Source organism: Monodon monoceros, unplaced genomic scaffold (genome assembly GCF_005190385.1).
Source record: "Monodon monoceros isolate NGI ecotype Baffin Bay Population unplaced genomic scaffold, NGI_Narwhal_1 Super_Scaffold_18, whole genome shotgun sequence".
In the NCBI taxonomy this organism is placed as follows: Eukaryota; Metazoa; Chordata; class Mammalia; order Artiodactyla; family Monodontidae; genus Monodon; species Monodon monoceros.
Genome location: NW_021703774.1, coordinates 66,582,336 through 66,721,689, shown reverse-complemented (window position 1 = coordinate 66,721,689; position 139,354 = coordinate 66,582,336). Strand labels below are relative to the sequence as shown.

Here is a 139,354-nt window from a genome sequence, read left to right as displayed (position 1 = left end):
CTCCTACCTTTTTATTTAAATAAGCATCCACTAAACAGCTCTGTGTCCTTCATCTTTGTATCAACTGTGATGACGGTAAGCACAGACAAGGTGCACAGCACGGGAAAGACCCAGGCTTTCCCATATCATATCTCCGTCTACACGGCCGGAAGAAGCGGCACCCAGCAGACCTGGAGCATCACTAAGGCTGCTCACTCAGCACGCACCACTCTCTGCGAGTGAAGAGCCTATGTTGTACTCGTTTCCGGAATTCTCTCCCATGTGACGTACAGATGAATCGTGACTGTTCCTTTCATGGTCAGGAGCGTGATCACTGTCATCACCTTCATGTGTTCCTGATCTCGCGGGGCTTACACACGCTAGGTGTTCAATAAACGTTTGCTCGGTACATTCGTGTGCACAAGATGGGAATCCAACAAATGCTGGGTAAGTGAGTGAATGAAGAAATGAGTTTCCAGCCTCCGGCTCTCTACCTCAACACAACACAGTTGTGGCTTTGTTTCTTTTTTGTGCAGCCTTCCTTTGACTCTCTGGGAAGGTATGACTTTGCCTCAAAAGCAGACCCTACCAAAGCCTCAGATGCCTCCCACCCAGTCTCCCACGAGCTATCTCATAGGCTCCTTCTTTTTCCCCCCTCCTCAGTTTTCCCCCTTGCAACTGTGAGCACCATGCCCCTGGTCCATCGAAGGTTCCATTCCCTCTAACTACTTCCAGCAGGGCCAAGATGAGGGTGAGGCAAGAGAAGTGCCCCGGGCACAAATACTGAAGAGGGAGTTATCTTCGGGGCTGTGCATGCATGAGAGTTGCCTCTGGGACAGGTAAAGTACTTCCATTTCACACATGCATGCACTGCCTCAAACCCAGTCTCCATCCACATGGCAGCGCCACTGCCCAAGCGGGCTGCCAAGGGAGGGGCGCACATGGGCTCCCCTGCCCAGGGCAGCCTTTGGGGCTGGCATGGTGTCGGCTAGCAGATGGTGCAGGCAGCTGGTCCACTCTATGGGAACCGCGCCGGTGAAGGTAGACACAAAGACAGGGCTCAGGTGGGGCCCTACCTGCTCCCTCAGCCCCATCCTGCACAGTCCCCTGGAAGTGGCACCCAGAGGCCCACCCACCCTCCAGCAACACTCCGCCCTCTTCCCTCACCCCTGCCTTCCAAAAGCCCGCTGAAGGCCCCTCCTTCCTGCCCGGCGCTCTTCCTCTGCCTCCTTCTCTGCCAGCTCCCTTCTCTCCCCAAACATCTCACCTTTTCTTTTCCCTTCTCCACTTCCCCCCATCCCAGGAGAAGCAAGGCCCCATTCTGCCCTCAGGCCAGTCCAAGGAACAAGGACGAGTGTGAGTGGACAGAGACAGGGCATCACTTGGACCACCCTTCATACCCCATCAAATTCCACCCAGCCCTGAATCTCTGCACCACGCTGCTCTCAGGGCTAAGGGTTGAGCTCAGATGCTGGTTTGGCCACATTTTACACCTGCTCCCCACTACCCCCACCCCAGCCCACAGCGCAGGTGGGATAATGGCAGGTGCAGGCCACTCTGCCTGGCAGATGGGGCTACTACTGCACCTGCCTGGGCTGCGGCAGGGGCTCCCGGCTTCCCAGAACGGCCCCAGGGAGGCTGAGCGCAGCCCGGCTGCCAGCTTCTCTCTTAATTAAAGAAGGTGGGGAGTGGCCCCTTTGAACTTACTAGCTAATTTACTCCATGCACTCCCCCTGTGGCTGGGTTATTAATGTGGTCTGAACCAGTAATTAGCACTGGAGGGGGGGGAACCTTCCACCGCAGACTTAACCCTTCCTGTGCCTCCATCAGTCCATTCTTCGCCAGCTGTCACAGGGCTGCTGGAAGTTTTTCTTTTGGGGGAGGTGGGTGGGATATTTTCAGGTCCTCACCCAACCTCCCCCTTCCCACTTTCTCAGCCTCCCTGAAATTCCCCTAAAGGAAAAGGGCTGGGGTGGTGCATAGAAGATTGCAACTCATTTGCTGCTTGGATGAACCACTATGGACCACCCCTTCTGCTGAGAGGGAGTGTGACTGCCCACTGTCCCCTCCAAAGGAACTCAGCATCCGTATTCCCAGCATTCACACACCAGCCAGACTCCTGCATTCCACGGCCACCCCACACCTGGCCTTGACATTTCAGAATCATTCAATCCACTTCAACACATGCTTGAAGGGTACCACCTCATGGAAATCCTGTCCTTGGCGATATACAGGGTGCAGAAATGAAGGGGGTCTGATCCCCGCCCTCAGGAACTGGGAGAAGAGAGTTGAAGGAGGGCTGCTGGCACCTCAACACTCCTTTACCTGCATTTGCCCAGCTTTCCCTTCTTCCCTCTCTCTGGCCACTTAGTAACAATGGTTAATTTTTTTGAGAGCTGATTGTCAACTGAAATTAAAATGCACAACGTGAGTTTCCTTTTTATTTGGGGACTTACGGAGGACTAGAGCCCGGGAGACAGCCTCTCAGATAGCTCTGAGGAACTGCTCTGAAGAGGTAGAGGGGGAGGTCAGCATATACGTGATTTTGGAGAAAGAGTACGTGCAATTAAGCACACATTTTGGTAGAAGGTTACTGCTTGTCACGAGGCACAGCTATCTTAGTTAATGATTTTAGTGCTTTTATAAGTATGGGAAGATGCAAGAAATTGGCTTCATAAAATATCTGAGGGTCTGTTCTGCCTGTTTTCCCAGAGCACAGAATGGCTCGTCTTGATTGTCACCCTGAATTCCTTTCAAGGTGTATTGTAGGTCAGCAACTGCAGTAGCCAGTAACTTGTAGAACTGGATGGTGGGCCACATTCTTTATTTTACCTGACTATGCACCAGACCCTATTTTAAGTGGTTTCACCCTTACGGCACCACGAAGAGGTAGATACTGTTATTAATCCCCATTTCGTGAATGAAGATGCCGAACACAGAGCAGCCACTTTGCTCAAGGTTTCACAGCCAAAACCTGAACCCAAGAAGCTTGACCCCAGAGCTTGAGTTCTTAAGTCCTACCCTCACCCTCATCTGTTTATATCCTAAGGCTCACCTCAAACACTACCCACTCCATGAGGCCCACCTGGCCTCCTAGCCCCCCAGCTGGCTCCCACCCATCCACCCTCGGGCTCCCATAGCATCCCATGCACGCAGCTGGCATTGCTCTGACCACACTGATTGTAATTACTGGGTTACACGTCTGTCTTCTCATCTAAACTGCAGACTCCTTGAGGGCAGAGGCTGTGCCTTTCATCTTTGTGTCCCCAGCACCTGACATGTAAGTAGATGCTCAATGAATAGCTGACACATGGATGATGGAATTGACAGTGGAGTCATAGATCAGTCCTCTCCCTTGGCCTCTGTGTCCCATAGGCGGGTGGTGTCCAAGTTCTGTCACAACTCCAGCTCTGCCCCTTTCTCTCTAGAGAGTTCCTTTCTACTCCAGTCAGGACAATCACAATAGTTGCTACCCGGACCTCCCTGCCTCTTTTTTCTCCCCCAGTCAGCCCTGCACACTGTCCTCCCACTAGCAAGTTAACCCCAAATGGGCAGCAGCCCCCCCCCCCCCCCCCCCCCGCTCCAAGCAGTGCTTCTCAGAGCCCTCCCTCCATTCACTAGCTCAGAATCACCTGGAGTGCAGTGTTTGTTAAAACTACAGGTTCCTGAGCCCCAGCCCAGCCCTACTGAACCAGAATCCCTGAGAATCCAAGTTTTCAGCACGGGTGAGAGTTGCTGGCCTCCAGAGTAAAAGCCTAAACTTAACCCAGTACTCAAGGACCCCATAATGTGACCCCCAGCCTCCCTTTCCGTTTTACCCAAGACAGCCCTAAAGGATCCCTCCCTCTGCTCCTTCACTGTCTCTGGAGCCCACATGGGACCTCCCCACTGCCAAGCTTTCCCCTCATGCTCAGAGCCCACCTCCAACCTCTGGCCCTCCCTGTTTTCTAAGCCTACCCAAATCACATCTATCTTCAAGATGCAGCCCAAATTCCACCTTTTAAGGAAGTGTCCCCTGCCCACATCCACAGAGACCTCTTCCCATGCCCTCTTGCAGCGTGGACTGTCTGTGCTGCTTTTTTTTTTTTTTTTTAATAAATTTATTTATTTATTTTTGGCTGTGTTGGGTCTTTGTTTCTGTGCGAGGGCTTTCTCTAGTTGTGGTAATTGGGGGCCACTCTTCATCGTGGTGCGCGGGCCTCACTGTCGCGGCCTCTCTTGCTGCGGAGCACAGGCTCTGGACGCGCAGGCTCAGTAGTTGTGGCTCACGGGCCCCGCCGCTCCGCGGCACGTGGGATCTTCCCAGACCGGCGCACGAACCTGTGTCCCCTGCATCGGCAGGCGGACTCTCAACCACTGCGTCACCAGGGAAGCCCTGTGCTGCTCTTTTGCACAGAGCCGTGTCTGTCTGTTGTGGGCCTTCCCTTCCCAGGCATATCTTGTTCCTACAATTTGGTGGTGAGTAACTGGAGGACAGGAACCCTGTTCTGGAATCCTCCTGCCCACCTGCCACCACATCTGCCTCGTGCCCAGCTGGGTCCAGAGCAGAGCGTTCAGTTTGACTGACAGGTCAGAAGCTCTGCAGGACTAGATACCACAAGCCACACTCAGGAAGCTGGGAGATTTTCCTTATCTTCTCGCAAAGCCTTCCCTGACTAAAGAAACCAAGTTACCGCCGCAAGTGAGAAGAGAAACGGAGTTAGGATGGAGCAACTGGCAAAAGGGACCACACTCGGAAGGCTGAAGCTCAGCTCATAGCTCTGCTTCTCTGTGACCTCCGAAAGGTGCTAACCTCACTCTGGTTTTCAACCTCCCCCATCTCTAACAGGGTGATAATCAGATCCTCTCAGAGGAGAGTTGTAGGGCTTCCAGGAAGCAAAATATGCAGCAATCTCTAGAATTCACACCCTGGTTTAACAAATGTCCATTAAGCATCCATGACATGCCCAGCACCGAGGGGTACACAGAAATGAATATGAGACCTTGGGAACAAACAGTCTGTGGAGATGAGAAAACTGTTGTGAAACAGTGTGCTAAGAGTTATGACAGGAACGGGCAGGCCCTGGGCACCCAGAAAGGAAGGTTCCTCATGCTGCCTGTGGTCAGGAAGCCTGGAATGGGAGTCCAGCCAGCTGCATAGCCTGCATAGCCATGCCACATCCAGAAGGATGAATGGAACAAGTACAACGAACGGAAGTGTGGAATTGGCAGTTCTGAGAAGAGGCAGTCCTGGCTTGGCGTGGTTGGAGAGCGGAATGGACGTAGGACGGCAGGCTGGAGAAGCAGGCTGGAGTTGGACTTAGGAGAACCTTGTACGCTAAGCCAAGAGTTTAGTCTTTATCCTGAGGGCAGTGGGAGGCTGCGGAAGAATTTTAAGCAGAGAGGTGATGATGGGAATCGCAGTTAAGAGGATTCTCTGTGGTGACAAGAGGAAAGGCAGGGGGCAGCAGGGCAGAGTGGGATGTGGGGATGCCTGGCGGGAGTCAGCGAGGAGGATGTGGGCTTGTGCGGGGGGACTTGCCATCTGCATTGGCCAACCATAGGCATTTGAAAGAGGCTGACTTACAAGAATCAGCTCCTGAAAGAGCCCAGCTGGACCCGAGGCCAACTTCCACTTTCCTCTGGATATTTTCACTTTCAGGACGTCCTGTTCTGAGTCAACATTCCTCCTTCTAACCATGGGACTTTCCAGAAGGACCACAGCTCCTTCCATGCATCCACTTGACCTGGGATGTTCTGGATTTGGCTGTCGAGCGACTTTGCCTGCCTCTCCGGAGTATGGTCGTGGTGTGGTCCCTGTGGAGTCTGCTTCTCTGGGAAGGTAAGTGGGGCAGGCGGGTGGCCTGGCCTCAGAGAGCTGAAGTCCCTTCCCCAGACATCCGGGCAGGATCCTCTCCCCAACCCTAGTGAGAACCCAGGAGCTGTGGAGGGGTAGGGAAGACTGAAGCAAGTTCTTGGGCAACCTTAAACGCTAGGCAGAGGCAAAGAGATGCAGGATCCTGGGTAGAAGGATGGCAGCACAAGGAGCCTCCATGTCCCTGAGACACAAGCTGTTTTGTGGCCCAGGGAGGTTAAAACTGAGGCTGGTGGTACCATTGTTGTTTTTTTTTGTTTTTTTGTTTTTGTTTTTGCGGTACGCGGGCCTCTCACTGTTGTGGCCTCTCCCGTTGCGGAGCACAGGCTCCTGAACCGCAGGCTCAGCGGCCATGGCTCACGGGCGCAGCCGCTCCGCAGCACGTGGGATCCTCCCGGACCGGGGCACGAACCCGCGCCCCCTGCACTGGCAGGCGGACTCCCAACCACTGCGCCACCAGGGAAGCCCCCCATTGGTTTTGAAAGAGATGGTCGTGAGAATGTGAGGGTCTGGCAGTGTTAACATATGCAAATTCTAAATGTGGTCTGGGGAGAGCAGGGGAGGGCAGGCCTCTTACAATCTGAGGATGTCTTTCCAACAGCCTGTGGGAGAGCTGAGGCTCCTCCCTGCAGGTCTGTGGAAGTGGACATTCAGGAGGGATGAGAGACAAAAGCAAGTTAATATATTGCCTGTGGACTTGGGGTGGTCGATAGCGGTGTGATGTCAGAAAAGACAAATCAGGTCTCTTCAACACTGGGCGACACCACCCACCCCCCATCCTGTCCAATGCCTGACTTCCCTCCCTTGGTTAACAAGTGGTCAGTATGACAAGGGCCAGCGCTGCTAGGCCAGGGGATGGGAGCCATGGGGTGTGGCAAGTACTCAGACACTTTTGTTTGTGTCAGAAGCTCACAGGGACTTCAAGATGATTTTGTCTGATGTCCCCACCTGAGTTCCTGGCTCCAAAAGTCTGCAGATTTCAACATTTCTAAACATGTGAAGGAAATCCTGCCAAAAAGAGGGAATCTGTTTGGTTCACAAATCTTTCAAGCCCGTGGACATGGGAAGCAAAAAGAATTTTTCTGAGTGGTAAAAGAGATGAGTACCACTGGTTGAATGCACCCCCCTGCTTTACGAATGGGACAACGGAAGCCTTTAGAGGGAAGAGGTATGCTGAAAATTGCACAGCTTGTTAATGGCAGAGCCAGGGCAGGATAGAGCAGGAGTCTTGATTGACATCCAGTGCTATGCTCTCTTTATGGGACGTCTCCACTGTGCCTTAACCCTGAAGCCATCCCCAGTTAGGACTGAGATGACTGGGGCTGGCAGGGCAGTGAGACGGACAGGAGACTGGAGTTACCAGCGTCTGGCTGAGTGATCATCCAGAACACGGCTCCCTAACTAAACTCCCAGCACTTGGGTGTGTTCTCCATCTGCTTTTATTCTGCTCTGAACCCTCGTGCCCACCACTGTGCTGGGTACGAGGGAAGTCCTCAGCCAATTTCGTCATGCATTCAGTATATCTTCCGAGCTTCTCCTACATCCCACTCCTAAACTGTGTTGGGCACAGGAAGTACAAACATGAGAAGAGGAACTCACAGTCTCATGGGACTCATAAACAAGTGGTCACAATAGAGGGATAGGAGCATTTGTAGTGGTGATCCCAGCCCGCTGTGGGAACACAGAGTTTGTAACCTGCAGTGACAGATGGCAGAGGCCAGGGGAGGCAGTGATGCTTCAAGGAGGAGCAGAAATTAGTCAGCAGAGGAGTCAGAGGGGCACTTCAAGCAGAAGTGTCACCCACACAAGTCACACTGAATATGTTCCCAGCAAAACAGCCTCTTGACATCTCACCCCCATTCTGTTTCTCCTCCTGTTCTGGATCACAGAGAATGGCATCCAGTGGGTCCCAAGGACCTGGGAGCCATCCTTGACTCCTGGCTCCCTCACTCCCCAGATCTAATCTGTTACCAGACCCCACTGACTACACACAGTAATCTCTCCATTCCTCCCGCTTCTGCCTGTCTCAGCTGCTCACTTCCTCAGTACAAGTTTCCATTGTACCTCCAGTACAAGTACAACCCCGCTCTCCTTGGGATTAATAGATGCAGCTTCAGTCTTGCCCCACCTCCCGTGCAGCCTGCACACCTCTGCTGGAGTTGTCTTTCTCACCATGGATCTAATCACGTCACTCTCTTACTTAAAGACTATCCAAGGCCCCCCATCGCTCTACGGATAAAGGCCGAACTCCGAAGTTGCTTTTCGGGCCCTGCAGGATCTGGCTCCCACAGACTCTGCAGTGCTATTTCTTACTCCCTCTGCAGACAACTACTTTCAGTTCCCCACAGTGCACCGAGCTCTCTCACCGTCCGGGCCTTTGTGTGTGCTGCCCACTTCGTCTCTAACACTTCCCCATCCCCACTCCAGGCCGCCCTCTGCTTGACCTGGCTGATTCCCATTCCTCTTTCCGGTCTCAGCTTAACCTTTTCTTCTCTGAGTCCCTCAAGGCCTGGCAAGGTCACCCTATCAGCCTACCTGTGTTCTCCCGGGGCACCCATTTTTGCCACCATGGTAAATGGCTGTCTTAAGAGTCTGAGCTCCATGAGCACAGGGACTGGATTCCCTCCCTCACTGTTTTATTCCCAGTCCCTGGCGCAGTGCGCTCTCAGTTTGGGTGGAGGGAGTGTGGAGAGAAGGGCCCTCACTCGCTCCGCAGCAGCTCAGCTGCACGCAGGAGAGAGATGAGGACGTTTGGGGCAGGCAGAGTGATGGGGTTCTGTCCTTTCAGCACTACTTCCCTTCATTGTCACCGGTGCCCAAGTTCAGGGCCAGGTGGGGGGCTCGGCGCTGCTGGTGGCAGAGCGCCCTCCCGGCTTCCAAATCCGAGAGGCCATCTGGAGATCCCTCTGGCCTTCAGAGGAGCTCCTGGCCACGTTCTTCCGGGGGTCTCTGGAGACGCTGTACCACTCCCGCTTCCTGGGCCGAGCCCAGCTGCACAGCAACCTCAGCTTGGAGCTGCGGCCACTGGAGTCTGGAGACAGCGGTAACTTCTCCGTGCTGCTGGTGGACAAGGAAGGTCGAGCCTGGACCCAGACCCTACAGCTCAAGGTGTATGGTGAGTGCGCCTGACTCAGGCTCTCTGCCCCACCTCCTCCCACAAAGCTCCGGAAAGGCATCCTGGGTCCTGGAAACTGGGGAGAACTGGGGTCTAGAAACCTCTGGCCTCTGACCTCATGGCTGATTCAGGGAACAGCTGCTTCCCCACAGGCACAGGTAAGAAAACTCCTCGGGTTCTCGCAGGTGAGCTTCTGGCTGGGGCAGCCAGGCTTTTCCGCCCTACTGTCCTGGTCTGAACTCTAGCTTGGTCTTTTCTTATCTCAGTGGCCTTGGACACAATACTTACTCCCTGACATTGACCTTTCTCACTTGTAAAACCAGTATAGTAATATTACCATGAAAATCCCAATAAAGGTAAAATCAGTGGCATTTGCGAAAGCATCTGGGATAGAGGCTGGCCTAGGCATCATCAATTCTAAGATAACAGGTTATAAGACGTGCCATTATTTTATGCACCACCAAAAAGAAAAATAAGTATTGCAATTAAACTATGACACAATGTTTTTAATTTAAAAATTCATTTTAACTAAAGTATAGATTTTTTTTTTTTTTTTTTTTTTTTTGCGGTACGCGGGCCTCTCACTGTTGTGGCCTCTCCCGTTGCGGAGCACAGGCTCCGGACGCGCAGGCTCAGCGGCCATGGCCCACGGACCCAGCCGCTCCGTGGCATGTGGGATCCTCCCGGACCGGGGCACGAACCTGCATCCCCTGCATCAGCAGGCGGACTCCCAACCACTGCGCCACCAGGGAAGCCCCCTAAAGTATAGAATTTTTATGTCATATTTCTTAAAAGAGCTCTTTTAGATGTATTGAGAGATTTTGAATTTACATCATTCATGGGTATTCTCTGTTATTTGTTATTGCAAAATAAACCATCCCCAAACTTACTGGTTAAAAACAACAAATATTTTTGTTTCTCACAAGTCTGACTTGGCAGGGCTCAGCTGAGGTGATCCTCTGTTTTGCGTAGGTTTGTTAGGGTCATTCATAAAGCTGCTCTCAGCACCTCAGCTGCGGTGACTGAATTCACTGGAGGCTGGATGGGTCTTTCTTTCCAGCAACTTCACCTCCACCTCTGTCACAACCAGCACCTCCACAACCACCGCCACCATGCCCTCCATCACCTGCACCACCATCACCACCTACACTTCTACCACTGCCACCGTATTTCTGCTGGTAAAGATAAAATGGCCTTTGAGCTCCTATTCATGTATCTAGTGGCTTGGAAAAGATATGTCAGTGACCCCTATGTCAGTAAAACCTCAGAAATTGAGATAGAATAAGGGGAGGAAAAGGTCCAAATTTAAGAATGGAGAGTAGGGGTGATAGCTGGGCAGAGCGAAACACTGAGGGAGAGAAAGGCAGTAGCAAACTGGAAAGAGAGAGACCCTCCCACACCTAGAGGAAGATAACTGGCTCATCACTTAGGTGAGCCACACGGGCTGCCAGTGTACAATTAAATGTGTGTCCTTTTCGATGCACACGACCCTGATCCATGTTGCACCATGTTGGCAAGCAGAGTGCTGGCTGGAATTCAGCACCCCGCTCTCACCTGTTACCCCCTGAGCCCAGCGCCCTTGCACAGTGAACAGCCTTCACAGCCATACAGGCAGCTAGGGAGGCTCTCCCCCGTTCTGAGTCTCAGCTGCCACATATGTGAAATGAGGACGTTGAATGTGATAATACATGCAGCACCCACACCACTAAGCTCTAAAATGCCTTGTTCTCAGCATCTGAATTACAGATTTGAAGGAAATTGCTGTTTTATTGCTTCCAAATACGTAGCGTGATTAGAACTAATTGCACAAAGCTGCCAAGCAGCCGTCCTTAGGAGCTCTGCTTTGACAATAGATAAGAATGATTTGAATTAGCAGATCAGTTACTAGAAATGTCAATGGGTGTTTCTACTGTGCCTGATCGTGTTTGGAAGCAGCTTGTCCTCTGAAGTAGTGTAAATATCCCCCTCCCCTGTAATCTTTGTTTATACTATTAGGGCACCCAGCAAATCTTTTCTTTTTTCATATCACAAATCCCACCAGATTGAGCTGGCATTAATGAGGTTTTACTCAGCTTAACTTTGGAATGCTCTCAGAGACTGAGCCCTCCCACTGTTGCCAGAATGCTCTCCCGCTGGCCCCCTTTGCCATGAGACTCATGATCTACTCATCAACCAATGTAGGAAAGGGCAGCCATGGCCTGGGATGCCAGGACACCAATTTGTCCAATGGCCCAGGTAGCTGAGCACCCTGAGAGCAAGGGTTATGGAGATAACAAGGTAGAGCCCCTACCCGCTGGCCTGCTCCTTCACAGAATTTTGCATCCTTGTGATAATTTTCTTAGTTATTCATAATCACTTGTTAGTATGTCTTCTTCACCAAACTCCAAAATCTCCAAAAGTCCAGGAATGTGTTTGTTGTTTTTGTGCCTACCTTAACAAACGTTTATTGTCTCTCTGACTGATGTATCATGTATCAGGGAAATTTGATGACAAGGGATACAGAGAGTTCTCAGAGGGCTCAGAGCCATACCTGGAATATCAGAGAAGGCTTCATAATCAGAGCAGTAAGGAGTGTGTCCAAGCTGGGCCTTGGAGGATGAGTAGGAGTCTTCTAGGAGGGTGAGACGAGAAAAGCATATGCGTACAGCTGAGCCATATGAAAGATATGAAGCATGACACGTTTGGGAGAACAGGAAATTAATTAAGATGGGTGGGGAGGGTCAGCAGGAGGTACAGCTGGAGAGGTTGACATCAACCATTTAATGAAGGATTTTGAATACCAGACTTAGAAATTCAGCTTCTGTCCTGTGGGCAATGGGAGACTGATGTGGCTTTAGAGCCAGAGTGACCTAGTCAGAGGTGTCACCTAGCCCTGCCTGGATCCCAGAGCTGGAGCTATGGGCCCCGCTCAGCATCCCTATAACCCACACTGGCTCCGCTGTCCTTGCTCAGGTGCAGTGCCCAGGCCCGTGGTGCAAGTGTTCGTTGCTGTATCAGGGGATGCTCAGCCCCCCAAGACCTGCCAAGTGTTCCTGTCCTGTTGGGCTCCCAACATCAGCGACATAACCTATAGCTGGCGACGGGAGGGAGCCATTGACCTTGATATCAAGCCAGGTGGCCTCTTCATGGATGGACAGGTGCTGAGTGTGTCACTGGGACCAGGTGACAAAGGTGTGGCCTATTCCTGCATTGTCTCAAACCCTGTCAGCTGGGACTTGGCCACAGTCACCCCCTGGGAGAGCTGCCATCACCAGGCAGGTATGCCAAGGGCTAGGGATCAGTGGTTGAGGGATTGTGAAGCATCCAGTCCACCTGTGACCCTGCCCCCTCCATGTCCAGCTCCAGGGATGGCCTCCTACAAAGATGTGCTACTGGTGGTGGTGCCTGTCTTGCTGCTTGTGATCCTGGCTGGTCTCTCTGCCTGGCACTGGGGCCCCTGCTCAGGTAGGAGTCCTGCGAGGGCTAGGGGTGGCTGGAGGAGGTAGGTCTTCTGGGAAGGAGGGCCAAGTTTGGACCTCCTCCTATTTAGGCTTACCTCGCCCATGTCATCTCTTGGCCCTCTCCATCTAATATTCTGGTCTCCAGTCAGACTGAACTACCTGAAGTTCCTTTAGCAGTTTTCAAATGAGCTACTCTCTTGCGTGCCTCTGCAGGCATTTGCACATCCTACTCTTTCTGTCTGGAACACACTTTCCATAACTTCCCACCCAACTCGCCTTCTTCATTTGGCTGCCACCTCCACCATCTTCAAGGTGTGCCCCCTGCAGGAAGCCTTCCCGACCTTCTCTCCCACACCCAGGCTGGGTTTGTGTCCTGCCTTGACTCTCCAGTGCTCATCTCAGTCACAGCACTTACTGCCCTCACTCTCCCACGGAGTTCTCAGGTCTTGAAAGATAAAGACTGAGTCACCACCCCCTGACACCTAGCAAGGGTTCCTGGAACATAGCTGGTATCAATAAAGGTGTGTTGAGTGAAAATCTAGATGAATCCCAACTCCCTCTTGCCAATCACCCTAGGAAAGGCTTCCTGAGAGAAGCACCTCTCTGGCCAGGGACTGATAGGGCCTCCTTCCCCCAGGAGAAGAGGGAAGGGGACACTCAGAGGTTAAGCTGGGTTCTGTGCTCTCCATCCAGCTCCTGAAAGAACTACCCCAGCTGACCTGGGCTTCGTGGACATGTCCATCCTAGGCTGTCTGGCTGGTCCCAGGATGGAGAAAGTGGGTCAGCAAGGAGAAGGAGGCATAAGACTTCAGTGGATGTGTCCTAAAAGGCAAGAGTCTTGGCCCAGCCACTGAGCATGCAGCTGGGCTGGCTGGCTGGCTCCTGTATGTTCTTTCCACAGGCAAGGGAGGGAAGAGGGAGCAGCAGGGGTCACACTCCACCTAGGGCCCTGTCTGCTCCTGAGAGGGTCTGACCTGGCCCTTTGCCTCAGACAGCCCCCAGGATTTGTGGCAAGAAGGTGGAAGCCAGGAAGCAAGCAGCTTTTTGTTTTAACGGCTTTATTGGGCTATACTTCACATACAGTGTAATTCACGCATTTCAAGTGTAAAACTCAATGGCTTTTATTACAGCCACAGAGTTGTTCATCCATCACCACACTCAATCTGAGAACATCCTCATTACCCCAAAAGGAAATTCCCAAGCCCCTTAGCCATCACTCCCTAGTCCCCCTTTCCCTTCCAGCCCCAGGCAACCACTAATCTCCTTTCTGTCTCTAGACTGTCTCTTCTGGACAGTCTATCCTGTAAATGGAGTCACGCACTGTGTGATCCTTTGTGACTGACTTCTTTCACTTCGCCTAATGTTTTCAAGGCTCAGAAAAGAGCAGCTTTGGACACTGAGAAGGGTAGAGAGAATCCAACGACCGGGGATAGTGGAAAGGCTCTACCCAGGGCGTCTGGAGGCTGACCCTTGGCTCTGACACGTGGCTTCTGCCTAGTCATTTAACTGGGTCCATCCCAGCTCTAAGTTTCTATACCTTCTACAGCTAAATGCGTGCTATAATTGCAGAGAAAGTCTAGACATTAGGAAGAACTTCCTGTCCTTGAAGCATTTCCTTTTCCAGGGTCTTAGAAAACCAGGAGAGCTATTCCTTGCCTGAGGTGATCTTGAACTAGGACCATCAGGATTCAGAGGCCTTAGGTACAAACTTTGGAGGGGTAACCATCGTTCTGATCTCCTTGCCAGGGAAAAAGAAGAAGGATGTCGGTGCTGGTGAAGTGGCTCCAGAGACAGAGAACCCCCTTGTTTAGGGTCTACCGTGAGCAATGCCTGGATCACGAGGAGCCCCACTGCCTAGCCACATGATGCTCTGGGATGTAGCTGGTACCTGGAAACCACCATGGACCTCGTACCTCCTGTGAGACTCCTGTACCACCGCTCAGGAGCAGCCTGGGCAGCCGTCACACTGGGAGGACAGGAAACACTGGCACAACCTTCCACACCTTCCCCCTTCCCTCTCCCCTGGTTGCATGTCCTGGATCTGCTCTGGGAAACATGGGCCCAGCAGGACATCCTCTCAAGGACACTGGAAGTTCTCCAGGATCCATAGATTGATTGTCCAGGGCACTCACTCCTCCACCATTGTTCATGAAGTATTGTTATGGATTGAATTTGTCCCCTTTAAATTCACACGTTGAAATCCTAACCCCCAACATCTCAGGATATGACTGTGTTTGGAGATAGGGTCTTTAAAGATATTTAAGGTTAAATGAGGTCATTGAGATGGCCCTAATCCGATATGACTGGTGTCCTTATAAGAAGAGGGAGAGACACCAGGAATGCACACACAGAGAGAAAAAGCCGTGGAAGGACACAGAGAGAAGGAAGCCCTCTGCAAGCCAAGGAGAGAGGCCTTGGGAGAAACCAAACCTGCTAACATCTCGGTCTTGGACTTCCAGTCTCCAAGACTGAGAAAATAAATTTCTGTCGTTTAAGCCACCCATTCTGTGGTATCTTGTTATGGCAGCCCTAGCAGACTAACACAACTATTAACCAACCAGCATCAAAGGATTACTTCCAGCCTGGGCCCTGGCCTCTGAAAGACATTAGACAATCAACCACTTTCAGTCCTAAACCCAGCCCCTGTCATTTGAGACCCTGATGTTTCCCACAACCAAGGAATTATAAGAAAAGGTCTAGAACCTGATGAAGAAGAGACATGGGGGTCAAGGGTTTCTCTTTCCTGCTTGAAGGACTTGCAAGTTCATGATCCTCAAAGGTAATTTACAGTTCTAGACAATCAAGGGATGGTTGATATCTCATGGTTGGGATGGGCGCCATTTTGCTGGTAACATCTTTTTAATTGACATCTTCACCCTCAGCACTGACCATCATGCCTCCCACAGGAGCTGGAGCTGGGTTTGAGATTCCCTCCTCACTGTCTAGCACAGTGACCAGAAAAAGAGAGATTAAATTCCTCAGCCAACAGGAAGTTCTTGCACAACTTCAAGAAAATCAGCTCAGCCCAGGATGAGAGTCTCTGCCTGAGACTGAGAGCGGGAGGAGCCAGGAAAAGCTGAACAGAAGGGAAATTATGGAGGGAAAGAAGCTGAGGCATCCTAATATCTGCCACACTCATTTTCAGATGCAAGTGCAGAAGATCCACCCAAGTTCAAGGGACCCACCACTCAATGGGAAGATGTTCAAGGTCACTTTGAAAGGAGCGCATGTGGGATGGAAGGTATTATTATTGTGGCCATCTCTGCAGAACACAATCTGTCACCGAGCGATTTTGTCTTAAAAAGCTCTGAAATATTGCCACTGGAAAAAATAATTGATGAGCTAAACTTACACTTAAGAATTAGTAGATGAAAAAAAAAAAAAAAAAGAATTAGTAGATGATACGGTCCAGCATTACTCCCTCCCAAGTGTAACTGGATTTTTTTCTGGGACCTCACTCAAGCCTTGATGATAGAGGAAGGAGGCATTGAAGAAACAGGGGTAGGCTTTGAAGTATTTTCCTAGGGCAGCTTCAATCCCTCCACCCAGGATGTCAGCCCTGTGCAAGGGGCGGCTTCCGTCTTCTCCCCAGTTCGTGGGCAGTCACTTCACCTTGGACAAATGGTCAGCTCAGCTGGCCTCCAGATTCATATGGCCACTCCTACACACGACTAGTCCTGGAATTTCCCTGCCTGCTGGCTCTGCTCAGAGGTCCCCTGCTGGCCACCTGACTTCACCTAGTCCTTATGTCTCCCCTGCATCCACTTCTCTCCCATCGCCTTCTTCCAAGTCCGCCTGAACAGTGCACACGGCCACAGTAGCTAATGCTGCCGGCACCTGTCATCAGAGGCATTCCTCAGGCCTGGTCAATGAACCAGGCAAAACTGGCCTTAGTCTTTAAAACTGATGTGAAAGAGAAAGCCCAGGGTCTAGCAAACGAGCCATGGTGGTTGAATGAGGGAAACACACACACACACACCACTCCCCTTCTCTCTTCCCTTCATCTCCAGGGCCCCGCCTCAGATCAGAGCAGTTCTGGATGGGATGGGACCCACAGTTCTCCTTCACGCGGTAACCCTTGGTGACGTCATGTAGACGGTGGTTTTCTTGTGTGGTATGCCAGGGCCTTTTGAACATATTCACGCTGCTCAAATCAACGGAGGTTCCCATCCCCAATGACTCATTTGTCCACTAGTGGAATAATTAACCCACCACAGTGTTCGTGTTGAAAAGCACTGGGATTGATGCTTTAAAAGTCACACAGGAACAAATATTGATGGAGGGTGCGGCATGCACTGGGTACACTTCAGGGCACTGGGGACTCAGTAGTGAGTAACGCAATGTCCTTCCTTCGTGGAGTTTATATTCTAGATAATATAAATAAGCAAGTAAGCACATGTCACATGTGGATAAGTTCTATTAAGAAAGCTAAGGTGGAGTAAATGGCAAGAGAATGGTGTGTTGGGGAGAAGGGGTCTGTCTTAGATAAGGGGATCAGAGAATACCGCCTCCTGAGGAGGTGACACGCGAACAGAAGCCTAGTGCAGTGGAGTGAGCCGTGCAGTGGCTGGGCAAAGAGCGTTCCAGAGAGCAGAGGATGCAAAGGCCCTGAGGGGGAGCAGAGTTGAGGTTTATGAAGAAGAGAGCGGAGACCAGGGCAACTGGGCCAAAACAAAGGGGGTGGGGAAGGAAAGGGGAGGACCATAGTGATGGTCTGGGGCCACAGCACTTGGGACCTTGTGATCTGCAGAACACCCCGTTCCTGGGGTTAGGGAAGCCAGGAGCGACCCCTTCTGTTTGAGTGTCAGATTCGTCCCATAATGACCTTGGCACCATTAACTCCAGTGGGCTCATGGTCAGACCAGAATCCACTCCAAATCTGTGTTTGCTTTTCCTTGTTTTCATTATATCTCCTTTGAGCAAGAGCCTTTGTACCTGTCCTGTGTAAATACAAGAGCTGCTCGAGCAAAGGGGTCATGTGCCACGATGTCAGAGGGAATGGAGCGGGGAGGGTATCGCGAGAGAGAAGGGTTAGAGACACATTTTCTCACCCGTGGAGCTATGAGCACCCAATGCCTCGTTTCAAAAAACAAAAAAACATTGGGGAGAGGAAAGGAGGGTGGGGCAAGATAGGGGTAGGGGATTAAGAAGTACAAACTACAGTGCATAAAATAAATAAGCTATAACGATATATTGTATGGCACAGGGAATTATAGCCATTATTTTAGAATAACTTTAAATGGAGTATACTCTATGAAATATTGAATTACTATTTTGTACACTTGAAACTAATATAACATTGTAAATCAACTATACTTCAATATTAAAAATTGATAAATAAAAAAAGAACTGCTGCAAACATTAATGATATCTCTGGCAAATCTTCTTTCCATGTTTATTAAGAAGTAGCACCTATTCAGTTCATCAGCACTTGGTTATGTACTGGTCTTCAGAGGAAGCACCATCTCCTTCCAGACTTGACTCCATGGCTCCCTGCATCCGTCCTGCATGCAGGTTGAAGGAGGGCCTCTAAAATATACAATATATCCCTAGATTCAGGGAAGTTTTAGTGGGCTGTGCACTGGTCAGCACAGGTCCCATCGGCCAGGAGGGCCAGGCTGATCACATGGGTAAAGAGTGGGGATAGGGGACTTCCCTGATGGTCCAGTGGTTAAGATTTCGCCTTCCAATGCAGGGGGTGTGGGTTCGATCCCTGGTCGGGGAGCTAAGATCCCACATGCCTTGCGGCAAAAAACCAAAACATAAAACAGAAGCAATATTGTAACAAATTCAATAAGGACTTTAAAAGTGGTCCACATCAAAAAAAATTAAAGAGTGGGGATACCCCCACTGCACAACTAGCCCAGGTCCAGTTCTGCGAGCCACACCTCCAGGGAGACATTGGAAAACTCAAGCGTCCAGAAAAGAATGACCAGATGGTGAAAAGTCTGGAAACCTCATCATATGAGAAATGATTAAAGAAACTGGGCACGTTTAGCTGATAACAAAAAGCTCAGAAGGCCATTAGTTCTCCAATATTTGAAGGGCTCTCACGTAAGCCCTACTGTGTAAGTGAGGCCAATGGAACATGTCTCTGTGAGGCAGATACTGACTCACATGAATAATAGGATCTTCAAGCTGGAAGGAAACTTTGTGGTTACTCAGTTCAAGTTTTTCATTTCTCAGGTGGAAGACTGAGGCCCAAAGAGACTGTTACTCCCTAGAATCACATAACTAGTCAGTGGCAGTCAATCAGAATTAGCTTTAGGTTACCTAGATCAACCCAGCCCCTCACTCTGCCCCATACTCCCAGGGAAGAACTTCATAACAAAAGGAGAAATCCAAATATGAAGTGAGCTGTTCCAACGAATGTGCTTAGTCAGAAACCATCTCAGAGCAATGCTATAGATCAGAGAATTTTCAGACTAGGTGGGAAGTTGCATTAGATCAGGAATGACAAATATGTGGTACATATATCCAGACTTCCACCTTCCATGAGCATGTCGAACGTGGAGAACTAACTATGACACAATTTTCCCACTGAGTTCACAACACTCAGGTAACTCTGACCAATTAATTGAAGCGGGAAGCCAAGATGCTATCCCTGCCCTAGACAATCCATAAGATCCTTCCAACGTTAAGAATGGATTATAGGGCTTCCCTGGTGGCGCAGTGGTTGAGGGTCCGCCTGCCGATGCGGGGGACACGGGTTCGTGCCCTGGTCCGGGAGGATCCCACATGCCGCGGAGCGGCTGGGCCCGTGAGCCATGGCCGCTGAGCCTGCGCGTCCGGAGCCTGGGCTCCGCAACGGGAGAGGCCGCGACAGTGAGAGGCCCGCGTACCGCAAAAAATATATATATATATATTTAAGAACGATGGGAAACTATCTTTGGATGCGAGCAACAGAAACCAACTCTGGTTCTAACTAAAGTGCGAGAAAGAATTTATTAGAAATTTGTGGGTAGCTCAGTGTCGTAGTCAGCTTAAGCTACTGTAAAAGAATATGATATTCTAGGTGGCTTATAAACACCAGAAATTGATTTCTTATGTTTCTGGAGGCTGGGAAGTGCAAGATCAAGGCAACAGCAGATTCGGTGTCTGGTGAGAGCCAGACTTCCTGGTTCATAGACAGCTGTCTTCTTGCTGTGTCCTCACATGGCGGAAGGGGCAAGGGAGCTCTCTGGGGTCTGTTTTTAGGGGCACTAATTCTATTCCTGAGGACTCCATCCTCAGGACCTAATCACCTCCCAAAGATCTCACCTCCAAATACCATCACACTGGGAATTAGGTTTCAGCATATGAATTTTGGGGAACATAAATATTCAGTCTATAGCACTTAGAGAACCAAAGAAAACCCTGACCAACCAGGCCTTGGAAAGAACAAAGCCCGGTGGCCCTGGGGAATGCAAGCCTCAGGCCCCTTCCTTAGGGGCCACTGTGGGATAAATCTGCTGTTTTCTGTTCCCATGTTACTCACTGAAGATTAAAACTCTCAACAAAAGATTGAGCTGGCCTCAGCTCTGGGGCAAAGGGCCAGTTACTCCTATGCTACCAAGTTCTGGTATGAAACTCGAATAGTGGGCTTCCCTGGTGGCGCAGTGGTTAAGAATCTGCCTGCCAATACAAGGGACACAGATTCGAGCCCTGGCCCGGGAAGATCCCACATGCCGCGGAGCAACTAAGCCCGTGCACCACAGCTACTGAGCCTGAGCTCTAGAGCCTGCAAGCCACAACTACTGAGCCCACGTGCCACAACTACTGAAGCCTATGCCCCTAGAGCCCACGCTCCACATCAAGGGAAGCCACAACAACGAGAAGCCGCACACCGCAACAAAGAGTAGCCCCTGCTCACCCCAACTAAAGAAAGCCCGCACACAGCAACGAAGACCCAACGCAGCCAATAAATAAATAAAATTTATATTAAAAAAAAGAAACTCCAATAGTCCAAAATTTCTGAATCCAAATCTAGACTTCCAGGCCATTTTGAAGGTATATGTGTCAAAGTAGGAGGACAGGACATGTTTTATGTAACAGTTTGTTAGCCTGATTTATCATTACAGAAGTTAAGGGCAGGCCTGAATATGGGGACCCCTCTCCCTGGACTTTTTTCTGTCATGATTCCCATCCACCTCCTGAACCTGAGACCTTCCTCCTGCCGCCCCATGATGAGCAAGCCCCCAGCTCACACTGCAGACCAGAATCAAACTGTTCTGGAATCAAACGGGGGACAACAGCCCCCGATTCCCTGCAGGACTGAGCCGTGCATCTCCAGCGTTCATCACTCAGCGTGTCTCTTGCAGGCAGCTACCGTGGCCAGAGACACAGGGAATACAGCTGTGAGTAGGGCAGATGGAGCTCTGCACCCAGGAAGCTTGCCATCTAGTTGGAGAGAGCAGCATGAAACAAATACACACAACGATGTAATTAAAATTGTGCTAAGCTCTAGAGAGGAAAAGAACTGAAAATTGTGAGCAAGAATAATGAGGGAGCAGAATATAGCTGGTGCAGGGCAACCCCAATGGCTCCTCTGAGGAGGGATGTTCCCGCTGAGACTAGCAGGGACAGTAGTTAGTAAAGCAAAGTAGGGAGGCCTGCTACACTGAGGATGAGCCTGCTGGGAAGCCCTTCTGGAAAGGCCTTGGCATATACGAACGTCTGAAGGAAGGTCCCCATGGCCAGAGTTTAATGAGCAAGGGGGGCCCTGGGAGGAGAAAACAGCAGAGGTCAGATCATGCAGGGTCTGGTAGGACATGGTAAGATTTAAATTTTAATTCTACATGTAAACGGGGGCCACTGAAGAGTTTTAAGAAGGGAAATGACATGATCAGACTTGCACTTTTGAAAGCTCGCTCTGGGGGCTGTGTGGAGAATGGATTGATGCGGGGAGAGTGTGAAAGCAGGAAGATGAAGTTAGTGCAGGGATCCTGGCAAGACACGGTGATAGCTTTGAACTGAGGTGCGCGAGGGCGGGGGCGGGGTGAAGAAGTGGATGATTCGAGAAATATCTAGGAGCTAGACTAGACAGGACTTTTAGTTATGGGAAGGGGGGTCTGGGCGGGGTCAGGAATGACACTGGGGCGTCTGACCTGAGTAACTAAGCAGATGGAGGTGCCACTTACCCAAACTGGAAATACAGAAAGAAGGGCAAGTTTTAGGAGGAAGTTAAAAGTTAATTGGCCCTTAATTATCAGGGAACAGGACTTTAAAAGGAACAAGACATTTGGAGGCTGAACAATGTATTGGGTGGCATCATATGAAAATGGTCATTATTATAGGTTAAAAAATGCTCAAATACAGGTGATTTCATACGACCCAAACTAATAATTTAAATGTAAATCGATTTAAGGAAGAGAAGCCATCGATCCCTCTGCCCCGGTCCACTCCCACCCAGGACAACTGTTTCATGCCTATAACCAGTTAAGTTTTTACATTCAGCTCCAGAATTACATTCTAGACCCCCCAACATGAACCTGAGGTTGAAAGGGCTGCAAGACAGCTCGGGCAGAGGGGTCCTCCCACAGCACCCTCAGCGCCAACTGCCCCAGCAGATCCTGTCCTGGTCAGTTTCTCAGCCACCTGGCCTGAATCCTGCCTAGTCACCCCAGAGAGCCCCTAAACATTCAGGATCCGAGGTTAATAATGGTGGGGCACACTAGAGCTGCCTCTCTGGCCATGAGGGGCCATCCTTGACCCCAACACCCTCTGAATGCAACCCACACCCTCAGCATTCAGAGTCCCACCTAGATTGTCCAGGTGGAGCCCCGATGCTGTCTCAAGAGAGCCTTTCCAAGCAGAGGCCGTGTCATGGTCAGACAGAGAAGAGCAGCACATCAGTCACTCGAAAGGAGTCATCATCAGACACCATGATCTCTATGGGACATAGAGATAGGTCTCACCAGCCAGGTCAGAGGCCCTGGGCCTCTCTCTGAGGCATCCTTTCGTGGGGGGACTTCAAGAGGAGCCGCCTCAGGGTCAGGCTGGCTGGGGAAAGGAGAGTCGTCGGCTCTGCCTTGCTGGACGGTAAGGAGGGTGCAGCTTCCTGGGAATGGAAACGAGTGCCTGCCAGCAGGGGGCTCTCAGCCACAGAGCTGGAGTAGCACTAAAGCAGTGCTCTGGACTGGGAATGTTTCTTATTCTTCCAAAGTGCCAGTGGGTACTTAGGGGAGGGGAGGGCAGGGCTGAGAGTCAGAGGCAGCGAGGCAGCACGAATCAGGGCCTTGGGGTGGCGGTGCTCTCAGGCCAGCAGAGGAATGTACTAGCGGTCTGCTGTGTCCCATCCCTTGAAGCTGTGGCCATCTAGCCATCACTGACTGCAGTGAACATCCTCTCCACTGACACGCAGCCTCCTGTGAGACAGTCCAAGCACCCGGTTTGAGGGACACCCAAACATCCCATCACCGAGTTCCCTCTTTGCCTCGGGGACCAACATAGCTTAAATGCTGCCATCAGAGCACAGTCTCACTCCTGGAGGACTGAGTCATCTGAGTCCCTTACGCTAAAGAGAAGAGGAGGGTCAGGTAAGTCTCGGAAAGATGGAGAGGAAGTTGGAGTTCCGGACAGATGAGGCTTCATGGTCACTTTCAGTGAAAGAAATAAGGGCCCTCAGACTGGACCGTGGAGAAGGACACACCTCCCTTCACGCTCACCCCTACCCCTTAGTGGGGAGCATACCAGCTGACACACACACCTCACCTCCCCTCTCCCCCAACCCCCCCCGGGAGGCCTTAAGATGGTTTCTGAAGAACGGATGCTGGGTGAGAAGGAGGACATGAGAGGGGGAGAGAGAGTTACAGACAAGGAAAACAGCCTTGACCAAGGGGCTGAGTCTCGCTGGGGGCTGGGTCTGGAGTCGGGGTTGGGAGCTGAATTGAATCCCAGCATCTGCGGAGCCAAGGAGATGAGCAAGTTCAGGCGAGTCAGGGCAGGAAGGGGAGGTGCCACAGGCTGCAGGTGGCATCCAGGCAGAAGAACGGGAGGTGCCCTGACCAAGGGTGTCTGTAGGGCCTGATAGGCAGCAAGTGGGGCCTGTCGTCACTGAAGGAGCTCAGTTCCAAGGTGGAACTGATTCTCCCAAAAACGTTGAAGAAAATCTCTGTGCCCTCAGCTGGGAGGGTCTCTCCTCAGCTTTGGGAGAGCTGTGTGGAGACCCTGCTGGAGGGGCTGTCAGGTCAGTGCTCCATGGGGTGCCGCAGTGGGCACTGGGCCCAGTGGGCACACCCTGGTCCAAGGAGGGGCCTTGAGAATTCTCGCAGCTCATCCTCATGCCTGGCTCCGGACCCTGCCGAGCTTGTGTTTCAGGCGCTTCCTGTTATTATTAGTATCACCATTACTAAAGAGGACTGTCATCAATATTAATACATGCACGTGGCTCCCAGGATTCAGAAGCAAGGCCTGGTTCTCCTACTTTTCTAGTTGCTGCTTCCTGGGCTGCTTGACTCATCCCCCAGGTGGTGAGCCATCTCCAAATTCAATCCTAAGGCTTCATTCTCCTCACTCCCTCCCTGCCTTGGACCTCCCACTGCCTCAGCCTCCACCCCCCACCCCTATGTGGTTAGATCTCTGCCTCCAGGCCTGCCCTCCTCTGGGAGATGAAATTACATTGAAGACTAGGGACTTGGGATCAACCATTCACAGAGCACCTGCTATGTACCAGGCTCTGTAATAAGCACGTCACACAAAACAGCCCTATTACTATTCCATTTTAAAGATGAAGAAATTAAGGCTTTGGGAGCTTAATAATAACAAGGAATCTAGGTTTGTCTGAATCCAAAACTGAGGACTTTTCTTTTGCATATGTGGGCATGACTAAATCACAAATGTTTAGTACAAGTTTTCTTCCTCCCCCTTTTCCTTCTTTTCTCCCCAAGACACCCAGCATGGGCCCACCATCACCTCAAACTCAGCCACTATAAAAATGAGCTCGAAATCTTCACTCTATCCTCCTCTGCTCAATGTCCTGCCTCTGTCAAGGGCTTCAGTCTCCTCCTTAACAGTGTCCCACCCTGCTGTCCTTCTAAAATATAACCGGAAAAAATAAATTAATAAAAATATAAATTTAAAAAAACAAATAAAATAAAATACACCTGGGAAGACTGCTGAGGGCAATGGCCACAGAAGGGTGGCAGAAGACTATCTTGTCCTCTTCTCACTGGCAGGCACAAAGACCATGCCCATGCTTTTCCAGATTCTCCAAAGCAGCCACCATCTCCCTGCCTGTACAGTTCCACGTCTCTCAACATTCTTTCCCTTTGCCATGTTTTTCCTAATCTAACTGCAAGGAACTGAGTGGAAACAATTTTGTTTCCATACACCAGGAATAAATGAAATGATTCCTCCAGGTGGGCTGGATAAACAAAGAGCGTAAACTCCAGAGACTCACCCGAGGCTCCCTTGGAGCAGAGGCTACAGGGCTAAACCTCCCTGAGTTGTGACTGGGTAATGAATTCTCAAAACTCCTTTGTTTCTAGTGAAGCATGGAAAAAAAAAAAAAAAAATTAATCCCTCCCCAGAGTCACACAATGTGACTGGGCCTAGAGTAACTGAAATGTAACAGGGCAGCGAGGATAGTTATTCTACTAGGAGCACAGAAGAAAAATCACCGGGATTCCATACAGTCATGCTCTTGAGAATTTCAGGTTTAGGAGACGATGACTAGAGAATTACTTCCTAAAACCTAAGCAAGAGGATTAGAGAAGGAACTGAGTCAAGAAGGACTCAGAATGTCCCTTGAGTAGATTTTCCAGGGTTGGATGCCCTGGGAGACCCATTCACGGAAATTCTGTGGATGCCAAGTTAGGTTTCTGATGGTTACCAAGGACATATAAATTATCTGAATAAGTTTTCATCGACCAGAGGAACTAGGATTCAGTTTCCGCAAGGCTGGGACACAAAAAGGCAGAACTAGGAAGTGGGATGAATACAACTGACTTGGTGCTGACTGTGTCTCTCTGGAAAAATGAGAAAAATCAAGACTGAACTTAAGATTCCCTCTTTATTTATTTATTTATTTATTTATTTATTTATTTATTTATTTTTGGCCGTGTTGGGTCTTTGCTGCTGCGCGTAGGCTTTCTCTAGTTGCAGCGAGCTGGGGCTACTCTTCGTTGCAGTGTGCGGGCTTCTCATTGCAGTGGCTTCTCTCGTTGCGGAGCACAGGCTCTAGGCGTGCAGGCTTCAGTAGTTGTGGCATGTGGGCTCAGTAGTTGTGGCTTGTGGGCTCTAGAGCGCAGGCTCAGTAATTGTGGCGCACGGGCTTAGTTGCTCCGCGGCAGGTGGGATCTTCCCTGACCAGGGCTCGAACCCGTGTCCCCTGCATTGGTAGGCGGATTCTTAACCACTGCGCCACCAGGGAAGCCCCAAGATTCCCTCTCTTGAAGCAACATTTGTGTACACAGCCTTCTGCCTGCCTGGGGACGTGGTCTGCCTAAGTTTTGCAAGCCAATCATTAAAGGCTGCCATTATTAAAATTTAAACTATATCAATTTACAATTAAGTGAATTCTTCTGAGACACAGGAAATAAGTACTCAAAATTCATCCCTTCCTAATTAGTTTCTATAGTTCATGATTGTCTCAGTTCTTGAGGTTATTTACTTCGGCAGGGATGGTGCGATACTGCACATTTCTCACGATTCCATACCAGGACATCACGCTGGTAGCCTGAAAGCAGCCATGATAGGAGAATTTTATTCAGGGAAATAGCACATGATACACATCAGGGCTTCCCAGCCCCCTATACCCTCAACCTCGCTCCCAAAGCCACTGGTAAACATTTACCACCAGAAATTGTTCTCCTCTAACACTGACAAGGTTTCACGCGGGAGAAATGAAAAAAGGTCAAGGTGTCCCTGAAGCAAAACCTTAGAAGCAGAAACTTCCCTCCCTCCTCACCCAGACGTGATAAGTGCAGTGATAATTTATTTAGGAATTCGGGACCTCCCCTGGCTTCTCTGTTGAGTCACTCTGCCAAAAGTTGTTTGCAGAGTCTCTCTAAAATCTCTTACGGCTCTTTAATGAGCTTTTCTTGCCAGAACCTCGCTGTTCTCACCTTTCAAAGGAAGGCTAAGTCTGAGCCCAGCTCCCTGCTTGCTAGAATGGGGAAGATGATGTCATTCAACACAACCTGTACAGCTGACTGACTCTGTCCCTCACCTCCTTGCAGAAAGCTCAGCTGGAGGCTCCTCAGACTGGGAGAGACCTCCCCAAGTCACCCTATTCAATCCCCTGCCTTAGGGCAAAAGTGTGCCAGGCCCAGCGCCCTGCTTGAAGCTCTATTTTTTTTTTTTTTGCGGTATGCGGGCCTCTCACTGTTGTGGCCTCTCCCATTGTGGAGCACAGGCTCCGGATGCGCAGGCCCAGCGGCCACGGCTCACGGGCCCAGCCACTCCACGGCATGTGGGATCTTCCCAGATCGGGGCACGAACCCATGTCCCCTACATCAGCAGGCGGACTCTCAACCACTGCGCCACCAGGGAAGCCCAAAAGCTCTAACTATTTACGAACAAATCATCCTATAGGTGCTCATAAATGTTTCCAGATAAATGAGGGGATGGATGGTTCCTGCAGTTCTGTTCCCCTCACTGCTTAATCCCCTTACCCGCTGTATCCTCATCCATCCTCAGTAATCCCCACCTCCCCACCCTCACTCCAAGACGTTTGTCCCTGGCTCCCTCTGTCCCATCATCATCTCTACTTTCTCTTCCCAAGCTCTATCAAGGCAGAACCAGAGATGCCATCACGCTTTTGCAAATACCCAAGCCAACCAGAAGGGTTTCCTAGTTATGTACAACCAAGCAGGGTTTGGGGGCTTCCTCTGTCAACAAACTCTGAGGTCCATCCATACCCCACACTTCACATGGCCACAGGGTAGAAGCAGAAAGAATCAGGAAGCCCAGCTTCTCCTCAAGAGAAGAAGAGGCAAAAAGAAAAGGAAGTGCCTGGGCTCTCAACAGGCAGATGGCAACAGGGCAGAGGCAGGTAGAACAGAGTGACCTTCAAGTACTATGCTCTTCAGAAGACCCTCAACCCCTAGACTAGGCATCGGTCCATTTTTTTGCCTGTTGCAGTCATCCTGTATGGAGTACAGCCACTTGGTCCACTAGAGGCAGCTGAATTGGAAATGTGATGCTTAGGGATCCCTAAGAGTAGAACTTGGACCAAGGGATAAAAACTATGTGGGGTCCAAAACTGGGTTGAATAGGAGAAATATGGATATATCTCTGACCATCAGAGGCCAAATGGATTGCTTTGGGAGGTAGTGAGATGCCACTGCAGGTATTCAAGAAGAGGTCTTTTGTCAAGAAAATATCTTTTGTCAGGAATGCAGTAGAAGGAATCCAAATGTCAAAGAAAAAGCCTGATGTCCCAGAGTCAGACATGCCTGGATCAAAACCTGTTATTACATTTGTGGCCTTGGTTAAGATAACTAGATCCTCTGAGCCTCAGTTTCTTCATCTATATAATGGATACTGCACCTCATAGGATTAAAGCAAGGATTAAATTAGACAAAATATGGGAAAGTACCTGGAATTCAGAGGGTGCCCAATAAGTGTCAATCCCCCTTCCATTAAAAAAGGGACTAGGTTAGATGAATTTGGTCTTTCTACCCCCAGAGTATGACTCTGAAACCCTTCCCGGTTTTTGAGAAGGATGGCATACATCTGGGAGAGATAAGGAAGTCAAGATTTCGTAGGTAAGGAGAGAAGGAAGGATGATGCTGAGAATGGTCAGGGAATATTCAGAGAGGTCATCCCTGCCAGTACCTTGTTTCCTTTCTTTTGATTTCTGGAATAAAAGAGAAAAGTGGGATTCTGGATTTAAAATCAAGCCTGAGGAGTCTCAGTTTCCCCATCTGCCTAGGGAAGGAATAGGATTAGACAGCCCCTTCCAGCTCTAACTGTTCCCGATCTAAGGAGGGGGAGGGGGGAAATGGTGCAGAAATGATGCGGGACGACAGAGGGAGCAACGCCCCCCCACATCCCTGAGCAGGGCCCACCACCCTGACCCCATGCCCAACCCTCCGTGGAACCACAGTCACCTCAGTCTCGAGTCTTACATTTTCTTTATTGTGCTAACACTGCCGCCTCGGAGCTCAGGCCTCACACGCACAGTTCAGTCCAGACCCCCACCCACCCGGCCCCCGGGTCTTTCTGCCTTGGCTGGGGACACCTGGTCTCCGGCCTCCAGCGCTCTCGGACACTTCCTCCTTCCTCCCTCTGCCCGAGCCTCAGGGCCGCGGGGATGCGGAGAGGGCCGAGATGGCCTCTATTCCCTCCTCCTCCCCCTCCCACTTTAGGGGAGGAGGCGCAGCCGCCCAACTCAGCTCCCGAGGGAAACTCTTCCAGGTCCCCTGCCGCCAGGCGGCCCTGGGCAGGCGAGGTCGGCGCCGGCCCGAGCGCGTCCCCAGCTGCAGGCAGAGAGCCCGCACCCTCCTCCTGGCCGGGCAGGAGCCGGGCGCCGCGCGCTCACACCAGGAGGCCATCCTTGCACGGCAGCGGCCCCTCGGCGGCGCAGGCGGCTGGCTCTGCACTCTGGACCTTGACGTAGACCCGGGACTGGTCCGCTTTGCAGTCTAGAGCGGCGGCGGCGGCGCTGGACGCCAGGGCCAAGTGCTCGGGGCCCTCGCAGTGAGGAGTCGCGTGTCTGAGGCTCAGGGAGTGCCTGATCTTCTGCATTGGGTACCCCAGGATGTGGGTAACGCTGCTGCCGCGCCCTTTGGCCTTGCACCCGGGCGCCACGTCGTCCTCTCTGTGGAAAACAGCAGGCGCGCGGGTGAGCGGGCTCCTCCGCCGCGCGGCGTGGGCACGGCCTGGGCAGAGCCGGGGGCTCTTGGCAACCTCTCCTCTCCCGCACCTCCCTCCGCCTCCCCTCGCCTCTCAACCTCAGCCTCGACCTACTCTTTTCTCTGCCTCTTCCTGGGCCAGCGACCCCGCAGGACTCCCCGGGGGCACCATCCCCACCCTCCAGACAGGGCTTGTCCACACGTGTCCGGACAGCCCACGGTAGGCAGGCAGCCCCATCTAGGCGCCCTCCACTCCCCTTCTGATCTTTTCGCAGGACCCCCGGCTCGGATAGAGAGGTCACCTTGGAGATCCAGAGGGAGCTGCTTTCCCTGTCCTTTCCTTAACTAACCTTGACCTTGCCCTCTCTCTCTCTCTCTCTCTCTCTCTCTTCTCCTCACCTGCCTCTTAATCTTCTCCCTCTTTTCCTCCATACCCAGGGTATTGCAATCGTTAGCACTGCTAGTCTTGTTCTATTTTTATTTCTAGTTTGTTTCTAATATAAGTTATTAGCGCTGTTATTTATATTAATTAACTCTTCTTAAGTAAGCATGTCCAAGAGTTCTCACCGGTGCAATACAGGGGAAAAGTGAGAAAATACATACAGGCCCTGCCCTGCAGGAGCTTACAGTCTAGATAAGACAGACAGACAGGTGCAAAGACGGGAGGGAGATGGAGGGCAGGGAAGCAGAAGTGAAGACTGGACATGGGAAGGGGGAGAGAGAAAAAACATACGACGGGTGGCCATTCAACATGCTGGGGTCCCAGCACTCCATGGCGATGGCAGGCAGGGTTGGGGTGGGGGTCCCAGCCAGCCGGTGGCAGGCAGGGGTGAGAAGGGGCAGGGCGCCAGCCCCCTGCAGCATGCATCAGATTTTACCTGATATCATTAGGCAAGTCGCAGCAGGCATTTCTGCGGACCTGGCCACGGCAGCAGAAGGCACCGCGGGGCCGCCTGCAGTAGCAGCAGACGAGCCACCAGATGCCCAACATCAGGCAGCCCAGCAAGAGTAAAGAGCCCAGCACTATGCCAATGATTATTCCTATGTGCCAGCCTCCTGGGGAGAGAAATAAAGATTAGTCAGGCTTTCTGCAGACTGGCAGATGCCTGGCTAACCAGGAGTGGCAGGGGCAGGGTGTCTGTGGGAAAGAGGATGGGGGACCCAGGGGATCTCAGGGCCCCTGGACACACAGGGAGGAATATATGGAGAGATGCAAGTTAACCCCTCATGTCTGCATGTTTCTCCCAGGGCTTCCCAGCTGCCCCTGGCAGAGCTATGCACTGATGGCAGTGGGAAGGCAGAGCCAGCTGAGGCTCCAATATACAGCACAAGTTTCTCCAGTCCAACCCTCCCAGCCACGGGGCCTCCAGGGCCACTGCCCCTGCACCCACCTGAGACCTTCACCTCCACCACACATACGCTGTGGCCTGCACGGTTGGCCACTGTGCACTGATACAGCCCATCATCCTTGCGGGAGATGTCCAGCAACACCACCTCACCATGGCTCATGCCTGAAACTGAAGGAGCATCAGAGGGCTATGGTGAGGCCGAGGGGCCTGGTCTCTGAGAGCTTCACCCCAGCCTAGACCACTGCAGGGTGGGGCATGGAAGGAGGGAAGGGTGTGTGCAGACACACAGGTCCACCCCACTCTCCAGGTGAGTCACCTTCTCCCTGCTGAAACAGAGAGGCAAGGAAGGGACCCTTTCCCAGCAACAGGAGAGAAACCATGAATTCACTCTGTGACCTTAGGGAAATATGTCCCCTCCCTGAGCCTTGGTCTCCTCATTTGTACAGCGAGTACAGGGTTACACCAGAGGAAGTCTAAGGTCTCTTCCAGCTCTGATAGTCTTTGACTGTGAGTACTAGGCAGCTTCTGCCTGTGCCAGAAGCTTTATACACCTCATCCATTTAATCAGTACATGCCCCTGGAAGATAGACATTATCATTCCCTTTTCATATACTGTAGAATGAAACTAAGGCACAGAGAGGTGAAGCCACTTGCCTGGGTCTTGTAGCCAGTTATGGTAGAGCCAGGATTCAAGCCCAGCTCTATCTCAGACCATGCTCTTTCCAAATTAACCATTACTGCTTTCAACTGACTCTCCCCTTTTGCCTCCTCTTCCCTCGATAGCAGCTTCTGGAACAGGCTCAGAGGAGGGGTCTCCCACAGGGGTTTTATGTTTGACTTGGCGCCACTGATGAACCAGGGAAGCCCCAGCAGGACCCAGCGTCCCAATCTTCCCCTCTCCCCGGGTCCCCTCACCTTGACTTATGGAGCTGAAGGACTCGTCGTAGGAGAACTCAGACTGGAAGGTGTCCTGGGACTGGTAGGAACTGGCACGGTGGGGGTAGGTTCTCCCCCTGATCTTGTTCCACTTGTAGGTGAAAGGCGGGCTGCCCCCACTGACAAAGCACTTCAGCACCACATCGTGGCCGTATGACATGTGGCCCTCAAACCAGCACGTGGGCACCACAGGCCGTGCTGCAGGGGAGGGGGCAGTTGTGAGCCAGGGTCCAGCCAAGAGGCAGAGCCAGGCTCAGGGTGGCCAAACCGCCCTTGGCTCTGACGTCTGGGGAAGAGGAGCTCAGAGGAGTTTGGTCATACCTGCGACAGTGATGATGACCGTCCGGGTGGCCACGGTGGTCTTCTTCACCCGGCACTCATAGATAGCTGCGTCGGCTACCTGCAGGTTCGAGAGGTTGATGGAGGCATCATACTGGCTGGGATCTGGGGCTGCAAAGCGGACCCTCTGCTGCAGATCGGGGAGGTCGCCATGGTTGACCCTCTTGTCCCGGTAACTAAGGAACTGTGAAGAGAAGAAAACAGAGATGGTGAGACAGGGAGAGCCAAGGAAGGCCTTGTGGTTTGGCTGTCTTGGGCAATGCACTGAACTTTTCTGAGACTCAGCTTTCTCAGCTGAAAAATGGGAACAATGATGCCTGATCCACTGACTTTTAACAGAATGTGTGAGATCAGATGAGATCGAGCACTCTCTACCTAACGTCTACCTTCCAGGGGCCTGTGAGGATTAAATGGGATGAGGTGTATAAAGCTGCTGGCACACAGAGCAGCTGGCTGGCACTCAAAATCAAAGACTATCCTCAGAGCTGGAAGTCTATTGTCTGCGCCAGGACAGTGCCCCATCTTCCCTTTGGAGTGGGGTGGGAGGAATCTGACTCACTGGCTGACTTGATCGGTGATTACAGAGCTCCTCCCTGTTCCCTCATTCTCTGAGAAGTCTTGGGGGAAGTTCAAGGCCTCGGTTTTCTTATCTGCCCTGCTTTTCCCCTCAGGGTGCTGGCTGCCCAACAGGTGGATACCACGAAGTGTAGAGTAAGGGGAATCCTGTGCCCAGCACCTACCACTTTCTCCTGACGTGAGGGTTCTGGGTTGACCTGCATCCACTCGATGCCCAGCGCATCAGAACCAGAGTCCTCAGGGTCCAGGATGTAGGGGCAGTTCAGTCTCACACTGTCACCTTCTGCCAGGTCCAGGACTTCTTTTTCATTCCCACTGATCCGCACAGCGGGCAGCAGTGCTAGGACACAGGCAGGGCAGATGGGGTAAGGGGAGCAGGACCAGGGCTTGGGTGGTCAGCTTCAGCCCCCCTCCCTCCACCATTCCTGTCAGTGGCAACCCAGGGCTCAGTGAGGGTTCCACAACGAGGAGGGGCTGCTCTGAGCGTGTGCATAGGTGTGTGCGTGAATTGATAGACGCATGTCTATGCAGACTTGTGTAAGCATGTCTGTATTGTATGATTGTGTAGGGTTGCATCTATACAGTTTGTATATATATATATAGCTGTTAAGAATGCTTGTATGGGGGACTTCCCTGGTGGTCCAGTGGTTAAGACTTCGCCTTTCAACGCATTGGGTTCGGGTTTGATCCCTGGTCGGGGAGCTGAGATCCCACATGCCTCGCGGCCAAGGAACCGCGACATAAACATAAAACAGAGTGATATTGTAACAAATTCAATTAAGACTTTAAAAACATTCCACATCAAAAAAATCTTAAAAAAAAAAAAAGAATGCTTATATGTTTGCATGATTGTGTATCCATGTATGGGTGTATACACATATGTACATTGCATGTTTACGAGTGTCTGTGGCTGCTTATGTGTACTGTAGGGAGATTCATGCACATGACCAGGTAGAGTGTCTGCTTATATATTTACATGACAGCGCATGTGTGTGCGTGTGTGTGTGTGTGTACAGGCACATGGAGCACATAGACTTGTTAAATGCTCTGATGGAAGAGGCTCGTTGGTTAAGAGCCACCTCTGTCTGGGCCAAGTGAGGTGATCGTGTCTAGAGGCAGGAGGATGGACACCGTGGCCCCTGGAGTCCCTTTCCAGCCCAAGGAGCAGGAGAATGCGTATGTCCCTGTGTGTCTGTGTATGACAGCGTGTGTCTCTGGCTGTATGCCCGGGTGACAGTGAGTGCCTGGCTGTGTAAGTGCTCTGAGTGATAGTGCGTGCCTGTGCGTGACTGTGACCGGGAGCCTAGCTGGGTCTGTGTGTGATAGTGAACGATGGTGCTGGGACCATGGCCACACGCATCTGTAGGACCGGTGAGCCTCGTGTGAAGGCGTGTGGCATTGTGCGCTTTGCGTCCTTCCCCTTGTGTGATCGTGTGGCCACCTCCGCGTGCTCGCTCCAGTTGGGGCCCCTCCCGCTACTGCCAGCCTCAGTCGCACTGAGTCAGCCTGGGATGAAGAGCCAGGATCTGGAAGCTCAGGACTGATCTCTCCCTCCCTAACCTGAAGCCCCAGGCAAGTGCTAGCCCCAACCGGTTGGACCTAGAGAGGAATATGAAGGTGGAGGTGTGCCCAGGGCCCCAACCCTGGCTGGGCTGGCACCATGCCACCTCGCAGCCTCCTGCAATCCTCTCTCTGCCGGCCCCTCCCCCAGCCTGGCTCGCTCTCCTCCTGTGAGAGGCAGCAGGTCCTTTGGAGCCCCAGCCCTTGGTCTCAGCAACTCATCGTGCTCTGCCCTTCTCTGGCTCTCTCCTGGGACCACCTTCACACTTGGAGAGCATCTCACACACACAGTTGCACACTGTCACAGCCAAAGAGATCAACACACAGACACACTCTTATAAGCCTTCAAAATGCAGATACCTACCTATGCAGTCCCACCTTCTCACACACACACACACACACTGTCGAATCCATACAGACACACATCTACACACAAACACAAGTGCGCATTAATCCAGAAGACACACCCGCTGTGCACACTTAGAGCCCCGCATGTGTATTCATGCAAGACCAGACATACCTGCTGAAGCTTAGTCTGGTTCTAGAGAGCCAGCAGGCACCCTTTCAACACCCTTAACAACTCAGGCATCACTGAACCTGCCCCTCGGAATCCTGGCTGGGCCGTCAGCCACGTCCTAATGCCCCCTAGGCTCCAGGTTAACCCAGAGCAGGCAGGCTAGCTGCTGGGGACTTTAACGGGACCTGGTGATGCCTCCTCCAGCGCCAGGCCAAGCTAACACCAGCCCACTCCTGAGATAAGGACCCTGATGCCATCTGCCAGGTCCTGGGCTGTCACAAGGCAAACCACAAATGAGCCAGAGCTCAGCAGAGAGCAGAGGCCCCACCCTGGGGAAGGACTGTCGAAAGCAACCCACAACAAGAGAATGGTCTCCATGCCCTGGGAGCCAGCCGGACAGGAAGGTAAGTATTCCGGGAAGGGGGCTTGAGAAGGAAGGACAGGCTGGAAGAGAGTGCCTCCACCCTGCACTAGGCAGAGTGTCTGCCCTTGTCCCAGGCCAGGGAGCCTCACCCTAGCCTTTCCGTCTCCCTAAAAGCTTTCTCAACCTCCTGCCAAGGGTTCCAGCCTTTCTGCACCCCTCGCTCTCCTGGGGAAGTCGTCCCTGGTGTCTCACCTTCATTCCTCTTGCTGTGGCACTGAGGAAGTATTTCCAGGGCATGTGAGAGAAGAGAGAGGCTGGAGGGAGGTAAGAAGACCAGAGTGGGAGAGACAGGTGGGCGCAGAGACTTGGAGGGAGGGAAGGAAATCACAACAGGCTCGCCAGGGAAGAGGGAGACACCTCAATAGTCATGTCTACTCTAAGTTTGTAAGTCCTTTGTGAATTTTTCAGCTTCCTCCAGAGCTCCTAACCCTCCCTCTGCAGATGAGGGAGGGGAAGAGAAGGGAGGGGAAGAAAAGGGAGGGGAGAAAAGGTGGCTCCCACAGAAGGTATTTGTGCATTATGACATTAAGACACACTATACACAGAGATGTCCCAGGTCCCCACAGCACAGCTCCTGAGTGAGCTCTGCCCGGCCAGCTCTTGCCAGACAGAGAGGGTGTTGCAGGCATCCTGCTAGAAATGCAGTCATTCACACATACTCACACTCTCACACCAAGGCTGAAAATATTCCTCCCTTCCTGAGCTCCTCCCCCAGGCCCCTTTTGCTTGAACCCAGACCCCCAGGAGGGTCTCAGAGCCATTTCCAGCAATACCCACACAGATGGGCCCTTGCTGGGACTTGCCCCATCCCAGGCAGGCAGCCATGATGTCCAATGCTGAGCCCTGCCCTCCAGACGTGCCCCAGGGAGGGGGCTCTGGGAGTTACCCTCCACACCCTCCCAGGCTTATTCGAGAGGGGGTGGGTGCTACCCTGGAACTCTCACAGCACAGGGGCCCTGAGCAGAGGTCTCAGGCCCCGGCTCTCCCTGGCCCACTCACACTCCACCAGCCTGAGGCTCTGCCCTCTCAAGGCAAGCAGGGTTGGGGGAGAGGCCCTCCTGCTGGAAGCACAGAGACCAATGGAAAGGGAATCTTTCCCAGGCTCTTCCTCAACCCCCAGCCAGCTTTGCTGCTCACCTGCCCCTCCTACCCCACCCCCAGATCCCCCAGTAACTCAGGGCGAGCGCTATGCTCCCATTCACAACATGTGCATACATGTATGAGCCCCACACGTTCACAGACACCATGAAGAACCATACAAGAACACGTGCCCCAAACTTTCAGGTGCAGGGCTCTCCTGGGGAGAGGCCCCCTTGACAACATCCAAACCCCGGTAGCAGCAGGGCGAGGGTGAGAAGACATCTCAGTCCACCTTCCAGGTTCCTCTGTGAGCCCTTCGCTGCCCTTTTCCTGCCCATCCGGCATCATGCAGGCCCCCCCTGCCCCTCCCCAGCCCCATACCTGGGCTCAGGCACACGAGCAGAAGGTGGAATGCTCCATGGACTCTCATGTCTCTAGGCTCAGCGTTTCGTCCTCCTGGGATGGGATCCCTGGGGCCGGTGGCTATGGGGCCAGCGGTGTTGTAGGGACCAGTAGACGGAGAGGGAGCTGAGGGCCCAGATGCTGCCTGGAGTGGCAGGAAGGAGCAGTGAAGGCCCGGCCAGGGAGCGGCCAGTTATTACTATGGGGGGGGGGGGCCTGGTCCCCGCCTTGGGGAGGAGTCCCAGGAGCCCTAATTAGCAGGGTGACAGAGTGGCTTACACAGGAGTTACCCAGCCCTTCCCCACGCTCTTCCCTATGCTGACAGTACTGCAAGACGGCCAACGGGACATGTAATTAGGCACCTGTTAAACGTCCACTTCCCTCCGGCCCCAGCCTCGGGGTGACGACAGTTGCCCAATTTTACAGTGTCCACGGGGCTCCCCTCTCCACACATTTACTGCCTCCTTCCCCAGGGGAAATGGAGAAGAGGAAGGAGAAGCCAAGCTGGGGATGGAAGGGTGGTCAGGCCTTGAAGGGCTCACACTGACCCCAGGACACTGGTGTGTGACACGCACGCCCAGCGCAGGCTCCAGCATTTCAAACTGCAGTCCCCTCCTCCTATCCCTGACCCTCCAGACCCCCTCCCACCCAGGTCAAAGTCTGTGGGAAAGGGCACCAGGGAAGAGGTCACTGGGGCTGGAAGGGAGGTCCCGGATGATGAAAGGGCCCCAAGACTTCAAAGGGAGTCAGGCCTCCTGATCTGAAAGAAGGAGGGAAGGGGTGTGCGGGGGAACAGGGTCTTCCCCTGGCTGCCCCCTCTGGAGCTGTGCCCCCCACCCATACCTGACGTGAGGTCACCTCCAGGTGCAGGGGATCCCTGGGATCTGGGGGTGTTACAGGGGATCCAGACCCCCATCTCCCACACAGATCTAAAACCAGTTCAGTGAGGCCTGAGAGGAGAGGGACCAGGGTGTGTGGAGTGAGTGAGGTGAGTGGACAGGTGGGTGAGGGGCTGCTAGGAAGAATAGCGCCAGGAGGGCCAGCAAAGGGGTGTGCCTGAGTGCCCGTATACCCCCTCACCAGGATGTGTCCTTGCATCTTTGTTGAGGAGCGCCAAGCCCCTCTACGTGCCCCTCTTTTAGGAATCGCTTGGTGCCCTGGCTTCTATGCACAGGAAGGGAAACCAAGAACCTCATAACCTGGACTGGCATCCGGTGACTAAGCCATCACGGTTCTGGGCAGGTTGGAGCTGGGGTGGGGAGGTCCTGCTGGGCAGAGGGAGAAGATGGAGGGCCAGCCCTTGCTCATTGGTCCAGGGGGTCCCAGAACAGGCCTTGGGCCTCCCCTGGATTCCAGGACTGCCCCATAAACAGTGGTAGGGGTCTGGTCATGAGTTGCCTTGTTCAACAGCTCAGCCCTCTCAAAGGAATCAAGGGCCTGCCCTCGTCGCTGACAGATGCACAAGAAGGGTGGGGGGGCTCAGGGTGCTGCCAGGGCCCACCCCCGGGAAAAAATAAGACAGAACAATAAGGAAGCACAAGGACTCCGTGCATCTCTGCATTCCAGCCCCCCAGCTGCACTCCCAACAATAACAGGGTGCTCTGGGACCCACAAAATGTACACAATGAAGATCCTTATTTCCTAATTTATTTTGAGGATTATGGGGTTGCCCTGCACGCTCTGGAGAGCAGGGGTCATTATCTCCACTTCACAGATGGGGAAACAGAAGCCTGGAGAAACATGAGGATTCAGCACAGGTGATGCTGCTGGGGCCTAAGTGGGGGGTATGCAGGCGTCCTGACTCTCAATCCAGAGTACACCAAGAAAAGGGCATGGTGACCCTATGTGTTACCAGACCCACCCATGGGGAAAGTCAGTGATGGGTGGAGGGGTGAGCAGGTGGGACCAGGAAGAGGGAGTCTGAAAAGAGAGGAGTGAGTTCGTGGTTCCACTAGTCTGAAGTATAAGGCTGGAGTTTAACTGGGTTCTGGATTTTAGCTGATGTTAGAGTTGGAGTGAAGCCTGGAGCTGGGATTAAGGTTGGGGTTAGTTAGGTGGAACGATGCATGAGGTTGAGGTCAGGTTTGAGGTTGGGATGAGAGTTAACACTGAGATTAAGCCTAGAGCAACAGCTAGAACTGAGGCTAGGGTTTATGGCTGGGATTCATGTTATGATAAGGAATAGTGTTTTAGCTTCACTTAGAGTTTTTCCTGGGAATACAGTTAGAGCTAAACTGAAGACTGGGGAGATTGATTTAGGATTGGATTTATAACTGTGTTAGACTTTAGTCTGGGATTTGAGTTAGAATAGGCTGTGGTTAGGGTTAGAACTTGGGTTAAAGATTTATGGACAGAGGATTCATGGGGATCAAAACTTAGGTTTTATTTATGATATAGAAAGACTTTAGCCTCCATTCACTAAATCGAAGTTTGGTTAGAATTTTCATCCCTTTGCTCTGGGAGAATACCGATGGTACATGTTGACTGGGGTCCCAAGATTTTGGCACGAGCTCCAGATACACATGAGCCCGTCTCAGAGGTATGAAGCAACTGAATCCCACAACAAATGTAACCTCTGAAATTCTGCTCCACGACCTAAGCTCACCACCTGGTCAAGCTCCCAGAAGGATATTTGGGGAGGGGATGCAGGAACGTACAGCAGTGAGTGGGGCTCTGACACCAAATTGAATTGGAAGATGGGGTCCATCAGAGGCGGTTTTACTAGGGAGGAGGGGAGTCCTGGTTTTGGAGTCTAGGAGACGGGAGTTGGGGAAGACTGAGGGCCTAGATGCTCTCGGAAGAACAGCCACTTTTGAGGGCTTCATACAGGGGCACGTTGTTGCTCTCCTTTGATCCACCTACGTCTAATTGCCACCTCCTTGCAATCTGGGGCCCGTTAAAGAAACTGTCCGCATTCCTGCCCTGTGCCCTGACCCTTGCAAGGGTTTTGAGGGGGCAGTGTTGGAGTGAGGGCACTGGGGCATCAGCTCAGTTTTCATAGCACAAGTCCAGCCCATGGCCCCTCCCCTGGGACCAGCCCACGGCTCACATTACTCTGTGGACTTCATCCTCAGCAGAGGAAGAGGGCCCATTCCTGGGAGGCCACCGCCCCCAACTCCTCCCTCTCTTCTTCCCCACCAGTCTCAGCCCCAAACATCCCATTGCCCCATCCACTTCCTTTTCAGGGCCCATAAAGGTCTGGACAGATCTCGGAGACTATTGGGATTGCCTCTGTGCCCCCAGGGAGAAAGAGATTGGGAGAGGCAGTGGTTAGAAAAGGAGCAGAGAAACACACGTGCCATCCAAATGGCCCAACGAGAGGCTGAGAGAGAGACAGGAGGCAGAGGGCCCAGGCTACAGTCAGGGTCCCAGCACACCAATTTCCAAAAGGGCCCCTTGCTTTTCCCTGAGTAATCCATAGCTCCCCGGGGGGCAGAATGGCCCCTCTCTTCTGCATACCCCCCCCCAAGATTGGGTTGTATTAGCTTCTGTTCTAAGGCAGAAGCAGAAACACAAAGACAGAAGCTTGGAAAGGAGTGAACAGAGGTACAGAAGCAGAGAGAAGAGGTGAGACAAGGACCCAGAGAAGCCCAGAGATTGCTTCTGAGAGGAGGTACAGCCCAACCCCAGAACATCGCGGGGAGGGACAGGCCAAGGATGTGGCCCGTCTACTCTTCCTCCAAAGTGCCCTTCACAGCAACTCTGCACAACGCCTGTAGGCTCTCCCCTCACCTGCCTGGACCTACCCCCAACCCCTCTCCCCAGGCCTCCCAGGCTCAGGTTCAAGCTCCCCATTTCCCCTCCAGGGCCCCGGATCTGCAGCTTGACCCTTTCTAAGCCCTCACACACAGAGTCAGCAGGCTCCCGAGCCCCTCTCCCAAGTCCCCCTGTAGACCCAGGCTCACCCCTGCAACATCCATGGAGTGAGAAGCAGCCCTTGGAGTGGCCATGTAGAGAAAACCTCAGAGGAAATGGTCTGGGAGTAGGAGGGCCATGGGATTGACAACGCCATGCTTAGAGAGGACGGACAGAGGCACAGGGCACACACAGTCACAGAGAAGTCAGGGAGCCCCAGAAGCTGCTGCCCTTCCACCAGCTCTCAGTGAAGGTTTGGGGTTGGAGGACCCCCAGGTGAGGCCCTGGCTTGGACGACAAGAGTGGTGGAGCTTAGAGGTGGTACAGGTGGTGTGATGGGAGCAATTGCGTTGAGACGACGAAGGGTTACAGTTAGCTGTAGAGAGAAAGACAAGATCCACGTGTGGGGTTCAGTTTCAGGAATGGGATTGGGGTTTAAGGACTGAGGCCCAGATCAAGGCTAGTGGACAGAGCTTCTGACACGTGAGACCCAGGGATTCCCTGGGTCTTGGCTTGGGCTTCCCAAGCCTCAGTGATTCCTGCTGGTCCACTTCAGAAGAAGGGGGACCCTCGGAGGGAGCCTGGATATGCCCAGCTCTCTCCCAGCGGGTGATGATATCCTGGAGCTGACCCAGACTCATAGGAGCAAACAGCCCTGAAATGGTTGCCATCCCTTAAAGGAGTGGCTTAACCTACTTTATCAGCAAAGCATCTTAGCAGAGGACGGCTGATTAAATGTTATAAACTGAACTGTTATCAAGGGAACAGTGGAGGAAAGAAGAATTTGCTTTTAAAGAGTATGCGAATCCCTGAAGAAGAATTAAGAGACCCTGAAGATAAAAGATGTTGCACCTGGCTGAGATCAACCATATCCTTCATTCATTCAACAAACCAACGGGGCCTTGTGCTAGGCCCTGGGGAAGCAGCGGTTAACAAAACTCTATCTTCTAGAGCACCCAGTCTGGAGGGGGAGACAGACGAGGGAAGGGGCACCAACCCCTCGTCACAGGCTGCTGAGCTATGGTGATATTTGGCAAGACCCCCTGGCCTGGTGGAAATGACCTTTAAACGGCGATCTGAAGGATAACTAAGGATGTGTCGGGCAGGACTGAGAGTGGAGAGAGGTGGCCGGAAGAGTACCTCAGTCCTTGAAAAATAAGCCAGGGCCCTGCCAGACACAGCAGAGAAGAGAGTGAAGTCAGGATAGACAGCTGATGGGTATTTTTGGACTGAGGAGGGAAGATCCTTGAGAACTGAACCTCTGGGACCTCCTGAGTGCTCACTGGGGTCAGAGCCAGACCCTCAGGATAGACTAGGCGGCTAAGATTGATCATCCTGAACCGTGTATGTTTGGGTGTGGCTTTGACTTCGTCAAAGTCATCAAAGGGCAGGGAGGTGATGACTACCCCGCTCCCAAGAGGACATGGAAAATGCAGGAAGAAACGCAGAGCTGGGAGGCTGGGAGCTTTGGGAGCTAAGGCAGAGGGAAAGTCTAAGCTATTTAAAGCCAGTCAAATCAAGAATAACTTAGCCCTTTCTGGGACTCTAGACTTCTGTGATGTTGGACATGAGCTTCTTCCGGGTAACCTTGGTGTGATTTGCCAGGATATCTCTCAGAGTGTGGGAGGGGGAGGGAAAGGGGGGCAGGTCACCTTGGCGGCAGCCTAGAACTGGGGAGAGACCTCTGGTCTGGGGTGACCCATCCCCTCCCCAGCAGTCCTCTCTGAGGCCCCAAGCTCCTCAGAAGCAGCAGTGGGGTCGGATGAGTGAGAAAACAGTGAGGGGCTCCATGGCCTCAACACCCAGACTTCTTGTCTGAGACTAAAGCGTCTCCCCTCCACTGTCACCTCAACAGCTGCCACTTTTCCTCACCCCAGAAACCCTGATTGGCTTTGAAATCTCCTGAGCCCCTTTCATTCGAGCTTAATCAGAGTGATTTTACTGAAACCAGTTAATGCCCAGCGGGGGGCCCGAGTCACTGACAGGGATGTTGAGGCTTTCAGGGGTATTGGAGGACATCCCAGGCCCCCACTGAGTCAGGGACAGCCTGGCTGGGCCACCAGGGTGGGCTGCTGAGTCACGCTTCTGCAGCAGGTGCAAAGGTTCTGAGACCGCCTCCAAGCCCCAGTGCAGCGTGACTCAGGCAACACGTACACATGGGCAGGGAGAGCATGGAGCCCGGCCAGGAGCTGGGGCATACATTCCCAGGAGGCAGCTGCCTGCAGACCTGACTCAGTGCTCCAAGGTGGCACCCAGCCACTGGATAGACCAGACTGCACCAACCCAGTCTGACATTGAAAGGACCGGAAGACCCAAGAAACTGGGAAGGGAGCTGGGAAGTCAATGAGGTACACATACGACAAAGTTAGTAGCTTGGGCACTTTTTTTTTTTTTTTTTTTTTTGCAAGCTTCTAATATCCTTACATCAACAGAGACAATGCACCAAACAGCACTTCTTACTTATCTCCAGATTTCCCCAGCGCTGCTCTACAGCTTGGAACCTCGCAGCTTCCTAGATACCCCGAAGATGATTCAGCAACTTGGAGGGGTGCACAGAGTTTATTTCTACCCTTGAGCCCTAGGAGGGAAAGTTGAAGCCATCCCTAGGAGAAAACACTGCCCACCCAAAAGTCCAACCTCTAGCAACAAGTCTGAGGCTGGTTGTTCCTGAGCAGGGCAGGTGGGGGCAGCTGGGGGGAGGTCCACTTCTTGGCCCGTACTCCAAGGGAGCTTGTTCCTCTCAGCCCCGAGATGGAAGAGATCAGTAGCGAGCTGGGCAAGCTCCAGGCACCTGAGGTCCTTTCTGGCTTTCCTGGGAAGAGGGTCCCCTGAAACAAGTCAAGTCTCACTCCTTGGTCCCTGCAGGTATTCTTAATCGTGCAATAGGAATGCTTAGAGAGAAGCTAAGCAAGTATGCCAGCTGCCTCAGTGGCATTGCCATGTCTTCTCTCCCATCCCAGGCTGGGTACCACATCTTCCCAAGACCCCTAGGGAGGAAGGGATTAACTTCTTTAGGTAGGAGGTATGCGCTTAGGGGTATGGAGCAGGGAAGGTGAGAAAGCCTCTTCCCCTAGCAGCTGGTGGGGCTGCCCACCTGGTTTGGGGGAAAAGGGGGCTGCAGTCTTCTGTGGTGGGGAAGGTGAGGAAGGTGCCTGGGGAAGCTGCAGTTGTCCTGAGGCAGAGGAAGCACAGGAAGCAGCTTGCCCACTCTCCCTGGGCCCTGTGAAAAGAGGACTCTTGCCGGAGGTCCTTGTAACCTGGCATTGTAAACACTGGGGACGCGCCCAGCAGCTATCTTCTGCCTCCTCTTAGTGCAGGACCCACCGAAGGAGACAAGACTCGGCTCTGGATTTGGGAAATGAAACCGAGAAGGAAAGAGGCTGCCATAGTGATGGGAGCCGGATGGAGGCCCTTTCCCCTCAAAGGCATACAAAAATGGGGGAAATGGCTCCATCCCGGAAAGCTAGCACACAGCCCAAAATGGAAGCCAGATCATCCAGGTCCTTCCAAATAGGGGGAGACTCTTCTAAAGCTACAAGAAATTTTGTGGGAAGCAGCACGGGCGCAGTGGGAAGCAAGAGCAGACTGACTGACACAGATGAGAAGCTTCTGTGGAGATGGAAACAGGTCTGCTGATTCACTGAGAACTGACTTCACTAGAATGTACCCAGCACATGGTAGGCACTCAGAGGTACTTGGATGAGTAAATGAATGAATGAAGAATATCTGGGGGAAAAGCGAGGCAAGCTAACACAGATCTTTATCTTTGGGGATAAAGCTCTGGGGAGCCTCACTTGTTGGAGAGGGGTGGACTAAGGAGAGCCGGCCACTTGAGTGGGGCGGGGGGCTGTGTTTGGGTGAGGGGACCAGGCTGGCAGGGTGAGACGTTGGGCCCTGGTCATGCCCCGATGGAGGATGGAGTGGGTGCCTATGTCGTGACACTGCCTGGCATTGAAAGGGCTCTGGCATGAGAGGGTTGAGACAGGAGTGTGAGCCACAGGTTCAAACATCACCCTCTCCACATTCATGATCTGGGTCACAGGCACGCAACTGCTAAGAGCTCTGACACCTCCTTCCCAGCACCGCCCAACCCAGCCCTTGCCCCAGCCCCACCCTGAGAGAGCATCTCTAGCTCCTTGCCCTAAAGTGCCTCTGAGCTGGGCATGGAATGGGGACAGAGATAAGACTGAGCTGAAAGTGGACATGATGACAGCATCCCAGAGAGTCACAGAAAAGCCAGGAGACACCAGGACAAAGGGACCATCTGGCTTAGGAGGGCTGACCGTGAGAGAGCATCCTTCCATTCTCTGCCTCTGAGCATCATACGGCCCACAACCTGGGGCTCCCATAACCTATTTTGCTCCTCGTTCAGTGCCCGTGGCAGCCACATCCCCGCAGCAAGAAAGCTGGACTGTTCCTTAGAGAAGTAGAATAGATTTAATCTGTAACTCAGAAGTGTCTAGATTAGCTGCAGTTATGGACACCGAGAGTCTGGGAGGAAGCTGCCCTCTGAAGGCATCCCGAGGGGCAGAGAGGCACCCTCAGTCCACAGAGGTGTCGGGTGGGATGTTAGCTTTGCGCTCAGCTTCAGTGCAGTACTTCTCAGGAAGGCCGGTGGCTCTGCAGGAGAAACACAGGTGTAAGGGGCGGAAAGGGTGTAACGGGTAGGGATAGAGAAGGAGACCAAAGAGGAGGCAGCAGAAGCAGGCATTTACAGAACCTTGGGACGTGTACCCCAACCCTGGTCCCCCAATCCATCCCCCAAACACATCCCTGTCAAGCCTCCAGCATCCTGCCAAGGAGTTCCCAGAGAGCCAGGAAGACCCCATCCCAGAACTTTCTCCAGGAGCCCCCTTCAGAGGGCCACAGCCCATGTGGGCCTGGAGTCAGGCCCTCTCCACACCCCTGTCACCATCCCTTCATTCCCTTAATCCCACACTTCCCAGCCCACCTCCCTGGGGAAGAGGAGAGGAGCTGGGCAGGAAGGGATGCCGGCACACCTCAGCTCCTCTATCTTTTTCTTCTTGATGCCTTCAATGCGCTCACGCCACTTCTGGGCCTCCTCTTTGAGGCGCCGGCCTTCCTCGAAGGTGGCGATCCGGTCCTGCAGCTGCTTCTGCTGGTTCTCCCGCACCTGGCGCTGGAGCTCATTGGCATACTGTAAGCGCCCCATGGCCTTTTTCTCTTCCTCCAGCTGCTGCTTTTCAATCTGCTCTCTCTGAGCCCTAGAGGAGGGACACGGTCGAATGGGCTAGGCTGAGCTGTCCCAGCCCAGGGAAGTCTTTGGGGCAGCTGCTGGGTAGGCTCCTCCTAGGACACGCTGCAGAGACCAAGGCCCTCCACACTCAGGCCCTTCTCTTCTGTGGCTCAGAGATCAGCCCCAAAGGCTGATCCCAGCCAGGCCCGGGTTCATGGCGTGTGACTCTATGCCATGGGCATGTTTAGAAGGGCCCAACGCTTGGGCCCGGAGCTAAGGCTCTGCTGTCACTGTTCTGAAATTCTTAATTGTTGAACAAAGGGCTCCACATTCTCATTTTTCACTGAGCCCTGCAAATTTTGTAACTGGCCCTACAGCCAGGATGTCACCCACTGGAAGCTACTGTTCCTACTCTTCTCTCCTATAAGGATGCCTAACTCCTCTCCAGCTTGTTCTGAGATAGCTTTCTTTCTCTCTCTCTTCCTTCCTTTCCACTAACAATAATAATGACATTAACAAAACCAACAAAGAGGATGTTTAGGAAGTTCAAAGAAGTTGTAAAATCTGCAATGCTGGTTCTTAGTTGCTGGAAGAAGAAGGAACTTAGCCTGTTATCTCTGATTTTTCTTACTACTCTCAGGAGCCTCTTCCACAAGAAAACTTCACGAACCCTGACATCAGAAGGAAAACGGCTAATGTAGGCCAGATGTTCCCAGAAAAAAAACTCAAATGAAATGTATTCACATCTCAGAGGAAATGCAGTCATAGGCCATCCTGAGCTAACTCCTTCTTTCTTCCTCAATGTAATCAAAAACAAAAACTAAATGTAAAATCACCTTAGGCCAGGACCTCTCAGCTGGGGTCACTCATACCCCAACCAAAAGCACCACTTCACAGACTCATTTCCCTCTAGCTATCTTCCAAGCTCCACCATGCATGGCATGTCCTCTCGGTGCTCAGCAGCTCTTTTACACCATGTAGACACCTCCTAAAATTCTATACCTTCCAGGTTTATCAGAAGAAAACTGCTGACTTCCTTGCCCCTCTGTACTTATACACCAAATCCCCACTGCTCGGACACATCTATGAAAGCAGAAAGATTCTCCTCCTTGCCTTGCCATTATTTTCCTATATAGAGAACAGTTTTTTTTATTGTTTCACATTACGTGAAACAGGGTGGAAATGGGGAAACTGTATGTGTCACTAGAGAGCCCCTGGGGTGGCAGGCAATTGGAAATCTAAACAGGGAAGGGCCTGGTAATTTCACAGGGCTGGGGCAGGGATCCTGGAGGCTGGCTGCATTACAATCATCTCGGGGCTTTCAAAACTACTGATGCCTGGGCCTCACCCCAGACCAGTTAAATGAGAATCTCTGGAGTTGGCTCCTGGGCACCAGTACTCTTTGAAAGCTTCCAGGCATTTCTGAGAACCATTGGGTAGGGAAGGTCAGCTATTTCTGCTTAGTCAACAGGCTGACAGTTAAAGGCATCCCTCTGTCCAGAAGCAGGAAGTCCATATATAGGCCATAGAGGAGGCCATGCTCTTGAAGTAGGAAAAGTTAGAATGCTGGCCATGGAAGAGATGCTCCTAGCACTTGGAGATGCCCATTGTGGTGGTCACATGGCCCTGGAGACCCTAGGTCCAGATGCTAACCTAGAAAAAGGTGAAATTGAACTTAAAGCTAGGGCTGGCAACATCGTTCTCAATGGTGAAAAACTGAAACCATTTCCTCTAAGATCAGGAACAAGACAAGGATGTCCACTCTCACCACTATTATTCAACATAGTTTTGGAAGTCCTAGCCATGGCAATCAGAGAAGAAAAAGAAATAAAAGGAATTCAAATTGGAAAAGAAGAAGTAAAACTGTCACTGTTTGCAGACGACATGATACTATACATAGAGAATCCTAAAGACGCCACTAGAAAACTACTAGAGCTAATGAATGAATTTGGTAAAGTTGCAGGATACAAAATTAATGCACAGAAATCTCTTGCATTCCTATACACTAATGATGAAAAATCTGAAAGAGAAATTAAGAAAACACTCCCATTTACCATTGCAACAAAAAGAATAAAATATCTAGGAATAAGCCTACCTAAGGAGACAAAAGACCTGTATGCAGAAAACTATAAGACACTGATGAAAGAAATTAAAGATGTTACAGACAGATGGAGAGATATACCATGTTCTTGTATTGGAAGAATCAATATTGTGAAAATGACTATACTACCCAAAGCAATCTACAGATTCGATGCAATCCCTATCAAATTACCAATGGCATTTTTTACAGAACTAGAACAAAAAAATCTTAAAATTTGTACGGAGACACAAAAGACACCGAATAGCCAAAGTGGTCTTGAGAGAAAAAAACACAGCTGGAGGAATCAGACTCCCTGACTTCAGATGATACTACAAAGCTACAGTAATCAAGACAATGTGGTACTGACACAAAAACAGAAATATAGATCAATGGAACAGGATGGAAAGCCCAGAGATAAACCTGCACACCTATGGTCAACTAATCTATGACAAAGGAGGCAAGGATATACAATGGAGAAAAGACAGTCTCTTCAATAAGTGGTGCTGGGAAAACTGGACAGCTACATGTAAAAGAATGAAATTAGAACACTCCCTAATACCATACACAAAAATAAACTCAAAATGGATTAGAGACCTAAATGTAAGACTGGACACTATAAAACTCTTAGAGGAAAACATAGGAAGAACACTCTTTGACATAAATCACAGCAAGGTCTTTTTTGATCCACCTCCTAGAGTAATGGAAATAAAAACAAAAATAAACAAGTGGGACATAATGAAACTTAAAAGCTTTTGCACAGCAATGGAAACTACAAACAAGACGAAAAGACAACCCTCAGAATGGGAGAAAATATCTGCAAACAAATCAACGGACAAAGGATTCATCTCCAAAATATATAAACAGCTCATGCAGCTCAATATTAAAAAAAAAACAAAAAAAACCAATCCAAAAATGGGCAGAAGACCTAAACAGACATTTCTCCAAAGAAGGCTTACAGATGACGAAGAGGCACGTGAAAAGCTGCTCAACATCACTAATTATTAGAGAAATGCAAGTCAAAACTATAGTGAGGTATCACCTCACACCAGTTAGAATGGGCATCATCAGAAAATCTACAAACAACAAATGCTGGAGAGGGTGTGGAGAAAAGGGGACCCTCTTGCACTGTTGGTGGGAATGTAAATTGATACAGCCACTATGGAGAACAGTATGGAGGTTCCTTAAATAACTAAAAATAGAATTACCATATGACCTAGCAATCCCACTACTGGGCATATACCCAGAGAAAACCATAATTCAAAAAGACACAATGTTCATTGCAGCACTATTTACAATAGCCAGGTCATGGAAGCAACCTAAGTGTCCACCAACAGATGAATGGATAAAGAAGATGTGGTACATATATACAATGGAATATTACTCATCCATAAAAAGGAACGAACTTGGGTCATTTGTAGAGACATGGATAGATCTAGAGACTGTCACACAGTGAAGTAAGTCCAAAAGAGAAAAACAAGTATTGTATATTAATTTATATATGTGGAACCTAGAAAACTGGTACAGATGAACTGATTTGCAGGGCAGAAATTGAGACACAGACGTAGAGAACAAACGTATAGACACCAAGGGGGGAAAGTGGCAGAGGGGTGGGGCGGTGGTGTGATGAATAGGGAGATTGGGATTGACATATATACACTAATATGTATAAAATGGATAACTAATAAGAACTTGCTGTATAAAAAAAAAAGAAAGATAGGCTGCATCACTCTATCTCTACTTATCTGAGCATAACTTCTGTAATTTTTGTAGCCCTCCACCCTAATTAAAATTTTGTTTGATTTATTTTCTATTTTATTATTATTTTTTAAATTTTATTATTTTTTAATGGCTGCACTGCACAGCATGCAGGATCTCAGTTCCCCAACCAGGGATCGAAAATGGGCCTGGCAGTGAAAGTGCCGAGTCCTAACCGCTGGACAGCCAGGGAGTTCCCTTGTTTGTTTCCTTTAAAAATTTTTTTGATGTTATAGAGTCTGGACCAGAGCAAGAAGAGAGTCTTTCCCAGTTAGGCCAGAACACTTAGAGCCAGTAGAACGTCCCAGGGGTCAGGTCTGGTGGTGGAAGATCTAACTGGTAGAAAGTAGAACTACTGAGACTGCTCACTGCTTTGGGGTAGGAGAAGGGAGACAGACAGTGAGAGATGTGAACACTTAACTTCCACTTATGTGTTGGAATTATAACTAAGCCAACATAGAGAACAAAAATAAAAGGATAAAGAGCTGACAAGGCCAGAAAGATGGAGAAATACAGGTGAAGCCCATCCAAATACGACTCTCTGACATCCTTCTTAGATGAATGGGCAAGAATGGTGTTTTATTCATCTCTAATATCTCCCATAGCATCCAACACAGAGCCTTGACTTTACGTGCTTAGTACATATTTGTCAAAAGACCTCCCTCAAAGCCCTGCTCTGATGACTCGCAACCCTGAGTGTGTGAGTTCTTCTCTCCCTCTCTCTTCAACCTCCCCTGCTGCAGTTTCAGCCCAAACTTGTCGAGGAACATGGAGGTGGGGAGGGCAGAAGAGACCAGATTTATACCTTTACTTACACTTTTAATGCTCCCGGGGAAATAATCCCTATAATAACCAATTCCTTAATCACTTCCAGGTAGGTGCTATTTTCCAATTCTTTAATAAAATTCTTGGCTCAAGTGTCTTTGAAATATTTCAATTATCCATCTAGTTAGAACGACCCCACCAGCCTGGTCAAGGTGGATGCACATCTGTCCGTGCACAGGCCAGAAATTGCCTCTCCACCCAGTACGGACCATCCCTGCCACAGTACCAGGAAGAGAAGCTGAGGTTCCCAGCTCCTCCTACCGAAGAATCCTCTCGAACTCATCCCGGTCCCGTTGCACCTGAACGGCCAGAGCGTGCTCCTTGAAAGCCACCTGTTCTTGCCGACTTTTCCGCAGTTTCGCCTCAGTTTCCATCTTCTTCTGTGCGTTTTCCTTTTCCTTTCTGCGCCACTCTCTGTCGGCAACCTCCTGGTTGCGTTTGGCCCGCAAGGCATCCTGGGAAAGGAGAGGGCGGGGAGACCAGTGAGGATGCAAAGTAACCTCAGGTCCCTTTAGGAAGACACCTACTTCGGACTCTGCCCCAGCTTGCTTTGAGAAGCCCCCCGAATTTCTCTAGCAGCAGGGTTATGCTAGGAAAGAATAAAGGGAATCCTGTCATAGAACTTTCAGGTCAGAAGATACCCTGAGGGGTCATCTTGTCCTTCCCCCACCCCCAGCTCATTCCAGTTCTCTCCCTATACCTGAAACACCTCCCGGCTGTCCTGCGATTGCTTCTAACTTTAATGACTGCTAATGATGGAGATGGCACAGTTTCCTCTGGTGACACATTTCAGTGGTTAGTTAAGGTTGAAAGTTCTTTATGTGGCAGCCAAAATCTTTCTCTTGGACCTTAAGCACGTAATACACTTCTCGATCCTTGCTTGCCAAGGGCTTGGAAGCAGGCCCATCTCTCCGTCCTCCAGCTACTGAAGTCGAGATAACTTGCATCCTCTCTTCTATACCCTCACCCTTGAGACCATTCTACAGGCTGTCAAAGGAATAGTTAAGGGGATGGGAGAGGCCGAGAGAAGCTGAGACTGAATAGGTACCTGCTCTGCCTGGTAATCCTGGGCCTTCTCCTGCATTGCCCTCAGGCGGGCGATCTCCTTCTCTTTCTCCCTCCGGATTCTCTCCTGCTCAGCCTCAAACTCTGCTTCTCGAGCCTGCCAGGAAGAAAAGGCCTCACAGCATGGCTCCCATTGCCCCAGGCTTGCAGAGAGAAACTGAGACCCTTGTCTATTCAATATCCCCCCTACCCCTTCCTGACTCCTTTTAAGGTAGGGCAAAATGACTAGCAAATCATTGACATGAATCTAATCAGCATTTGTAAGATGCTTCGTTGCTTACAAAATGCCTTCTCCTGTAATATCCCAGGTGGTCCTCACAACATCTCATTAGATTGATATTATAAAGAAACTGATGTGCATAGAATTCAAGGGTCCTGTCTAAGATGGCACAGCTAGTAAACTACCAAACGGATTCAAATGCAGGTGAGCCCAGCCTTCATGCTCTCTCTGCTACTTCACAATTTCCAAGTTGCAAGGCTGCTGGGCCAAGTTTCTAGAAATAACAACTGTGGTTTCCTGCCTGTCTTGTAAAGTACAGGAGGTGGAAGTTATCTCATTAGTCCTTTTGGGCAAATGGCCAACCGTGCGATGTGCGGCCCCCCAGTGGTTAGCAGATACCTAAGGAATGAACTATCAAAATTAGCTCCCTTTGCCACTTCTCTGAAAAAGCAGACATATCCCTAAAATCTTTCCATACACAGCTTCCCAACTATGATTCTTGGTTAGTCATAAGACTAATAATGGCTTAGGTTGGGTGGAAATGTGATCATCCCACAAAGAATGTTCCTTAGCCTTGTTCCACCTTTCCAGACTTCTGTGCACCCAATGAGCTGTCAGCTTGTGAGCTGTGCACAGCTGGCTGTGTGTCAAGCTGGTCTCTCTGCTCCACGTTGCCCTAGATGGCAGGGCAGGGAACTCGGGAGGCTTCCACCACCAATCTCTGCCTTTAGCTCTAAAGCGGCAGCCCCGGCTGTAAGAACAGAGACCACTGTGAGGTCAGGGAAGGGCTTGTGATACACTTGGATTCTTCTGGTGGGCTGTGGGCATGCCCAAGTGCCCGATCCCTTTGCCAGTTTCCTGCCTCTCCCAGGTTCTCCTGCCAATGACATTTTCATGTATGAAGACAAGACATATTCCTCTCCTGCTCAGAAATCAATGGCAATTCCTCATCATTCCACACTTGCAGCTCTGCTCAAGGTCCAAGGCATTCCCAACAACTGCTCTCAGCTCTCCATCATCTCGCTACCTCGTTTCCCATCACAACCACCAGAGACTCTCTGCTGCAGACAGTGAAACTGTTCACCAATTCCTACACGTGACTGGCTTATTATCACCACCTTCGCCCATTCAGGGAAACAGTTGCTGAGTCCCATACGTTGCACATAGCATTACTCTAGGTACATTCAGCCTGTCTGATACTGGACACACATTGAAGCATTCAGGATCTTTTCAATCAGTCAGTGACTAGGTTCACAAGGTTGTTGTAACGACTAGATAAGACAACACACAAAGCCCTCAGCACAGAGCCTGTGTACAGACTAAATGCTTGATTAATGGTAGTTGTGTGATCGTTATTATGCTGGAACCCCCGTGTCCCCAGTCTCGCGTTCTCACTCTGTTGCCTGCATATCCCTGGCATCCAGTAAGGAAGCCAAAGCCAATAAATGAGCTTTGCTGAGCTTCATTTTCTATCGTTTGCATTTGGAGTATAGAGGTATATCAAATATGCCTTTTCCAATTGCACCCACACCCTCCCCCTGCCCATAATTAAGAATCCCTACCATAGAGAAGTATGGTATCATCATGGAACCTCAAAGCTAGTAGGGAAGGCAGGACCCACGCATGAGGAGTTGAATAACTTTCCTGCCAGCTCAAGTCTTTCCTTCTCTTCTTATAGAAATCCATGCTCACTCCATCCAAACCGTGCCTAAAAGCTTTCTTTTGCCCTCCATTCCTCACAGACCCCAATCATGCCATTACTCATCCTTGCCCCAGAATGACTCCACACATTCATGAGCTGCATCTCCCTATAACTGTTCAAGCCTATTGCTCCCTGTTCCATGGTGCATTTGTTCTTATAAGTACTACAGGGGGTGGTGGTTGAAGGCTCTATTTTCTGAGCCTAGCATCCAGTATAGGATGGATGCCCAATATAGGAATTTTCACAAGAAGTTTATGGGGCAGCTGACCCATGATTGATTACTGAAGATATAATTATCCAGGTCATGAGGAATCCACGAAAACTTTACTTTCACCAATAGTTTTCATTTTCTTCCCTGCCTGCACCTGACCCTCACCCCAACTTCTAATCAAAGGTGTTAACAAGGACAATAATACCCTAATTGGGGTGTCCTTTCCAGGCTACTCTCTGGTAATGAACAAGGGGACTGGCCAAGTTGAAGAGAAAAAGAAGCCAGGCCCTTGAACTAAGGACATGGATTTTAGGATGATGACGTAACTACCTTCTTTTGCCTTAGCTTAGTTCTCATGCCTGCATATCCCTGAGACAGACACCCCATTCCCGCTCAGAAGTCCCAGGCACCGGTAAGCAGGTCCCTACCATCTTCTTCTTGGTAAATTCCATCACCATCTGGTCTGCCAGCTTCTCCTGAGCCAGCAGCTCTGCTTTCTGCCTCTGGTTTTCGTCATTGATGCGTTTGATCTCAGCCTGCATCTTCAGCTTTTGCTGGTGTCTTCGTTCCAAGTCCTGCCACCGAAGGGAGAGAGCATCAGAGTAGAAGGGGAAAGATCAAAAGATACTGGCCTCTCGGGATGGAGAGACACAGATGGAGGCAGGGAGAGAGATGCACACTCTGAAGTCTAGCTCCAGTTACTGCCCTTGATTAAAGCTGTTCTTTCAAGGGTCATCAATGACCTCTTCCAGCCAAATGGCCCTTTGCAGTCTTCATTCACTTTGACTTTGCAGCAGCCCCTGACACTGGGGATCTCTATGAACTCTCAGGAAGTGGAGGCTCTTAAAATTCTACTCAGTGTCTCCCCCATGTCAGGCAAAATCCTATCCTTTGTTCATTATGCTTTCCTCCTGCCTTCAATTTCCTTCCCCTATTCAAACCCAAACTTTTGGTCTCTGTTCAATAGTGATGATTAAAATAGATAAAATAGAGTATTTGGGAGGGAGGGAGACGCAAGAGGGAAGAGATATGGGAACATATGTATATGTATAACTGATTCACTTTGTTATGGGGCAGAAACTAACACACCACTGTAAAGCAATTATACCCCAATAAAGATGTTAAAAAAAAATAGAGTATTGCACTAATTGAGTACTTTTTATTCATAAGACACTTTATATAACCTACCTCTAGCACCTAAATGTACCCCAAAAACCCTGAAAGGTAGTCCTTGTTATCTTTCTTGTACAGGTGGAAAAACTGAGGCTCAGAGTTTAAGCAACTCGCCCAGGGCCATACAGCTAATGAACTCCAGAGTCAGAATTTTGGAACCTGGTCTGTCTAAACTAAAGTTCCAATCTTCTCTGGAGCTCTTACTTGATTGCCCCAAGTTTTCATTCTCTCTGCATTTCTGAATTCCCTTTGCACTTAAGATGGTGCCACACCTCCTCGGACTTGATCATACGTTGCCGTGAGGATCCCATTCGCTTCCTGTGTGTTCATTCTGTCCCAGCCAGAGGACAGGGACCATGTGTAACACTTCTTCTCTTTCCCAATACTGGGAGGGAAACAGCAAATACTCAATAATGAGGCAGGGAAGAGGGGGCCAAGGTGAGTGGCAAGTGAGATAGAGAAAAAACCTCAGAGAGAAAAACAATGAGTGATGGACATCAGAGTCCCAATCACCCTGAGTGACAAGATCCCTTCTAAGGAATGAGCCTGAGCCTTTGAAAGCTCCCAATGATCAGACCACTTCTGAGCACATCCTCAGGTCCCAATGTGGAGGGGCACTGGGACCTTGGGCAGTGGCCTCCCTACCGTCTCAAACTTGGACTCCTTGCTTCAAACTCTCCTACCCATCAACTCACCCCACCTCCCACACTGCTTCCCGCTCCTTCCATTTCTTCAAAGACTAACCGCTACCTGGCCTCCCAGTTCCTCCTCAGCCCAGCTTCTGCCCTGACGCATCCCAGGCAACACTGCTGACCCTCCCCCAGCTTGGCTCACTGCCCAGTTCAGGGCTCTTTCCTCCAGGAAGCCTCCTGAACCAGACCAGCACAGTGCTGTGTGCCTCCCCCCAGGTCCACGTGGTGCCTGAGTCACGGCCGCCAGCGTCCCCTCACCCTCCAAGCACCTGCCTCCTTGCTCACGCCACAGTTCCCCTCCTGACACTCCAACTCCCACACTCTTTTTTCCCCTTTTCCCTTTCTTCCTTTCCTTCCTACCTTCTCCCCATCAGTTTTACACGTGCCATTGGTACCCCAGGCAGTATTTAATCCCACTGACCCTCAAAGCTAGAAAAGCTGCTGACTTCTGATCTATGACATACATATAATCATATATTTCCTTACTTCTTTGCCTATTTATTTACTTTTTGGTTTGTTGTTTTTGTGGGTTCATTTCATTTCCAAGAAACCAAAGGACTTCCCCTGCTTCTCATCTTTGAAGCCATCATGAAGCAACCCCAGAAAACTCCCTTATTCTCTCCATCTTGCTAGCAAGGTGGGGAAAGCTGCCCTTGCATCACCAGGAGATGATGCAGTTCTAGGCTGGGAAGGCAGAGGTTTCTACCTCTGCCCAATGATACTTCCTGGAGACTCAGGGAGTGCCTAGAAGGACGGGAAAAGGACAATGACCTAACACTGGAGTAATTGTGTTGACTCAGTGACACCTGGAATTTTCTCAATGAACCCACCAATGCCCATTCCCCACAGTCAATTTGGATTTTCCAGTCTCCTGCGTATCTACCCCAGACCTGTCCTTCCTGTCCCTTTCCCTCTCTCTCCTGAGCCAGGAGCTTGGCCAGGTCTTGTCTGTCTTCATGGCCCTGTTGCTCCCCTTCTCAAGCAGTTCACAAGGCTGCCTGCCCCTCATCTTCCCTGACCATCTGGTTATCAGCCTCCCAGCCCTCACACAGACCCTCATACTGCAAGTGCTTGAGAAGCCCTCATAATTATAAGGCCCCCCATGAGATCCTTCAAGGGCCCCCTGTCACTCCTCACCATCAAATTCACTGGGAGATGACAACTCAATCACCCATAAACATGGGGAAGGAGGAGAACAATAAAAGAATATGTGTTCCACAAGTTAAATGGCACCATGAGGAAATAATCAGACAAATCAGAATGTGGGACATTCTTCAAGTCAAATGTCCTGGATGCTTCAAAGTATCAGTGCTATGAAAATGAATGAATGAATGAATGAGTGAGGGAACTCTTCTAGATCAAAATAGACTTAAAAGACTTAGTGAATGCAATGTGTGAACCTTGATTGAATCCTGGTTTGGAAGAAAGAAAATATATTTTTGTAACAACTAAATAAATTTGAGTGTAGAGTAAATATGAAATGATATTATAAAATCATTGGATTCTAATTTTGTTGATAATGGTGCTGTTGACTTGTAAGCAAATGTCCTTCTTCAGAGATACAGGCTGAAGCATTCAGCAGCAAAGTGTCAAGATGCTGGCAACTTACTTTCAAATAGTTTAACAATATCAAAATATGTATATACATCTAAAAGAGACAAGCAACTCAGGCAGATTAACAACCACTAAATCTAGGTGAAGCATTGATGGGTGTGGTACAGTTCTTTCAACTTGTCTGTGTGTATAAAATTTTTTTAAAGTGAAAAATTGAGGGGAAAAAAGAATAAATGCCCCAAATGCTTGCCATGTACCTCACTATGCCAGGGGCCTTTGTATACTGCAACAGATCAGATGAGGCCAATAGAAGAAGATTTGTTTAAGTCTACCTGGTCTGAACAGATGTGTCATCATTACTTCTGCAATGGATACGCTTACTAATTTTATTTAGGCTAACAGGAAAAAAGGGTTTGACTCCTCAACACAATTAATGACACTGAGATGCAATGTACTTTGGATGAGGCAACAGCAGCGAGTCTAGAACTAAGACACTGCTACTGTTCACCTACAAAGTCTATGATATCCCTAGATAATTGAGCGAAGACAATAAAACATCCCTATGTTTATCTGTGCAAAGCATGTAGCCATATCTTTCCTTCATGTGTCCATTCACACGGATATGTCAGTCCTGGACCCCAAGTTCCAGTAAGGCAGGGACGGTATCCAAATCACTGCTCCTCCCCCAGCATGACTCCACAGCCAAACAAATGTTTCATAAGGCAATTAAAAATTGATGGTGACGACGATGTGAAATGAGCGTGTGCCTGACGGCACATCAGCCCACACACTCAAGCCCCACAGTGTTGGAGGGCTTTTTTGCTGTTGCCGGTGGAACTTGGCATTATCTGTGCAGCCCTGTTACCCTTAGATCCTCCTCTTGGAGCTGCTCCATATACGCCCGCATCTGCTCCTTATCCTGTTGCTGCTGCTCGGCAAGCAGCGATCGCTCCTCCTGCTTCTTTTCCATCTGTTCCACAATGTGCCGTCTTCCTCTGGGAAGAAACAGTGCCACGGTGTCTTAGAAACCAAGGGTCTGTGTCTCTCTGTTCTAACCTCCACCCAAATAACCCCCAAGATGGGAGGCATCGTAGGAACAATGTGACAAGTGCCCCCTAAACATGGCTATGCTTCACGAACCCAGACCAAAGTCCTTCCCCAGAGGGTCCTGGCAGGTTGGTCCTCTCCCGTCTGAACTCCTGGCTCTGGGGCTCACCGTTCTTTTTTTTTTTTTTTTAATTTCATGCAGTCTACTTTATTGATTTTTTTTCTTTCATAGATTGTACTTTTCTCTTGTTGCAGAGCACGGGCTCTAGGCACGCGGGCTTCAGTAGTTGTGGCTCGCGGGCTCAGTAGTTGTGGCTCGTGGGCTTAGTTGCTCCGCGGCATGTGGGATCTTTCCGGACCAGGGCTCGAACCCGTGTCCCCTGCATTGGCAGGAGGATTCTTAACCACTGCGCCACCAGGGAATCCCAAGAGCTCTATCTGAATGTCAATCTCGTACTCCTTCCCGTAGATTCTTATCGTAATCTGTGTCTTCTCCCACTCTCCCAGCCTTCCTGCCCTCTTTCTGCCCGGGTCCGGGAAGATCCCACATGCCGCAGAGCAGCTGGCCCCGTGAGCCATGGCCGCTGAGCCTGCGCATCCAGAGCCTGTGCTCCGCAACGGGAGAGGCCACAACAGTGAGAGGCCCGCGTACCGCAAATAAATAAATAAATAAATAAATAAATAAATAAATAAATAAATAAAGATAGAGCTCTTGAATGACTCCAGATGAAATACACTATAGCAATGAGTAAAAGAGTTACATGGAAGCAGGTTTAGACTCAATATAAGGACCAGGTCAAATCATTAGAGCTGCTGAAAAGGCAGGGATTTTCCTTTCATTAAAACTGTTTATGCAAAAAATGAAGAGCCACTTGGCCATGAAATAAACTTTTATTGGGAGCCTGCTATAGTGAGCCAGGTACCTACTAGAAGTACAAAGATGAATGGTACATGAGAACAGAATACAGATGGGGAGAAAGAACTGCCATTCAGTGTGGTGCAATGACTATTTTTTTTACAAGGACTATTTATAGAGGTAATTCTTCAATTATATAGTTGGCGTTCTAAATCCAGGATACTATGATTCTATAATTTACCTGCGTTGGGACTTGTCCTTTCCTGCAAAATGAAGGAGACTGAATTTATTCATTCTAACACGTATTAAGCACCTACTACAGTCCAAGCACTCTGGTAGGTCCAGAAGCTACAGAAATGAATAAGACAGGGATCCTGTCCTCAGTGAGCATACAGCCTGGTGAGGGTCAGGGAACCACAGTGCAAGGAGGGGTGTGCCAGAGTATAAAGAGGGTGTGGCGGGACCCAGAGACGGGAGCCCTAAAGCCTGCCAGGTGAAGTGAGGGAGGTTTCTCAGGGGAGGAGACGGCAAAGCTACATACTAAAAGATGAGAGCGCGTTTTTCGGGGGGAAAGGAAAGAGAAGAGTATTCAAAGGAGAGGGAACAACAAAAGTCATGAGCTTTTGTCAAGACCTGGCATGTTGGGGGAAATGAAGGAAAGCCTCATAGAATGGATGGCAGAAAATGGTGCAAAATGAGGCTGAATTGGGGCCAGATTATGAAGCACCTGTTGTGATCTTGGAAATAAGTTTTAAGAAGTTCTGTGCTTCTCTGAATCACTCCATAAAGGTTTTGAGATAATAACAGAGGAGGATAATGACCATTTCTCATGTCTTCCCCCTTTGCAAGGCTATATGAACCTAAAGACACATGGAAATGACTAAGAGAGGAAGGTGCCAAAGCCATCTCTTTACCGGATGTTCTCTTCCCGCCTCTTTCTGTGCAGCTCCTCCTGCCTCTGAACGGATTTCTGCCGCTCCACCTCCATCATCTGATCCAACCGTTTCTCCTCTGCATCCAGCTCTTTTTGGATCAGCTGCTTCTCCAGAATTTGGGCATCCCGGATGGCATGGCACTTAGCATTGAGGATGATCTGGGGAGTGGAAATAAAGTTGTGGTACTAGGCCTGGGAGTAAGGATGGGGGGGGGAATGCATCACGGGGATATGGAAGTGGGAGCGGGGAGAAATGGGAGCAGAATCCTATTGAGTGTGCTCACAAGCCCAGAAAAGCAATAGTGTCGGGGCTTCCCTGGTGGCGCAGTGGTTGAGAGTCTGCCTGCCGATGCAGGGGACATGGGTTCGTGCCCCAGTCCGGGAGGATCCAACAGGCCGCAGAGCGGCTGGGCCCGTAAGCCATGGCCGCTGAGCCTGCGCGTCCGGAGCCTGTGCTCCGCAACGGGAGAGGCCACGACAGTGAGAGGCCCGCATACCGCAAAAAAAAAAAAACAAAACAAAACAATAGCGTCTTTCAGGGTATTGGATCTTAGTGTTTGGGGGGACATGGATCACGCTTTGGGAATATGATGAAAGCTATGGGCTTTCTCCTCCATAAAATTCATTTGCATCTGTACACACAAAATTTCCATAAAACTTCAGAAGTTCATGGTCCCCCCTTAGAGACCCATGAACCCCAAGTGAAGACCCGCTGTTCTACACTTCGGGGAAACAAACATTCTTGCAGAGGCCAAGCCACTAGATTTTTAAACTAGAAGAGCCCAACATGACACATAATCGAATGAAAAACCATGAGCCATCAATAGGAACTATGGAGTAAAAGCTTTGGAAAATAAAAGGAAGTAGAGAAGATTTACCTGAGAGACAGAAACTGTAGATGAAGGGGCTGGGGAGTCAGCATTTTTCATTTGGCCAGGAAGTGAACCACATGCAACTGAGTTACACAATAGAATTCCAAATGAGCCTCTGGTCTTTATGCTCTCAGCTAAGGGAAGCACTTTGAACACGACAAAAAGAACCCAATTGCCTGGGACCACCATATGTGGCCAGAATTGAACTAGCAGGATAGAGATACAAGTAACATCCTCACATGCATTTATCGACCCACAGTTCGCAAAGCCTCTCCCATATATTAGCATATTTAATCCTGCCAATAATTCTGCTAAGTAGTTTCACCACCCTCATTTTACAACTGAAGTGAGGCTCAGGGAGGGCAAGTGACTTGCCGAAGGTCACACAGCAGGCACGTGGCAAGTGCAGCTCTCCACCCCATTCCCCTGCCAAGGCCAGACCCTGACCTTTCACCCCTGCACCCTGTCTCCAGCTGGAGCTCATGCTGTCAGGTGTGTGAATAAGAGATAAGAGGAGGGAGGACTTCCCTGGCGGTCCAGTGGTTAAGACTCTGTGCTTCCACTGCAGGGGGCATGGATTTGATCCCTGGTCAGGGAACTAAGATCTCGCAAGCTGTGTGGCACGGCCAAAGGGGAAAAAAAAAAAAAAAAAAAGGAAGCTTGATAGAACTTCCCTGGTGGGGCACAGTGGTTAAGAATCTACCTGTCAATGCAGGGGACACGGGCTCGAGCCCTGATCCGGGAAGATCCCACATGCCATGGAGCAACTAAGCCCATGCGCCACAACTACTGAGCCTGTGCTCCAGAGCCCGTGAGCCACAACTGCTGAAGCCTGGGCGGCTAGAGCCCGTGCTCTGCAACAAGAGGAGACACCGCAATGAGAAGCCCAAGCACCGCAACTAGAGAAAAGCCTGCACACAGCAACGAAGACCCAATGCAGCCAAAAATAAATTAATTAAATTAAAAAAACAAAATAAAGAGAGAGAAAGAGAGATAGGAGGAGGGAGGGAGAACGGAGAGCTCACCTTGCTCATGTCCTTCAGCTCCTCTACCTGCTCCATCCGCAGCTGCCTGGCTCTCTGAAGGAGGTTCTGGGCCCTGTCCTTGGCCACCTCCTCCAGATTGTTGAGCTTCTTGCTGGTCCTCCAAACCATTTCCTTCTGTTTCATGATCTTCTTGCGTGTGGTCACTGCGTCCTATGCGAGCCACGTCGGGATTAGTGGGGGGTTACTGCCTGTGCTCTGTGCCCTGGGCACTAGCCCGGCTGCCACGGTTGACCCCAGATGAGTTTCGCCTCACCCCACCGCACTGTCAGAGCCCAGGGGTTTCTCAGCCTGGCTTCCTCACCCTTCCCGCCACCCTGCGGTTCCTCCCCACACCCACTCTTAATTCTACAACATGTCCTCTTTAGCACGTTCACGCCCCATTTCTGGGTCCCCTAACTAGAGCTCCCAGTCTTGTGGGAAGCTGGCCTCTCCCCAGCCCTTCTCTTCAACCCCCCTCTGCATAGATGGGGGACGGGGGTAGCTACCACAATGGCTTCCTTCTCCTCCTTGAAGGCCTGCTCCCTGGCCTTGAGTTCTTCTCTAGTCAGGACGTGGGATGCCCATTTGATCCGCTCAAACTCCTCAGGGCTCATGATAAGGGACTCCCCGGAGGGGTCCTTGGTGGGGATGCTGACACAAGGATTGAACAAAATTAGGGAGGCGAGGGGAGGGAAGGGCAAGCTCTCAGCACCACACTGCAGGCCGCTCGGCTCTCCTCCCCGCCCCTCATCACTGCCCCCCCGCCTGCAGGGACTCGGGCAAGGGCAGGAGAGACAGCCAACTGCGCAACGGGTCCACTGGGGAAAAGCGGTCCCAGGCAAGGGTGGAGTAGCGTCATGGGCTAAAGAAGGGACAGTTTAAGGACTTTTGCTAAAAGGTCCAGTTCATATGCTACCTTCTCTGCATCGCCGTGTATGACCCTCCCCCATGTATACATACATAGACCACCTCCTTTCCTCTGCTCTCCCTGCCAGTGTTGTGGGCAACTTCTGTTTCCCTTGCTGGATCACAAGCTCCTCCAGGATACGGACTCTGTCTTAACCCCACAGGCAGTCCAGAGTCTGGCACAGTGCTGGGCACAGACTGAGGACTCATAATAAAGTTGTTGAATTGAACTTTTAAAATAGATGATTCCTCAAGGATGACATAAAAAGAGCAAGGGGATGCCAGACAAGGATGAAGTGGATGCCAGTGAGAAACAAAAGCATCCCTGTGCATCCAGCCCAGAGAGAAGCTTTGAACCCTAAATATTAATTAAACTCTCTGATCAACAATAGTCAGAGACATGTCTATAGACATTTCTAACTGCCCAGCACATTCAACAAACCAATAGATAATTATAAAGATTACAAACAAATGACACACATTAAAGATGGAGCAGAGGGGTGGGGATAAAGATGCTTCTGGGTGAGGTGATTTAACAGGTACATGGCTAGGAGGCAGGAAGTTAAACTTCCTCCAATAAAACTGGTGCAGGGGGGCTTCCCTGGTGGCGCAGTGGTTGAGTGTCCGCCTGCCGATGCAGGGGACGCGGGTTCGTGCCCCGGTCTGGGAAGATCCCACATGCCGCGGAGCGGCTGGGCCGGTAAGCCATGGCCGCTGAGCTTGCGCGTCCGGAGCCCGTGCTCCGCAACGGGAGAAGCCACAACAGTGGGAGGCCCGCATACCGCAAAAAAAAAAAAAAAAACTGGTGTAGGGGAGGTGTCCAGGAGGTGGACGAATGAGCGAGTGGACTTGAGGCTTGGCTAAGATCTTGTGGTTCACTGGGTGGCGTGGCCCAAAACATCTGGGATCTGGAATAACAAAAAATGATCTAAATCTGAGACAGCATCTCACGTTGCTCTCAGCAGCCCTGACAAGTCACCAGCAACTTCACCTCCAACGTGTTTTTTAGGACTGGACCAGTCCAAGAAGGAGACATTTCTTGGGCCCCAGGAGTACCTGCAGGGCTGCTACCACATCTGGCCATTTCATGCCAGAGCTGACCAGACAGTGCTCCTGGAGCTGTGTCCCAGCCGTGCCTCCCCAGCTTGTGACACAGGCTGCATTTTCTGGGAATTCAAGTTTTTAGTGAGTGGAGCCAGAGTAGGAAGAATGGTTTGGAGAATGAAGCACTAGCACAAGAGCTAAACCACTGAGTGATGGTGTTGGCTCATTTCACATGGCTGAGCTGGGCCTAAACCCCACAGGAGGGGCCCCAGCAAGGGGGCTGCTCCAGTCAGGAAGTCATGCTGAGCTAATCCCAAAGGAACCCAAGAGCCCTTGGGAATTTCCTCTTCTGGCCTCAGAGCCTGGGAAGAAGCCAAGGGGCTAATTAGGCATCTGGTCAGTTTCCCTTTGCTTCCTATTCTTGATGCAGCCAAAAGGAAGTGACTCATCTGGACATTTCCCTTTACCAATGGGAAAGTGCACTAATGGGGGCTCAGAGAGGACCCCTAAGCACCTCCCCTCTACCAGCCCCATAGGACCCACGGCAGCCAGAAGAAAGGGAAGAGAAAGAAGCTGGGAATCAAGGGCAATGGCAGTAATAGATACAAGGTGGGGAGAAACAAAAGAAACCAAAATGGAGAAAAAAGGAGAACCAAGAAACAAAATGGGGGGAAATGAATAGGAAAGAGGTGGGGTCCGCAATGACAGAATGAGACCAGGTGGGTTTCCCCATCTCTACGCAGAGGTCCTCAGCGGAAATGCTCTGTGCGCTAGGTACTCACATGAGCTCCCGGACCATGTCCCGGGTGATGAGCTGGACGGTCTCTGGCTTGTGGTCCAAGCCCAGGGCAGTGAGAGTTTTCCGAATGGCATGCTTATCTCGGAGCAGCATGATGGGGCTGTTGCTCTGGGTCAGAGGCTGTGGTGTCAGGAAGGACAGTTTAAAAGCTGGTCACCACACTTCCTGCTGGTCAGCCCTAACTTCAAGTGCAGCCTTCCCCTCTCCTGGGGCTTCTACCCCATCCAGTGGCAGGGGAGGCTGGCTGGGGCCCAGACTGCAGGACCACCAAGAGTAGCCAGGGCACTGAGAGCAGCAGGGTACTCTGCCCTTGAACATGGCCAGATGTGCTCTGTACCGACCAACTCTTCTGAGAGCAAGCCTTCTTTATACCTTGTACAGATACTCCCAGAGGGATGGGGGCGTGGGGGGAGGGTTGCTAGCGTACGTCCATTCCTAATCTAAAACCATCAGGAATGAAAATTTGGGGTCTCTAAGTTCTCCTCCCTCCGTGGTTTACGAAAAAAAAAAATAATTAGCTCTCCTGACCACACTGTGGGTTTCAAGCATACAATTTGTTATGGACTCATCCAATCTATGATATTTGTTATTTTTAATCCTTTCTAATGATTCATTTACTTTCATCCCCCAAAAAAGCCATATGGAGGAAGTTAGAAATAGCTAAATGGCCCTGGTGGAGACCTGCCCTTAAATCTAATGGGGTGAGGGAGTCAGTGAGTTAGAATTCAGCAAGGCGAATACAAATTAGATATATGAGGTTTTTTAAAAAATGCTCTGACCATGAAGGAGTAACATAATAAGAAAATGAAATCACTTTTCAGGAAATTTTGAACACAGGAGAGAATTTCATTTGTCATGAACGCAGTATCTGTGGTCCTGAGTAGAGGCAGGCACATGGCTTCGGTGGAGGTCTTTCCTGTCTGGAGAATCCCGCTTTGCACACCCGTCCCTGGAGTGCTGCTGCCACCTGGTGCCCATCTCTGCTTCCAAGTGGCACAACTCAGTCAGGCCACAGGCCACTTCTGCCCCCTACTGCCGGCTGGGAGACTTCCGGGACTCTCACCCAGCAAAAAGGCCAAAGAACAGGCCAGGAATAGGCATTACTTTGCCTGCACACTCTTGAAAGTCAGCAAGGCTCTGTTTGGAGAACTCGGCCATTTCCAAATCTATCTTCACTAGAAGATATCTATCTTTAACTAGAAGACTCCCCATGGACTCAAAACAAATAAACGACATGTCTGCAAGTGAAATTGCATTGCTTTGATCCTTTCCCTTGTCCATAGGAAACTGCTACAGAGTGGGCATCTTCTAAATGGATAAAGATGCCCATCTGGAACACTCTGGAAAGTCCTTTCTTGTCCGCAGTGAGGAGAGTGAGGGGCAGGGGTAGACATCAACTCTCGTCTCCCCAGTGTGCCTGCAGCCAGAGCTATTCACACTAGGATTCACACCACCACTGGTATCTTTCTTCTTTTTCGCTTTTCTCTGCTTCTTTTTCTTTTTCTTTTTTTCTTCCAGTTTTCTTGAGACATAGTTGACATACAGCACTGTATATGTGTACAGCATATTGATCTGATTTACATCCATCATGAAGTGATTATCACCATAAGTTTAGGGAACACCCACCATCTCATATAGATGCAAAATTAAAGAAATAGAGAAAACCATTTTCCTTGTGTTGAGAGCTCTTAGCATTTACTCTAACAACTTTCATAGATAACATACAGGCAGCGTCCCTCTCCTCTCTCAATCTCTCACCACCCTTCTCTCCATGTCTCATCCTCTTTCTCTCCTTGCCTCTCTTCCTTCTTACCGTCTGAACATCACGTGTACCAAGGTTATTCCAAGTTACACTCTGGCTGTCCTTCTCTAGTCGTCAGCCTCTTAGATGGGATGACATTTGCAAACAAACACCTGCCTGTTTCCCAAAGCAAAGTAACTGTATTTTTTTTTTTTTTTTTTTTTGCGGTACGCGGGCCTCTCACTGTTGTGGCCTCTCCCGTTGCGGAGCACAGGCTCCGGATGCGCAGGCTCAGCGGCTGTGGCTCACGGGCCCAGCCGTTCCGCGGCATGTGGGATCCTCCCGGACCGGGGCACGAACCCATGTCCCCTGCATCAGCAGGCGGACCCCCAACCACTGCGCCACCAGGGAAGCCGAAAGTAACTGTTTTAGCTGAGCAACCGGGAAAGAAGGCTGATTTTGTGTTTTTTCACTCTGATGCTGTTCTCCGATGGAGGGGGAATTATGTTGGTCTGTATCTGCAAGCTTGGGCCAGTGGCCCTCAAACATTTCCATCACAGGGCGCTCATTGAGCAAAGAGCGAATGTTGAGTGCTCTGCAGCTGAGACTCCCTTCAACGTTATAACAGATTTTTAAATGCTGTGAAGACCTAAGGATTTCATGGTGGAGGAAGCCAGGTGCCCTGTTTGCTTGGGCTCCACTAGGCGTCCGAGCTCGTGCACTCGAGCCTCAGAACCCCTCCCGGTCTTCAGTCTGAGAATTACCTGGGAGGGGGTGGCCTGCCCAGAGCTAGCTTTGTCCTGAGCAATGCTAGTTTGGGTCACTGCCTCCAAGTGGCCGCTCCCTGGAGGGGCTGGGTGAGGGTTACCTTGATAGCTCCGAAGAGGCTCTCATCCACCTCGGAGTTCAGGGCTTTGGTCCGATAGCAAGGCCTATTCCTTAACCTGTTGGAAGTGGTAGAGGAGGAGCTCAGGACGCCAGCTGTGCTTAACGGCTGCAGGGAGAGGCAGAGAGTTGGGGTCATCAGTACTGAGTGCCATCTGGACCCCAGGCAAGGTAGACACTTCGCCAGCCCGTGCTGGGGGGACGTTGGATGGGCATGTGGGAAAGGCCCTGGGTAAGCCCTGAAACGTAGGGGACACCCCACAGGAGCAGAGGCGGGCACACCAGCTCAGTGAGAAGGACTCCTGAGGCTCCCCAGCTAAAGACGGCCAAGACGCCGTGCGGCAGAGAAGGAAGGAGAAAGGACACAGGACGGCAGGAGGATGACCTCAGTGTCAGCTCGGTTCTAGTTTTCCACAAGCACAGTCTTGTGAGGCCACGTGGGCTTTCCTGCCCAGATATGTGCAGTGTCCTCTTCGCCTCCAAACTCCTCAGCCCGAGTGCCAAACCCCCTTCATAACTGACACTACTATTTGCCCTCCTTCATGTCCCCACCATCTCACAAAGTTGTGGTGGGGACCTGAGGGCACTCAGGATGGAAAAGCACTTCGCCCACTGCTGGCGGGTGGTTGGTGCCTGATAAACTTCAGTTTTGTAACAGCTGCCAGCTACAGTTAGGCAGACCGGTTCAGAGCGTCCACCATGATGCTCTTTCACTCCCAGGACCCCTTTAATGTGCATTAGTCAGCTTTTAACCATCCAGTACTTTCTAGATTGGGGGAGTTCCCCATCTCATGAGGTGAGAGTGACAAGGATCATCCCTGAATGTAGAAGCTGAAAACACCAGATGTTTGTCTTCCAAGCCTGGGCAAAGGACCCCTAGGCTGAGCCATCAGATGCCCCAAGCCTGACAATAAATAGGGAACTAGTGATGCAAGAAGGAGAACATGGAAACCCCTTCTGACAGAGGCAGCCACACCCCGTGTCTGGGGCAATGCTGATAAGGGTACCAATGGCAACTGCCCACAATAAAGCTGCCGGTGCTGGAGGTGCAACAGTACATCGAGGGTCTTTGCCAGACCATTTCTGGATTGTGATTTAGGCCTAGGTTCTGGCTGCAGTGCCTCCTTTGTTCTTATTTTCCAAGCCTACTTGCCCAGCGTTGGTGTGAAGTCTGTGCGTGCTCCAAAATCCTCTCCATACATTCCCTTCTCCTTAAATTCGAGTTCTGGCTCTGTTGCTTATAACCAAAAACCCTGACTGATGCAACCTCCTTTCCCCAAGGTCAGTCCAGCTTCAGCTCACACCCAAGAGGAGAAGTCTATCTCCAGGACGCAGTTTCTGTGAGGACTGCCGGACAACTCCAGGCTTAATCTAAAGCTGATTCAAATCTCACTCTGGAGGAGCCCACATCTCCCGCAGTTCTCTGATCTGGGACACCTAGGGGGAGTGGACTGGGCACGTCAGGTCTACCAAGCCTGGGAATGAGCAGCTGTCAAGAGGACACGGTGGACAGGGAGATGCATTCCAGGTCACTAAACACTGGACAGTGTGTTTTGAAAGTTCTCTCTGATCTGCCGTGACCACACAGACACCCTCCCACCCCGGCAGCACCTGTTCCACCTGAATCAGGTTTTCACACTAAATCGGGCAATTATCCTCCAGCTGGCTCTGTTCCATACAACGAGCACTGCTGTGTGCACCCTTTCCCTCCCAGCCTGGCACAGCCAGCAAGAGGCCTACAGAGGGCGCCTCCCTTTACAGCCTCGGTCAGCTCCCATATAGTAGAGCAGAGAAACTCGGCTTTATTAAAAGGTAAATACAGCAGCCCCAAAGATGCCTAATAACAGACTCTGAAGGGTTATTATATGGTAACTGGGGAGCAACAGCTCCCCTTTCCACCAAAAATAGAATAAGAGGAAATGAATAGAAACCACTATAGGTGGGATTGAGGCAGAGCATTGGGAATAAGCAGAAAAGATGGAGGGCAATGGAACATGAGAGATGGTGTGAATTCTGTAGACAACTAAGGGGAGAGGTGCCTGGCACGTAGTAGGAGCTCGATATGTATTTGAGGAAGAATGAATGAATGAAGTCAAACAAGACGACCTCTTGGGGGCTGCAGACCAGATTGAGATGGAAGCCTTTCCCGAGTATGCCACCACTCCACATTTTCCATATCACGGATGTGCTCTGCACTGTGGAAAATAATGTATGAGAAAGGGCTTCGGAGCACAGGTGGAAAGCATTATTGTTGTTTTGCATTTGTTTTCCTGTTTCTTTTCAAGGGCTCATACAAGCTTTTCCCTTGGCCTTGGGTGTCCACCAGACTGTAGGTTCCTCCAGGGCTGGGACTGCATCGCTTCTCTCCTATGCTCTTGATACCCAGATCAAAAGGAAGTCGCACAAGAGATACTCGACTGCCTGAGCCTCGAAGTCAGAACATAGGAAGGAAAACAGATAACGACCACAGTAAAGCGGCCACTGGGCAGAGCAGAAGGAAGCCTTGAGCTCTGGGGCTGGGTGGCTGAAAAACCTTATTGGGGAAATGCTGACTTTGAAGCCACAAGCCTTACACCAGGGTTAGAATAACCAGTTTTGCCAAAAGCAACAAGAAGGATTAAGGAGGTCACTGTGTAAAAGTACTAGAAAAAAATGAAGAACCAAGTAAAAATGGAAAGTTAGATCCCTCTGGGCTAGAGGCAATAGCCAAGAGGTTCTTTCAGGAGGTGAAGGGCTGGTTTTATTTCTTGCATGACCAAATAAATATCCCCAAGAAGCTGAGCCGTACCTAGAGAGAAGCTGGCTAGTCTTCCCTGGGGGAAGGCAGCTTTATTTTATTTATTTATTTTTTTAATTTATTTTTGGCTGCACTGGGTCTTCACTGCTGCACGCAGGCTTTCTCTAGTTGTGGCGAGCAGGGGCTACTCTTTCTTGCGGTGTGCGGGCTTCTCATTGCAATGGCTTCTCTTGCTGCAGAGCACGGGCTCTAGGCACGCGGGCTTCAGTAGTTGTGGCACACAGGCTCAGTAGTTGCGGCACACGGGCTCAGTAGTTGCGGCACACGGGCTTAGTTGCTCCACAGCATGTGGGATCTTCCCAGACCGGGGCTCAAAACCGTGTCCCCTGGATTGGCAGGCGGATTCTCAACCACTGCGCCACCAAGGAATTCCCAAGGCAGCTCTTGAAGGTAAGGAAAGACCGCTGAGGAGACAAGGATGATCGGCAAAGACGAGGACTGGGACAGAAAAAGATGCCAGCTCTGCCTTGATATTTTCCTTTTGGTGACCTAGCTGACTCCCTGTCTCTTCAAATACCATTCCATCCCAGGTTTACAAGAATTCAGCCATTGCTGGGGGCTCTGGGAGAGACTGATGCAGAAAGATTAACTGGTCATTCAGAAGATGATTTTCACTCCATTATAGATACAGGATGATCTCCCTAACATATTAAGCTTATATATATGTTCTAGTCCCTGCTTTCAATACTTTTTTTTTGTTTAATATTTATTTATTGGTTGCGTTGGGTCTTAGTTGTCACATGTGGGATCTTTCCTTGTGGCACGCGGGCTCACTAATTGTGGCACACGAGCTTAGTTGCCCCACGGCATGTGGGATCTTAGTTCCCCAACCAGGGATTGAACCGGCAACCCCTGCATTGCAAAACCGATTCTTAACCACTGGACCACCAGGGAAGTCCCCATATTAAGTGTTAAAGAAAGCAGATTATAAGAAACATGGAAGTACAGCAGTAAAAATGTTCACATGAAGGGTATTCATCCAGAATGTGTTACCAAAATAAAGTTCACAAGAATGTTTAACAGTAATTTCATGTGAGTATTAGCATCTTAGGTGTTTCTTGTATTGAATAATGTTCTGCACTGAGTAGGTAACTCTCTTTATGACTGGGGCAGGGGGAGGGGAGAACTATTTTTATTTGACTACAAAACAAAGCAGTGGACCTGGTGCCCTGACTCTGAACACAGAGAGTGCAGCCCTTAAAAAGCTGCAGTGCCGGGCTTCCCTGGTGGCGCAGTGTTTGAGAGTCCGCCTGCCGATGCAGGGGACACAGGTTCGTGCCCCGGTCCGAGAAGATCCCACATGCCACGGAGCGGCTGGGCCCGTGAGCCGTGGCCGCTGAGCCTGTGATCCGCAACGGGAGAGGCCACAGCAGTGAGAGAGGCCTGCGTACCGCAAAAAAAAAAAAAAAAAGCTGCAGTGCCAGATGTCCCGAGATCCAGGATGTTCAGCTCAAATCCAAGAAGACAGATCTCGAACGGGGCTGGAACAGGGCAGTGTGGAATTTCCATGATGTAACTGTAACACCTGTCAACTGAACAAAGACAAAGGCTTGTCCTTTCCTGGATGTCCTCTCCACCTGGGACCTAGCGTCTCTTTTGCATATAGGTTCACCGCAGGCTGGCAAATTCAGGCTTTGAGCTCTTAGCCTGATTCTTCCTGCTTTCTGTAGACTTTGGTTACTAAGAAGGTGGGGATGCCCATGAACCAGGTACCTTACCTTCCACTGAGTGATACATTCAGGTCACCTCTTTCCTCAAATAAGACTGTGTTGCCCATCTGTGGAGTACCATTTGAAGATGACATCCTACTCAGTACTGAGGCCCTGTCCCTCCTTCTGGGGGATGTTATTCATTGTTTTTGTAATAATCCTGGAGGTCTGCCTAATTGTGACCCTCCCCGCAACTATCACCTCTCCCCACTCCTCCAAACACTCTCAAAAGCTAGTAAGTAGCACCATACACACACACACACACACCCCCATACACACACACCCATACACACACACACCCATACACACACACACACACACACACACACTCTTGGTCTCACAGAAAGGCAGAGATCATTAACTTGACCCATTGCTTCTCAAAGGTGCTCATATGCCCAGTCCTGTCCAAGGGACTTCAGAAGGGCTCAGTCAACAGACCAAAACCCCTCCCTGAGTGGCCCTTGGGTGGGGAGTCCCTGATTTGCATGAGCCAAAGCCCACAAGCCTAGCCCAGGTGCAACTCACTGATTAATTTGGACTTGGAAATATGACATTTTTGAAACAGGAGAAAAAGAGAACTAACATTTACTGTGTGCCCTTAGATGCCAAGTGTGACGCTAGGCCCTCAGAGACAGACACACAGCACTGGGCCTGTAAATCACCCAGGAAAGCTGGAGATAAATATGCATCGTAAAATGCATAAATGCTCTTTGTGGGAGATTTGTTTCTTTTATAATTAACAAGGCTCTTCTTGAAATCCTGACTTGGGGACCCTGAATTTGAACCACTGAGTCCCAGAAAAGCAGTGTGACCTCTGAACATGAAGTGTGTCCACAGGTACATCAGAGACTCCTTTGCCACTGGGTGTGCACCCAGAAATTCTAAGGTTATTTCCAGTAACCCAAGGCTCCAACACCTATCCTCTGCCCCTCTCACTTATTCCTCAGGGACCACACCCTCCTCATGGGATCCCAGACATCACCTTCATACCTCTTCCCAGGCCTGCTGCCCTTTCAACCCTCATGACCCTTGTCCTCTCCATCCTGGGGAACCCCAGGCCTGCTAGACAGTCCCAATCCCTCTCCAGGGACTTTCAAATCTGGTACCCTCTGCATTCATTCATTCATTTGCAAATGTTTGTTGAGTACCTATGAGTGACCCAGAGCCCCAGTAACAAGACAAAACTTAGGCTCAGGACATTAGGTGACTTACACATTGTCACCCTGCTGGTCAGAGGCAGAACGCGTACCATAACCTGTTATCTGGCCTCCTCACCAATGGTTTTCCCACATCACATCCCACAATCCCCAGCCCATGGAGGCCCCAGACCGATGGGAGGGGGAAGAAGGTTGGGACAGCCCTTCTCTCCACCTCCTCTGCTCAGCACCAGATCACATTTCCAATCGCTATCGACCCCACCCCTAATTTCTCTTTTGGACCCCCCTCAGGACTTCCCTTGCCTCTTCCAGGGGTGTCATCCCCGCTCCTGGGCCTTCCTGACCCCAGACCCAACTTCTGTCAGTCTCCCAGATGCCCACTTTCCCAGATTAGAACCCCAACCCAATTGAGGACACATGAGGCCCCCATCCGAGGTTCTGCTCCACACCTGGGACCTCACCATCTCAGCCGCACTCTCTAACTCCGCGCCTCCACCGCCTCCGCCACCTACTGCACCACTGACGCTAGGTGTTGACGCGTTACCGTAGTAACCAAGAGCCGGCGTTCTCAGGCCCGGGCCCCGCCCCCTCCCGGCCCCGGCCCCGCCCCTCCGCTCTGATCCGCTCTGGCTGGTAGACGCAGCGTGCTGTGGCTTTAGGAACACGAACCCCACCCTCTGACCGTTCCCGCCGGCGCTTGAGCGGGAACTTTGGCTCTGAAAGACTGTCCCGCCCTGGCGCGCCCCGCTCTTCACTTAGCTTTGGCTGAACTCTTGGGTCAGGACCCAAACCGTCAAGGTCCTAGCATTGGCCCAGGGGGTCTGACTTGCTGGCAGCCACTCCAGGAGCCAGGCCCAGGGTCACGGTTTTTCCCCTACACCCCATCTAGGTTACCATGGTAACCGTTGCCCCAGTGCTTGTGAGGGGCCAAGCCAAACGCTGATGAGAATTTAGTCTGCAGAGAAGCAATCAGGATCAGACGAAGCAAGTTTCACAGCAGCAGAGAGTCTGGTTAGACCAAAGAAAGAACTTCCAGCCGTGAGGATGTGTATGTAGTTTCAGGAGCATTTCCTTAAAATGTGGGCCTCAGACCTCCAGCTCCGAATCGCCTGGGAGAGTTTATTAAAAATGAAATGTAGACCCTACTAGAGTATCTGAATCGAAATCTATGGACCTGGCTTTAGGGAACCTGCCTTTTAATGCTTCCCACTTTGTATGTACTGTTCTGGAAAGCTTTTTAGGAGTTTTATGATTTTCCCAATTTGGTTTGGCACCTATACCTCCCAACCTGCAGGGACAAGATTGGACTTACCCCACAGCTGTGCCTGCTCCAAGCCTCACAAAGCCTTCCCACAAGACCAAGTCCTTTTGTTTTTTTCTCCAGTGCTGATAAACTGAACTCTTAGACCAAAAAGAAGTGGTGACTTCGGTTCTGAGCTACTTTCCCACGCCCAAACCTCTCTCCACAGCCCACCTTTCTGGGGCTTACTCCAACCTGACTTTTGTGTTGTAAAGCCAGTCACTGCCTCCTCTGACATACTCAGGGCTGAAGGATGGGCTGCAGAGCTAGGGTGGTTGAGGGCTGTTTACAAGCTCCAGGGGAGTGGGGGAAGGGAGACCAGGTCACCTCCAGTTGTTTTTAAAAGGGCTTAACTCCAGCAAGCTTCACATTCCTTCCCTGGATTTTCCAGCCTTATCTCCTTTGGGATCCTCAGAAGGACAAGTTAGGGGGTGGGGTGGGCAGAAAGTGTTGGAGGTGGGATCAGAGGGAGGGAGAAGCCAGGGTAGCTACCATACAGGTGCTGGCACGATCCTCCTGGCTTGAGAGTGAGGGAAGGGCTTTTCTGTTCTGGCACCGTTCTTTCCCCAGCCTCTTCGTTGCAACCCAGAGAGGAGGGAAGATGAAGTAACCAGTCCCCTGTGGATTGGATGCTTCCCCTATGTTTTCCACCCAGTTCTCACAGCCACATCTCTATGGGGTAGTTATTATCCCCATCACCAAAGAAAAAACTGAGACCAAGAGAGATAACTGTCCAAACTCAAAAGTTAGTGTTCTTTTCTCAACTCAGGCTGCCTCTCTGAAGGAAAGGTGTGAGGTTGAGGCAGAAAGGAGGGGGATGACCAAATGCAGGGTAAGGGAATTGCTTCCCAGGCTTTTGTTCGAATTTACCTCAAAGCTATCAGTGCTTAAACTTCAGGCCTCCCATTTGCCTGAGCCCCTTGAAAAAGTAAGTTGAGGGAATTTCCTGGTGGTCCAGTGGTTAGAACTCCGCGCTTCTACTGCACAGGGTACAGGTTTGATTCCTGGTCAGGGAACTAAAATCCTGCATGCTGCACGGCACAGCCAAAAAAAAAGTAAGCTGAACTAAGCATACATTTTACATTTACATACATTTAATGAAACAGGTTTGTGTGGTTCTCCACCACTTACACAGATAGTTAAGTTACTGCCAGCTGTCCGGGTGGAGGAACAGCTGCCTGGAACACTCCTTCCACCAAGCCACTATGCCACCTCACCTGATGTCAGGACAGGAGGGACTGGCCATAATCTCCATGGGAATATGTGCTACGCTGCTCACGCCAAGAGTATTTGCAAAGTGGAGGAAAAACAAGGTTTGAAATGAACAAAGCCAGAAGTCCCTCTGTGAAAAGGTTCTAAGCCTCTGTTATGTAAAACTGTAAGTGAGTGTTCTGTTCTTACCAAGACCTGGTCAAACTGAAGTTCTCTCTGGCCTGGAAGAGACCCAGTGATGCAACATATGTAATTATAAACACAGTATGCATCTCATCAGAGAAAAAAAGCTGCCTTCAAACGACCTAAACTCATGGACTACTTCTGTTTTTCCAACAGTGATAGGTTTTCTTTTCGACTTCTAGATAATTTTAAACACACATGCTTACTTGGATTTTTCTAGGTATAATGAGATGGTCTTTCCATTTGAAAACTATTCAAGCCTTGTGTATTCGTTTTCTACCACTGCTGCAGCAACTTAACCACAAACTTAGTGGTTTAAAACAACATAAAGTTATTAGCTTACAATTCTGGAGTTCAACAAGGGTCTTACTGGGTAAAAACCAGGTGTCGGCAGGGTTGCATTCCTTACTAAGGTTCTAGGCTGAATCCTTTATCTAGTTTCTAGAGGCCACTCATGTTCCTTGGCTTATGACCCCCTTCCTCCATCTTTAAAGCCAGTAACATTGTGGGATTTCCCTGGTGGTCCAGTGGTTAAGACTCCGCTCTCCCAATGCAGGGGGCCTGGGTTACATCCTGATCAGGGATATAGATCTCCCATGCTGCAACGAAGATCCCGCTCACAGCAACGAAGATCCCACATGCCGCAACTGAAACGCGGTGCAGCTAAATAAATAAATTAATTTTAAAAAATTTTTTAAAAAATCCAGTAACATTGCATCTCTCTGAGCACTCCACCCTAGTCGCATCTCGTTCTGGGAAAGGTTCCCTGAGTTTTAGACTTGTGATTAGGTTGGGTCCACCTGGATAATACAAGGTAATCTACCCATCTCAGGGTCCCTAATCGAACCATATCTGCAGAGTCCCTTTTGCCTGTAGGTAAATATTCACAGTTCTGGGAATTAAGAGGTGGACATTCGCAGGAGGGGAGGTAGTGCACTGTTCTGCCTCCCACACCTTGCTACTTAACACTGATATTTTAATGATCTATAATATATTCTCAAAAAGTTGAAACAACTTACATATGCCTTCTAAACTGCTTTTGGAAAGTGTCTTTAAAAATTAAATAATACAGGGCTTCTCTGGTGGCACAGTGGTAGAGAGTCCGCCTGCCGATGCAGGGGACGCGGGTTCGTGCCCCGGTCCGGGAAGATCCCACATGCTGCGGAGCGGCTAGGCCTGTGAGTCATGGCCGCTGAGCCTGTGCGTCCGGAGCCTGTGCTCCGCAACGGGAGAGGCCACAACAGTGAGAGGCCCGCGTACAGAAAAAAAAAAAAAAAAAATTTAAATAATACAGACTTCCCTGGTGGCGCAGTGGTTAAGAACCCACCTGCCAATGCAGGGGACACGGGTTTGAGCCCTGGTCCAGGAAGATCCCACATGCCGCGGAGCAACTAAGCCTGTGCGCCACAACTACTGAGCCCGTGAGCCACAACTACTGCAGCCTGAGCACCTAGAGCCCACAAGCCACAACTACGGAAGCCCGCACACATAGAGCCCGTGCTCTGCAACAAGAGAAGCCACCGCAATGAGAAGCCCGCGCTCCGCAACGAAGAGTAGACCCCGCTCACCACAACCAGAGAAAACTCGCACGCAGCAACGAAGACCCAACGCAACCAGAAAGAAAGAAAGAGTATATTTTCTTCTTTTATCAACTTTACAAGTATGTATTAAAGGATGGAAAATTTACTGAAAAATTAATGGGTTTATTCCACACAGCAAAGGAAACCATCAACAAAAGGAAAAGGCAACCTACCAAATGGGAGAAAATATTTGCAAATCATATCTCTGATAAGGGTAAATATTCAAAGTGTGTAAAGAACTCATACAACTCAACAGCCAAAAAAAAATTGAAAAATGGGTAGAGGATCTGAATAGAGATTTTTCCAGAGAAGACATACATACAGCCAACAGGTACATGAAAAGATGCTCAGTGTCACTAATCATCAGGAAAATGCAAACCAAAACCACAATGAGCTATCACCTCATAACTGTTAGAATGGCTATTATCAAAAAGACAGGAAATAACAAGTGTTAGCGAGGATGTGGAGAGAGGGGAATCCCTGTGCACTGTTGGTGGGAATGTAAACTGGTGCAGTCTCTATGGAAAACAGTATGAAGTGCCCTCAAAAAAGTTAAAAATAGAACTACCATATGATCCAGCAATTCCACTTCTGGGTATTTATTCAAAAGAAACAAAAACACTACTCAAAAAGATATATGCACCCCATATTCACTGCAGCAATAGCCAAGACATGGAAGGAATCTAAATGTCCATCAATGGATAAAGGAAATGTGGTGTATATATACAATGGAATATTATTTAGTCATGAAAAAGACTGAAATCTTTCTATTTGCAGCAACATGGATGGCCCTTGAGGGCATTATGCTAAGTAAAATAAGTCAAATAGAGAAAGACAAATACTGTGTGGTATCACTTATATGTGGAATCTAAAAAAAGAACACATAGGTACAGAGAACAGACTGGTGATTGCCAGAGGCAGGGCAGGGGGTCAAAAAGTACAAACTTCTAGTTATAAAATAAATAAATCCCGGGACTTCCCTGGCAGTCTGGTGGTTAAGACTCCGTGCTTCCACTGCAGGGGGTGCAGGTTCAATCCCTGGATGGGGAACTAAGATGCCATATGCCATGCAGCATGGCCAAAATATCAAAAAATAATTAATTAATTAATTTAATTTAATTTAAAAGTCCTGGGGATATAATGTACAGCATGGTGACTGTAGTTAGTAATATTGTATTGTATATTTGAAAGTTGCTAAGAGAGTAGATCTTAAAAGTTTTCTTCATAAGAAAAAAACTGTGTGGTGATAAATTATTGTGATGATCATTTCACAATATATACAAATATTGAATCATTGTATTGTACACCTGAAACTAATACAATGTTATATGTCAATTATATTTCAATAAAATATATTAATGGGTTTATGAAACACAAATAATAAAAATGAGCCATGAATCAGTAGAAATTGTTTTGAAATTGAGAAGCAAATTGAAACAAAAATTTTCAGATTACCAGAAAAGGTAATTCAATAAGAGGAACAGACAAATTTTGAACAGAATAAACAAGCACTTGGATTGTTTAATAATCCAACTAACAAGGGGAAGAAAATTGTATGAACATATGGGGAAATATTAAATTTCTTGTTGATTTGATATAAAAGATTGACACTGATGGAGATTGCATAAAACTCACATTAGTGCACTAAAATGAGGACTTATGACAATCGGGTAAATGAGTGTCATCAACTCAAAGAACACTTAAGATTAATTACTGAAGGACTTCCCTGGTGGTCCAGTGGGTAAGACTCCGTACTCCCAATGCAGGGGGCCCAGTTTCGATCTCTGGTCAGGCAACTAGATCCCACATGCAAGCCGCAGCTAAGAGTCCACATGGCACAACAAAGCTCCCGTGTGCCGCAACTAAGACCCGGCACAGTCTAAATTAAAAAAAAAAAAAAAAAGATGAATTACTGGACAATCTCCTGAAATTCTACAGCTCATATAAGAGAGAAATTTCAGAGATTTTTCCCAAATTTGACAACAATCAAAAAATTGATACAACAAGAAGCTGTGAAATGAAACATTCTAATCTATCGATAATAAAAGTGTTGATCAAAATCATGCCAGAGGAAAAAAACTGAATTATTATTCTGTTCTCCATATAAAGTAATATTATAAAATCTTTATCATGTGAAGAGACAAAGAATAAGCTGCCCCAAAAAAAGGTAAGGGCGAAAACTATTTTAGACTTGTTTCAGGCAGTGAATTCATACGAATCTTATGTCACTCTTCCAGATGTTATGATGTTTATAGTATTTGCCAGATTTTTATTTTTTTAATTTTTTTGCCACACCGCACAGCACGTGGGATCTTAGTTTCCCAACCAGGGATGGAACCCGTGCCCCCTGCAGTGGAAGCACGGAGTCTTAACCACTGGACCGCTAGGGAAATTCCTGCCAGATTTTTTTTTTTTTAAGGTATAATTTGTTGTGACATTATTCTAGTTCAATGTTTACTCCTGTCATTAATTTTGTTTTGTTTTTCTTAAAAGGAGCTTCCAAGATTGTATAAGCTTCAGGCCTCACAAAACCCAGTTCCACCTCTGAGAAGTGGGGAGGCAACCTTTCCCATCTCAGCGATTAGCTCAATTGCCCAGCCGTGTCCGGTGGGTGTGGGCGGATTGCCCTCGCTCTCACCTCCCGACCTCAGCCACGCTCAGCCCTCTCCTCCCCTCACCATCCTGTTCCACCTTCTCCCCTCTGCCCTTCCTTTTCTTCCTGTCTCTTCTACTTGCTGTGCACCTTTGGGGGCTTCCTCCTTCTAGCCCAATCCTTAAGCTCTCATTTCACTTTCCTCCTGTGCTCTGCCCCATTTTCAGCATTCTCATTGCCTAGCAAGCCGAGGGATGAGAACAACGGGTGGCGGGGGAGGGAGGTTTAAGAGGCTGGCTGCTGCCGTCTGAGGAAGAGGACAGGTCCAGATTATCCGCCTAACCCTAACTCCACCTCTGGCTGCCTGATGCTTCCTACCAAGTCACCACTCCCAGAAAAGTCTCAGAGTAAACCCAGGATTGCTGGCCAGGAGCCAGGAGCCCAGATCCCGGAGAGTTGCTGGGTGCCTCGGAGCTGGGAGCAGAGCCCAGGGGCTGGGCTGGGTCCCGCAGCTTCTCCTCACCCTACCGGGCCTTGGGGCGCTGGGTCAGGCAGGCCTCACCCTGCTGTTCTCCTGAGATGCTCCCCACGTTGGCTGAGGCGGGAGGGATAGGAATTTTGACTCTGTGATGAACAAGCACGTTTAAATGGGAGGAGCCTGGGAGACAGGACCCAGAGGAGCCATTTGGTTAAAATGAAAACTCTGGCCTCTCACTAGAGCATGTCTCCTAAGAGCATGAGAAAGGAGACTGATTCCCTTTCTCTCTCTCTCTCTCTCCCTCTCTCTGATATGCATTTAGGAACAGGGATCAGAGTTGTGGAGTCTGGATGTGGCATGCGGGGAGCAGGGCCCCACATGGACAAAGGGCAAAAAGATGGGGCTTCCACATTCCCATAGAAGAATTTGTGTTGAGTGCATGGAGGTGTGGGTTAGTGGTGGTCTATTGCTCTCCTGTTTTCTCTGAATTCCTTTGCCGTATATACACATCCTGGCAGTTCTCCAGGATAGAGGCCCCAGCTCCTTCCTCTGGACCCACCTCCTTGGGCAGCTTCTACTCCCATCTTAGGGGTGACACCTGCCTGTGACGGGAACTCTAGGATGCCCGTCAGGTCTCAGTAAATCATCATTTCCTAGGCTGTTCAGAGCCCCCAATTCTATCTAAGGCAGCCTGGAAGGTGCTCTCCCATGACTTGTGCTCCTGGGGCAGCGCAGTGAAGAAGGAAAGTAATGACTGATTTTGGAGCCAGACCAACAGACTTTGACCCCTGGCACCATTACTTATAGCTGAGAGACCTTAGGTGAACTGCCTAACCACCTGGGCCTTGTTTCCTCATCTGGGCAGTGGGTAATAGCCCAAAAGAGAGGCTCTGGGAAGAGCAGACCAGGCTGGAAAATCAGTTTGCATAGTGCCTGGTGATTTTCTTCCCTTTTCCTTCCCACAGAGCAGGGAGATACTGGGGGCGGGTGGGAAGAATGTCTTTTGTCCTCAGTGTCGTATAAACGACCAGGAGTCAGACTGTAAATCCTCTAAGTTGCAAAGGATGCCTGAGAGACTGTTTCACAGCCCCCTTCTTCCTGGAATACTTGAACTATCAAAATTGCCTCAAGTCTCTCTAAAACACAGTATGGCTTAAAAGATAAATAAACACTTAAATGCATGAATTATTTTACTCCAGGAATTTGCTGCCTTCCTGCTTTCTTCCAAACTCTCTCTCTCTTTCCCATTCTTCAAAACTGTAGAGCCTTCCTGCTACAACCTGAGAGACTGGGCAAGGGACAGGGTTGGAGAAGAGAGTTTGAGGAACAAGAAGAAATTTGGAGCCAAGAAGAAAGATAGTGAGCACCAGGGAAAGAGTTGGGGTGGAGCGGAGCTGGGGGAGAAAGATGGTTAGGGTGGGAGCGGAAGTGGGGACTACAGGGTGATGCTTGTGCCTGGCTGGGGGCCCTACGTCTAGATGGGGGAGGGAGGGAAATACGTGGGGGCACCAGTATCAGAGGGTAATGTTGCCCTTCTGGCCTGTGCCCCCACCCACGGGAGGAGGCGTGCGTGAGGAGATGAACCTCCAGAGCCGTGACAGAGACAGCCGCATGCTGGTCATACATCCCCATTTCCTCAACATCCCCACCTGGCCACATTCCCACTGGGCAGATAACCCTCAGGCCAAGGAGAAAGTCATCAACAAATCTGCAGCCACCCCTACTTCTTCTTCAAAATCTCGTCACCCTCCTGCCCGCCCCAGGTCCTTGGGCCAGTGTCGCTCTGGTGCCCTGCACACGTCTCCACACACCTGGCACCAGCTTCCCCTCCTACGTGACCAGCACGGCCCTGGACTGGGTGGCGGATGCTGAGATAAGACCAAGGAGGGGAAAACCACCCAAGCCAGGAAGTTACACAGCCTGGTTCCCCCGGCAACCCAGCCACAGTCGCCAAACAGTACAGCGTGGGGTGGGGGTGGGGGGACAACTCCCGTTCAAGGCGCAGCCAGGGCTGGCTCAGACCTCAGTATTCTTGTTGGAGAAACTTCTCTCTCCAAATCCCCTAGGGCAGTGTTGCCGCCTAAGAATTATGCGGGAAGCCAGTTTGAAATGCAAATTCAAGACACCACCCCCATCACCTCCACCACAGATTCCCAGCCTAATAGGTCTAATAGGACTAACTAGAATCTGCATTTCTAACCAGTACCCCAGGGGATTCCAATGCTCACAGTCTTAGAGGGTAGCTGGGTTGGGGGGAAATACAGGATGGGGCCTACAGTCAGCCCATCCCCAGGGATGCTTGACATGGGTATTTTCAACACCCGGCGACTGACCAGGAGTCCAGAGACCTGGATTCTAGTACATGCAGAACCAATTCAAAACCATGAACTTGGGCTGAGCTCCTCTGGGCCTGCTACTAATGTTCTGAGAACCATGAGCCACCTAAACACACATAAGGTGTGCTTTCTACTCTCAAGATCCCTGGGACCCTGGCCCATCACTTTCAGTCTCTCGGTTTCAGTTTGCCTCTTCTCCCCAAAGGGTATAAAAATATTCAAGCCTTCCCAAGAGGTGACAAATCTCCCTGGAATTAATAGATATGGAAGTGCCTTGAAAATACAACTCTCAGATACTCTCCTGGTGGCTGTGGTAGTCTTTATGGCTGGAAGGAAATGGTAGGCTGTCAGAAGGTTCCAAAAAGTCAGGGGACCTTGGGGTTCCCTGGTGGCGCAGTGGTTGAGAGTCCGCCTGCCGATGCAGGGGACGTGGGTTCGTGCCCTTGTCCGGGAAGATCCCACATGCCACGGAACGGCTGGGCCCGTGAGCCATGGCCGCTGAGCCTGCGTGTCTGGAGCCTGTGCTCCGCAATGGGAGAGGCCACAGCAGTAAGAGGCCCGCGTACTGCAAAAAAAAAAAAAAGTCAGGGGACCTTCAGGACAGAAACCCCAAGGCGCAAGATCAGGGGCTGGGCCTCAGGGTTTCTTAGTTCCTTTCTGTGGCTGCCAGATCTTCATTTGCCTCGGAGAGGTGGCTGCTGCAGAGCTGAACTTCCTGCACCTCTTCCTAAGCCAGACCTCTCCCTTCCTCACTGTGGCCCTGGCCTCCACCTACAGAAAAACCACAGTTCATGCTGGCTGCAGGCCGAACCCTTCCCCAGGGTCAGCCACCAAGCCAGGGAGCTCCACGATGGGGTGAGCAATTAGCTTGGACTTCTTCTGCCACAAGTTTTAAGTCCCAGTTCAGCCACCCGCTAGGTAGGTTCTGCAAGTTACGTTTGCTCTCTTAGCCTCAGTTTCCTCATCTGTAAAATAGGAGAGAATAACATTCTGTGGTGGTGGTCAAGCCCCTTCTCCTGGATTTCCCATCCTAGCCACAGACACCATTTGCTTAGTGGCTGAATCCAGAAGCCCATCTTTCTGGATCCCTCGCCCCCTTCTTCAACTCTGCACAGTCAGAGTACTAAACAATTTTGAAATCCAGTCTCTTCTTTCCATCCCCACTGGTCCTCCTTCCCCAGGCCACTCTTGCCTCTGCTGTGACTGCTGCAGTAACCTCCTGGAGTTGGCCTGCCTCACTCACTAGTCTTCTCCAACCCTAGGCCATTCTCTACCTTGCAGCCTCAGGAAATCGGCTAAGTTAAAACCCAACTCTCATCTCCTCATCCCCCTGCTTAAAATCCTTCAATGTCTTCCCCTGCCCTTAATGAAAGGTCCAAAATTATTCATTGACATTGAAGGCCCTCTGATGATGTGCATTTCTCAGCACCCACCCCTCCGGCCTCTAAACACACCCATTCTACTGTCCAGCCCTGTACATTCCCACCTCCAGCCCACACCCATGCTGCAGCTCAGCGGAGACCGGAGACCGCTGTCCTCTTCAACACTACTGGCCTCTCCTTTATGCTTCTAATTATCCTTAAATCCTCAGTTCAGACCTTCCAGAAATCTTCACTGATGCCCCTCCCCGTGAGGCTGGGTTAAGTCCCCTCCTCTGGGTTCTCACCTAGACTCCCCTTAGCACGCCACAAATCACATTATAATTAGCTGTCTGCTCTTCTAGCTCCTCCCAGGAGGGCACAAACTGTACTTGTTTTGTTGACTTCTGTATCCTCCAACACCCATTAGATGCCTCGCCCTGAATAGGTGCTCAATAAATATTTTTTGAAATAATGGAAGAACAAATACAATACACAGGTAAAGCTCTCAGCAGAGTGACTAACAGAAAAATGGTAGTGAATCATCATCGTCACCGTGATGGTTCAGCCCCAACCGAGCTACATTTCTCTCATGGAAACACAACTCAAAATTCAGGCCCTGCCCACAGCGGGGTGAAATGGTGTGACAGCCCCAGTGTTTGGGGAGATGCTTGTATGACCCACTCCCCAACCTACCCTCCCCCAGTGATGTTGATCTGTCCCCACCCAATCCCTGGTTCTCACCCTGACTCGGGCTTCTTTGCCCACCCCCACCCCAGGCAGGAAAGGAACAGCCCCTTCACCCCCCCACCACCCCGCACTGAAACTTGACCTCTGACCACAGAGCCAGTGACTACTCCTTCTTCCAGAGGAGCAATTCCACCCCCACCAACCAGCAGCCCCACTCCCCCCAGCAGATCAGGGGAGAGGAGCCCTGAGACACATAGCCTCAGCTCACCATGACATCACCACCAACCTCCACCCCAGAAATGATCCAGGGCTGCGGGAGGCTGGCAAGTGATCCTCCCAAAGAGCCCTACTTGCATTTCTCCAAAGGCACATATCACTGGCTTTCTGAATTACCATGGCTCCTATCCATGTTTTACCTCCCCTACAGGACTAGGTACTTTTTGAGCAAAGAGATCATGTATTAATAATCTTCATAGGCCCCATAAGGCCTGGCATAGGGTAGAACCCCAATAATTGTTGAAGGAATGAATACATGAATGAAAAAATGGGTGTGTATGAGTGTTCCCAGGCAGAATTGCTCATTTTCCACTTTAAGATGAGATTTGTCCTATTATTGAAGACCTTCCTCCTGACCCTTAAGAGAGTCCAGAGGCTAATAACACCTCAGAGTCAAGAGAATCATTTTTCCTTGTTTAACCTAAATTTCTCTAGGTGCAACTTCAGTGTATTTTCTTTTAATCTACCTCCCTAGCCACTGGGACTAAAACTCATTTCTTCACAAGGAGACGGTTACTAATTTACCTTTAGCCTTCTCTTCAACAAATTTAATCCCAGGCCCTTTATTGCTCCCTCCCTGGGGCCCTACTGTCCAGCCCTTTCCCTGTCCCACTGGTCCTTGGGCCTTTTGCCAAGCTCTCAAAGGCCTCTCTGGGCTGCACAGGCAGGAATGGACATATTGTTCTCCAGGGAGCCATGGACAAACACTCAGATGCTTACCCTCTGCCTACACACACCTGACACACACCTCTCTGCACCCCCAGTCCCCAGTCCTTGGTAAACACATACTCACAGGCAGCCTCCACACAAGGTCACAGTTTCATCTCCTCCCACCCACACCCCCTGAGCCCTGGCCCTGTGAATTCTCACACACCTGGACGCACACTCAGTGCACGTGAACAGACCGCACAGAACTATACTTTTCCCCTACAGGTCAGCCACACTGTGAACCCCTCCTCCTCCTCCCCCTCCCCCTCCCCTCCCCTCCCCCTAGCCTCCCCCCCCCCCCCCCCCCCCCCCCTCCTCTTCCTCCTCCCTGCCTTCCTTCTCCAGCTCTCCTTCCCATCAGCCACCATGGGCCAAGCCTACTTTCCCTTTACCTCCACAGTGATCTTCCACTGCAAGGCTGAGGGCAAGGAGTAAATGAACCAATGCTGGCTCCTACCCCTTCCTTCTGCCCTCTTCCCATTTTTTTCCTGCCAAATCCTCAAGCACGTTCCACTTGCCCAGAGCACACAAACCACCCTCCATCCCCTTCCCAACCTCCACTCCTCTGGCTATAGGGAGAACTGGCTTCTCAGGTTTTTACCTTTGAGAAATGAACAATGAGGAAGCATTGGAAACTGAAATGGAAACTGGTTTCATTTCAGATCCAATGACAGGCTGGGTCACTGGGACCCTGGGCTGGCTGGGCACCAGGCCAGGGGATTCAGGAGCATGAGGGCAGTGTGATATTCACTCATTCATTCGTTCATTCAACAAATATTTATCCAGCACCTACAACACGCCAGGCACTACTGTGCATCAACAAAACCAACACAAACCTGCCCTTACGGAGTGTACATCCTGTGGGTGGAGACAGAAGATAAATAAGTAAAATACACTGAGTATCATGTAGTGATAGGAGAAAGGAGGGAAGGAGGATGGGGTGCAGGCTGAGAGTGGAGTGTGCAATTTTAAACACGGTGGCCAGGGAAGGCAGTATGTTTGAACTGGAAGGTAACATTTGAACAAGGAGAGAAAGTAGCCACGGTGACACCTGGAAGGGGAGATTGTTCGGGGCAGCAGGAACCATCCTGCAGGCGCAGGGTGTTAGGGAACACCAGTGTGGAAAGCCACGGGGAATGAGTTGCTAGGAGATGGCAGGAAAAGGGGCTGCCACTCAGAGAAGCTTTTCCCTCTATTCCCAGGGCTGGGACCCATTCTGGGCTCCAGGGCCTGAAGGAGTGCCAGGAGAGATGAGAGGGGCCAAATTAGGGATGAAACTGTGATTTCACATGGAACAAAATGCTGTAAAGCCAACAGAAAACAAAACAAAATGTTGAGGAGTCAGTGGAGGCCATTTCCAGAAGGAAGGAGCTGAACCTGGAGCGAAGTGGATTAAGGGGAGACATGGAGGGGCCTCCCAGAGCTTGCTGGTGGGTGGTGGATCCAGCCAGGAGGGAGGTGAGTCCCGTGGCTGAGCACCTCTCAAATCCAGTCCGGCTGGAGCAGCATAGGCTCAGCCAGCTCCCAGCCAGGATGACCTGGGTTCAAAACCCCTCTCTGCCCACTAAATCCTTATATGGCTTTGGGTGAGTTTCTTGTCCTGGGACCCAGTACGCTCATTTGGGAACAAAATGAGGGAAATAATACAGTCATATCCACCTTGTGGACTAACATGGGAATCTGCTGGGAGAAGACAGTGGTCCTCAGTCTTGGCTCTGTGGTGTGCCGGTCCCAGAAAGTCGTGAAGCCTGTGGCCCATAATTCATAGCTATAGTTAAATCAGAGAAGGGTGCAAATGGTTTTTTGTGGGGTTTTTTTTGTTGTTGTTGTTTTTATAATGATTCAATCTTTGAGTACCCTCTGATGTTTTTTTGTTTGTTTGTTTTAATTTTTATTTATTTATTTATTTAGGCTGTGTTGGGTCTTCGTTTCTGTGCGAGGGCTTTCTCTAGTTGCGGCGAGTGGGAGCCACTCTTCATCGCGGTGCGCAGGCATCTCACTGTCGCGGCCTCTCGTTGCGGAGCACAGACGCGCAGGCTCAGTAGTTGTGGCTCACGGGCCCAGTTGCTCCGTGGCATGTGGGATCCTCCCAGACCAGGGCTCGAACCCGTGTCCCCTGCAATGGCAGGCGGATTCTCAACCACTGTGCCACCAGGGAAGCCCGGTTTTTTTTTCAGTTCAAATATCAATGAATTCAATGTTGCGTCTGCAGTGACATCACTCTTCCTCACTGGCATTCCACGGAGGCTTCCTGAATGGGAGATAACGGGGTGGAGAGACAGCTAATCCCCGGGGAATTTGCAAACAGGCTGTACCCTATCTTATCTGTGCCACAACCCAAGGGAGTACAGCAGGCAAGCAAATACCATCTCGCCCATGGCTGGGGCTCGGATAAGGTGGAGAGCCCCTGAGCTGACGGCTAATGTACAGCAGTGGCATGGGGCCTGGCACACAGTAGGTGCTTCTTGGCAGAGGGAACCACAGTGGGGTGGGTGAAAGGAGAATGGAAGCTCTCTTGTTATCCACCACTGCACAGTTTGTCACCCTCAGGCACAACGTGTGGCTTTCCCATCCTCGGGAAATAGAGACACACTGCAGTGGACATGGGGAGAGGGACAGTGGAGGCCAGGTTGGCTGATGCAGGTGGGAGCTGAAGTGGGGGACTGGCCCAGAGCCTCTAGGGAGACACAGGGTCTGATGGGAAGGCCGTGGGGTTGGAACTACATTCATGCCTGGGTCAGGGCTGGGAGCTCAGGACAACCTGACCCCAAAATTGATTATTGTGGTCCAGGGCCACCCGTCCAGAAGGAATGCTGCTAGGTTCTCACCAGCAAGCAGCTCACAAGTGCCTGGGATGATCAACAAGGCTTCCTGCCTCCAGCCACCACCACCAACTCCTTCTTGCTCACTCATCCCCCAGCTCGCCAGATCCTCACCACCGCAAGCCTACCCCTGGCCCCCAGACTGGTCTGGCCACCAGAGGCCACCTTGCATCAAGCCTGCCTGAGGGCCTCCCACCCAGACACCTGCCAGGACTCAGGGCTGTGTGGACGGACGGCCGGCCCCACCTTCCTGCAGTGGCTGAGAACTGTTCTGGCTGTGGGAAGGGCCCAGCCAGGAGCACCTGGGTAGGTGAGGGCCCCCCCTCCCTGTGGAGCCTGCCCACATATGCTGTCATCATGGCTTCTAGCCCAAGGGCAGCTGGGAGGGCCTGTCCCATCTCAACCCCACCCCTAAACCAAGTGAGAAAAAGAATGGGAAGGAAATCGATGATGGGGAGATGTTTGTAACCTTTTATTTCAAAGCCCTCTTCCCTGGACCCAGTCACCGCCCTTCCCCCACATTCCTCCCTTCCCAACAGTGGACTCAGTGGCCCCAGACACAGCCAGAGTCCATCCAAAAAAAGACAGAGATTCTTTATTTAAACCAGCAAGCTCAGATTCCTCAAGCCCCAGCCCATGGTGGGCAGCCTTCCCTCCCCGGTCCCCTCACCCCCACCCGTTAGCCACAGAGAGGGGAATGGAAAATGAGAAGCCTGAAGGCCTCTGCCAGGGCAGGCTGCCTCAGAAGTGTGGTGAGCGCAGTCCAGCTGGGGCTGGGGGGGCAGCCGCCACAGACCCCTCCCTATAAATTAAGTCCCTGCAGCCACAGCTGTGGGCGAGGCGTACTTGTGGGGAGAAGGCCATTAGGCAGCATCCCTGACTCCCAGCCAAGGAATGGATTAGGGCACAGGGCTCAGGGGAAGAGAGGCCAGAGAGAAAGAGAAGAGGTATGGTGGGGAGAGGGGGTGATGCCCCCCTAATTTTGGTCCCGGGGAAAAGAGGCCAGTTGGTCCAGTTTTGGTGGATTTAGAGAAGGGAATGTATTAGTAAGCACAGTGGGGAGGTCACCGTCAGGCACCCCCAGAGGAGACAGGCCAGGCCCCCACCCTGGCAGAGGGGAGCGTGAGAGCTCCAGGGGCTCTCAGGGAATGTCACTGCTAAAATATATATATACATATATACACATATATATATATATATATATATATATATATATATATGTATATATTAACCATTCACGGCAGGCAGGGGCAGGGCTGTGGGTGGGATCAGAGGATCTGGCGCGGCATCCCATAGCCGGTCATGCCTGCCTGGGACGCCCCGCGGTTGGTCCCCATCTGTAACCCAATCACATTCTTGCCCTCCTGCAGCTGGTCGTCTGAGAAGTTCCGAGGGTTCTCCTTGGATTTCCTGGGTGGAAAGGGAGCGTTGGTTAGGAGGAGGGTGGAGGCTGCCCCAGTAAATGTCCTCCATGGACACAGCACAGGCTTTCTTTGGCTTAAGTACTGGTGCCAGCTCTGCCCTGGAGAGCCCTGAGCTCTCTGAAGCCACCCGGTCATCTCTCAAAAGGGACTGTCCCTTGCCACCCCGGGAGACTCATGAGGATTAAGTGAGACGAGGAATGTGAAAGTGCTTTGTAAAGGGCATTTCCTAGGGACAGGAGTGGGCAGGATCACCGCGCCGGCCCGGGGCCTGGGCTGCCCCAGCAGTACTCACTTGGGAAACCAGTTGGGATCTCCAGAGAAGAGCCCATTGTTCTGGGCTACCGCCAGCCCACCCAGGTTCATCAGTGTCCGCTGCACACAGGCCATGTTCTTTCCTGGGAAGGGGGAGGGGGTGTGTTGGCCTCAGTGGGTCTGGGGTCCTGCATGCCAGGCTTCCACCTCTATCACTGAGTCAGCAGGCCCAGCTTCCTAATTCTTTTACTCTTGGTCTCCCGACCCTTCTCCAACCCAACCCTCAATATGGCCAACTCCTCCATAAACACACACACACACACACACACACACACACACACACACCACTCTTTGTCCTCAGGTATCAGAAACCTGTCCCTTCTCCCTGGTGGACATGGCCCAGCCCAGCCTCTGGTCTTCTGGATGACAGTGCCCTGGCCCTGACCCACCTTCCCAGAGGTCCACAGTCTGGAAGATGTCAGTGGTGTTGATGCCGTAGCGCTCGGCTGCTTGCAGGAACTGGGAGATCTGCTCCATCTGCTTGAAGGCCATGGTGGAGGCCTGGATCTTCCTCACTGGGGCCTGCCCCTCGGGGTACAGCCCATTAATGAGCTCACACAGCACCTGGGTGAGGACAGTAGGTGTGCAGAAGTGAGGCCCTGCCTACCACAGATCAGAATGTACCATGCTCGGCGCTAGAGACAGTGAACCGCAGAGGTGCCTCTCCTACCTGAAGACAGCTCTGACTCTACCTGGAGCGAGCATCAGGCTCCTTCCTGCCCAGGCCCCTGCCTCTGAGCCCAGAGTGTAAACAGTGCTATTCCAGGATTACCAGCTACAGCACACCTCCCCCAGCTCTTCCCTTAGAGTTCCTCTTCCTTCTGTCACACATGGCTTCCACTGCAGGGAGGCACGTTCACCCTCCCACTTCCCTCGGCAGGAGGGAGGAAAGCAGGGGGCCTCTGCACGATGAAGATATCCCGGCTCAAGAAGAGCTGGGAGGGGGCTGCCCTCCATTCTTCAGCTGAGACAATCCCCGGTCCCTCAGATCCAGCCCTGCTCTCCTGGCACTTCTGGTCAGAGGCGCCCAGCTCTCACCGTGCCATCCTTGAGCCAGTTCTGGAAGTTCTCGCGCCCAGGCTGGGGCCGGCCCACATCCTTGCGGCACTGGGTGGTGATCCACTGGATCAGGATCTGCTCCAGGTCTGCATCGTATTGTTTCTCGATCTTCTGCTGTACCTCCCGGCTCAGGCCGTAGGAAGGTCCCCTGTTGGCCATCCCAAAGTTGCGGTGGTGTCTGGGGGAAGCTGGGGAGAGGACACATCCAGGCCTGTGGTCAGCACTCTGCAGCCTGTGGGGTGGGGGATTCTGACACACACCATATCCCCAGGGTGGGTCCCGGAGGTGAGGAGGTGAGAACAGCCACCAAATGAGGGAAGTCTCACCTTAACCCCTGGACATGGGCTAGACTCTCAGTGCTCAGAACTCTAGGAGGTGTTAAGGCACCTCTGGGTTCTTCCACCCCTGTGACAGGTAGCCTGTCTACTCTACTGAGGCTTCCCATTAGATTTCATTTGAATGGTTCCACTGCTACAATGAAGTATAAAACCCGCTGGAATAGAAAATAGGGTAAATGAGACCAGGATTGGGGGTTCAGCCCCTCATTTGGGGTGGTCAGCTTTAGCAAAGGCAAACTGGTCATTCTAACCCCAACCCTGCCTTTTCCAGTTCTGGGCAAGAGAATGATTTGGAAAGAATATGGAGTGGCTGGAGAAACCTATGTCAGGAGCTAGGAGACTGGACAGATCTACCCTTAATTAGCCACTGGGTTTTAATTGAACACCCACTATTTGTGCTGGGGATTGTGGAAGACACAGAAGTCCTTGGTCCCAAAGTTGCCCACAGTGCCATCAGAGAGACAAAGTGAGCACCTATGAAAGGGCAAGAGTTGTACATGATGAATATTAAACTACACAGTCAGATCACATGTTATAGGAATTGAGAGAGGAGTATTGGCAGAAGAAGCCTGGAGGGCTTCCTGGAAGAGGCAGGTCTGAGTAGGTCCTTAACAGATTTCACCAGGCAAAGGGGCTTCCCATGAGAAAAGAGGTAATACCTAATTCTACTTTCCTTTCTAGAAGCAGTGGTAGGCAGAATAATGGCCCCCCAAAGGTGTCTATGTTCTAATTCCCAGAACCTGGGAACGTTACCTGATATGGCAAAGGGGATCTTGCAGATGTGATTGAATTACAGATCTTGAGATAGGGAGAGTACCCTGGGTCTCCAGGGGGGCCCAATGTACTCACGACAAGGGTCCTTATGAGTGAAAGAGGAAGGCAGATGAGTCAGAGTGGGAGAAGTGAGAAGGAAGCCAAGGTTGGAGTGACGCAGGGTCATGAACCAAGCAATGCAGATGGCCTCCAGAAGCTGGGAAAGGTAAGGAATGGAATCTCCCCTAAGTCCCCTGGAAGGAATGCAAGCCCTGCCAACACCTTGATTTTAGCCAGTGAAACCTAGCTCTGCAAGATATTACAAGTGTGTTGCTTTAAGTCACTCAGTTTGTGATAATTTGTTACAGCAGGAATAGGGCACTAATCCAGGAGCCTTGGGTGGCATTTTTAGGGAAACCCGGGAAGAGAGGGAGGGATGGGGAAATACACAGCGGGGTTTCTTTAACTTAGTTGGAGGACCTCAGTTAGGAAGAACTGGGTGGTTTCATGACCACTGGCCTAGGTTGACAGCACCTCACAGTGGGCAGTCTGTCCCCACCTGCCACCTCCCCGCCTAGGTCCCACACCCAGAGCCCTGTCCTGGGAATGCTACCCATGGCGAGTGGGAGCCAGGACCCCATTTCCTGCCCCCATCTCCTCCCCATGGGCTCTTCTTTCTGCTCTGAGATAGAGCTGGCTGACTGTACATAAAAGGGGATGCCCCAGGCCAGGCACCTCTGTTCAAGGAGAGGGAAGAGAAACACTGCCTCTCCCTACCTCTGGCCCCAGGCCAGGTCAGACTTAAGGGATGGAGTCACTCTGGCTCCCTGGGTCCCCCGCACAGCAGGCTGAGCCACCCCAACCCCTCCTCCCTGGGCCTCGGGGCAGGCCACAGGGACAGCAGCTGCCTCAAACGTCCTCCCACCTCTCAGCCCCAGCAGAGGTGGGGCTCGGGCCAGTCCCCTCCCCCGCACTGCAACATGGCTGCTCCTTCCGACTGCAGCCCATTGGGCTGCACATTTCCGGCAGCGATCCTCCCCATAACCAGTTATTGTTAAACCTCATTAAGACAACCCAGCCCCACTTCACCCAGCCCGGAAGCCCGGCCAGATAAATGTCAGTCTGGGCCTCGACCCACACCACGAGCCAGCACACACTCAGCAGGGGGAGGGCAGGCCGGCCGAGTGGAGAGAGGGAGACAAGATTCTCTCCCCTCAGCCCAGCCCCAGCTGCCCAGCCGAGAGCCACTCGGTCTCCGTAAGCCTGTGACCCCTGACGCACAGGGCCACGGCTGGGAGGCTCAGAAGCAAGGAGAGGGGGGCCAGAGGCTGCTGCCACCAGTAAGCCCCCTTTTCCCAGCCCAATGTTCAGACCTCACTTCTGGGAGCAGCTTCACTGTGGTCACCTGGGCCTCAGGGCTGTGTCTCCATGGAGCCAAGTGGCCTGAGGCCCAGGGATCACTATGGCCCAGGGAAAGAAAGGACAGGAGAATGATTAACCCAGACACCAGGGTTAGGAGGGGAGCGCAGGACCGAAGAGTGACCCCTCCAGTGTCACTTACGGTATGGACGGGCAGGACAGACTCGGCCTCCCAGACCCACCTCTGGGTTTCCCTCCTAAACTCTGGTGCCTGGGCACATCTGGCAAGGTCACAGACTCCAGCTGCAGTGTCTCGGCTCCACTCTGGAGCCATTGCCCTAGATCCCGAGGTGCCAGAGCCGTAAAGCAGAGCTCTGGGAGGAGGCAGGCCAGACGGGCCCAGCCTGCCCACGGCTGCTCTCCCCACCCCCACGAGCAGGCACACGCTGAGGGGCTGCGGCCGCTGGAGCTGGAGTGGCCCACGCTAGTGACACTCAGGGGACATTCCCTGGCTCTCCCTTAAAGGAGGGAAGGTAGCCAGTTGCCTACTGCAGTGGGGAAAGGCTGTGTGGGAGATGCCCAGAGCTGGGGGTCCGAAGGGAAAACAACAGCTGCACAGCTTGGGGGGTGGATTGGCAGTGAGTAACCTAAACCCCAGAGCTGCCTACAGCGGTGGGAACAGCCCTCACTCCCACCCACAAGGTTACAACAGTTGAGAAAGGGGGAGGGGCCACAAAAGGCACTCCAGCCCTCAGCCCCACCCAGGCCCTGGGCTGGAAGCTGACCTCACCGCACCGCCGACGCCAAAGAAAAAGCGGACATGGGGTGGGAGTAGGATTCCAGGGCTCCTGGCTGGGGTGTTGAACTGGAAAGACAAAGGGACTCTCCATTCATTGTGCAGAGAGGACACAGGGGAACCTCCCAATCCAGAATTGGCATTAAGACTATTCTGAAAAGGCAAAACAGGGATACTTGCCCCCAAAGTGAAGTGCCACAGGGAGCGGGGGTGATGGGAGACCTATGATTGAAGGGCCACCTTGGGGCAGCCCCCTTGGTATCAAGAGTCAGCAAGCAGAAGAGAAAGCTGAAGCTATACAAACAGGAAGCCACAAGGCTTGCGCAGGAGGAGGGGTATGGTGGGGGCCGTTGCCATGGCTTCTGTGTACCAAACACAGGAATGGGGCAGGGTGGGGGCACCAGGCAGAAACATCCACTCGGCGCAGGAGTGGCGGGGAGGCTCCGAGTGGGGGCGGAGCGGGGGCGGGGCGAGGGCGGGGAGCAGAAGTGGGATCCTTGGGAAAGGGGCCGCTTCACAGGTACAGACAGGTGCAAGGGATTCCTCAAGGAAGCAGCTGCGGAGGGTACGGAGGGCGTGTGGAGAAGGGAAATTACAAGTTTTGGGGTAGAGAAGTAGATTTAAGGAAATAGTTCAGGAGTAGAAGAAATGTCCTGGGAACAGAAGGTACATTCTGAGCTAGAGAGCCCCATAACTGAAAATCCTGGGTGGGAGAAGGGATGGGGGTGGGGGAGAAGGGATGTGGGGTGGGGGAGAATGGATGGGGGTGGGAGAGAGGGGATGGGGGTGGGGAGAAGGGATTAGAGGCCAATCCCCGGAGAGCAAAAGAGGGACCCGGGCTGTGGAATGGGGGGGTGGGGGGAGAACTGCACTTGGACAAAGACTTATTTGTTGATTCTGGAAGGGGAGGGCCCTGCCGGCCCCACCCTACCTTGGCCTCCTCGGCAGTCTTCCCTGTAGACTAGGAAGGAGAAACTGGGAGTGGGGTTAAAGACGGGGAGCTGTCCCTCTGTCGGGTGCTCTGGAGTCAGAAAACTAGGAGAGCCACAGGCCTCCTCCTACACCGGATCCCCACACCAGTCCATCCTCACTTCTACCCCACTTCTTTCTGCTCACAGATACCAAGGTGCCCCAGAACTTCACAGGTACCGGCTCCAGGAGACTCCAGGAGGCCTGCAGAGGGAGGGGGGTGGGGGAGGGAGGTGGCAGTCCATTTCCGGTCCTGCCGCCCCCCCCCCCTCGCCACACCCTGGGCCGTTACTGGGATGAATCACCCACCGCCCGCCGCTGGGGTGACGCAGTGGTCTGGGCAGCCCGCCCGACCGCCCGCCCGCGGCCACCACCGACTTTCCCAGCAGCAGGGGGCAAGGGGTGGGGGCATCGGCTCCCGTAGGGGCTGGAGGCCTGGAAAGCATCCATCCTCCCTCAACACCACCTCCTACAGACAGGGCATGATGGGGCGCAGACAGGGCTGCAGCCTCCCAGATGTTTCAGGTCGGGGGGACTCTCCTGGAGGCGACTGGAGCTTCAACTCCCCGCCCGAACCCGGGAAGGCGAGGCCATGCGGGACCCGCGCGCGGAGCCCCCTCGCCCCAACCCGCGACGCCGAATCCCCGGAAAAACGAGCTGCAGGAGAATGAACAGAAAGGTCGGCTTCGGGGACGCAGAGGGCAGGCAGCACCCACACGTGCTCCTGGAACTAGGAAGTGAAGTGTCGCTTCGGAAGCCCCGGCGGCGCCGAGCTGGCCAGGGTGGGCGCCGGGACCCTGTACGCACCATCACTGGGGGCCAGCCAGCTAATCCCTGACGCCCCCCTTTCCCCACCCAGCGAAGACCCGGGGCTGGAGCCGGCGGGCGGGACGCAGTCCCCGAGTCCCTGATCCGGACGGACGGCCCCGTCTATGCACTCGCAACAGCGGTTGACCTCATTGCTCAACAATGCGGGGTCAGAGCCTGGGGACAGACCTGACAGCCCGGGGAGGGGCAAAGCAGTCAACGGACCCTTGCCTGCCAGCCCTTGATCACCAAGCTCACTGGAGCAAGTCGCAAGCTCTGGCTTCTAGCTTTCTAGAGACCCCTCCCTCCAGCTCACCGTTCACGCGGGCCGGAGAGTTGCTCACTCCAGGCGGGGTCTGCAGCGCGAGTGAAGCGCCAGGGCCGGGCCCGGCCGGAGGTTTTCAGCCCGCTCCCGCCTCGGACGGGGCGGACCAGGGGCGGGGCAAGGGCCGAGAGGGTTTAAAGGCGCCGCAGTCCAGAAGCTGAGGGCAGTGCTTAAAAGAGAGGGGCGGTGGAGAAGAACCTGAGTTAAAGGACCTGGAGGCAGTAGCCTCCACTCTTGAGAACCTCTACCCCTACCCCAGAGCCCTTAAACTTGTGCCCCAGTGGGAAACTTTCTGCCTAGGTTAGCTCAAGACTGTGGGCGTTTTTATACGGGAAGAAACCTCTTGGTTTAAAAAGGGTGGTTAAGTAAATGGAGGCACAGGGAGACGCTCACCGCCCTCACTCCACACACACACACAACTGTCTAGGGTGAGGCAGGACTGGGGCTAGCAGGCCAGGACAGCTCCTGGTCTTGGTGGTCTTGCTCCCCACCTTCTTCAAGCCCCAGACTAGCAGTGAGGTGATTCCGTGCCCAGGGCCCAAGAGGCATGATCAGCGTTGGGACCCAGGGTTCAGACTTGACTTCTTTTTTTTTTAAACAATTTTATTTTTTTATTTTATAACTTATTTATTTACTTGGGGGCTGTGTTAAGTCTTTGTTGTGGTGTGTGGGCTTCTCATTGTGGTGGCTTCTCTTGTTGTGGAGCACAGGCTCTAGGTGTGTGGGCTTCAGTAGCTGTGGCACATGAGCTCGAGTAGTTGTCGTTCGCGGGCTCTAGAGCGCAGGTTCAGTAGTTGTGGTGCACGGGCTTAGTTGCTCCACGGCATGTGGGATCTTCCCGGACCAGGGCTCGAACCCGTATCCCCTGTATTGGCAGGCGGATTCTCAACCACTGTGCCACCAAGGAAGTCCCCAGACTTGACTTCTTTCCCCTTCATTTCCTCCTCTATGACCTGGCACCTCTTCTTAATCCTGGAGGGATCAAAAGAACCCTCAGTGGAGGAGGAGGCTGGCAGTTCTTCTGTCTCTGAGGGTGGAGGAGAGCCTCGTTTGGGGGTTGAAGGAGGGCTCCCTCCTCCCTGTTTTCAGGCTTCAGTTGAGCAGTCCCTCTGGAGTGTGGTCCCTGCTTACATCTATCAGTGGAGTTCTTCACAGATGATAGAAGACCCAGTTGAGCCTGGTTTTCAAGCGCATCACCAACCAGTGCCGGACTTCCCTGGTGGTGCAGTGGTTAAGAATCCGCCTGCCAATGCAGGGGACACGGGTTTGGTCACTGGTCCGGGAAGATCCCACATGCTGCAGAGCAACTAAGCCCATGCGCCACAACTACAGAGCCTGCACTCTAGAGCCCGCGAGCCACAACTACTGAGCCCGCGTGCCACAACTACTGAAGCCCGTGTGCCTAGAGCCCGTGCTCCACAACAAGAGAAGCCACTGCAATGAGAAGCCTGCGCACCACAACAAAGAGTAGCCCCCGCTCCACGCAACTAGAGAAAGCCCGCACACAGCAACGAGGACCCAATGCAGCCAAAAATAAAATAAATTTTAAAAATAATAATTAAAAAAAAAAAACCAGTGCCTTCCCACTTTTCCATTCTCTCTTGCCCGATCCTCCCTACCCCTATATTCCAGTGATTCCCTGGTAGGCCAAGGAATCCTCCGTGCTTTTACACAGGCTGTTCCTCTGCCTGGGATGCGTTTCCTCCCTTGACTGACTTCTCACCTGCTCTATCCATCACCAACTTTGTGACTTTTGGGCAACTTACTAAAGCACTGTGCACCTCAGTTCGCTAGTCTATAAAATAGAGCTAATAGTACTACCTACCTCAGAGTGGTAGAGAATTAAATGATACATGTAAAGAGCTTACAGCAGTGCCTGGCACATAGTGAGTGCTCAGCTGTGGCTATCATCATTGTTCTCACTTCCTGTGATGATGCCTGCAATCGTCCCAATTTATCCCAGCGCAAGCTGTAAGCATTCACTGTTTGCTGACTCCTTCCTTCATGCTGCCTTAATAACCAACACATAGTTTATCACAGAACTTATCACATAGTACTGTAACTATTTCTTTTTTTTCTTTTTCTTTCTTTTTTTTTTTTGCGGTACGCGGGCCTCTCACTGTTGTGGCCTCTCCCGTTGAGGAGCACAGGCTCCGGACACGCAGGCTCAGCGGCCATGGCTCACGGGCCCAGCCGCTCCGCGGCATGTGGGATCTTCCCGGACTGGGGCACGAACCCGCGTCCCCTGCATCGACAGGCGGACTCTCAAACACTGCGCCACCAGGGAAGCCCTGTAACTATTTCTTTACTTGCCTGCTTCACCGACCAGAAAGAACTCCCCAAGAGCAGACATGTCTTGTGAATTTTGTAGTTCCTCTGCATCTAGCTCAATGGCTGGTCTCAGTAGGCATTCAATAGCTGACCTCAGTAGGCACTCAATAAATGCTTTTTGAATGGATATTGAACGTACATCCATCCATTCAGGAAGAGTACCCTCAGGAAGAATACCCTCCTTTTTTTTTTGCGATAAGCGGGCCTCTCACTGTTGTGGCCTCTCCCATTGCAGAGCACAGGCTCCGGACGCGCAGGCTCAGCGGCCATGGCTCACGGGTCCAGCCGCTCCGCGGCACGTGGGATCTTCCCGGACCGGGACACGAACCCGTGTCCCCTGCATCGGCAGGCGGACTCTCAACCACTGCACCACCAGGGAAGCCCTACCCTCCTTTTTTAGGGTTCAGGGATTTTCCAACCTCCCTCTCAGATTCAAAGCAGATGACACACAGAAAGATTTTTCAGACTTTCTTTATTCACCTGTAAAAAAAACCTCACCCACACCACAAACACCACACACACGCGCATGCACGCGTGCACACGCGCACGTGCGCACACACACACACACACACACGGGCAGACCTAAGATCCCTGTTCCAGTCCCCAGACTCTAGAGGCTCAGCATATCCCACACCAAGCCCACTGTCAGGGTCTGTGCCTGAGCACCAAAGGAGGAGGGGCAGTGTCCCAGGCTGGAGCTAGTTCTTGCTGAGGGCCTTCTTTGCAGGGTCCGTGTGCCTTTCCCCTGCCTCATATTAGGGCATTCACAGCAGAGTGGCCTGTTCAGCGTGGGAGACTGGCTGTCGATAGGCCGGTAGCCGGAACCTAGCAGCATCTCGACGGCGGCGGAAGGCCAGGAATTCCTCCCGAAGGGCAGCACAGCGGGCCTCAGGGCCAGGAGCGTGGACGGTATTCAGGAGGCAGCCCTCCTCTGGAGTCTTCGCACCTGCAAGAGGGCAGAATAACGAGAGGAAGAAGTCTTAAGGTTCCCTGGGTGAAGTCTTGTGGTTCACCGGCACCATGAAGCTCCCTAGGGCCTGCCAATGCAGAGAAGCCAAGGCAGCAAGAGGAGAGGGCCTGGGGCTCAGGGCCCAGCTGGGAACTGACTAGGTCCTAAGGGTGTGGGTGCAGGACAGCAAGGCCAGGGGTGCCTGCCTTTCTGGAGGGCTCCCACACCTAGCTCTGGCTCAGCTTCAAGTCGGGATCGAGGGCCAGTCAAGCCCAGGTGCAGAGTCTCCAGCAATTCCATGTCCCCTGGGAATTCTGAGTCCCATTCATAGTTCTCATCCACAGATGTGTTCCTCCTGTTAAAAGGGACAGATGTTTGGTATGGGTGGAGCAATGGAGGGTAGCCAGAAAAGCCTGAACCCGGGGACCCCAAGCTGAGGGTGGGCCATGGGTTTCCTCTGAAGGTCCCTGGACCTCAGCAAAAGGACCTCAGCTCTCCTGGTCCCAGGGTGGGAATGGAGCAGAGAAGGCAGACGGTATAGGAGAGGGGTCGGGAGAACTTGGATAGGGCAGGGCTGGGCAGGGACTGCCCTCACCTCGTGCTGACCGTCACCACATGCTCCCTTCGGGGCCACCTCTCAGGGCCACTGGCCCAGCTGCTGGTGTCTCCTGGAGCGGGGCTGAGGTAGCTGCCTCCTGCAGAGGGGGCCGTGGAGGGGGGCCGAAGGAAGGAGGCGCTGCCCCGCCCACTGCTCTGGCTTGTGAGGCTGCCCCGAGGCGCAGCAGGCAGAAGGCTTGGCAGCAGCCGCTCCCTCAGTGTCCAGTCAGTCAGTGCTGTGTACGGGAGCTCTGGGGAGGCCCCAACCCCGAGCACGGCCCCAGGAAGCGCTGCCCTGGGGAACTCAGAGCGGGAGTCCAGGGGGTGGAGGAGAGATGAGGTGGGGCGGGGCCGGGTATCCATGTAATCTGGGGGAGGGGCAGGCTCCTCCAAGGGGGGCCAGTCCCCATCTACATTCATCTCCCTGAAGAAGGGCAGGCTCAGGTACTGGAGCAGGGGTCCTGGACCTGGCAGGGAACTGGGTGGCGCTGCTGGAGGGGGCCTCACAGGGCTGATGTCTGCAATGCAGAGGGGCTGGGGCATCCCACTGGGGCTGCTGCTGCCATCATAGGACCTGGCCTGACGCTGAGCTGGGGTCCGAGGCTCAGCCTGCTCAGGGCCTGACTTTTCTTGGGAGGTCCCCACCTTGGGTCCCATCACAAATCGCCCATCTGGTCCCCGGCAAATGGGCTCCAGGGGTAAGGGCCCCCGGCTAGGTGGAGGATCCGGAGGGGGGCTGGGGGGTCCAGCGGGTTCACCCCAGAGCAGACTCTGGCGCAGGCTGGGGACTGGGGAACCCTGGAGCTTCAGCTTCGCCACACTGTCAGGACTGCCCGAGCCCGAAGCAGAGCTGGGGAAGGACAGGAGATCAGGGTCTGTGGTAGGGGGCCAGTCCCTCTCCCAGGGACCAGCGTCAGGCCTTGAGAGGTTTGATGCAGAACAGAGCAGAGCTAGGGAGAGCAAGGGAGAAAAGGACCCACATGGTGGAGGGGTGGAGCGGTGGAGGGAAGGCACAGGCAACGCTGGACCAGCCCCCAGGCTGGGGTCTCTGCACTTCCATCCTTACCTCCCTCTCACTTCTGTTCCACCTCTCCTACCCCTCCTACCCCAAGGTGCAGAAAAGGAAGCAGAGAACCCTGGTGCTCACAGAAGGAAGCCGAGGAAGTGGAGGGACTTACTGGGGAGCTGACTTCCCGGCCGGAGAGAAGATAAGAGGTGCATCTGTAAGGACAGGAGAACCAGAGGTGACACAGGCGCCCAATCTCATCTTCCTGGGAAAAGTGGAGGCCAGTGGGGAAGCAGGACCACGGGCTGTTGGAACACACCTGGCCCACGCAGGAGGGAGGGATTTCTCCTCCAGGTAGGAGGTGCTTATGGAGGGGCGGGGCCCTTCTTTGGCCGGGCCCCAGGTGGCCTACCTTGGCGGAGGCGTTTGCGGTGGCGACGTGCGGCTCTGCGCCGGTTCATAAGGCAAGCGGCCAGGATACTCACGAGGACAGCCGCGCCCAGGAAGCAGACCCCGCCCACCACGCCGGCCAGCACTGGCTGGGGCAGGAGGCCCGGCAGCTGTGTGCGCGAGGGGTAGACCTCCAGGCCTGGGCAAAGGGCCACGGGGGAGGGTCGGTGTCCACGACTTAGTGGGCTTCGAGCCCCCCAATCCCCAGGGCTCTGCCCTCCTGCCAGATTCTCACCAAAAGTGGAGACGTTGGCCGTGTTGCTGGGATCACTGACATAGCTACCGGCGAAGGCCACAAGGCGGAACTCGTAGAGAACGTCCTGGGGGTTGGGGTCCAGGAAGGGGGTCACGGCTCAGCACTGCCCACCCCCAACCCCGTTCGGAAAGACTTTGCAGTTGGAAGGTACGGGTGAAGTGGACAGCCAGAGGTGAGGATAGTCAAATCAGGGTGAGATCAGGTCTGGGGAGTGGAGCAGAGGGCAGGAGGGCTGCTGGGAGGACCCTCCCTGTGCCCACTTCCCACACCTACCTTGATAAGTCCTGGCACCAACAACTGCATTTCACTGCCTGCCACGGCCCGATCCAGCACCTCCCACCCCTGGGAGCTTTGCCGTGCCTCCAGGACGTAGCCATCCAGTCTCTTAGGGACTAGTTCTGGGGGGTCCCAATGCAGGAGTACCCCCCGGGGTGTCCTCACTGCCACCAGACCTCTCGGAGGGGACAGGGGAGGCAGCATCTCTGTTGCGGGAGGACTGGGGGCAGCTGGTGTGGTAGGAAGCCCTGAATGGGACAGATAGACTCGTAAAGATCGGATTTCCAGTGCTCTTCCCCTGCTCCTCTGGCCTTCGACATCCCCTGGTGCCCAGCTGCTCTCCCAGAGCCCCTAAAGACAAGCCTGGATCATCTTCCACAAAGCCCTCTGGCCCCCAAGCTGCCCAGCACCTCCGCCCCCCTCCCACCCAGGTCCCTACAGCCCTTGCCTATCCCTGTCTGCTGCTCTGGGTAAGAGGTCTCTCACCTTCAGGAGCAGACAAGACGATCTCGCTGAAGGGCCCACTCCCCAGCTTGTTCTGAGCGAGGACGCTGAACTGGTATTGGGTGTGGGGCTGCAAGCCTGGCACTAGGAGGTGAGCAGCCCCCATGGGCACAGCCAAGGACACCCAGTCGTAGTGGGCTCGGTCAGGACGCTTTGCCCTGGAGGACAAGAGGAAATGGGGGGCACCTCACGTGCTAGGAAGAGCAGGAAGGTTGGAGTCCAGAGAGCTGACCTCTCCCCTCCCTTTCACCATCCGGGGTCTCAGGACCTGGGCCATGAATCCCTGAGATTCTCTGGAACTCGGGCAGCAGAGTTAGGGCAGGGCTGGGATAGAGGGCTGGGAGAAAAGACAGAGGGCCAGAGAGAGAATCAGGGTGTTGAGGGAGAGGGATGGCAGGGGCAGGTCACTCACAATGGGGTGTACCAGACGCTGAATCTCTGCAGGTAGCCACCATCAAAGCCAGGCTCCCAGGAGACATTGGCACCCTTGGGCAAAGGCACTACGGACACATTGGTGACAACGTGGGGGCTGGTGCCTGGGTGGGGGGAACAGAGGGATGATGGTCAGGGTGCTGAGGGAGAGCAAAGAGCTAGGGGGAGACTAGGGCTTCGGCCCTCCACCCATCATCCCAGGGGCACCCCACCCAAGATCCCCCATCTGGGCGCCCCAAAATGATTTACTCCCATCTCCTTCCCACATGGCTGCCTCCAGCTGGCTCTGCCCCCACTAACCCAGCACGTAGACATTCGTGGAGGTGGCCACTCGGGCCACAGCATTGCTGGCTGTGCACTCCCAGCGCCCGTGGGCCTCCTTGGTCAACGGTCGCAGGATGAGGCTACTGTTGCTATCCACCTGGGCCTGGCCCTGCAGCCCCCGGCCCACCTACAGAACCACTGGTCAGCCCTGAGGACACACGCAGCCACCCCTCACCAAGGGCGCCACTCATCTCTCTGGGCAGCTCCAGTTTCCTCCCCACCCTGCCTCTGACAGCCCTCTCCTCCCCACCTTCTCCCTCCCACAAAACGGCCAGGGGCACGGAGAGGCAGGGGCGTAGCAGGCGTGAATACAGGAGGAGCGGGGTCAGGAGCCTTACCTTAACCCAAGAGATAGTAGGTGAAGGGTCTCCTCGGGCAGAGCAGGGGATGAGTAGCTCCCGCCCTACTTCTTGGAAATATTCTTCCTTGGGCCGTTCTAGAAAAGCTGGGGGAGCCTGTAAGCCAGATCTGGCATTGGGAGGGGGCTCTCTCACACTGCTGTCTAAGGGTCGTTACTTCCCCTCTGCGGGGCCCCCGTCATGCTGCGTCTGTCTCCATCTCTCAGTGTCTCTCTAGCTTTCTCTCTGTTCCCCAGCAGGGAAGCTGGAGGGACATTGCTGGAGAGACGAGGGGCTCTCTGGAGATGTACAAACCTCTGCAGAACACCCTTCACCCTGCCCTCTGCTTCCCACTCTCTTCCCTCTAGAGCGGAAGGCAGCCTGGTCCAAGTTAAAGGGTCGGGGCAGGCAGGATATCTTACTGTGTGGAGGTGACCGATGCCCCACCTCCCCAGCACCATCTCTGCAAAAACCTCTGTGATGGCATCTGATAGCTGCTGCCATGGCCACCGTGGGAAACACAGACTGGGAAGCCCACCCCCACTCCCCACATGTGTCTGTCCCACCCGCCTCTGTCAGCCCGGTGTCAGCACTAGGCTCGCATCTTCGGCCACCTGACCCGCTGCCGCTGGCCCCCCCCGAGCCTCACCTTGAGCAGCACGCAGGTCACCGGGGAGGGCCCTGCAGTGCCAAGACGGTTGTAGGGGGTGCAGGAGTATTCTCCCAGCACATCCTCATTCCCCAGGGCAATGATCAGAGAACCTTCTGGGCCCTGGGACCAGCCAGGGAACTGGAGGCATGAGGAGATGACAACCAGAGAGAGAAACTCAGCGGAGGCCAGACCAGAGATGGAGAGAGGCAATGCGCGGGAGGGACCCACATCCATGCAGAGGATGCCACAACCCTACCCCTAGGCCAGACCTCTCTGTGAATTCCATCCTTCCTTTCTCTTTCCTACAGAGGGGCCACTACCAATGGGGGTGAAGACTGGGACTGCAGACTCCAGGAGAGCCACTCACGGGGAATCCAGTGTGCACGGCACACCCTGGGGTTGAGCTTGAGAGGTGTGGGTCTCCCGGCCTGCTGTCTCCCCAGCACTCCGAGATTACATTCTGCATCTTCCACCCCAAATGGGTTCTTCTTCCTAGCTTCCCTAGTTCTGTGTTAAAGGCTAACATCCGACCCCTCACTTTGTCTCACGCCCCACGTCTGTCCTCCTGGGAAGGCCTTTTGTCCTGTCTATCTTCATGTCCTCCTTTCCAGCTCAGGCCTTGTAACCTCTCACCCACACTCTCATTTCAATAGCCTCTGTACCCCCTCTGTCTGTCCAGTCTCTTCCTCTCCATTCCTATCACACCGTTGCCCAAGCAACTTCACTGCCTCCGAATGCCTTTGGACTTTTTTCTTAAACCTTAGACAAAAATTTATTGAGCACCACTACAGTTGCAGTAGCCCTGGGGAGACTAGGATTAAAAGATGAAATACTAGCCCACAAGGAATTTGTGGTCTTTGCCGACAAACAAAAGATCTCAGTCCCCGTGGAATGAGGTAATATTAACTTGGCATCCATAGTTCCTCCTTTTGGTCCCAACCAGTCTTTCCAGATTTCTCTGCACCAGTCACGTCCCCATAGGCACTGTAGCTCCCCCTAGCTGGGAGGTTCATTATGCCATAAATGCACTATACTGTTCCTGCCTCTGGGCCCTGGTTTCTGCATGGAATGTCTCTCCACCCTTCAAGGCCCATCACCAGAGTCCCAGAAGCTGTTGCTGATCTATCCTCAACCAGTCCTAAGAGGAAGGTGCTCGCTGCCTCCTGGCCTTCTAGCAGTGTCTGCACAGCTGTGCTGCCCCCTCTAGGCATGGGTGTCTCTGCTCCTGTCCCCCATGCGACAACCTACACAGCATGTTCCCCAGTCACTGAATTGATCTAATGCCGCCCCAGCTGTCCTGACTAGAATACCACCAAGCTAAGCCCTCTATCCCCTGCCCCAAGCCTGTACCTTGTCCAGCTGCAGGGCCTGCCCATCCTTGGTCCAGCTGACGAAGAGCAGTGGGGGGTTGGCACGAACCGGGCACCGGATCACCCCCCGCATGCCCATGGGCAGGGGTGTCTCAGGAGGCATGGCAGTCACCTGGGCGGGGTCTGGGGGGAAGCAGTGACAAGTTGTCGGGGAGGAGCTTGGCCTGGCCCAGGGGAGGAGAGCAGTCTGGGGAGGGAGCTGGGGTCAGGCTTACAGAGAACAGTGAGGTAGGCAGAGGCCGAGGGTGGGCGTGGAAGGCCATTGCTGGGTACACAGGTGTAGCGGCCCGCATCATCAGGCTGGGCGGCCTGCAGCCGCAAGCTGCCATCCACCAGGATCCGCACTCGGGGCTGCAGGCGGCTGCAGTATGGCACGTGGGCAGGGGGGTCCAGGTCTTGCTGGACTCAGACTGCCCATCAGTACCCCACACCCACCCCACCCCATGCCTCACCTAATGTGGAAGACATTGGTGCTGTCCTGGAACCAGCTGTAGGTGAGGTTAGCGGGGTACGCCTCAGCCTGGCAGGCCAGGGAAACATCCTGGGAGGCATTGACCGTGCTGTTCTTGGGGGGCACCACGATGACTGGGGGTCCTGTCGGGGGGAGCACACGGGGAAGGGGAGGCCTCAGCCCAGTCTTTCAGGAACCCTAAGGGTCACTTCTACAGTTCTTCCCAGGTCCGCTCTCTGGAATACAGGGCTGGTTGCTACAAAGCCTTGGGAATGGAAACAGGTCCTAACCCTTTTATTTAACACAAGTTCTTCCTCTGCCCTGGCTAGCTCCCCTTCCCATCACCTCCATTCACCTAGTTTCCGGTGTGTGTGTGTGTGTGTGTGTGTGTGTGTGTGTGTGTGTGTTGGGGAGGGGGAATCAGTTTTACCCCTCTGATCACCCTTTACACCTTTACACCCACTACCCTTTCCATCCTTCATCTGTCACATCTGAAATCACCTCTATGTCTCCTACCCTAATCCGGGTACCCAGTACCTTACCCCAAGATGCTGCAGCAATCCCTGACTCCAGGCTCCGCCATCACTGCCACTCTGATGGCCATTCATGCAGAAATGTCCCCCCACCTTTGGCCACAGAACACTCCTACTCAAGAACCCACAACAGCTCCTGGCTCCTAGCACATTAAGCTCAAACTTCTTGGCCCAGCCCTGTGGGCCCGTGTAACCCCTGCCTGGCCAACTGTCTTTTCATATGTCAAGTCTTTGTGAACTCTTTCAGGTCAGTATGGGCAGCTCACTGTGTCTATGCCAGACTCACTCCCATCTCCATGCCTTTGCTCTCTGGACCCACAGTCTAGAATGCTCTTCCCTGAGAGCCTGGCCAGGCCACAGAGCCCCTGCCAAACCGTCTCTAGCGTCTGCAGCTGCACTGCTGTTTCCCTTCTCTGGGCTCCTATAATAAGTGGTCAGTAATAAGTGGTAATGATATGAGTTGGTGTATAGAGCACTTACAGGCATGCCGGGCATAGCTGAGCACCTTACCTGCACTATTCTCATTTAATCCTCCCAAGAGCCTTTTGTGGTAGAAATTATTGTCTCCACTTCATAGGTGAAGACATGAAGGCTCAGAGGCAGAGAGACTGTGAGGTGACTTGCCCGAGATCAGCGGGGAAGGCAAATTCATACTCAGGCCTTCTCAACACCAGACTCAACACCACTGCCCAGCACTGCCTCTCCCACAGTACCCAGGAGAGAGGCACTTCACCACTGCGTCTTATTTCCCCCTGTGGATAAGAGGCTCCATGAAGGCAGAGTCTACTTCTCAGCTTGCTTTCTAAGGGGAAGGGCTTGGCCAGGAATTACTATGATCATTGTGCTCGTCTGAACCTAATTCTTGTAACAATCCTGCAAGGAACATAGGAACCTCTTTGTATAGATGAGGAAACTGGAGGTCAAGGGGGTTCCATGGCTTATGGTCTAACACCAGCACCCACGCCCTTCTCACTATACCACATTGCTGGCTCTAAATATCTATTTCCGTTCACTGATCCTTTTACAGGCAAGATGCTGGTTTTAGAGGAAGAGCCTGTATTGGGAGCTCCCTCCCTCTCCATGGGCCCCTGCCCTCAGGCACAAGCCTCCCCCCCCCGGCTGCTGGCTGTGTGCACCTCCAGCCACAGGTCAGTCCTCTCACGTGTGTGTCCTGTTTCCCGGCCCTCCCCCGAGACAGCACCTAGCACCAGCAGCTGGGTGGCGTGGATGGCGCTGCCCTCAGTGCTGGAGGCTTGGCAGGTGTAGACCCCGGAGCTGCCTCGCTCCGCCCTCCGGATCCTCAGCGTCCCGTTCTGCACCTAGAGTCAGAGTGGGTGAGGAAGGACCCTTGTGTCTCCCCTGCCCACGGCGGGCCTCAGACCCCGCACTTCCGAGGCTGGCCAGCAGAGGGAGGCAGCGTGCTGGGCTCAGGGAAGCCAATGCCAAGCCCCTCCTCCGGCCCGTCTCCCAACCTCCTGGCCTCCAGCCCCGCTCCCAGGCCACTACCTGCCTCACACTCTATCTGGCCCACCCTGTCCAGCCCTGGGACTCACCTGCACCTGACTCTGGCCCTGGCCGAGGTCCTGTCCTAGAAGCTTCCAAGTCACACGAGGTTGGGGGCTGCCGCGGGCCGCGCAACGCAGGATCACAGGCTCCAGTTCCCGCACTTCCAGCACCTGGGGAGGCGTCTCCAGGAATTGAGGGGGCGCTGCAAGGAGAGAGGCGTCAGGGATTGCCAGAGGGGCCATCAGCCCAAAGAGCAGCGTCCGAGGACCAGAGAGGCAGATCAGGGCCTCAGCCTTCAGCCCATCAGCCCACCAGCTTCATAGGAATTCCCAACCCAGGGCCACCCTGTCTGCTGCACCCAGGACCCAGTAAGGACGCACAAGCCCGTTCCCCCACTGGCCTGCAGAGTTGGTTAGGGAGCTGACCACCAGGCTGGGTGTTCAGAGCTGGGAGAGAGCTAGGTGCCCTCTAGAAAAGCACTGTCCTGGGAGTCAGGAGACCTGAGTTCTAGACTGCTCTGCCACTAATCAGTGGTATGACCCAGTCTCCCCATGCCCCATCCAGGAAATGGGAAGAACTATGACCTCCTTGCTTCTTCGGGTTGTGACAGAATTCATGAGGTACTGGGTTAAAAGGTGTTTTGAAAAAACAAAATGTTGTATATATGTGAGTGATGTTTCACTCAGGGCTCAATAACCCCTTATCCCCTCCTACCCATTACCCTCTCTTGGCCAGGGAGGCGGGAGCAGGGAAGAGAGAGGAAGAGGAAGTTCCTAACAAAGAGTCCAGAAGGCTGATTGGACTTAGGTTTGAGGAACTGAAAGGGCAGGAGTGGGGGTGGCAGGGGTAAGATGCAAACAGGGAGCCAGCAAACAAGAGGTGTCAGCAAGGGTGGGGCATCGGGACTGCCCTCCTCCCCTCCCCCCTCCTTCCCCTCGCCCCTCCCTTCCCTCCCCTCGCCCCTCCCTTCCCTCCCCTCCCCCTTCTTCCCTCCCCTCCCTCCTCCTTCCTCCCCTCCTTCCCCCTTCCTCTCCCCTCCCTCCTCCTTCCTCTCCCCTCCCTCCTCCTTCCTCTCCCCTCCCTCCTCCACAGCCTGCCTGCTCCCAGCCTCATACAATTGACAGTGAGGTGCACCCAGGAGCCGTTAGCAGAGTCGTCCTCGGGTCTGTGCTGGTCCAGGAAGAGCACGCGGCACTCGTACCAGCCCTGGTCCTCAGCCCGCAGCCCCTCGATCTGGAGAGATGCCCCCTTCTGAAGCCGGACACGCCCTGGGGGAGGAGCCCTGGATCAAGGGTGCAGAAGGGACCCCATGGGAGCCCCAGGCCCCTGGTCACACTGGTCATTCTCAGACGTCAAGAACAGGCTCAGTGTCTCCCAGTTACCCTGATAGGGTGGGGTCCAGAGAGGCACAGATGGGGTTGGGGTCACTGAGGGCAGATCTCTCCCTTCAGCCCCTCTGATGGCTCCTGCCTTTCAGCAGCTGGGACCCAGCTTAGACAAAGAGAAACCAGAGCAGCAGCAGGTGGACACTGAACTACGCCCAGCTTCCATGACTGTAGGGGGAAGGGGCTTGAAGAGCCAACACTCAGTCTCCTCTGGATTCATACAGAATCTGCCCATCCCTGAGCTCTTTTTGTAAGGGGGGTCCCGGGAGTACTCCTGCCAGAGGACTCGGGGCCCAGAAACCACAGCTGGGTTTGGGATCCACACCTCGCCTACCAAAGCCCCTAATCCGCCAGGGCTATTATCAGCGGCCTAAGCGCCTTAGGGTGGCCAGAGTCCAAACCAGCCAGGCAGCAAGGTCAGCAGCCTCCTCACCCCGTCCCCTCACGCTCCAGGGCATCCAAGCCCCGGCTGGCGGACTACATAGAGCTCCACAAATCACCCAGCCCCAGCGCAAGCAGACGGCGCCCTCCCACCCTGGCGGAGCCCTGCGCCCCAGACAGCTTCGTGGGTCCCTGGCAGTGCAGCCTAGAAAGCAAGGCACACGCTTGGGAGCCACAGAGACCTAGCCTCCAGCTCTGCCATTCACTTCTTTGGCCAGATCACTTAACTTCTCTCTCAACACCAACGTCTTCATCTATAAAATGAGAGAGAAAAAAATCCAGGTAGGGTGGATGGAAGGCAGGCAGCATGGTGCCTGACGTCGGCGGGCGCTTAAATAAAAGTGGTTGAACAAAGGAAGGAGCTCATGATCTGAAATCAGCAGCCTGCATTCAACCTTGGCACCATCCCTCACCTGACGACACACCGTCTCCGTCTTCTCCCCTGGATTAGTGAAGAGTGCCGTCACGCACGTCACCCTACCAGAAACCTGGTGTCACCTAGATTGCTCTCTCCATTAACCCCACATCTGCTTGTTCAGTAAGCCTTTCAGTTCTACCTCCTGGATGCTGTTTCCCTCTCTGCCACCTTCTCTTTAGTTTAGCCCCATAGCATCTCTCTCCTGGGTTACACCAAGAGTCCACAAAGAGGTCCCGCTGCCTCCAGCCTCCCGCCCTCCACATTCATCAGCTACCCGCCCCGCCCTGACCTCTGATAGGGACAGCTGACATTTTCTAATTCTTGCGGGTTATGCCAAACAAAAGCAACCAGCCTGTGCCCCTACTTAGCCCGTTCTAAGACTGGGCAGTCTGAAGCTGCTCGCACACTTGCCCCCTCCGATCTGCTTGCATTCTACCTCTAGGGTTCACCTTTCTGAAATAGAATCAAAACCCATGGGGGCCCTGAAGCCATCAAGGAAAAAAGAGGAGATGATCAGGCTGAGGCCAGCGCTGTGCTCATAGGCAAGGGACTGTTTTCTTCCAAGAATGAGGTCCAAGGGTGCAGATTCTCTAGAAAGGGTGGAGCTGCTTAAAGGGCTAGGTGTTTAAATCCCCACCTAGAAGATAAGCCTGAGTCGTGCAGGTAAATATTGAATATGATCACACCCTTCCTCCCACCAGTGGGATTCCTCAGTAACCCTAAACTGCCTGGCCATGGGACCCCCCGTAGACCCCGCTGCGACCTCTTCTTTTTTCTTTGTTTTGGCTGCGCCACGTGGCTTGCTCCCCAACCAGGGACTGAACCCCGGCCATGGCAGTGAAAGCCCGCAATCCTAACCACTAGGCCACCGGGGAACTCCCTGCGACCTCTACTACGTCCCGTGTGACGGCAACGTTTCATTACGGTGATCTTCGGTCGCTACAAAGAAGGAAGAAGAGGGAAGGGAAATAGAGTTTGGGATATGGGCCACGTAATATTAGGCATTGTCACCATACTTAATCCTTCCAAGAATTCCATTCTAGAAGAAGGAATTGATGTTAAGCTTCTTTCCAATAAGCTACTCAGTGATACAGCCAGGCCTCCTTTCTCACGACGCAGCATGCTCTCCACTGCGCACTAGTATGAGCATCAAGTGACGCTCAGGGCGCTTATCACTGCGCATAGTCAGTATATTCTCACTCGGGGGATGTTGGTAGCCAACGGGTAACAGCTCCAAATGTCTGTTGATCAGAACATCTAATAAAGCATAGAGTATGTCCTAACTTTTCTGTGAGGTATGAATGGCTAGACCTGTAGAGTCACAGAAGAACAGGAAGCTGGCCAGGGGCAGGCCGTCCTGTATCCTCCTGAGTCCTGGGCCCCCCTCCACACACAGAGCCAGAGCCTGAGTGTCTTTGGACCCCACGTGCAGGGGAGTATAGAGGAAGGAGGCACAGTCCCCATTCTTGCAAGCTCTAGGAAGGCAGGGAATCCACACTCATGGACATGTGCAAGTTCATATACACACAGAAGCTTAAAAAATATTCCAAGAGGCTAAGAAGCAAGAGGAGTATGGAAGGCTTCCAGGAAGAGGTGACTCTGCGGAGGGTATGTAAGGCTAAAGGTAGTGAGGGGAGATGATTAGAGGGAGCCAGGTTGTTCTAAATGGAGGATAAGATAACTGATTTGTGTCAAATGACTCAGGACAGAGAGAAAATTCACGTCCCTTCTGCCACATGGGGTATCTTGAAACTCCCAAGAAATATAGCACAGGAGTCGAAGACCAAAAGCTGGTCCCATGAATTAGAAGAGCTGATCTAAGATCCACCCCAGGAAAGCTACTGTAGAGGAAGTGGACCCTCTTTCCTCTGCATGCCTAGTCACGGTTTCACACCATGCAGGCACTCTGTACAGGCTCTGTGCTGGGTTCTTTACGTACAGCAGCTAACTTCATCCTAGGATTTAGTCCTGGCTTGTTTTATACTGCTTTTTACTACTTTTGTACTCGTCTATAAATCCAGTCTCCTCTGCTAGATGGATTCTAGGGTCCTCAAAGATTGGAAGCCTTCTCTTCAGTGTAATCCCTGAAGCTCCAGTCTCTCTCACGGTCCCTCCCATATTCTAGGCCACGGGCCTCACACACACAGTCCCAGGCCATCTCCCCTTCGCTTGCCCAGAGGGTTTATGACAGGAGAGCATTGTCCTTAGCAACCTTCACCTCCCGTTGCCTAGCAACTGCAGTTCAGAGTCCCCTACACAAAGGCTGAGAGGCCCCTTCCACACTGGGAGGCAGTAAAAGGGTTAATGGGTGCAGGGGCCTCTCCCCAGGGCCCTGACTCCCCAGACTAGCCCTGCCTGACCAGGAGCTCCAGAGTTGGGGCAGGGGTGGGCATGAAGGGCAGGGGTAGGAAGAAAGACTTGCAGCTGAAAGGAACACCCAGAGACAGAAAGAAAACCCACAGGCAGCAAAGTTGCTACCGTCCAGTGGTTTGTCCGCCTGAGGGATCTCAAGACAGGACAGAGGGCAGGGGGTAGGGGGGAGGAGAGTTGCACATCTCCCTGGGGGAAGCCCAGGAAAAGCCCTTCTCTCCTCTGTCCTCCACCTCCCCCTGCCCTGTCGTCAGTCGGGCAATGTTCTGCATCTGCGGAGCCTCAGCCTGGCAGCCCAGCTCCTCCCAGCCCGGCGGGCAGAGGCAGGGAGGGCTGGTGGGCACAGCCGTTGTCTCTCCACTTGTCCTAATTGGGTCCCCGCTTTCATCAGTTCTCCGGGGGCTTGTGCAGACACATACGCTCCCACCAGGCTGTTTGCCAACAACTGACCCCAGTTTGAAAATAAACTCTTCCCTCCTGCAGCACCTGCCTGAGCCTCCTCCCCTCTCTGCTCAGCCTGCCCCGTGGTGACAGCTCAGCCAATCCTGTGGCTTCTCCCAGGATTCAAACTAAAGAGGGAAAAGGGAGGGGGTCCCCCTGCCCCCATCGACGTCCTCCCAGGTGGCCTTTCCTGGGCTTCCCCTCTGAAGAGGAGGCAGCCAGACTCTCTCCCCAGCAGCCCCAGCCCCAGCCCTAGGCTCTCCCACACACTGTCCTCGGAGACCTGCACTAAACTGCTCAGATTAAGGCTCCATCGGGGATTAGGGGGAAGCTGAGCCTTTCGAGGGAGCCAGCTGGGGCACAGGAGAAGGCCCCTAGGGAGGCCTATACACTATTTTAAGTCCATACAGAAACCAGCTGAAGCAGGAGCCCAGCCCAGCTCCATCCATTTGCTGATCTTTAGGGGAGCCTGGTCCATGCCCAGCCCACCCCATCCATGCACGAACTCTGCTGTACCCAGAATCAGAAGCGGTGGAGAAGCAGCCAGGTCGTAGACCCACCCACCCTGCTGCCCCATCAGCCCACTCCCTAGAGGCCTGGAACACCCAACTAGCATTTAAGAAAGTAGGGGAGGAGGAGGGCAGGGCAGTGAGAAGATAGCAGAGCCAGGGACCAGGAGAGGGCCAAGTAGGGAGAATAGCGAGGATGAGGGTGGTCTGGGAGGTTTCCGGAGCTCTAGAAAGAGCGATTAGAGAAGTAGGATGGACACTTGGAATAGGGCTGCGGGATCTCCTTTGGAACAGACCATGTGGAGTTTTAAAGAGACCACATGTGTGTCTGTGTGTGTGTGTGTGTGTGTGTAAATGAATGAATCCTTCAATGAATGAACACTGCTTGGGAGCAGAGCCACGCTTGTTAAGCAGAGTTCAGGCAGTGGAGCTGGAGATGAGTTTGGGACAGGGACAGAGCTGTTAAGAAGTGGACTTGTTCCCACTCTACCCAGTCCACCTTTGTTGGGGACACCTCCCGACCTCCCACCTGAGGATAAGCCTTACCCACGTAAGCAGGGTCGATGCGGGGAGAGTAGAGGCCGAACTGAATGAAGATGGGAAGCAGGAATCCAAAGCGCAGCCACTCGATGACGTGCAGAGGGGGCCGGCCAGCCGGGGACAGCAGGTCACAGCCCAGCACCGCACTCTCCCCGGCCCGGCCCACCACCGACACCACCTCAGGCTTCCCTCGACCTGCAGGGCACGTGGCATGAGGACACAGCAGAGGGCCAGAATCAGGGCTGGGAGGGGAGATATCCTCTCTATCTTTGTGGGCTCCCCAGGCCTTTGTGAAGTGGCTGAGGAAATCCTCGACTTCTGCAGAGCCAGTGTTGTTCCTCCCCTCCGCTGACCTGCACACAGAGAACCCCAGGAGACCACCACCCACCCCAAGGCCAACAGGGAGTTCCGGAGCCCAGGAAGTCCAGCTCACCGTCAGCCCCCTGGCTGATGATCAGGCTGAGGATGGCCAGACTGAGGCACCAAACCATAGCCCAGCTGCCTGCTCGCCCGGCCCCTCCTATCCACAGGGGCCCAGACGGAGGGGCCCAGGGACCTGCACAGCCCAGCAAGCCCTGTCAATCCTTCTGATTGGGTAACGGGGGTCAGCTCTCACTCCTCTGGACAGTTAGGGCTTGGCTCATGTAACACCTGATGAAGCCGTCCTCTGAAGCACCGCCAGATCTAGATGCAAAATGCAAGGCAACATGCAGAGTGGGCCAATGTTGGAAACCAGAAGAAACCCCGAGTTAGAGAAAAGCTGGAGGTGAACAAAGGCAGAAGAAGGAGAGAGGGGAGCAGATGAGTGGGGGAAGGGCTGGGGTGAGGGAGTGCCGGGTGGGGAGACCAGACAGATGAGGACATGTGGGGAGCAGAGGAGCTGGAAAGATCTTAGAAAAAGCAGAGGAATTCTGGGGATACCCAGGTTACTAAGGCTCTTGGAAAGCTGAGCCAGGAGGGAAATTGGGTTCCTATACACTTGGAAAAGGACTTCTCAGGAAAGTATGGGAGATGAAGAGCCCCCATAGCCCAGCCTCTTCTCCCTCTTCTTTCCTTAGTCCTGATGCTAATAACAAGGTAGCAGATAGCAAGGTAGAACCAGTATTATCGCCTCCACCCCACGGTGACAAATAAGGACCTTGGGTATCTCAGAGCCTTGCTCAGGCACCCAGAGCCAGTTAAGGGCAAAGCCTGGATGAAAACCGAGAGAAAGTGGCCCCCAGAGCACAAATCCTTGCCTCATTTCTCCAGCCTCTGTGAACCCTGCAAGCTGGAGGCCCTGTACCTCTTTCTCCATCAGCCTCCCAATACTGCTTTAGCCGTGAATGAGTCAGACACTTGGGAGAGGAAGACTGCCTCCCCATCTGCTGGTATGGGGGGCCCAGGCAGCATCCTCCAGGTCTGGGCAGGTCCTGGGGCTGGCGGCTGGCGCCACTTCCTCTTCTTGATGCTGCCAGGCAGCCCTCCCTCTGCCAGACACCATGACCCAAGTGCCTTAACCCAATTCCTCCCACTTACTCTCCCTCCAATATCTTTGGGGCCTAAGGTTTGCTAGGCTCCCCCTTCACTAACCCCAGGGGCATGGTCCATGAGAAGCTAAAAAGTCAACCAGTCCCTAGGGTGTACAAAGTGAGCCCTGGAGCATGGAGGGGAGGAACTCTTGATAGCCTCAGCCCCTGAGCATCTAAGGAAGTCATAGCAGGCTGGGGTGGTGGTGGTGATGGTGGTGGGGGGTGCTGCCTTGGGCCTGGAAGATCCAAGTGGACTCTGCTCTGCGGGCCTCCACCCCACTCTTGGCCTCACAGTTCGGAATGGGCTATAAAACATCCCTGCCTGGACTGAATGGCCCTGCACATCTAACTCCTGATAACTCACCAGCAAGCATCCATCCCCCTTGCTTCCCACTGTCCCCAGCCACCTCATGGACATATCTTTTTCCAAATGCATAGGAACCCCCAGTTCCCTCCTGGCTCAGTTTTCTGAAAACCTCAGTATCCAGGTTTGCCCAGAACTCCTCTGTTTTTCCTAAGATCCTTCCAACTCTTCTGTCGGCCTCTACGTCCTCACCTAATAATCTCCCCACCCAGTACTCTCTCATTCCCGCATCCCAGTTATCCCCACTTCTCACAACTCCCACACCCCAAATTCCTATTTTTAGCACCTGATCTCCAATTGCACCAGGTCATCTCCGCTTCAAGGCACTCCCTGTCTCCTCCCGAATCGTCACTCACCCACTTCTATCCTCTCTTCCCTGGAATTTCCCTCCCTCGAATTCGCTCGCCTCAGCCCACAGTACACTTCTGGTACCCCGCCCCCAATTCCCTTCTCCCTCGCCTTCTCCGGACCCCTGGAACTTCTCCCTGCTTTTGGAACCCACCAACCCCACCCCACCCCACCCCACCCCACCCCGGCACACTCATTACCTCCAGAACTCCTCCACTTCTCCAGGAGCACCCACCCATCCACCCACCCAGAATTCCCCTTCACTCCCCAGAACTCCCCTAGTTCTGCTCCCCAAAGAATTCCACTTCTCTCCACAAGTCCCCCGCTTTTTCCTGCCCCCCATAACTCCCGCACTGTTCTCCATCCCCCCGCCGGCACCCCGTTCCATTGCCCCCAGGGCGCTCCCGCCCTCACCTGCTCCGCACCGCTCCGCTCCACTCGTCCAGCTACACAATAGGGGGCGGACCCGCCTCCCAGCCTCGGATGCCCAGAGCGCCGCCCGTCGCCCTGGAGACCGCCAATCCCCCTCCCGCGGCGGCCAATTGGAGCGAGCAGAAGGCGAGACAAGGCGGGCGCGACCCCCGAGCGGCCTGGGAGTTGTAGTTTCGAGAGAGCAGGACTGGGTGGCACGTGGGCCCGGGTCGCCCCCTGGTGGAGCTCGATACAACGAAGGGTGGAAAGGCCGGTTGGCCGCTTCCCGCCGCAAGCTTGAGGGGCTACGCCGGTCAGGTCCCGGGCTCCCGGGGTCGCAGGAGCCGGCCCTCAGCCGGCTCCTTGCATACCTCCCTTCCTGTGTAAGCCACCTTGGACCCTCTCCCCTCCCCTAACGGGCTTAACCGCAGAAGTGGCAGCTAGGGTTGAAATCCGAGCCTGGGGGCAGGAGCACCAAGAGGGGAGCAGGACTCCCCGCCCTCCTCCCAGGGGACCCACCCCGCTCCTCTGATCTCCTCCCCCATCCCCATTCCCACCTCCACACATTTCTTCTCTGGCTGGACTGGAAATACCTGTCTGCACTGGCGAGCTCCCAAATCTTGCCCAGGCGCCGCCCACAGTGTGCAGAGGGGAAGGCGGCGCTCCCAGCCTGAGGTTTGCCAAGTTAGCTACCAGCACCAGCCACCCAGAGAAACGGGCCCAGAGGGAAGAGACATCCTGGCACGGGAGACTGAGAGAGGAGGAATGAAATAAGTGATCATTTACTGAACCCCTACAGGGAGCCAGATCCTGGACTACATGCTTCATGACTCTTATGTAACCTGTACAGAAACCCTCAGAAGTAGGTATGGCTCCGTTTGACTAATAAGAAAACTGAGGCTCCACGAGGTGTAGTCACCTGCCCAAGACTTCTTGTCTAGCACAGGGCAGAACTGGAATCAGACCCAGCTGGGGCTCCATCACACCCACCCCCTTGGAAACTTCAACAGCAGGCATAAATACATCTTGCATGTCTGCCCCATAGAGCTTTCTACCTCCTCACCTTGGTGCCGCCTTGGGGGTGCAGGGTCGTGACACCTTCCCCACCAGGCTTAAGCAGTCTTAAGTCTGTCCGAGTGCTGCCCTGGAAGCCTTCCCTAAAAGCAGCACTCTGATCCCATCCCGGGCTGAAGTCCTGCCACTCCAAGTGCGCCATTCCCAGTCATGGCCTCAACACCAGGAGGGACCCAACAGGATAGGTCTAACCATGGCTCACATTGAACTGGGAGGGACATCGGTGAGCGGTCCTGAAGAGATATCTTAGTTCTCTGCCCAGAAATTGACCCTGAGAAGCCTGGATGAAAACCAGGAATCCTGACTGCCAGACCACCAGGGGCTAGGGGCTAGAGACAAAGTTCCCTGGCTCTTACCTCCATTGAAAGTAAGAATGTTTCAAGGAGGCAAAAACTGTAAAAACAGGTACAAAGTTTTTTTGTTTTCTTTTTTCGCGGTACGTGGGCCTCTCCCGTTGCGGAGCACAGGCTCCGGATGCGCAGGCTCAGCGGCCATGGCTCACGGGCCCAGCCGCTCCACAGCATGTGGGATCTTCCCGGACCGGGTCACAAACCCGCGTCCCCTGCATCGGCAGGCGGACTCTCAACCACTACGCCACCAGGGAAGCCCAGTACAAAGTTTATTATTAGAGATGCAGCACAAGTGGGAGAGCACACAGAAAAACAATTTATTTAAGACTGAAGCAAGGTAGAAATATACACCTGGAGAGAAAGGGTATGGGCATCCTCTCTAATGAGGAGGAGAGCAGTGAAGAGATGATTTAAATCACTTATACAGGACAGTCCTTCTGTGTCTTTGTTTACCTTTGGCCTATTATCTCGTTTCTTTTTGCACATCTGACCAGTCCTAGGACCCTCCCCAACATGTGTGCACAACTTTTTGCTAAGATGGATCCCACCACAGAGGCCTGTGTGTGCACATCCACACTTATTATGGGGTGGTTCCCCCTCCATTTTTGACCTCCAAGGAGCCTTCCTGCGCATGTGCAGACAGGGAGGTTTCCCTTGACCTCAGGAGTGGGACCCTTATCTCTTTACTTAAGCAGAGCTCAGCTTCCGCCACTAACTTTGTCCTTGGAGTGTCTGGGTGAGAACAAAGCTTTGGTTTTACTCCACACGACAAACACCAGCTGTCCAGCCCAAGTGCCCATCTATCTCCTACCTCAAGACCAGTATCCCTGCCACATCCTCCCTTCCAGGTGGTCATCCAGCCCCATACATTCTGGGCCAGGAAGCTCACCACCCCTTATAGTGACTCATTCCACCTTCAGGGACTTTTTTTTTTGGCTGCACTGGGTCTTCGTTGCTGCGCAGGCTTTCTCTAGTTGCGGCGAGCAGGGGCTACTCTTCAGTGCGGTGCACGGGCTTCTCATTGCGGTGCCTTCTCTTGTTGCGGAGCACGGGCTCTAGGCACGCAGGCTTCAGTAGTTGTGGCTCGCAGGCTCAGTAGTTGTGGCTCACGGGCTCTAGGGCACAGGCTCAGTATTTGTGACGCACGGGCTTTGTTGCTTCGCAGCATGTGGGATCTTCCCAGACCAGGGCTCGAACCCATGTCCCCCTGCATTGGCAGGTGGATTCTTAACCACTGCACCACCAGGGAAGCCCCATCTTCAGGGACTTTGACTGCTGGCAAGTTCTTCCAGGTGTAAACATCTGGGTGCTTTTTGCCACAGCCTGAGAAGAAAATGGGGGGATGGGAAGTGAGGGAGGAGGCAGGAGCAGTGGCCTGATCTCTCCCACAATCCCTCCAGCAAATTTTCCCAAAGTGGCTGCTTCCAATGTTACAATGTAACAGATTGACCTAACAGTGCTGAGACTCTAATGAAAACATGTCAGCGGACACAGCATGAAAGCAAGGCCAGGCAGAATGTCTAGGAAACACGGCCGAAGAGCGCAACCTCTTTTACATCTTGGCCCCTCACCAACTAGTGGGAAAGATCTCCCTTCCCCATGTTAGAATCAGCTCCATCTCTGGTTCAAAGGTTTCATTTCTGCTGTCTCCAGTGTTTTCTTGAAGATAAGTTGAACTCTTTTGGACATTAAAATAACTTTTTGTAAAATTGGGATTTAAAATGATTTTCAATTTTTTAAAGTTTATGACATGGTCATTTTTTTTTCTGGAAGTTTATTTTGTGTTTTATTATTACTGTCATTTTGCTCTGATTCAGGTGCATCTTGTTGGCTTTTTGGTAAGAAAAGGAACCTAACCCTATCTTGTTCCCTCACCATGCCAGGAATGAAAGTCGGTAAAATTAGTCCCTGAGGCTCAAAACTAAAGATTTTCCTCTAGGTTGTCCTGGATCTGTAACCATCACCCTCTGGGATAGTGTATTCAATCTGCTAGGATTCTACCTAGCATCATTCTACCAAAGCTTCAGCCAGCCCACGTATTTTCAACTTGTTGACAAGAAGACCAGACAATGTTGTCAATTACAGGGACTTTGCTGACCACATGCTATGAGCACTGGTCCTGTCACCTGATCAGAAAAGAGGTATCGTTCCTCATCGATTGTCCTTTGGCTGTTGGCGTGCCTATCTGCTGACCCAACGAGACTCTAGCTCCATGAGTGTGTGGAGTTGGTCTTGTTCATCCTTGAATTCCTCCCCAGCCCTTAGCCAATCAGAGGGGCCCTGCCTACCTCTCCAGACTCATTTATCACTTACCCCTTCATCACAGGGCAGCAGCATGTGGCCTCATAGTCCCTAGAATTCATGGTGCTTGTTCACTTATCAGTGGCTTCCCACTTATCTTCTGTCTAGCTAGAATGTCCTTCTCTCCCTTCCCTGAACTCACTGCTAATCACAGGTCAAAATTCTGTTTACCTCTTCCCTCCAGGACACCATCAATGACTCCTCCCACCACTCCCTCAACTTCACCCATAGCCCTTGCCACAGCTCGTTGTAATTATATCTTACACACCCCACAAAGAGTTCCTTGAGGGCAGACAGTGTCTTTTCCGCCTCTCCACGGCTAGCCCAATGCCTGGCACTTCAATGCTCAAATATTATCCTCCTCCCCTCAGTTTGCTTTTCACCTATTTCAAAACAGCAAACTCTGCAAAAGGCAAAGTGCTGTTAGGTGATTATTATCCTGGATTCCTGCAGAGGAAGAGGCCTGGGTCTCTCTGAGCTTATATTCCACCTTCTTGAGGGTCTGAGCCTTCCTCTTCCAGGTGCTCTGGACTGGTTGGGGGCCTCAGCCTTTCTCTGTTCAGAGACTGGGTGTGAGAAGGTATTTTGCCAAATTCTAGGGAGGGCCCTGGGCCAGCCATACAGTGACATTCATTCCCTTATTGACTTCCTGTGCCAGACTCTGAAATATACAAGAAAAGACCTGCCCCCGTGTGTGCAAGATGGCTGTTGACCTTTTCCACTCAGTCTCCAGAAAGGTATTAAAGGAATGAGAGGAGTTGGGTGCTGCAGGGTTGGTCCTAGAACTTCGTGCCTTTTTGGAGGTGGGTCTCCTCAGCCCAAAGGGAGGCACAGAGAACCAGCCTCAGGCCAGGGACTGCCTTCCAGCAGGACAAGCACTCAGGCCTTCAGGGAGTAGAGTGGATCGGTTGCTGTTCTTAGGAGCTCTTTGGGGACTGGTTTCCCAACCTCATCACGTCCTTCCCAAGCCCTACAGGGTTCCATCTCCTGCTCAAAAACCTAGACAGGAAACCCCTGCTTACCTCCTGGCCCTGCTTCCTTTCCAGCCCTGGAGACCCTGACTCTTGGTTTCTACCATACCCCTGGCTGGAGTGTCCCAGTGGAGCCCCCCTCCTGGAGTGTCCCAGTGCCTGGTCCATGTGTCCTGTTTTCCCTAAAGCCATCCTTGGTCCCCGTGGTTCCCCAGGGCGTCCCACTGCCCCTTCACAGCCTCAGTGTTCCTTTTCTTGGGAAACACTTTGGAGGTCAGCATCCTTCTCCTCACTGAGAGGGGAAAGCCAGATGCAGAGAGATGTCTGGCATGGCTTCTGCCACATGGCTCTGTCTCTACCCCTCAGACCCTCTTCTAAAATCCCCTGGGGTTACCGGCCCCTCCCACCCCTGTGGAAGCCAAGGCGTTCACTTAGCCCTGTCTCTGTAAGAGCGCCAGTCAGCTGCACCTGTGCATGCCTCTCCTTCAAAGCGCATGTTCCTGGTGGAAAGGGATGGTGCCTCCATGGACGTCTGCTGGGCAAAGTGTCCCAAGCCAGAGGCCAGTGGCAGAGCACAGTCCATATCTCCTGAGATCTCACCCAGTGATCTCCCTACTGTATCCTACACACCACCTTCCTCCAGGTCACTCAATCCCTAGGCATGTCCTGTGAGTTGACTGGCTTTGCATTCCCTCCCCAATTCACCCCCCACCCCACCCTGCCACAGCAGCTACATTAAGTAACATCTACAAGATCTGATGTGAGGAGAATGACCAAGACTTAATCAGAGGGTGAGGAATTCGAACTGATCCCTGGGCTTGGGAAAGAGAAAGAACATATAAACTTAAAGGCCTTTGTGGGGGGCACAGGTAATGTATGTGTAGGGGGTGGGCATTAACCCAGGACAAGAGTCCAGAGAGAAGGTGTGAGGCCTGGAAATCTGTGGAGAAGGGACAGACAGGACAGTAACACCAACCACAAACAGAGGTCAAGGGTTCAGACCTCTGCTATTAATCCGGCTGTGTTGCCATCTCTGTGGGGCAGGCACCAGAGCCCCAGAGAAGCTGGCACCAGAGAGATGACCGAAAGGTCAGAGTAGAAAAGTCAGACCCAGAGTAGGACTGCACTGGGGTGCTTCAGAGCGCCCGTGCCAGACAGCCGCTAGACTGGAGTGGGGTGGGGTGGGGTGGGTGGGAGTAGCTAAGGGCAGGGCAGAAGGAGGGTGTGAGGGCAGAAAGATTGGCAGGAATAACACCACTCTTATGTAGCGTTCTCATTGCCTGAAATCTCCCATTCGGGAGTCACAGCTTCAATTAGGTTAAAAGGAATCTCCCACTTTTCTTATTGAAGTGTAAGTGTTATGTGTGTTGGTGGGGAATGGGTTAGGCATGAATAATAACATACCAACACTTCATTGTGAGCGGGTCTTTTAGACTCACTTTCCTTCCCAAAGGCAGGTGAGGGAAGCACGTGGGGTTGGAAGAGGGTAACTGGAATGGAAGAAATGCAGGAAAGCAGGTTTTGCCAGAGTCACCCAGTGAAGGACCAAACAGCTCCTCCCCAGTGAGGTCACCTAGTTTGACTTTATTGCCAGACAATCTTCCCTCAGGGAGCATGGCCCTTGGGACACCCACCCTTTGGCCCCCTGGGAAGAGATGAGTCTGGGAAGGAGAGGAAGGTCTCCCTTGGGGCTGGGAAGAAACAATGCTCAGGGCAGGGGTCCCCAGGGGGCCATCAGGCCAGGCTGGGGCCAGGCTTCCCCTTCTTTCTCAGTCTCATTCTGTTTCTCCTGAGTTTCTTCATTCTTGGCATCTTGCATCTTGTCTGGACTCGGATGAGCCAGAGCCCCACAGCAAGAATTACAAAAAGCAAGAGGATGAGCAATGCCTTGGCCAGGAGACAGAAGGAAGTGGAAGACTTCTCCAAAGGGTAACCAATATCTGGGACAGAAGAAGGCAAGGAGAGAGGGGCTCACCAGAGGGAAGGTCTGGATTAGGGGACAGACACCTACCCCAAATTCCACACAGGGGGTCTCAAGTTTACAGTCCGTTGATGTTCCTTGGCAAGTATCTCAGGAAATGTATATTCTATTCACAGAATTTCAGGGTCTGGGGTCTGGGGAGTAATCTCAACCTGAGTAAGAGACTAGAAGGGACCTTTGGAAGCTGGGAGGACTAGGAAGGAGCACAAGGAAAGTGGGGGGCCCCATCCCAATCCAGGGGTCAAGTCTCCACGGGAGTAGTCAGGTCTAGATTCCAGGTACTCTCCTGGGGAGAAGGGAGGGAGGGAGCGGGTAGACTTGAGGCCCTGTGGTTGCTCAGGGGCTGTCTCTGGGGCCCTGGTACCTGCCCAGAAGGGCCCAGCAGGGATGAGATGAGAACTGATGTCGCTGATGGGGTTGTTTGCCCTGCATGTGTAGGAGACGGCCTTTTTCCCGGGCCTCCAGGATGTGCTAAGGACAGAGCCTTCGTGGGCTGTGTCAGCACCGTCCTCCCAGGATATCCAGCAGTAGGTCACATCCAGGCCTGCGTCCCTACGGATCATGTCAAGGACACATTACAGTACCTTCTTCCCCAGAGATCTCAAAGTTCACAGTCATGTGAGGCTGTGACAGCCATCCTAGATGAAGGAGAAACACAAAGACCCTCTAAGTAATCAGGGGTTGGGTCTGTTTTCCTAAGCTCTTCAACACTGGGGTATGGATGCTGCCCACTGAGACCTGCTTCACTTAACAAACAAGCCAAACTAACAGCACCTGGCCACCATCAAACCTGTTGTTCCAGAGTCCCCAGGGCAGCTGCCAAGCGACAGAGCTGCCTTTGGCATCTTCTACCTCCCCTTTATGACTTGCCTTCTCTCTCTTACCTTTGCACCCCACCTTCTTTCAAACTCTGTCCTGCCTCCCTGATCTTAGAAAATATTATCACCCCTCCCAGGGGCATTTATAGTTTAATCGGTGCCTCTGCAAGATTCAAGGTAGAAAATCAGTCAATGGGCTTCCCTGGTGGCGCAGTGGTTAAGAATCCACCTGCCAATGCAAGGGACACAGGTTCAATCCCTGATGCGGGAAGATCCCACATGCCGCGGAGCAACTAAGCCCGGGAGTCACAACTACTGAGCCCATGCACCGCAACTACTGAAGCCCACACACCTGGAGCCCGAGCTCCGCAGCAAAAGAAGCCCCTACTCGCTGCAACTAGAGAAAGCCCACACGCAGCAATGAAGACCCAACGCAGCCAAAAATTAATTAATGAAAAAACGAAAAAGAAAATCAGTCAATGTCACAGGCACTAAGAGGAAATTTGGGTTCAAGTAGAGAGGACACCCTGATTAGTAGCCCTCAAATCACACAGGAGGACAAAAGGCTCAAGAATGGAGGTGGCATTCGCGCCCAGGATGCAGAATCTCACTGGGAGAGAAAGGCTCCCTAGATGTCTGTAAACGAAACCCCTGACCCGTCTCACTGTGTTGGGCACATCCACAGGAACAGCCTCAGTCCAGGATCTTGCTACTCGAGGTCACTTTACCTGCAGTGCAGATACTGGGGTCAGACACACTGGAGGTAGACTGCCTTCCCATCCCAGACCCTCAAGTCATAACCCCGAGTCCTAAGACCCCTGATCCTTTGTGTGAGAAGCTCAGGAGAGCCAGAAAAAGCAGTTTTATGGTTCCCAGTAAACTCACGGTACACACAAAGATTGTAGTGCTGCACGGTGGAGATCTGGGACACCCTCAGGTTGACTTGAGCTTGGTAAGGCCCCAAGTTCTCCCAGCTCAGACTGCTGATGTGCAGGTAATAGGTGGGCTCCAGGAAGCTCACTCAGCCCTCATAGCGAGGGTTGGTCACCATGATGGTAGCCGGATGTCCCTCTTCCCCTGGCATCACAGTGGCAAGGCTTATGCGGGAGGACCAGATGAAGTTCTCAACCTCTTCATCCAATGGTATTTCCGGGGGAGGCTGATGGACTCCTGAAGGACTGCAACACCTTCCTCTGGATCCACACCATCTCCAGACTCCCCTTCGGCTGCAGATAAAGAAAGAAAAGATGGAAACAACACAGCTGGTGTCTCTAGGCTGCTGAGACGGGCAGCAGGGCTGTGATCTCAGTTGAGTATTTTCTATGACCCACACTCAACCTTGCCCTCCAGTTGCCTCTTCTGACTCTAGCTTTTTGCTGCACCTGACTTGAGCACCTACCAGGGCTTGGCTTCCATCTATGCCCCACCCTCCAAATTTTCTCTTCTCCATTCACTGTCCTTCCACATCCCCAGGAGGGATATGGGGCTACTTCCCCTTCCATATCCCCAGGTTTCCTCATCTCTTGGTCCTGCACTGAAGCCACACCCTAGTCCTCTTTACTCCAGAAGAGCTGAAGCATTTGGTCCCAAAGGTGGTGACTTGCTAGCCCAAGACCCAGCAGGAGAACAGAGGGGGAAAGAGATACTCCTGTCCTGGAGCTAGCAGTCTGTCTCACCTTCCTGGAACAGCAAGAGGAGGAGCAGCCATGGAAGGGCTCCCATGTCAGCAGCCCCGTGTTCCGGTGTGCCCCAGGTGTGACTTGGTCAGCCCCGAAGGCTGTGAAGAAGACAAGCTGCCAGGATGCTGCTAGAGACAGAGTGACCAACTGACAGTCCTGAGGAGAGGGAAATGACGCTCACCCTATGTAGCAGCCCTCTAACTTCCTCCATCTCACTAAGCCCCTCCATGTCCACCTTGGGAAGAATTCTCTCTCTGAGCCTGATTGGCAAGATGGTTTACCCACTGACTCATGTTTCCTGTCCCTCAAATTCAGCTGAAATCCCACTTCCTAAATGAAGCCTTCCTAGATCCCTACTCTCTGTACTCCCAGACTTCCCAGACATAGCACTTTCCCCAAGTTCTTTAAACACTTTCTATCCAGCCCTATCATTTTGCTTTCAGGATACTCTGCCTCGGGTCTCCCTTAGCAGTTCCTATGTTGCTGCGATCATATGACCATAAAAACATCTTTATCTCCCCAGGCAGACTCTATCTTTTGGACATCTCTGTATGTCCTACGGATGCTGGTCCCCATGGAGAAATGATATTTAAGCTGAGACCTCAAGGATGAGTAAGATCTGCTAAGTGAAGAAGAGAATGAAGGAGATACTTCTTAAATTTCAATTTATACAATTATCAAACCTCAGGGGCTGGGTTTTTTGAAAATGTACATCAGGTCTCAGTCTGAGTATGAAAACTTTTTAACATAAAATCATTTTAAAATAATATTAAAGCAAGGAAGAAAAAATTGAGTTAGGTTCTCTGAGAATCAGATACTGGAGTTAGGAGTGAAAGAGGTTTAGGACTTCCCTGGTGGTGCAGTGGTTAAGAATCCGCCTGCCAATGCAGGGGACACGGGTTCGAACCCTGGTCTGGGAAGATCCCATGTGCTGCGGAGCAACTAAGCCCTTGTGCCACAGCTACTGAGCCCACGTGCCACAACTACTGAAGCCCGCACTCTGAGCCTGTGAGCCACAAATACTGAGCCTGCAAGCCACAACTACTGAAGCCCGCGTGCCTAGACCCTGTGCTCCGCAACAAGGAGAAGCCACCACAATGAGAAGCCTGCTCACTGCAACGAAGAGTAGCCCCGGCTCTCGCAACTAGAGAAAGCCCGTGAACAGCAAAAATGACCCAACGCAGTCCAAAAACATTATTTTTTTTTAAAAGGAAAGAGGTTTAATGTGTGTGTGGGAGGGAGTGTGGGGGGTAAAGCCTGTAAAAGATAAAAGGGAAAGGAAGCAGAAATGAGCAAGGAGAGCCTGGGACCATGATGCTGAGCAGACAGTCTCCGCTAATTCAGCAGGGAGCTCTGCAGCGGAGCTCCCGCACCGTCACTGTGCGTAGTCATTGGCTAGGGCTGCCCAGGAAGTGCCTGGGTACTGCAGGTGCTGCACATGGAGGCTGTCAGTTAACTGCATCCCTCACAGCTGAAGACAGGTTCTCTCTTGAAAGGAGATCCAGGGGCACCTTCACAGCTGCTGCAGTGAATATGCTGATCAGACAAAAGGTGACTGTGTGCAGATTGATTAAACTTGTCTCCATAAACAGTACATTATACTTATTGAGCAGAGGGAAATAATTCGCATCACTCCCTCCCCAGCCCCTACCCCACCCTCACTAAGCCCTTTCCAGTCCAGTGTGGAGAAAGCCCTTCTCCGAACATGATTTTCAAGTGGTCTGGAAATCTGATTTTTTATTCTGGCTCATGGACTGCGACCCAAATGCAACTCCATTTCCGTCTCTCACTGCCTCTTCAATCTTATTCAGTGGGGTGGTCTTCCCCTGAGGTTTCTGCTCTCAGTTCAGAAATGAGAACTTCTGTCCCATGTATTGGGTTGGCCCAAAAGTTCCTTCCATTTTTAACTAAAAATAAAAGACATATTTTTCATTTTCACCAAGAACTTTATTGAACAACATATTCACCAGTTTGTTCCACTGCCTTCTGCCATTTTTCAGGCAACTTCATAATTCCATCTTCCCAAAACTTTTTAACTTTTTGAGCAAAGAACTGTTCCAGGTGACCTTTACAGTCTTCTGGGGAATTGAAATTTTTTCCATTAAGAGAATTTTGTAAAGACCAAAATAAATGAAAATCCGAAGTTGCAATGTCTGGTGAATATAGTGGATGAATCAGAACTTCCCAGCCAAGCTGTAGCGGTTATTGCCTGGTCATCATGAAACATGCAGTCTTGCGTTATCCTGATGGAGGTTTATGCGTTTTCTGTTGACTAATTCCAGATGCTTTCATCAAGTGCTTCTTTCAGTTGGTCTAATCCGGAGCAGTACTTTTTGGAATTAATCGTTTCGTTTTCCAGAAGGAGCTCATAACAGAGGACTCCCTTCCAATCCCACCATATACACAACATCATGTACTTTGGATGAAGACCAGGCTTTGGTGTGGTTGGTGGTGGTTCATTTCGCTTGCCCCACGATCTCTTCTGCTCCACATTACTGTACAGTATCCACTTTTCGTCGTCCGTCACAATCTGTCTTAAAAATGGGACTGTTTTTTACTTTTCAGTAGAGAATCACATGTGGAAATACGGTCGAGAAGGTTTTTCTCGCTTAACTTATGTGGAACACAAACATCAAAGCGATGAACGTAACCAAGCTGGTACAAATGATTTTCAATGTTTGATTTGGATATTTTGAGTATGTCGGCTATCTCCCGTGTGGTATAACGTTGACTGTTCTCAATTAATGTTTTGATTTGATCGCTATCAACTTCAACTAGTCTACCAGACCGTGGAGCATCGTCCAGCGAGAAATCTCCAGCACGAAAATTCGAAAACCACTTTTTACATTTTCGATCAGTCACAGCACCTTCTCCATACACTGCACAAATCTTTTTTTGGTAGAAAGGTTTCTACCTTTCTTGAAATAATAAAGGATAATATACCGAAAATGTTGCTTTTTTCTTCCATCTTCAATATTAAAATGACTACACAAAAATTCACAAATATTCATAAGATTTTTTTAAATGCACGCTGAAATGAGAGCTGTCACAACTTAATCTAACAAAATTGTTTCAAATGAAGTTAAAGACAACTGAGCGCTACTAGAACCATCTTACGGAAAAAAAAAAAAAAAACGAAAATTTTGGCCAACCCAATAATATACCAAATTCCAAACTTAAATAGAATCAAGCAATCTCCCCTTGCCCTGGCTTGCGTCTATTTCAGGCTGGAAGCTTACAGCAGGGCAATGGGAGAGGTCCTGCTCTCTGCTCAGCTTCCCCCTTCCTCCTTCTCCCCTCAGCTTGCCTCCCCAATTCATGTTCCCCATCTCCAGGACGGTGGAGGGGTGGTAGAACTGTTCTTATCTGGCTGAGTAGCTTTGTGCTCTACGGATCTGGCAGATGGTTAAGATGAACTCTTCTGAGGAGCAGTTTCGTGGGTTTTTACAGGTTTCTGCTGGTTCCTTCTCTCCTACTCTTGACCCAGGAAGGAGGCATCTCTCTTCTGGGTGGTCCTTTTTTTTTTTTTTTTTTTTGCGGTACACGGGCCTCTCACTGCTGTGGCCTCTCCCGTTGCGGAGCACAGGCTCCGGACGCGCAGGCTCAGCGGCCAAGGCTCACGGGCCCAGCTGCTCTGCGGCATGTGGGATCTTCCCGGACCGGGGCACGAACCCGTGTCCCCTGCATTGGCAGGCAGACTCTCAACCACTGTGCCACCAGGGAAGCCCCTGGGTGGTCCTCTGAAAGTCCTTCCTCAGCTCCTGGACACCTGGCTGCACGTCTCATCTCCACCCCTCCAACTGTCCCCACTGTATGGTACCCAGGCCAACAAAACAGGCTGTGTCTCATAGGTGGTCCTCGTTTGCCCTCCAAAAACATTCCTGGCCCCTGACAGATTCCGAGATCTACAGCACATCGTCACACTCCTGGCTGCCTCGCGGGAGTCCCATCTCAGTCCACAGTTGTTTTTAATTCTCCGAGCCCTGACTTAGGCTCCGGTCCCCTTACTCTCACCTGCAGGCACACGTCTTCTCTCTGAAGTCCCCTCAGACGTAAAATCATCTATCCTCTGAGGGATGAGGTGGGGACTGACAATAAAATAACAGTTATTTCTGAAGAACTCTCTTTCCGGAATTCTGTGGTGGTACAGTGGTTAGGACTCTGTGCTTCCACTGCAGAGGGCACTGGTTCAATCCCTGGTCGGGGAACTAAGATCCCACAAGCTGCGTGGTGCAGCCAAAAAAAAAAGAGAAAAGAAATCTCTTTCCAATCTCCCTCTCTCAACTCTCCATCCATGGATGAGGGGCTTCCAAGAGCAGTGACACAAGTTCTCCTTCATTCTGGTTGAAAATTTCACAGGGGGGGGTCTCCCTCACGCTGCCTTTGATCTCTCCATTCCTGTCCCATGGACACCTCAGTGGAACCACGGCAGGGAGAGTTCCAGTTAACACATAGGGTCCCCTTACCACAGTCTGTGACCCAGTTGATTTCTGCAGTGCTGTGGTGGACAGTTTCACGACTGTGCCCCTCCACCCTGAAGTTTGCACCTCTGGTTTTCTGCTTCAGGGCTATCTCTGCAGCAATGGAAGGGCATCAGCCCAGCTGCAGTGCAGCCGGAAAGTGTAGAGAGTGTACAGACCCCAGAGGCAACCCCTGGAGCCAATAGAGTGCTGCGTTGGTGGATAAATGCCCCAGCCTCCCTGCCCTTCCATGGGATAATTCTGGGGCTTGTTCTCCAGAGTTCTTCAGCAGACTGAGCCCGGTTGTCCACACCTTTTATGGGCTTTTCTCCCTTCCCCATCTCATGTTCCTCATTCATTTATGTTGGCTTCCTGGATCATCTCCCAGAAAATACTACCTCTACTCAAGTTCTTGTCAAAGGCCCTGCTTTGGGAGGAACCTAGATTAAGATACTATTATATATGATAAAGTAGTTCAGCCAGTCAAAGTTAGATGCCCTGTCTCCTCTGCCTGGGTCTTTAGGGGGCAAATAAGTTAATGAGAAATAAGTCTTGGGACTTCCCTGGTGGTCCAGTGGTTAAGACTCCATGCTCCCAATGCAGGGGACACAGGTTCGATCCCTGGTCGGGGAACTAAGATCCCGCGTGCCGCACTATGCAGCCAATTCCCACACCCCAATTCTCCTGAGGTAAGAGCCTTGGGAAACAGGGGCCGGTGAAAAGCTGGTCTTGTTCTGATGAAAGGATGGGGGGATAATAAAGGGTCAAACCTTTGATCAGATTTTCTCTTCAGCTTCTCGTCAGGAACCGGGACCCACACAGCAGAGCCATTAGCAGATAAGTTGCAAACCAGTCACCTCCCTCCCACAGCAAAGCACATTGAGACCTGCACATGTCTTCTGTTCCATCAAAGGGGCTGCGCCTGATACATGGTTTACCTTCTTCCTTTCTTTTTCTTTTTTAAATGTCAGGGTTAAAAGAGTGATTATTCAGTTGAACTATGAAGGTGGCTGGTGAGAACCGAAATAGCCCGCAGACTGCTGAAGGGCACCCAGAGGAGCCATTGTGAAACAGAGGAGAAAGGAGTGTTCCTTGTGAGGGACCAGCCTGGGCGGGCCCCCCGGGGTGGGAGAGAGCAGAGCACACGGAGGCACAGATGGCAGCCTGACCAAGTGGGGCAGGAGTGAGGTGGCGAAGATCAGAGACGGGGCGGCAGAGGTGCCCTGGAGACAGCTCACCTTAGAGCCTTGGAGACCTGCTCAAGAGCTTAGAAGTCATAGTCTCTCAAGAAGTTTACTTTGATAGGCAGGAGAAATAAAGGCTGGAGGTGAAGGGAAAACAGGGTAGAGGGAAAGTTTTATTGCTGCTGATTTTTTGAAATTTTATTGAAGTATGCTTGCTTTACAACGTTGTGTTAATTTCTGCTGTACAGCAAAGTGATTCAGTTATACATATATACATTCTTTTTCCTATTCTTTTCCATTATGGTTTACCATAGATCTTGAATACAGTTCCCTGTGCTATACAGTAGGACCTTGTTGTTTATGCTGTTGATTTTTTTTTAATGGGAGAGATTTGAACATATTTAAATGCCGGGACGAGAAGAAGCAAGTGGGGAGTGGAGCTGCAAGAAAGAAAGGAGATGGTCAGTGGAGCAAGCCCCCACCACCCCCAGAAGTTGGGAGGGAACTGGGATTCAGAGGCCAGGAAGAAGAACCAGTCTTCGATTGCAAGATGGCCCTTCATTATAATAAGAAAAGATGATCAGAGTTGCAGGTAGCATCTTCTTTGTCTGTGGCAAGAAGTTAAGGGGTGTCCTGTCATGTGGTTTCAATTTTCTCTGTAAAGTGGAGGCAAAGTTATCTGCTGAAACTGAAGGTTTAGGTGGGTGTGTCAAAGGCAGGTATTTCAGGAGAATGGGCAAAGTCTGAAACAGATGAAGTGAGTCTGCGTCCGGGTTTCTTGGGACAGTCCCAGCTTAAGTCGGTTGTCCTGGCCTAATTATTAATCATGCTCCTTTTCACTCTTAGAAAGTATCCTGGTTTGTAGGGTAAATTATGTGATTACCCTAAAACAGGAGCAAAATCTTAGAAAAAGAATCACAGTGAAATAGCTAAGCTTTAAGAGTTCAAGGCCACCCTTAGCTTTTCTGGTCAACAAATTGCCCTAAAGATCTGGAGAAAGATAGTAGTGTGGGCAGGGGAAACGATGACATATCTGGAACCAAACTGCTTGGTTTGGAGCCTTCGTCTGCAGAATGAGATCCTCACAACACCAGCTTTGTAGGGCGGTTGTGAAAATGAAGAGAGATGATGCCTGTAAAGTACTTAGCATAGAGCGGCGCAGAGCGAGGGCTCAAAGAGTGTGAGTTGTGGTTGTTACGGAAGGTTGGTTAAGTGTCGAGATGGTGGGCTTGGGGACTGTGAAGACCTGGGACCCCTTCGTACTTGGCCAGGGTCTGTGGCTATTGAAGAGAATAGGTAGGAAGTCTCTAACAGAAGATACGTGAACAGGCTGATTTGAGACTGTTCTCTGGCAGCACCAATCAGCCCCTGATCTGAGGACACAGAGGGCTTTGCTGCCGGCAGGTTCAGCCCAGCTCGGTGCTTTCCATGCCACCTGCCTGCTCACCAGATCATCCCGTTATGTACGCAGAGACGCAGCACGCTGGGCTGAACCTTATTTTATTTTATTTTATATTTTGGCCATGCGGCAGCTTGTAGAATCTCAGTTCCCCGACCACGGATTGAACCCTTGCCCCCTGCAGTGGAAGCGTGGAGCCCTAACCACTGGACCACTAGGGAATTCCCTGAGCCCCTTTAAAACACACTGCCTGATGACTCATTCCTTATCTCTTTTTTTTTTTTCCTTTTTTTTTTGCGGTACGCGGGCCTCTCACTGCTGTGGCCTCTCCCGTTGCGGAGCACAGGCTCCGGACGCGCAGGCTCAGCGGCCATGGCTCACGGGCCCTGCCGCTCCGCGGCATGTGGGATCTTCCCGGACCGGGGCACGAACCCGTGTCCCCTGCCTCGGCAGGCGGACTCTCAACCACTGCGCCACCAGGGAAACCCTCATTCCTTATCTCTTGGCCATCCAAATCCCAGGGTGGTTCCTATACCCACACCCTTCCCTCAACCTTCCTTGTAAGTACGATGCGTCTGCCCTTCTTTCCTAAAATCGACTCCCCGCCATATGCTCTGTTTATTGTTCTCACAGTGCAGGTTTTGTATCTCCTGCATCAGAATCACACAGAGGGCTGGTTACAATGCTGATTCCTTGGGCTCCACTCCAGACCCAGGGAATCACGACGGCGGTGGGACCTGGTGGTGGCTGTGAATCCACCTGCTCATCCAGGTCCCCAGGGGATTCCGCTGTATGCTAAAGTTTGAGAATGCCCCACGCTGCCGCTCTTGTGTTTCGCTGAAGCAGAGAGAACGTTCCCCAGCCTGAGCTGCCTTTATCTCTAAGCACAAAATGTTTCTTTCCCAGTGAGTAGGGCTGTGAAACGCTGCCTTCTTGGGCTGGGCTTCCTAGAGCATGAGGTGGACTCTGGGGTCTCTGGATCTGTCCTCCTGGGAGTCCCCCTGGGAATTGGGAAGCACTGTGTCCAGGACTGCCAAGGGAAGCAGGTCCGGGCCAGAGCTTCAATCCAAGACGTGTGCCTGCATTTATCCCTTGACATGCGGGATGCTGATGCAGAACTCGTTTGAAAACAGGAAAGAAAAGAAGTTCAGAACCTACTCATCTTGTCCAACCCCTTATTTTACAAAAAAACACAAAAAACAAAAATAAAAACCAGGGGTCCACGGGGTGGAGGGACTTCTCCGAGGCCACACAGTTGCCAAAACCCAGGTCCTCTGGTACCTTGGTGGCAGGACTTGAAACAAATTTGGGATGTAACACACTCTATCTGTGATGTCCCAACACAGAAAACCCTCAGTAAATGTTAGTATTGCTGGTGTCATTATTAATTTGTATTTGTATTCATTCGTTATTGTTAATTTCTATTTGAGACCGGAGGCGCTCAAAGAGAGCCCAACGGGAACAAAGTGGGGTGGCCTGAGGGAAGCCAGCTGGCCGCCCAGACAGCTCTGCACAGAATGACCCTTTTCTCAGCAAATTCAACACTGATCAGGTTCCAGCTCTCCACACCACCACAGGCTCAAAACTCCAGCTCATCAATGTCCCAGAGTTGATCAGAATCTGGGAGGCTGCCTCATCTTATCAGAGCTGTCATCAACTGATATATAAAAGTAGCCATTCATCCTACAAATATTTAGGAAGTTCCAACAAAGTGGCAGGAACTTCAGGGCCCAGGGCTGTTTCCCTGAGCAGTCTTGTGACCGTATAGCTGACGTTACTACCCCCTCAGAGTTGCTGCTGTCAAGTAGAGAGCCATGTGGGTGGCCTCCCATGGCCAGGATAGAACACTGAAGCATGCAATTCGGATAGGACTGTGTTCCTGGCACTGGCTTATCTTTCTACCCTGCTTTCTTCTAATCTCATTTTCCTGATTGGTGTCTTATCTTGCCACATTGTATGTATTTTGTAAAACGTGTGTGAGTTTAGCCAAGCATACAGTTAGAGAGAATAGAAGACCACCCTCACTTCTGACACCAGCTGCAAGTTTCAGGGGTTCCCCCAAACCATCCTCAGGTTCAAAGATTTGCTAAAGGGATTCATAGAACACACTGAAAGCTTTTATTCTCACAGGTTAAAAATCAGCCTAGGGGGCTTCCCTGGTGGCGCAGTGGTTGGGGGTCCGCCTGCCGATGCAGGGGACACGGGTTCGCGCCCCGGTCCGGGAGGATCCCGCGTGCGGCGGAGCGGCTGGGCCCGTGAGCCGTGGCCGCTGAGCCTGCGCGTCCGGAGCCTGTGCTCCGCAACGGGAGAGGCCACAGCGGTGAGAGGTCCGCGTACCGGAAAAATTAGAAAATCAGCCTAGGGAGGAAGTGCAGAGGCCCAGGAAAAGTACCAAACATGTCCTCTCTCCATGGAATCCTAGGACAGTGTTACGCTTCTGGCCTCAGTGTGTGACAATACACACAAGAGAGTCTCGCCCAAGCCTTGGTGCCGGTTTTGTTGGGGCTTGATGACATATGGCCCTCATGGCTGATCTTTAGCCTCTAGTCTTCCAAAGGTTGCGGGGAGAAATGATACTGCATGGCCCAAAGCCCTCATCATACATCACATTGTTAGACGGTCTGGTGGCCAAGGTCCCCATGCAAACGAAGACGTGCTTATCAGACCTGATATTCCAAAGGTCTAAAGATCACTTCCAGTAGCCAATGGCAAAAGCCAGACCTCTCTTTGGGAAAGTTAATTCTTCACGACACAATGTGTTAAATTCATTTTTCCAGCAAGGGGAGAAGGAAAGAAGGAATAAACCAACCAGTCAAATCGAATCAGTCCAGTCACGACCAGACTCCTGACTACAGTCCCCTATTGACAATAGGTGAGAGGCCTCAGCAGGGACTCTAGCCCACAGCCTGAGCCGCTCTGTTGTGCTTCTTGTGGTACCCAGAGTTGGAAGAGGGAGCCGAGGGTGCTGCTCTGCCCTGAGTGAGGGGAGGAGAGACAGTGTCCTCTGAGGCCAGGGAAGGCAAGGAGATACTGATGAGACTGAGGTGGATTCAGACTTTGCCATCTTCTCACGTTACTAGGGAAGGGATTCCAGGTGGAGTAGGCTAAGATGGGCACGCATGCAGTAGAAGGGTGGGGGTCCTGGCAGCTTTGCAGAACTGTTTGGGAAGGATGCTGAGTCAAGGTCATAGTTGGCACTCAGGGTCCAGAGCCTCAGAGCCACTCTCACAAGCCTTCAGCCAGCACCTGGGCAAAGCAGCTGCCATTTCTCCCCTGGTGCTCCGGGGAGTCCTGGGAGTTCAGGTTCCTGAAATGCCTCCAGGCTGTGTGGTCGCAGGGTCCCCTTGGCAGAGAGGTATGCAGACCGTGTGACTGCCCACCCCAGTAGCAAGGGAAGAAGGCAATGCAGCCAGCTCTGGGGAGAAGAGCATCGGCAGATACGGGGAGAAATGGGGGCCAAGCTGAGGTTGTGGGGCTTCTTGTGGGTCTCTGGAGCTCATCTGCACCCAGGACTCCAGCTTCTGCCTCTCTGTTCGTGTCCCTGTGTGTGCCTCGGTCAGGCTCTCCGCCTCTCTGCTCTCTCTCTAACACACACTGTCTTAGCTCGGGATCCCATAACAAAATGCCACAGACTAGGAGGCTTAAAGAACAGAAATGTAATTTCTCACAGTTCTGGGGGCTAGAAGTCCAAGATCAGGGTGCCCAAGGTAGGTTTCATCCTGAAGCCTCTTCTCTTCACTTGTAGGTGGCTGCCATCTCAATGTATCTTCACACGACCTTTTCTTTTTGCACGCCTAGAGAGAGAGAGAGAGAGAGGAGGGGAGGGGGAAGGGGTGGGGGGGGGAAGGGAAGGGGGATGGGAGAGAGGGAGAGAGAGGGGGCTCTTGGTGTCTCTTCTTACAAAGGCACTTATCACATCATGAGGGCCCCACCCTCATGATCTCATCTAACCCTAATTACCTTCCAGAAACCCCCATCTTCCAATACCACCATATTGGGGGCTAGATCTTCAACTTATGAGTTTGGGGTTTACACAAACATTCAGTCTATAACACACACCTTAAGGCCTATCCACAGGAGACAAGTTGCCTGTGCCTGAGGCCAAAATCCAAATGGCTCAGACTTAGTGAGATCCCAGAAAAGTGGTTCTCTAAAGGGTCCACAGCATCTGTGACTATAAAAAGAGGACCCATCTAACTGCTTATTTTCGTGTGACCTGAGGTTCCTCTCCCTCTACACATCTCCCTCCTCCAAGTTCCCCATGCTCTGTACCCAGCATGGCGGGAGGAACACAGAGGAGTGAGATCTGACCCTGGCCAGCTTGCTGGGGCTCATAGCCCAGTTGGGGGACAAGACCTACCATCCACGGAGAGTGTCTCAGCCTTGCTTGTCTCTTTGGAGACACTGTTCTCAGCCTCGCAGGTGTAGTCCCCAGCATCCTGCTCTGACATCACCAGGAAGAGGAAGGAGACGGCTCCACCATGGGGAGCCACGTGGTTCCGCAGGGTGTCCCCATTGAGGTAGAATGAGGATCGGAGGGGAGGAGCTCCACAACTCGGCTGGTGGGTCTCAAGGTGAGCAGAGGACGGGACACAGGAACCGGGGAAGCACACAGTTTGGAAGGGTCAGCGGGACCCCCCAGGCTCCTCCCTTAGGAACCCCTCCCCACATTCCCAGGGGGCCCCACTGCCCAGGCCCCTGGGGAGGGTCTCCCCGTCCTCCCCTCACCCTGACCTCCAGCTGGGGACTCTTGTTTCTGGACCCAGCCACCCTCAAGGGCCGCCTCACACCAGTAAAGCCTGGAGTCTCCCTCCTCGGCTGCTGGGTTGCAGAGTGATGCTAATGAGATAGTATCTAGAAGACTATAGATATACATACATATATAATATATATAAATATATAAGACTATTTATATATATACATAAAACAGCAAAAGAGTGAAAACAACTAAAATGTTTATTAATAAGGGACTGGTTAAATAATTACGGTCCAGCCATATAATGAAATATAATGTAGCCATGAGAAAGAGGTATGTCCATAAATACCAAGTGGAGTGAGCCCAAAGATAAAGCGTTAGTGAAAGAAAATTAAAAGCAACATGTGAACCCACGTGTACAGTGCACCTCCACTGTGTATAAAAAGGTATACACATATATATTCACACATCTATAAGTTTGCATATGCATAAAAGATTTTAGCATATAGTGGGTAGACTGGGTAACTCGTGGGCTAGGTCTGGGAAAAAACAGTTTTCACAATGCGCTTCTTTGTTCTTTTTTTTTTGGCTTTGGTTTTTTTTGCAGTACGCGGGCCTTTCACTGTTGTGGCCTCTCCCGCTGCGGAGCACAGGCTCCGGACGCGCAGGCTCAGCGGCCATGGCTCACGGGCCCAGCCGCTCCGCGGCATGTGGGATCTTTCCGGACCGGGGCACGAACCCGTGTCCCCTGCATCGGCAGGCGGACTCTCAACCACCGCACCACCAGGGAAGCCCAGATTCTAACCTTTATTTCCCATTTTACATCCTTTCATAAACCCCTCCTACGTGAATTACCTGAGTAGGGATCCGCTCCCTGCAGCAGGAGATCCTGAGGAGCTGAGTCTCTCATCGCACAAGGAGGGTGCTCAGGAGAAGGTAAGGAACAGACTCTGGGATCGAGAATCTGGGGGAGGGACTTCCCTGGTGGTCCACGGGTTAAGAATCTGCCTTCCAATGCAGGGGATGCAAGTACAATCCCTGGTCGGGGAATTAAGATCCCACATGCCACGGGGCAACTGAGCCCACGCACTCTGGAGCCCGCGCGCCACAACTAGAGAGCCTGCACACCGCAAGGAACGATCCCCTAACAAAGATCCTGCGTGCCGCAACTAAGACCTGACTCAGCCAAATAAATAAACAAATAAATACAAAAACAATTTTTTTTAAAGGTAAACATTAAAAAAAAAAAAGAATCCGGGCGACCTCAGCTTAGGCAGAGCAGGGTGAGTAAGTGAGAAGACTGACAGCTGACCATAGGCTTGCATTCTTGTTGGTGGCAGAAGACAGGAGAGACACAAAGCAGGGCTGGGCCAGAGTCCTTGGAGTTACAGGCTGAGGTCCCAGGTAATGCTGGAAGACACATAAGGTGAGCAGATACATTCTTCACTCAGAGACAAAAAGAAGGGTTTTTTGCTGGCATCATGCTATCTCTCCAGTTATGGGAAAGATTTGTTCTGACAGCAAAGCTAGTAACGCATCTTATAGCTCCTGCAGGCAAGGCCAGGACTTCAGTTGGTGGAGAGGCCTGGTGTGAATGGGA

The 139,354-nt window shown here is 51.9% G+C and overlaps 6 protein-coding genes across 9 annotated transcripts; 1 reads left to right on the top strand and 5 right to left on the bottom strand.

Moving 5' to 3' along the window:
* The first annotated feature begins 5,696 nt into the window (after positions 1 to 5,696).
* SLAMF8 (SLAM family member 8) lies at positions 5,697 to 15,780 on the top strand. 3 transcript variants are annotated; one of them, XR_003794643.1, is made up of 7 exons: positions 5,697 to 5,800; positions 8,622 to 8,948; positions 11,901 to 12,206; positions 12,288 to 12,392; positions 13,082 to 13,217; positions 14,135 to 15,167; positions 15,295 to 15,780. XR_003794643.1 is itself a non-coding variant. In XM_029230786.1 (6 exons), the coding sequence occupies exons 1-6, from the start codon at positions 5,758 to 5,760 to the stop codon at positions 14,163 to 14,165; spliced, it is 948 nt and encodes a 315-aa protein (XP_029086619.1). In that variant the 5' UTR covers positions 5,697 to 5,757; the 3' UTR covers positions 14,166 to 15,780. The 3 variants fall into 3 exon arrangements, 2 of the variants coding, with proteins under 2 accessions (XP_029086619.1, XP_029086620.1); XM_029230786.1 differs by having other exon boundaries at positions 14,135 to 15,780; XM_029230787.1 differs by lacking the exon at positions 13,082 to 13,217 and having other exon boundaries at positions 14,135 to 15,780.
* Positions 15,781 to 28,849: 13,069 nt separating this feature from the next.
* On the bottom strand, positions 28,850 to 36,377 carry VSIG8 (V-set and immunoglobulin domain containing 8). Its single transcript, XM_029230624.1, has 7 exons — positions 36,329 to 36,377; positions 32,531 to 32,706; positions 31,773 to 31,974; positions 31,431 to 31,649; positions 30,558 to 30,677; positions 30,045 to 30,222; positions 28,850 to 29,132 (listed from the first exon to the last, which is right to left on the bottom strand). The coding sequence occupies exons 1-7, from the start codon at positions 36,375 to 36,377 to the stop codon at positions 28,850 to 28,852; spliced, it is 1,227 nt and encodes a 408-aa protein (XP_029086457.1).
* An 8,245-nt stretch (positions 36,378 to 44,622) lies between these two features.
* CFAP45 (cilia and flagella associated protein 45) lies at positions 44,623 to 72,994 on the bottom strand. Of its 2 annotated transcripts, XM_029230217.1 has the most exons (12): positions 72,912 to 72,994; positions 66,771 to 66,896; positions 64,145 to 64,281; positions 61,919 to 62,063; positions 61,413 to 61,583; positions 59,496 to 59,674; positions 57,544 to 57,673; positions 53,688 to 53,834; positions 51,110 to 51,223; positions 50,323 to 50,516; positions 45,205 to 45,429; positions 44,623 to 44,824 (listed from the first exon to the last, which is right to left on the bottom strand). In XM_029230217.1, the coding sequence occupies exons 1-12, from the start codon at positions 72,912 to 72,914 to the stop codon at positions 44,746 to 44,748; spliced, it is 1,650 nt and encodes a 549-aa protein (XP_029086050.1). In that variant the 5' UTR covers positions 72,915 to 72,994; the 3' UTR covers positions 44,623 to 44,745. The 2 variants fall into 2 exon arrangements, with proteins under 2 accessions (XP_029086050.1, XP_029086049.1); XM_029230216.1 differs by lacking the exon at positions 72,912 to 72,994 and having other exon boundaries at positions 44,669 to 44,824; positions 66,771 to 66,926.
* A 15,451-nt stretch (positions 72,995 to 88,445) lies between these two features.
* Positions 88,446 to 96,247, bottom strand: TAGLN2 (transgelin 2). The gene is made up of 5 exons (XM_029229750.1): positions 96,120 to 96,247; positions 90,761 to 90,969; positions 90,112 to 90,286; positions 89,703 to 89,805; positions 88,446 to 89,396 (listed from the first exon to the last, which is right to left on the bottom strand). Exons 2-5 carry the CDS (start codon positions 90,938 to 90,940, stop codon positions 89,255 to 89,257), a joined length of 600 nt encoding a protein of 199 aa, XP_029085583.1. The 5' UTR covers positions 90,941 to 90,969; positions 96,120 to 96,247; the 3' UTR covers positions 88,446 to 89,254.
* Positions 96,248 to 98,927: 2,680 nt separating this feature from the next.
* On the bottom strand, positions 98,928 to 116,867 carry IGSF9 (immunoglobulin superfamily member 9). Its single transcript, XM_029229751.1, has 21 exons — positions 116,845 to 116,867; positions 114,641 to 114,891; positions 114,214 to 114,402; positions 109,219 to 109,371; positions 108,151 to 108,305; positions 107,799 to 107,916; positions 106,066 to 106,207; positions 105,829 to 105,974; positions 105,594 to 105,736; positions 104,241 to 104,381; positions 103,592 to 103,708; positions 103,230 to 103,380; positions 102,910 to 103,033; positions 102,480 to 102,655; positions 101,991 to 102,241; positions 101,697 to 101,781; positions 101,424 to 101,600; positions 101,184 to 101,226; positions 100,004 to 100,855; positions 99,636 to 99,763; positions 98,928 to 99,405 (listed from the first exon to the last, which is right to left on the bottom strand). The coding sequence occupies exons 2-21, from the start codon at positions 114,696 to 114,698 to the stop codon at positions 99,224 to 99,226; spliced, it is 3,531 nt and encodes a 1,176-aa protein (XP_029085584.1). The 5' UTR covers positions 114,699 to 114,891; positions 116,845 to 116,867; the 3' UTR covers positions 98,928 to 99,223.
* A 6,404-nt stretch (positions 116,868 to 123,271) lies between these two features.
* Positions 123,272 to 126,058, bottom strand: SLAMF9 (SLAM family member 9). The gene is given in 7 exon segments (XM_029226786.1): positions 123,272 to 123,477; positions 123,883 to 124,099; positions 124,101 to 124,156; positions 125,222 to 125,488; positions 125,491 to 125,530; positions 125,532 to 125,551; positions 125,983 to 126,058. Coding segments are annotated over 7 exon segments (882 nt in total).
* Between the last annotated feature and the right edge of the window lie 13,296 nt (positions 126,059 to 139,354).

Excerpts from the sequence above, each read along its gene's own strand:
- SLAMF8 (XM_029230786.1), top strand. The coding sequence starts at position 5,758 with ATGGTCGTGGTGTGGTCCCTGTGGAGTCTGCTTCTCTGGGAAG. Across the intron at positions 8,949-11,900 it reads CCTACAGCTCAAGGTGTATG|GTGCAGTGCCCAGGCCCGTG; the intron begins GTGAGTGCGCCT and ends GTCCTTGCTCAG. Across the intron at positions 12,393-13,081 it reads GCACTGGGGCCCCTGCTCAG|CTCCTGAAAGAACTACCCCA; the intron begins GTAGGAGTCCTG and ends CTCTCCATCCAG.
- IGSF9 (XM_029229751.1), bottom strand. The coding sequence starts at position 114,698 with ATGGTTTGGTGCCTCAGTCTGGCCATCCTCAGCCTGATCATCAGCCAG. Across the intron at positions 106,208-107,798 it reads CACCCAGCTGCTGGTGCTAG|GACCCCCAGTCATCGTGGTG; the intron begins GTGCTGTCTCGG and ends TCCCCCCGACAG. Across the intron at positions 101,227-101,423 it reads CCGCAAACGCCTCCGCCAAG|ATGCACCTCTTATCTTCTCT; the intron begins GTAGGCCACCTG and ends CTGTCCTTACAG.
- VSIG8 (XM_029230624.1), bottom strand. The coding sequence starts at position 36,377 with ATGAGAGTCCATGGAGCATTCCACCTTCTGCTCGTGTGCCTGAGCCCA. Across the intron at positions 32,707-36,328 it reads GCTCGTGTGCCTGAGCCCAG|CACTGCTGCCCGCTGTGCGG; the intron begins GTATGGGGCTGG and ends CCTGTGTCCTAG. Across the intron at positions 31,650-31,772 it reads GGTCATCATCACTGTCGCAG|CACGGCCTGTGGTGCCCACG; the intron begins GTATGACCAAAC and ends CCTCCCCTGCAG.
- CFAP45 (XM_029230216.1), bottom strand. The coding sequence starts at position 66,926 with ATGACCCCAACTCTCTGCCTCTCCCTGCAGCCGTTAAGCACAGCTGGC. Across the intron at positions 57,674-59,495 it reads AGGCGGGAAGAGAACATCCG|AGGAAGACGGCACATTGTGG; the intron begins GTAAAGAGATGG and ends GTTTCTTCCCAG. Across the intron at positions 44,825-45,204 it reads AAAAAGATAGAGGAGCTGAG|AGCCACCGGCCTTCCTGAGA; the intron begins GTGTGCCGGCAT and ends TTTCTCCTGCAG.
- TAGLN2 (XM_029229750.1), bottom strand. The coding sequence starts at position 90,940 with ATGGCCAACAGGGGACCTTCCTACGGCCTGAGCCGGGAGGTACAGCAG. Across the intron at positions 90,287-90,760 it reads ACTGGCTCAAGGATGGCACG|GTGCTGTGTGAGCTCATTAA; the intron begins GTGAGAGCTGGG and ends GTCCTCACCCAG. Across the intron at positions 89,397-89,702 it reads GATCCCAACTGGTTTCCCAA|GAAATCCAAGGAGAACCCTC; the intron begins GTGAGTACTGCT and ends CTTTCCACCCAG.